This window comes from Channa argus, chromosome 9 (assembly GCF_033026475.1).
Source record: "Channa argus isolate prfri chromosome 9, Channa argus male v1.0, whole genome shotgun sequence".
Taxonomy (NCBI): domain Eukaryota; kingdom Metazoa; phylum Chordata; class Actinopteri; order Anabantiformes; family Channidae; genus Channa; species Channa argus.
In genome coordinates this window covers 2763266-2905923 of record NC_090205.1, presented here as the reverse complement: position 1 = coordinate 2905923, position 142658 = coordinate 2763266, and the positions used below count along the sequence as shown (strand labels likewise).

The 142658-nt window shown below is 41.6% G+C and overlaps 10 protein-coding genes and 1 pseudogene across 19 annotated transcripts; 1 reads left to right on the top strand and 10 right to left on the bottom strand.

The window, feature by feature from the left end:
* Nucleotides 1-7190: 7190 nt before the first annotated feature.
* On the bottom strand, nucleotides 7191-8728 carry LOC137132798 (trace amine-associated receptor 13c-like; annotated as a pseudogene).
* Nucleotides 8729-11230: 2502 nt separating this feature from the next.
* On the bottom strand, nucleotides 11231-12430 carry LOC137132797 (trace amine-associated receptor 13c-like). The gene is made up of 2 exons (XM_067515787.1): nucleotides 12258-12430; nucleotides 11231-12047 (listed from the first exon to the last, which is right to left on the bottom strand). Exons 1-2 carry the CDS (start codon nucleotides 12428-12430, stop codon nucleotides 11231-11233), a joined length of 990 nt encoding a protein of 329 aa, XP_067371888.1.
* A 4363-nt stretch (nucleotides 12431-16793) lies between these two features.
* Nucleotides 16794-18244, bottom strand: LOC137132905 (trace amine-associated receptor 5-like). Its single transcript, XM_067515923.1, has 2 exons — nucleotides 18192-18244; nucleotides 16794-17613 (listed from the first exon to the last, which is right to left on the bottom strand). The coding sequence occupies exons 1-2, from the start codon at nucleotides 18242-18244 to the stop codon at nucleotides 16794-16796; spliced, it is 873 nt and encodes a 290-aa protein (XP_067372024.1).
* Nucleotides 18245-25399: 7155 nt separating this feature from the next.
* LOC137132499 (trace amine-associated receptor 13c-like) lies at nucleotides 25400-26751 on the bottom strand. Its single transcript, XM_067515030.1, has 2 exons — nucleotides 26579-26751; nucleotides 25400-26210 (listed from the first exon to the last, which is right to left on the bottom strand). The coding sequence occupies exons 1-2, from the start codon at nucleotides 26749-26751 to the stop codon at nucleotides 25400-25402; spliced, it is 984 nt and encodes a 327-aa protein (XP_067371131.1).
* Nucleotides 26752-28986: 2235 nt separating this feature from the next.
* On the bottom strand, nucleotides 28987-30099 carry LOC137132903 (trace amine-associated receptor 13c-like). Its single transcript, XM_067515922.1, has 2 exons — nucleotides 29927-30099; nucleotides 28987-29821 (listed from the first exon to the last, which is right to left on the bottom strand). The coding sequence occupies exons 1-2, from the start codon at nucleotides 30097-30099 to the stop codon at nucleotides 28987-28989; spliced, it is 1008 nt and encodes a 335-aa protein (XP_067372023.1).
* A 3352-nt stretch (nucleotides 30100-33451) lies between these two features.
* On the bottom strand, nucleotides 33452-34566 carry LOC137132902 (trace amine-associated receptor 13c-like). Its single transcript, XM_067515921.1, has 2 exons — nucleotides 34397-34566; nucleotides 33452-34283 (listed from the first exon to the last, which is right to left on the bottom strand). Exons 1-2 carry the CDS (start codon nucleotides 34564-34566, stop codon nucleotides 33452-33454), a joined length of 1002 nt encoding a protein of 333 aa, XP_067372022.1.
* Nucleotides 34567-39572: 5006 nt separating this feature from the next.
* On the bottom strand, nucleotides 39573-40663 carry LOC137132901 (trace amine-associated receptor 13c-like). The gene is made up of 2 exons (XM_067515920.1): nucleotides 40494-40663; nucleotides 39573-40383 (listed from the first exon to the last, which is right to left on the bottom strand). The coding sequence occupies exons 1-2, from the start codon at nucleotides 40661-40663 to the stop codon at nucleotides 39573-39575; spliced, it is 981 nt and encodes a 326-aa protein (XP_067372021.1).
* Nucleotides 40664-42475: 1812 nt separating this feature from the next.
* Nucleotides 42476-43582, bottom strand: LOC137132900 (trace amine-associated receptor 13c-like). Its single transcript, XM_067515919.1, has 2 exons — nucleotides 43413-43582; nucleotides 42476-43307 (listed from the first exon to the last, which is right to left on the bottom strand). The coding sequence occupies exons 1-2, from the start codon at nucleotides 43580-43582 to the stop codon at nucleotides 42476-42478; spliced, it is 1002 nt and encodes a 333-aa protein (XP_067372020.1).
* A 4605-nt stretch (nucleotides 43583-48187) lies between these two features.
* On the bottom strand, nucleotides 48188-59513 carry rubcnl (rubicon like autophagy enhancer). 2 transcript variants are annotated; one of them, XM_067516854.1, is made up of 17 exons: nucleotides 59339-59513; nucleotides 57724-57883; nucleotides 57173-57587; nucleotides 55562-55821; nucleotides 54475-54563; nucleotides 53978-54293; nucleotides 53172-53214; nucleotides 52980-53085; nucleotides 51999-52135; nucleotides 51851-51915; nucleotides 51336-51375; nucleotides 51181-51258; nucleotides 50599-50719; nucleotides 49302-49363; nucleotides 49062-49215; nucleotides 48661-48751; nucleotides 48188-48431 (listed from the first exon to the last, which is right to left on the bottom strand). In XM_067516854.1, the coding sequence occupies exons 1-17, from the start codon at nucleotides 59339-59341 to the stop codon at nucleotides 48319-48321; spliced, it is 2253 nt and encodes a 750-aa protein (XP_067372955.1). In that variant the 5' UTR covers nucleotides 59342-59513; the 3' UTR covers nucleotides 48188-48318. The 2 variants fall into 2 exon arrangements, with proteins under 2 accessions (XP_067372955.1, XP_067372956.1); XM_067516855.1 differs by having other exon boundaries at nucleotides 57724-57835; nucleotides 59339-59512.
* Nucleotides 59514-62100: 2587 nt separating this feature from the next.
* On the top strand, nucleotides 62101-127622 carry lrch1 (leucine-rich repeats and calponin homology (CH) domain containing 1). 7 transcript variants are annotated; one of them, XR_010915135.1, is made up of 21 exons: nucleotides 62101-62522; nucleotides 87091-87235; nucleotides 93559-93685; nucleotides 94690-94795; nucleotides 101362-101498; nucleotides 102623-102753; nucleotides 104815-104902; nucleotides 105477-105579; nucleotides 106463-106578; nucleotides 107177-107247; nucleotides 107318-107404; nucleotides 108044-108121; nucleotides 108347-108383; nucleotides 109453-109569; nucleotides 110365-110437; nucleotides 111844-111966; nucleotides 114179-114288; nucleotides 115474-115611; nucleotides 115811-115888; nucleotides 119086-120576; nucleotides 123199-127622. XR_010915135.1 is itself a non-coding variant. In XM_067515160.1 (20 exons), the coding sequence occupies exons 1-20, from the start codon at nucleotides 62297-62299 to the stop codon at nucleotides 119377-119379; spliced, it is 2385 nt and encodes a 794-aa protein (XP_067371261.1). In that variant the 5' UTR covers nucleotides 62101-62296; the 3' UTR covers nucleotides 119380-123192. The 7 variants fall into 7 exon arrangements, 6 of the variants coding, with proteins under 6 accessions (XP_067371261.1, XP_067371263.1, XP_067371264.1 ...); XM_067515160.1 differs by lacking the exon at nucleotides 123199-127622 and having other exon boundaries at nucleotides 119086-123192; XM_067515163.1 differs by lacking the exon at nucleotides 119086-120576 and having other exon boundaries at nucleotides 62102-62522.
* A 2120-nt stretch (nucleotides 127623-129742) lies between these two features.
* On the bottom strand, nucleotides 129743-135306 carry esd (esterase D/formylglutathione hydrolase). 3 transcript variants are annotated; one of them, XM_067515167.1, is made up of 9 exons: nucleotides 135192-135291; nucleotides 134648-134722; nucleotides 134464-134552; nucleotides 133695-133793; nucleotides 132684-132808; nucleotides 132477-132596; nucleotides 131601-131699; nucleotides 131295-131462; nucleotides 129743-130351 (listed from the first exon to the last, which is right to left on the bottom strand). In XM_067515167.1, the coding sequence occupies exons 2-9, from the start codon at nucleotides 134713-134715 to the stop codon at nucleotides 130271-130273; spliced, it is 849 nt and encodes a 282-aa protein (XP_067371268.1). In that variant the 5' UTR covers nucleotides 134716-134722; nucleotides 135192-135291; the 3' UTR covers nucleotides 129743-130270. The 3 variants fall into 3 exon arrangements, with proteins under 3 accessions (XP_067371268.1, XP_067371269.1, XP_067371270.1); XM_067515168.1 differs by having other exon boundaries at nucleotides 135195-135270; XM_067515169.1 differs by lacking the exons at nucleotides 134464-134552; nucleotides 134648-134722 and having other exon boundaries at nucleotides 135192-135306.
* Between the last annotated feature and the right edge of the window lie 7352 nt (nucleotides 135307-142658).

The window sequence follows — 142658 nt, the reverse complement described above, 5'->3', positions numbered from 1 at the left end:
ACTCCCAGTCTGGTTCTTCTAAAGCAGTGAAATTACAACACACATTGGGATTCAAGAGCAAGAGCCACCACGAGACAGGAAGTGTGGTAAAATGTTTATAAACAAAAGAATATAAATTGAACTTACAGCAGGCAAATAAAAAATTAAACAAAAACAAAATGCTCACTACATAATGTAGAAGGAAATTAACAATTTAGAAGGAGGTAGAAGTATGTACATACTCCACCCAGGCGAGCTTTTAGGCCCAGGTGGAAGGGTTACGGCCCCACATGCGACGTAACATGGTTACAATTTCTTGATTGAGTATTTCCATCTATCCGTTGGTGTGTGGGTGAAACCCAGATGAAAAAACTCACGGAGGTGCCCAGTGCCTTGAAAACTCCGCCCAGACCGCTCCAGAGGATTGCGGTCCCCACTTCGACAATATGTCCTCTGGCAACCTATGAAGGCGAAAGACTTGTTGTACCAGTAGATCCGCGGCAGCAGGAACGTTAGAGCGAGCATTATCTGTGCTCCAGCCAACAGAGCAGGGCAAACACCCTTCTGAGGAACCAATGCAGGTGGGGAGTTCGAGGCTGCCTGCAAGCGAATGACAATGATGTCTAATCAAGGGCTTGTGCCATTATTGTGGGGAGACCGGACACTGAGCTCGTCAGCTGAAAAATGTGACAGGACCAGGAACAGGAAGTGGCTGCAAAAATAAAAGTTTTGAAGGGGGGAGTGAAGTTGGCGATCCTGGCATTCTGTACATTGCTACATTCATCTTTCCCTCCATCCTGACTAGTCTCCCAGTTGCTGCCACTGAAAAACATCCCCACAATATGATGCTGCTACCACCAGGCTTTAGTGTAGGGATGGTATTTTCCAGGTGGTGAGCAGTGCCTGGTTTCCTCCGGACATGACACTTGGCATTCAGGCCAAAGAGTTCAATCTTTGTTTCATCTGACCAGAAAATTTTGTTTTTCATGGTCTGAGAGTCTGACCAGGACTCGGTAATACAACAGTTTTTTCTCCGTGAAACAAATTCGTTGGGCTTTGATGTCCCTTCTCCATCTTAACTCTAGGCATCATCTTCATCCTACTCTTTGCACACCTGCCTACACAGATTTTCTTGCCTTGTTAGAAATATTTCTACCATCACAGTGACTTGCTTGTCAGTTGTTAAAAAAATCTAATCTTCTCAAACATCACTACTAACAGTTCTTTAACTTCAGTGGTTTCTTCTGAACATGAACACGAACTGTTCTTCTGAACATGGCTTCTCTTGTCTACTTTTTGCTGCCAGAGACCTGGCAGCGCTTCCTCTCACATAGCTGAGCCACATTTGACTTGAGAGGAAGCAGTTGAGATCCTCAGTATGGCTTGAAGATGACGGTCTGGACAAATTAGAGAAAAACCTTTTGCACAAATATGTGCTCCAAACAGGCACAGGCTCAGGGGAGCCAGGGGTCAATTCTCTCAACAATTGCCCAAGCTTGTCTGCTTTTCCACTCACCTCCTTAAACTTGTTCATGTCATCATGTCTTTCATGATGACATGAACATCATACCATTTGTAGATGTTGGAAAGTACCAGGATAGCGAGCGCAAAAAAAAAAGGCGACTGCTACCAGGCTGTTCATTATCAGCTGGGACAGTGGGACACCATTATTTATTTATTATATAAAACAATGGGATGCAGCCATGGAGGCGTTATTCACTGGCTTTTAGGCTCTATAACAACCCCATGGATTCAGTGGTACGTCCTAGCCAACACCGATACGACAGCCAACACTGATATTCCGTTGACTATATAACCGAGGCAGGTAAGTCCCCAATGAGGCTCCAGCCTGACTCTGAAGCGGGATGGCAGGCTGGAGCTGGCTGAGCGGCCCCATCTAAGGTCCACTACCCTCCACTGTGATTGGTAGGTTTGTTCAACTCCAGCTTGCACAAAAAAGGAACCTTCCACACACAACGCAGTAAAGTGCCATTCATATAAAACTTGCGGGCCGCACTAACATTAAACTTTCATATCGTCCTGCGGGCAACAAAATATTGTCTCGACGACCCCAATTGGCCCCCGGGCCGTGAGTTTGAGACCCCTAATTTAAGATGAGAAAATTCTCCATAAAAGCCTTTAGACCTGTTAACTGCCTTGGATTATCTGGAAGACAAACATTTTATTAAAGTACAACTGCAAATTACTAAAACGTTGAATTATTTAATATTGTACCTGCAACGGCATTTGAAAAACAGGCCCCGAAGTACAACTCTGAGTATAAAAGCTTAAGTTGGACCCAAAAGAATATGCAAAACATTAGAAATTGCAGCAAAAGGGATTTTAATAAATACTCTGGGAGGGGTGGAAGGTTTGGCCATTTAGGCATTGTACCTGTCTTCATGTGACACTGAACAGGCATGTCAATCAAGACAGCCCAACAATGAAGAGAGCCTTCAGCATTTAAGGGCTAATCTCATACACACCATGCGCCTTGACACAGAGGAGCTCTTTAACTACCTCAGAGACCTCCACCAGGAACAGGGATTAAGCTTCTCCCAAGTCCTTGACTCTGCCTCCTCCTCAAAGGACAGGTTAGTTGGGTTCAGGAGTTCCTCAAGGTACCATCCGATGATATCTTCTAGTGTAAGTCACCTTCTTTTTTTCAGTCTGCCCCATGCAAGTTCCTCACCCCTACGAGCAGATTCTACACCAGTCCTTCACTGTACCTGGCTCAACTGCTCACCAAGCCATCCCCTCCTTCTCTGAGTACTAATCTTTTCCCCTTTTCTGGTCATCTGATTCCTTTCCATCATTTTCCATGCAGTAAACTGATCTGTAGCAGAAAGCTTAAACTAGAAACTACCCTGCCATCCATGTCTTTACTCACACTGACCCTTAACCTCCAGAGTATTCTGACACTGAGTCTTGGTTTTCTAGCACCACAATCCTTGGCTCACTTGTACCTGAGCTTCTGAGTCTGTTGCTTGTAATTTCTTTTACACTTGACATTTACTTCAGGCAAAAGATTTTAATTAAGTGAAACAAGTGAATGATCTCTTTATTGTTTCAAACCATAATTTGAGTTGAGTAAACTACTAGTAATTAATTCAATTCATAATTTCTCAAGTCAGAAAAGCTCAATGTGTTCTAAGTTTTGAAGCTATTTGAAAATACAAAATTAGAAATCCAAAGTTGAATTAACTGACATTAACAAAACTCTTATTATATTGAATTGATATTTAAAAAAATATTTTAGGCAAAGTTCACAAAAACTTTATATATTGTGTAAATAATTTCCAAGATATCTGATTATTGTAATATAATGTATTAATAAACAACTTATTATATCTATCAACTGATAACTAGTTGCTGTGGTTTCTACTGGAGGTCTGATGTCTAAATTACAAGTCTGGCTTTGTATTCTGAAAAATCAAACCTACAGTATTTACATGATTTGGAAGTTATGTAAATTGTTCGTGAATGAATAGTCTACATTTACAATGAGCTAATTAATCAGCGATGAAAACAATTACACATCAATGTGTTATTTCCTGCGTCTTTTGAGCAAATAACAAAAGCTAAAGACAGTAACTGTTTTCAATTTAAAAGTAATATTCTGCAAAGTATGTTAAATCACATATTACCAGCAATGGGTAAATTCAGCAGCAATAACTAGTAAAAATACAGTAACTGACAACCTTGTCTTTTAAAATCTATGATCCTGTGATTATCCAACAAGATTGTGTCACACTATCAATGATTGATCTCGTTCATCAAACACATTCTGTACTTCCACAGAGCACATGTTATTTCAGTCAGTCTCTACAGTATATTGGCCTCACAGGAGCCAGACTGCAGAATGTGAAGAGTGACAATGAGTTTAACAGCTCTTCTAAACCAGGGGTAGAACAAGGAATAGATCAGAGGGTTTAGACAGGAGTTTAAACAAAACAGACATGGCACAAAGATTCCATATACAGTGTTGACAATATTTCCCCCTGCAAGAGAGACACAGTAAAAAGGACAGAAACATAATAGAAACACAGCTACAAGAACACCAAGAGTCCTGGCTGCTTTCAGCTCAGACTTTCTTGATGTCACAGTCACTGAATGCTGCAGTGTAACAGCTGTAATGTGAGAGCGCATGGCACGAGCCTGAGACACAGCCACCACAAACACACTCACATACAGAACTACGATGATGGTAACTGGAGCAATGAAGCTCAGAACAATATCGATGACTATGAAAGTGTAGTCAATGTAAAACACACACTCACCATTGCAGGAAATATACTTGTGTTTTTTAAATGGGTCGTTTTTTACGAAGAGGCTGCTGTAAAGAACAGAAAAGAACCAACAGAGGAAAATGCAAAGTTTGACTTTCCCCACGGTGACTCTGGTTGGATAATGAAGAGGGTCACAAATTGTCACGTAGCGGTCAACTGATATTAGAACCATGTTTCCAACTGAGGAACTGACAGTGACGGTGGCAATATACTTATACAGAAAACACATGAGGTCACCTAAAAACCAGCAGGACGTTCTTCGGAGAATTACACCAGGAAAGGTCACCAGGCCCACGAGGAAGTCGGAGACAGACAGAGAGAGGAGGAGCAGGTTGGTGGGTTTGTGGAGCTGCCTGGACGAAGACAAGAGCAAAGTAAAACACATTACAACCGCAGAAAAAAAGGTAAATATAGAAATATTAAATAAGCCTGCAAAATCAGCAGGTCAGTCAGTCGTCCTGTAACTGTTCTGTCTTTTTTTAGTTTTTTGCATACATATGAATCTTAGACATTCAAAGCTCTAATGAGAAGAGAAACTGCCTGAAGTGGGAGATCGAGATGATGACGAGCAGGTTTAGAACCACAGTGAGGACAGAGAGAGGAGACAGCAGAACGCGCAAAAGCACAGCATCAGACCAGGAAGACAGTGGCTTCTTGCAGGAGGTGTTGAGGAGCTGTGGAAAGCAGAGCTCTGCTCCATCATGTACCTCCATCATCAGAGATGTGAAGAGAGCTGCAGCTGTAGCAGCTTTCTGACCACAACTCTGTCATACAACAGTTTTATCTGTGTGACACACACTTCATCAGTCCTCTGCTCTCAGTCTCTGCTGGGACCTCATGTCCCTCCTTCACTCTATAGATTACATCATCATCCTCATCGTATTCTCTACATAAGTCCCTACTCACTGTTATCTCTTGCCTGTTTTCAAAAAATTATTTTCCGATGACACTTTCTCTGCTTTTTACCTTAAGCTTAATTTTAATGTCACATCAGATGAGGAATTCTTCAACAAAACCTGTAAAGCAAGTAGGTTTTTTTGGTGCAACGGCAAATCACCAAGCACCAGTTGTAACATGCCACACTTACAGTATAATAGGTTAGAGTCCAACTGCTTTTGAAACAGGGGACCCATAATACAAACATACAGTGCATCCACAACATATTCACAGCACTTAACTTTTTCCACATTTTGTTATGTTACAGCTTATTCCAAAATGGATTACATTCATTATTTTCATTAAAGATTTACACACCATACCCCATAATGACAACGTGAAAGAAGATAGGCATCCAGTCCGGCCTCTAGTTCATTCCCAACCGTTGCTACTGTCCTCCAAGCATGGACTTGTTCCTGTTTGTTTAATTCTGGGGTTTTGGTTATCTGTCCATCTCTTCTAGTTTGAATCTGTTTAGACACTTTTGTTTAGTTTTTATCTATCCCTGTCTGTCATTCTGGTTTAAACACTTACAGTAACTTGTCTGTCTTAGTTAAGCATTTGTTAGGTTATATTTTGTCTTTGAAGAGAGACCAAACTCTTTGTTTGTCTGTCTGTCGACTCTGAAACAAAATGCAAAAATATTCACACTACTATAACAATTAGCCAGCCACTTTCCACCTTCAGTGAACTTTGGGAATGGCCAAGTGCGGTGTTCACATCAAAAGTAAAAAAATAAGCAGTAGGCATAAGCACAATCTAATCTGTTCAGCAGGGGAATCATTGACTTTTTTATTGGCATAGGAAACATACAAATTATGGGGTATCCTCATGTCTTTGGGGAAGTGAAAACAGATCGCTGCTGGGCTAATAATTTTACTAGACAACCAGTCCTGTTGTCGGGGAAAGTAGTTGGGCCCTGGGGTATGTTGTTGTTTACCAAACCTGGAAGGATGGTGGAACCAGGGTCAATGAGGGATCGGCAGTGAATGGTGGAAGCTCTTGTGAGGCACTAAGACTGGGCATGCTGCGACAAAGTGGAGGTAGTTGTTCCACACTGTGGCCCAGGAGAACCTCTATTGGACCAGTGAAAAGGGTGTAGCAAGTCAGCTTCAAGGAATGTGCCCACTGGAGCAACTGGGGGCAGAGATGATTGGGAGTAGACAGACAGTTATGCAGGAAGTTGTTAGGACCCTGGTGAGTGTATCACTGTGCAGGTATCTGGGCTATGGAGCTGTGTTATTCTAACGTGCAGTTGCTGCTGCTACTGCTAGAGTCACACTGTTGTATCCTGCAATGGAAAAAAAATGCTGCCCATCAGTCCACCTCCCCAGACTGGACTAACTCTTTAGTCCATTTACGTTGTAAGGTTGCAAAAAGATTTTAAGCTAAACAAGTGAAGGCATTAAGAGATTGTTATACTCTCAAACAATGCATCTTAAAAAGACTTTTACTGTTTCAAAATATGTTTTACTGAGTTGACTGAACTTCTAGAAATTCCTTAATTCAATTTATAATTTCAGACCAAAACATTTCAAGTCTGAACAACTTAATGTTTGCAAGTTATTTGAAAATCCAAAACTGTGACTCCAAAGTTGAAATAAGTTGAATTAAACAAAACACACATTTTGATATTCAGACAAAGAAGTTGATGTGATTTCTCTAAATTCTTGTATGATGTTTTTCAGTGTAACTGACATTCAAGATCATTAATTCTGTGCTCCTGTTAATTTATTAACAATAATTATTTCATTTTTAAACTAAGTTATTGAATATTAAACTAGCTGATGTTTCTACTAAGGTCTGATGTCAATAATGTAAGAAAACTTTTACTATTGCTATTGTTGTATGAAATGTCAAGAACATGTAAACAGCAGATGAATAGGCCTTGAGAAATTACAGATTAATATGACATTTGCTGGGTATTTTCAGAAAACGAAAAAAAAAGGCTGAATCCCGTGACAGTTTCGAGACTTGGCAGTTGACTTTTCTACTGAAATTACATAACACTTGAGTTTTTTGTGTTGAATTGTGCGTTGCTATTTTGAAAGGTTTTCTCTACCTATAGATCTGCCCATCTATCAAAGGAACTATCATTTTCAACTTGAAAAAAATATTTTATGTCAAATTATGAATTGATTTAAACAGTACATAGTGACATTGAATACATACATACATACATTGAATATCTACAGTCACTGACAACTCTGTTTCCTAAAAACTATGATCCTGGGTGTTTGATCGTCACTTTATAAATTGTTTATTTCACTCATATTTTTTTTCTAATTTTACTCACTGTCTCTCTACAGTATGTTGGCCTCACGGGATCCAGGCTGCAGAATCTGAAGAGTGACAATAAGTTTAACAGCTCTTCTAAACCAGGGATAAAACAAGGCATAAATCAGAGACAGGAGTTAAAGCAAAAGAGACTTAGAACAAGAATTCCAAATGAAGTATTGAGTATGTTCCCCTCTGCAAAAGAAACACAGTAATATGGACAGAAACACATTAGAAACACAGCTACAAGAACACCAAGAGTCCTGGCTGCTTTCAGCTCAGACTTTCTTGATGTCACAGTCACTGAATGCTGCAGTGTAACAGCTGTAATGTGAGAGCGCATGGCACGAGCCTGAGACACAGCCACCACAAACACTCTCACATACAGAACTACGATGACAGTAACTGGAATAATAAAGCTCACAAAAATATCGATGACTCCAAAAGTGTAGTCAATGTAAAACACACATTTTCCATAGCAGGAATTTTCCTTGTCTTTTTGATAAGCATCAACTTTTACAAACAAACCGCTGTAAAGGCTCGAACAGAACCAACACAAAAAAATGCAGAATTTCACTCTTCTCACAGTGACTCTGGTGTGGTAAAACATCGGGTCACAAATAGTCACATAGCGGTCGGCTGATACGAGAACCATGTTTCCAACTGAGGCAGAAACAGATACGGCAGAAATGTGTGTATACAGTGAACATACGAGGTCACCGAGAAACCAGCAGGATGTTTTTTTGACGATTTCACCAGGAAAGTACACCAGGCCTACGAGTACGTCTGAGACAGACAGAGAGAGGAGGAGGAGGTTGCTGGGTTTGTGAAGCTGCCTGGAGGAAGAGGAGAGCATCCTTAAAAAGCCAACATTTTTAAAAACATAACTAGAAGTATTAATAAAAGGATACACTCGACTGCATTGAATTATTTGAGTTGATACAAAAGCATTCTGAGCAAAGTGTAAATTTCCATTTATTCTTTCCAAATAATTTTCTCTGATAAAATTTCAAGCTTCATACTTATACTCTGTACACCTATAAACATCCAGGTACAAATAAGGAGTTCATCTGCCTGAAATGGCAGATTGAGATGATGACAAGCAGGTTTAGAGCCACAGTGAACACACAGAGAAACGACAGCAGGAAGCTCAGAGTCACAGCCTCAGACCAAGAAATCAGTGGCTTCCTGCAGGAGGTGTTGAGGAGCTGTGGAAAGCAGAGCTCTGCTCCATCATGTACCTCCATCATCAGAGATGTGAAGAGAGCTGCAGCTGTAGCAGCTTTCTGTCATACAACAGTTTTATCTGTGTGACACACACTTCATCAGTCCTCTGCTCTCAGTCTCTGCTGGGACCTCATGTCCCTCCTCCATTACTCTGTATTACACCTGAATTCTCTACAGATTCTCTGTAACCCTCCACACCTTCTTCTTTTCCTTTCGTCTGTTCCCTTTCAGGTGTCACCACAGCAAATCATGTGCCTCCATCTAACTCTGTCATCTGCCTCCACTTCTCTCACACCAAATAACTTCATGTCCTCTCTCACTACATCCATAAATCTCCTCTTTGTTCTTCCTCTAGACCTCCTGCCTGGCAGCTCCAACCTCAGCATCTTTCTGCCACATGCATCTTGAACATCTTTCCTTTCATTCTCACTGATACTCTTTTATCACACAACACACCTGACACTTTTCTCCACCTGTTCCAACCTGCCTGCACTCACCTTCTTCACCTCTGCTCCCTTTAACCTCACTGTTCCACCTGGGTCCCTCTCATTCACACACATGTATTCTGTCTTACTGCGGCTAAGCTTCATTCCTCTGTTTTCCAGAGCAGACCTCCACCTCTCTAGATTTTCCTCCACCTGCTTCCTGCTCTCACTACAAATCACAATGTCATCTGCAAACATCATAGTCCATGGAGATTCCTGTCTAACCTCATCTGTCAGTCTGTCCATCACCAGAGCAAACAAGAAGGGGCTCAGAGCTGATCCTTGATGCAGACCCACCTCCACCTTGAACTCCTCTGTCACACCTGCAGCACCTCACCACTGTCTTACAGCTCTCATACATGTCCTGCACCACTCTAACATACTTCTCTGCCGCTCCAGACGTCCTCATACAATACCACAGCTCCTCTCTCTGCACCCTGTCATACGCTTTCTCTAAATCTAGGAAGACACAATGCAACTCCCTCTGACCTTCTCTGTACTTCTCCATCAGCATCCTCAAAGCAAATACTGCATCTGTTGGACTCTTTCTAGGCATGAAACCATATTGCTGCTCACAAATGTTCACCTCTGTCCTTAGCCGAGCTTCCACTACTCTTTCCCACAACTTCATTGTGTGGCTCATCAGCTTTATTCCTCTGTAGTTGCCACAGCTCTGCTCATCTCCCTTGTTCTTAAAATTAAGCACCAGTACACTTCTCCTCCAGTCCTCAGCATCCTCTCACTGTCCAAGATCTTGTAAAACAAACTAGTCAGAAACTCTACTGCCACCTCTCCTAGACATTTCCATACCTCCACAGGTTTGTCATCAGGACCAACTGCCTTTCCACTCTTCATCCTCTTCAACGTCCTTCATCTTTATCTCTTTGTCTGGCCAACCTGTACAAATCCACCTCTCCCTCCTTAGTGTCCAACTTATCATACAAGTCCTCATATGCTCTTTGTTTGGCCTTTGCCACCTCTACCTTCACCTTACGCTGTATCTCCCTGTACTCCTGTCTACTCTCTTCAGTCCTCTCAGTGTCCCACTTCTTCCTAACTAACCTCTTTTTCTGTATACACTCCTGAACTTCCTTGATCCACCACCAAGTCTCCTTGTCCACTTTCATTGTAAACGTTCACTGTCACTTCAGGTCATCTCAGTGCATACACTATTTCAACCATTCAAAGGTTATTTTTAATGCTAAAAATGTAATCTTGTCGGAAAGCACCAATCTCTATCGATTTATAAGAATTTATAGTAATATCATAGAAGAGTGGCACATTTGAGTATCCTTTCAATGGGGATTCTCAGTCATCCAGATCATTGTATTTGTACTATTTGTACTAACAGCAACTAGAAATTTAAGTAAAGTAACTGTTGTTAAACAGTATATTACTTTATGATATTCTGAATACTTCTCACATGTGATAGAAAATGTTTACATTTATAAATTAAGTCGACAAAGCATTACACAAGGTTTGAATGAACTATAACAGAAGATTTAATTTTGAGAAAAACTGCTATTTGTTGAGCCTTACTCACATACTGTATATCACATCTTTTAGTAAAGTAATTTTTGCAGCGGCTTCTGTTATTGTCAAATGTCAGTAAAGCATAACTAGAAAAGTACTGTGTTTAGTTAATTATTTTGAAGGGATGATTTTAATATTTGCCACATGCAAATGAATGAGACTGTTTGTGAAAATGCACTGAGCACAGCAGCTGTTCTGGGTCTTGGAGATGATGTATTGAGCATGTTCCCCCCAACCTTACAAGTGCACTACAGTAAACGAAAATACAATTACACCAAGAGTACTTGGTGCTTTTTCCACTTATGGAATTGCAAATCCACTCACTTAATAAGATATAAAAGTTTACAGACAGTGAAGTATTAAAGTTCTCTACAAACTTTCTTCATCAACAACAGTTCAGACAGTTACATAGGAAATATTTGACTTTTCTGAATTTGTGATTTTTACCCATTGCACATGAAGACTGTTCTGTTTCCATAGAACAGGCCCCGTTTCAGTCATTCTCTACAGTATGTTGGCCTCACGAGAGCCAGGCTGCAGAATCTTACACGTGACAATCAGTTTAACAGCTCTTCTAAACCAGGGGTAGAACAAAGCATAGATCAGAGGGTTTAGACAGGAGTTAAAAAGATAGAGACAGTTTGCAAAGGTTGCATATGAAGTATTAATTATGTACCCACCTGCAAGAGAGACACAGAAATATGGACAGAAACAGATAAGAAACACAGCTATAAGAATTCCAAGAGTCCTGGCTGCTTTCAGCTCAGACTTTCTTGATGTCACAGTCACTGAATGCTGCAGTGTAACAGCTGTAATGTGAGAGCGCATGGCACGAGCCTGAGACACAGCCACCACAAACACTCTCACATACAGAACTACGATGACAGTAACTGGAATGATAAAGCCTAAAACAAGGTCAACATATGCTAAAGTGTAGTCAACAAGTAACACACACTCTCCATAGCAGGAAAAGTACGTATGATTTTGTAATGGGTCATCTTTTACAAAGAGACCACTGTAAAATATTGAACAGAACCAACAAAGAAAAATGCAAAGCTTTGCTCTTATCACTGTGACTCTGTTGGAATAATGAAAAGGGTCACAAATAGCTGTATACCGATCAACTGATATGAGAACCATGTTTCCAACTGATGCACAACCTGAAATCATGGTTACAAATTTAAACAGTAAACACATAAGTTCACCAAGAAACCAGCAGGATGTTCTTCGGAGGATTTCACCTGGTATGAACACCAGGCCGAGAAGGAAGTCAGAGACAGACAGAGAGAGAAGGAGGAAGTTGGTTGGTTTGTGGAGCTGCCTGGAGGCAGAGAAGAGCAAAGTAAAACCTTTGAAATAGTTATTTTCAGATAATAAATCCTTTTTGGAGAAAATGGTTGAAGTTAATTTAAATAAGTATATGTTTTAGATGTAATATATGTTGTGCTTCAGCATACAAAAGCAGTCTCAAGTCACTGGAATTAACTAGGTTAATAAAACCTGTAAGTTCTAGTAAGAAATGAAACTTTGCCTGAAGTGAGCATTAGAAATGATGACGAGCAGGTTTAAAGACACAGTGAGGACAGAGACAGTGGACATCAGAAAACGCAGAAACACAACTTCAGACCAAGAAATCAGTGGCTTCCTGCAGGAGGTGTTGAGGAGCTGTGGAAAGCAGAGCTCTGCTCCATCATGTACCTCCATCATCAGAGATGTGAAGAGAGCTGCAGCTGTAGCAGCTTTCTGACCACAACTCTGTCATACAACAGTTTTATCTGTGTGACACACACTTCATCAGTCCTCTGCTCTCAGTCTCTGCTGGGACCTCATGTCCCTTCTTCACTCTATGGATTACATCATCATCATCATCATCATCATACTGTCTGCGCCCCTCCCTACCATTTTTGTCAGGCTTGTTTTCTTTAACTCTTAACTTTACTCACGTCTATTATTTGAATTCTTTTTTTCTATTTCTACCCATTCTGTATTATTAGTCTCTCATTCTGCTGACAATAAAAGAAGTTATTTATTTATATTTTTGTCATTTCAGTTTATCCCGTGAGTTCAGGGTCCTCACAGCGGATCATTGGTCCACATGTGGATTTGGCACAGTTTTTACACCTGATGGACATCTGATGCAACCCTCCCCAAATTCTACCGGGCTTGGGACCAACACTGCACGGCTGGGGATGGGGATGAGCTGTTGGGGTCTCAGTGTATTGCCCGGGGACACTTGAACATGTGGTCGGGAAGAGCAGGGCCCAAACCTCCAAGCCTTTGGTTGGTAGGCAGCCCCTCTACCAACTGAGCCACTGCTGCACTAGAAGTTATTTCTTCATTTAACATCATACATTTTGACAGTTTTTCCCACAATACACTAAACTTCAGTTTGAAACTAGTTAATTTGTACATGATGGCTGTTAACAGCAGCATGCAGGATAGACCATAGCAACAAAAACTTTGTACAATCGACGTGTGTGAGGCATTCAGGAGCCATGCATAAGAGCAAAGGTCAGTTGTGTTGGAAGAGTTTACTGGGTTTAGTATTACAGCATTGGGTGAAAAGGACTTCTGAATGTTCCAACACCAGATGGCATTGGTACAAAATAAAGATCAATGTACTATATGATCTTTTTGAACATTTCAAACTCTTAAAACATTAATATTCATGCACTTGCCAGTGAAAATGACAATGTGAAACAGGCCTTCCAAAGAGTGTAAGAAAGTCTATCTCATTTAACTATCTGCAAAGCCAGTAAGTCTTAGAATACTGCCACATTGTGTTAGCAATTTTATTAGCACATATTACTAGAAATTATGGACATACGACTTCAAGTGCAGTAGATGCGGCAAAGTCTGCAAAAACCTGATAAGAAGGCAAGTGGTGCAAGTGGTACCTGGTGAATCCCAGCAGGAGCCCACAAGCCTAGTCCCTCCTCGCTCCACATGGCCTTCCGCAAGCTTGGCATACAGAACATCAAGTGGCCTGCCGCCAACAAGAAACAGGAGTGGTGCCAGTATGATGAGGACGTGGAACACGCACATTGATAAAGCTGTACAAAACTGTGGGATCAATCCCGCCTAAGCTGGTGGAAACCTAGCTTGTCTGGAACAATGTCACAGTCAATAACAGGAACCTCATTATGGACTACTACAGCTGTTTCAGTTTGAGAGCCACCTCTGGAACAGTAACATCATCATTTCATCGGGTGGAGAAGGGAATCATCACGGCTGCACTGTCACAGTGATCTTTTTTGCTCCGGCCATGAACATGCCCATTAAATCAGTGAGGGCTGATTGCAGAGTTCTGTAGATGGGTTCTTCAAGGCCTCTGATGCTTAATTAACTGGGCCTGAATGGACAAACCTACATAGTAATAAGCCCTAGTTGTTAGGAGGGGAAAGGTATTGGACAAGTTCTGTTTTCTATAAGAGAAGTCAAAATCAGGTGGAAACATGTGCCAGAGGGATACTCGTGATATGTAAGCAAAGGGCATGAACCAAGTGGGATCAGGAAATGGAGTGAAAGATCTCGTGGCCAGAGTTGTGGAAAGCAGAGCATCTTCAGATCAGTTTCCAATCCAATCAGTTTACGATGTCCTTCTCAACCCAACCAATCTCCTTTCTTGTGTCCTAGCAGAAGCCGTGAAAGCCCACTTAGTCAGCAAAGAAGGTCCCTGGAACACATTTTAGCCAGCTGCCCAAGAGCCTTTGGTGGAGGTGCTATAAGTGGCGTCTTGTGCGGGGGGATATCTAGCAAAAGCCTCAGACTGGCATCTGAAGGTCGACCTAGGGAGCTGAAATACCCCGCCAATGTAGCTTTGACCATGCTCAGACTGTACATAATTCTTGTGTCCAATCATCCAAACAAGTGGTCATGCTGGAATTGAGTGGGCCTTGGAAGGGAAGGAATGGCCAAGTGTGAGGAGCTCTTAGAAAAATGCTGAAGCAGGAGATGGAAGGGCTGGTGTAACCGCATTGAAGTCCACCGCTGATGTAATACTCGACTCAAAAGGATGTTTAAATTAAAGCTTTCACTCTCTTTGGGAGATTTGGACCAGATGCTATGGCTCGGCTACTGGAGCAGATTGAATCGCAGGAGGAGCCCACAAGCCCACTAAGCTTTTATTTAACAAAAAGGTTTTATTTCAATTTCAATAACAATTAGTTTATCTCTCATTATAGAACATCAATTTATCCAAATAGCAACACAATACAAAGCAGAAAAGAAGAAAAAAACATACACACACACAGGAAGAAAAGGACAAAAGAAAACTCCTGGGAGGTTTTACTCAGCTTCTGCTGGTATACGCTCACACCAATGAACATAAAGTTTAATCCCAGAGTTCCTCACTCTCCTTGCAGCATGTGCCAAAGAGCTGATATATTCAGAAGTTATCCTACTGTTCAAGAAGTTTCCACAGTTCACTGTCCATCCAAGGCAAATCAAATGCTCTCAACCTCGGTGTTCATCTCTACAGATCCTGGTACAATCAGCTCACCATGCTTGGATGAAGTTTTTACAAAATCATACAATCATACATCAAAAAAATAAAAAATAAAAAACTCCACGAGAAAAAGAAATAAATCCAGCAACACTAATTAGTTGTCTCTCTTCCCAAAAGAACCAAGATACAGAACAACTCTGTAGCCTCACGATGGCAGCAACATGGAACCAGGGACCAGCTACAGCCAAAGAACTGATGTGAGTGAACTGATCTTTTCACCACCATATGCACATACACACAGAATAATGCTCAAGTCATAATCATATTCACACATATCATGAGCATTCCTGTGTGCCGTTATATCGTTTATTGTAGAACAGAGGAAAAACCAAAACCCCAACTTCAAAACAGTAGCGCTAGCTTAATGCCGTTAGCCATGAACCGTTAGCCGTTAGCCACCATGAATTAGCTTCCAGACACTTCTACTGAAGCGATTCACTCACCAGGAAGAGTCCCAGCACATCCAGCACCTTGTCTTATCACAGTATGAGACGCTTGACCACAGCTTGGCCAAGGTTTCACAGCCAAAAAAGATAAAATAAACTTTCCCACGAACCAAAACCGAACTTTTTTTCTCCTCCTCGTTCCTCGTCTCCATCCAGTCAGACACAGGGGGCGGAGCTACTCCACACTACACCTGTCCAGACTCGGAGGATTTGCCTGTCAGTCCCGCTGCAGCAGGGAACTGTATAGAGAACCATCAGAAACATCGCTGATGCAGCTGAAAACCACGAAACGCACAGTTTTGTATTTAAATGGTGCGTGTAATCGTTTCCAATAGAATTGGAATTTATCTATTTCTTCTTGTGCTTAAAAATGTGCCAGTATTTAAAACTGCTCAGGTATAGGTTTACCAACCTCTGCCCTATTTCTCATACCATACCTGCCAGATCTGTCCATAACACGGAATTCTTATATGTTTTCAGTCTGTAATGAATTATAATTACTAATGAACTGTGCCAGAGTCAGTTGATTTAATTGACGGTTGTTAATTGTTTTATAAAATGTGAAACAATTAGAAAGCCAGTAAACTAACTCACTGCAATGCTTTTCCCTTCACTACCATGTCAACTGAATCATTTCAGCCAATTATATTTTATTTTTATGAATGTTTCGATAAAACACAGGGGGATTGTTAAACAGTAACTACACTTTATAGACTTATTTTTCTGTAGTGACCACAAGTTCTTCAATGTACTTTCACATAGTTAACAACAAGCACAAGACAGTGGTGAGCTCATAAGGACTTATTCTAATGTACAATGTATCACTATTCATCATTCTATTTTAATGTTTAATCAATATATAATTTGAGTCTAACTTCTGTCAATTTTCACAGCTGTCATGCAGCAAGCTGAAAGCTACATAGCCACTATAATCACATTCAGCCAAGCATATGTGGTTGAACCTAAACATGCTTTCATTTCTTTCTGATCCTGACCCAAACGCTACACCATTATATTTAATTTCTTTAATTTAAAAATTGAATTACTGAATAACACACATAAATGAACATCTTTGTCAATACAGCAAAGTTCATTTCACACTCTCACAGTCTCTCTACAGTATGTTGGCCTCACGGGATCCAGGCTGCAGAATCTGAAGAGTGACAATGAGTTTAACAGCTCTTCTAAACCAGTGGTAAAACAAGGCATAAATCAGAGGGTTTAGACAGGAGTTAAAAGAGAAAATGCATATTACAAAGACTCCAGACAAAGTATTGAGCAAGTTTGATCCTGCAAGAGAGACACAGTAATATGGACAGTAACACATTAGAAACACAGCTACAAGAACACCAAGAGTCCTGGCTGCTTTCAGCTCAGACTTTCTTGATGTCACAGTCACTGAATGCTGCAGTGTAACAGCTGTAATGTGAGAGCGCATGGCACGAGCCTGAGACACAGCCACCACAAACACTCTCACATACAGAACTACGATGACGGTAACTGGAATAATAAAGGTCACAAAAACATCAACAGTTCCTGGAATATACTCAATGTTAAACACACAGTCTCCGTAGCAGGAATTCTGAGACAAATCTCTTCGAAACAAATCATCCTTGATAAACATAGTACTATAAAGAACAGAAGCAAACCAACACAGAACAATGCAAACTCTTACTCTTCTCACAGTGACTCTGGTGGGATAATGCAGAGGGTCACAAATAGCCACATGTCGGTCGACTGATATTAGAACCATGTTTCCAACGGAGGCAGAGACAGAAACAGTGGCAATGTATTTGTACAGGGAACACGTGAAGTCTCCAAGAATCCAGCAGGATGTTTTTCGAGAGATTTCACCAGGAAAGAACACAAGGCCTACGATGAAGTCTGACACAGACAGAGAGAGGAGGAGGAGGTTGGTGGATTTGTGGAGCTGCCTGGAGGAAGTGAAACCATGATTAGTACGACAGTGATAACCCACAGTCACAGTAAAATGATTGAGATTGAATTACTGAATAAAGTAATAGAAGGTACAAGACCAATTGGTTCTTACAAAAACAGTAGTACTATATGTTTTACATTGATATCTTTAGCTTTAGTCTGAATATTTCTATTCAACAAGGCATAATTTAAATTTCTTTCTTTTCTTGTTCAGATGTAGTTTCTTCAACATGCAGATTGAACTGTCAACCTTGTGTTAGCTCTATATTTAAAAACCTTAAAACCTGTAGATTTTATTATGAATGTAATCTCCACCTGAAATGGGAAATTGAGATAATAACGAGGAGGTTTAGAGCCACAGTGAGGACAGAGACAGAAGACAGCAGAAAATGGAGAAATACAACTTCAGACCAAGAAATCAGTGGCTTCCTGCAGGAGGTGTTGAGGAGCTGTGGAAAGCAGAGCTCTGCTCCATCATGTACCTCCATCATCAGAGATGTGAAGAGAGCTGCAGCTGTAGCAGCTTTCTGACCACAACTCAGTCATACAACAGTTTTATCTGTGTGACACACACTTCATCAGTCCTCTGCTCTCAGTCTCTGCTGGGACCTCATGTCCCTCCTTCATTACTCTGTATTACACCTGCATTCTCTACATTTTCTTAGGAACCCTCCCCAAACCTCCTTCCTCCATCGTTCACATGATTTCCTCTTTATGATTTTTTTTTTGTTCCTACTTCCTTTTGTGTTCTTTTAATGCAACACTGCCTCACAGTGACTTTTGTTGTTCCTCTTGCAACTGAATATTTCTGTTTTCACGTACCTCTTTACACTGTATGAAGCTGTCATAAAGCTGCTTACACATCCCAGTTTAGATTTTACTTCCTAATCATGTCATTAAAAGATAAGTCTAGTTACTTGCTATAGTTTTACTGTTTTCAAAAACAGAAACACAGTCTCATCCGTATCCATACAATAGATCTCTGACGTAGGCAAAAACTTTTGGAAAAAGTTTGGATGTGCTATAAGTTTGGTGTTTCTCTGTTTTGGTGCTTTAATGAGCTGGTGGCATGCAACCTACATACCTGTCTCAGTGGTCTAAATGAGTTAGCAGTCTCCGTCAATCAACGGTTCCAGGGGCCTCAGGCAGGGCGACTCTTGCAGAGGTGAGCAGTATCTGGCCGCCGATCATTCCATCATTCCCTTGTCCCATGGGCATTGGTGATGGTCCTAAAGACATCATTGACTTAATTAATTTGGCAGAAGTCTTCAGCAAGGCGCGAGCAACTTCCTTTGCTCTTTACAGACCAGAGAACTGGCAGCAAGCCTGTTACTATGCCTGCCTGAAGGTGCAACTATTGATGACTCTCCAAGAGCAGGTACAATTTGGTCCTCTTTGTCCCTGGTGGGGGAGAGCTTTTTGTTTTTGGGTAAAAAAGACATTGGCCTGGGACCTTGTACTGACTACAGGGGGTTAATTGGCATTACTGTCAACCCCCTCCTTTTGCTGATGTTTACCATCTAGTCCTCATCAGGGAGGGGGATGAGTAGAAAGCGGCGTTCAGCAGCCCCAGTGGCCACTATAAGTGACTGGTGATGCCGTTTAGCTTTACCAAAGCCCCCGCAGTTATTTTAGGCCCTCGTCAATGATGGTCTCCGGGACATGAACGAAAAGTTTGTGTTTGTCTATTTCGATGACATTATTTCAGGGAACGCAGAGGTGCACGAGGAGCATGTCAGGGCAGTGCTGCTGCATATGCTGGAGAACCAGTTTTACATTTACATGAGGAACTGAGTTCCATACCACCTGAAACTGATATCAATTGACGGCAGTAAGGTTAGTGCAGTTGCCTAGTGAGATGCTCCCCTGGACAGTAAGCTGCTGCAACACTTACTGATGTTTGCACTTCCTGCTGGTTGGCGGCCCTTCTGCAAGCTCACTTTTCCTAGGAAACCATTTTAGGAGGCGCCTCAAGAATTTGTGCTGGCTCTTTGTGTCGAGACACTGGTAGGAGGGGGCTAAGCAACCTTTTCTGGTCTAGTCTGACCACAGAAACCTGGACTAAGTTCACTCTGCCAGGCTCCTTAAGGTGCATGTTGGTCACTGTTTTTCTCCAGGTTTATGTTGTCATGAGCCGAGAACACCAGAGGCTAGATGGCTAGATGCCTTGTCGCATTATTTGGAGGAGGAGGATCCCAAACCAGCCACACCCTGTTTCCAGGAAGAAACAATCTTACCACCTGTCATTTTGGGGCCATACAATGGGACTTGGAGAAGAGGGTAAGCGATTTCAAACCCTCACTTCCTGTTGCTGTTCGTTGTCCTCCGGGGCATTTGCTTGTCTCCTGCTTGCCCAAAGGTGCTGACATGAGTTTTGCAAATCATTGGTTGCCTGTGTAAGTCCATCATGTGGGTTCCACTCCCAGATCAATGGTCAAATGGAAAGACCTAATCAAGATATTGAAAGTATGCTAAGATATATGTGCATTCATAACCCCTCCACCTGGTCCCAGCTGCAGCCCTGGGGGCCCTCTGTAGAATACTTGTAAAAACACATCGCCCATAGTAACCACAGCATTCTTATTCTTATTTACCACACTCTGATGCTCTGTTGTTCGCACCTTTTGTTTCATTAGCTAAGTCTGCTCCCAATCTGCTTTCTGTGTACCCACTCCTTGGTTATTGGTTATTCTCAGTTTTTTTGTTCGTGTTTGGTTTCTTTTTTCCTCCCTTCTGGAGTGATTCCTAGTAACCCATTTTCTATACTTTATGTTCGTTATTAATCCTTTATTTAGCACACTCCTCTCCTGTCTCTTACTTGGGTCCACCGTCATACACCAAATACTGACTTTGTAAAGGTCCTTACTCCCTTATGTTGTAATATTACTTATCTAACAGCAGTATTTGCAGAATTTAAAAAATAACACACGGACTGCAGATGGCTTGCAGCATTTAACTCTGGAGACCTATTTCAAACCAGATGTTACCAACATCTGTCATGCGTGAGTTCTTTATTTTGTCCATTTCCTGCATTAACTTTGTTTGCCAGCAGAATGACGCAGTTTCACACACTAACACAAACAAATCATATTGCATTCATTCATCTAAGCATGTACTGATTAGCTGCAGCATTAAAATTACCTGACCTGGTGGTTTTAGCTTTTTTTGTCAATCAAAAACATTCTGTGCCAAATACTTTTTTTTTTTTTCTGAGGCAGACCCATTTAGTGGACATGCCCCTGGACTGGTCACACTGGAAATAAATTCTTTGAACCAATTAGCTCTGACTGCAGCAAAAGTTCCTTTTTATCTGAAAATCAACTTGTGCTCCTACGCACACAGGCTAAATTTAACTATTTGACCTGGTGAGTTCAGTTGATTTCATTAAATTACTGTAGAATTTTTGACTGGCAAAAGGTCTTTTTGAACAACTCTAGTTGCCATCTAAAAACACTTTGGAGATGCTTTACATGGGTGACTGAGAACTTACACAGATGTTTCAACACATTTTGTTTAATTTTTGTTGGGGTTTTTTTTAACACTTAACACTCTAAATTTAAAACCTACGTCAAACTTGATTTTTTAATGTGAGAAACTTTATTTTGGTTCCAAGCACCACCTCTAAGAATCCTTAAAACGTCACAGAATAGCAATTACATTTGCAGTGGAGATTCAGTCATACCAGTCATAGTACGTGTGCTACACCTAGAAATTAAAAGTTTAACTTACTAAACTGCATATTATAGAATGACATCTAGTTTTATGTTGAAAATTTCTCATGTGCAATGGAAACAAATGATTTGCATTCATAAAAAATTATATGAGCGGCTCTAATGAAGCTGCTGTGGTTTCTAATATTGTTGAATGCCAGTAAATCTAGACTTTAACTAACCTTTTAACTTTCAGATTAAGAAGTTTCTTTGCAAAATATTTATCAGTAAAATTGTGTTGCTGCCTCTTCATTTAGCAGTATTTCAGGTTTTATTTGTCAGATTACCCAAACAGAAGCAGATATGCAAGTCAACCAGCTGGTCGAGCTGCCAATTTAGGATAATTTCATTATGTGCAAGTATAGACCTGTCCTGTTGGTTATTCTAGGCATGTTGGGATTTCATTCATTTCTGCAGCAAAATGTGTGTGAGAATTTAAAAATGTGTATTTTGACATATCCTTATCAAAATGTTCACACAATTGTGGAGATTCATAAAATATAAATTTTGAAGGTTTGTGATGTTTATTGAGTTATCATTAATCAAATGAATTGCACTGATCTGCAATCCAGAACTGCACGGGTGGCTTCAGACAGCTCTAGCTTAAAAAGTATAAAAGCCAGAGCTTAGATCAAATGTGAATGTGAAACATATGAATCAAGATTCAACATTTCAATATAATTAAGTCTGTGTAGCTTAGAAAGTTAGAAAACAGATACAAAATGAGAAGCTAGGCTGTTTAAACTGCCTCTCTAAACTGGCAGCTCAACCGAGTGATTGACCCTGTTTTCTGACCAATTCAAGTTTTCCCACAGCTTTTAGACAGTATTTCTTTGCAACACCGCCACCCAGTGGATATATTCGTTGTACATACACTACTCAATGAGGTGAATGAGGATAAACAGCCAGAAAGTTTTTTTTACTACAGAAAAATACCGGCAAAAAAAAAAAAAAGGTCGACCGTGCAGTTAACAATGCAAGTTACAGGGTAATGATGAGCTATGGTTAAATTACTTGAAAACAAATTGGTAAAGGTGAGGGAATGTAGTGGCAAAAAGCAAAGAATTAGCAATAAAACAATCACTAGTCAGTTTGTGATTTGCTGTGTATCTTCACCAAATGACATAATGCATTGAACACAAGGCTGTTTTGTGGCACTGATGTTTGACCTGTATCTTAATGAAAAAGTCTCTCTAAAGGACGTTGGCCTCACGGGATCCAGGCTGCAGAATCTGAAGAGTGACAATGAGTTTAACAGCTCTTCTAAACCAGGGATAAAACAAAGCATAGATCAGAGGGTTTAGACAGGAGTTAAAACAATAGAGGCAGAGGGTAAAAGTCAGATATGACGTTCTGAGTATGTTCGGTCCTGCAAAGGAGACACAGTAATATGGACAGAAACACATTAGAAACACAGCTACAAGAACACCAAGAGTCCTGGCTGCTTTCAGCTCAGACTTTCTTGATGTCACAGTCACTGAATGCTGCAGTGTAACAGCTGTAATGTGAGAGCGCATGGCACGAGCCTGAGACACAGCCACCACAAACACTCTCACATACAGAACTACGATGATGGTAACCGGAGCAATGAAGTTCACAACAACATCAACTATTATTAAAGTGTATTCAATGTTAAACACACATTTTCCAAAGCAATAAATATACTTGTCTTTTTGATTTTGGTCATTATCTAAAAGAAAGCTGCTGTAGAGATTTGAAGAGATCCAACACAGAACAATGCAAACTCTTGTTCTTCCCACAGTGACTCTGGTGGGATAATGCAGAGGGTCACAAATAGCAACGTGACGGTCGACTGATATGAGAACCATGTTTCCAAGTGAGGCAGAGAGACTGAGTGTGATAATGTACTTATACAGAGAACACATTATATCTCCAAGAAACCAGCAGGAGGTTTTTCGGAGGATTTCACCAGGCATGAACACAAGGCCTACGATGAAGTCTGAGACCGACAGAGAGAGGAGGAGGAGGTTGGTGGGTTGGTGGAGCTGCCTGGATGCAGAGAGAGAGCATAGTAAGACATATTCAAATAGTCATTTTCAGTTAAAAAGGCAAAGATTATTAAAACAAATGGTTGATTTAAATTGCTGTAAAATGCTGTGCACACAAAACACTGCCAACAAACATTACTTGTCAAGATTTGTCAACAAAACAGTGCAAACAAACTGGCATATACTTGTTAAATGTCATTTCCTCTGTGAAAATCCAGCTTAACTTAAAACGTAAAATTTGAGTGTTGAATAAAGAAGTGAAACTTTGCCTGAAGTGGAAGATCGAGATGATGACGAGCAGGTTAAGAGCTGCGGTGAGTGCAGGGACAGTGGACAGGAGAAAATGAAGAAACACAACTTCAGACCAAGAAATCAGTGGCTTCCTGCAGGAGGTGTTGAGGAGCTGTGGAAAGCAGAGCTCTGCTCCATCATGTACCTCCATCATCAGAGATGTGAAGAGAGCTGCAGCTGTAGCAGCTTTCTGTCATACAACAGTTTTATCTGTGTGACACACACTTCATCAGTCCTCTGCTCTCAGTCTCTGCTGGGACCTCATGTCCCTCCTTCATTACTCTGTATTACACCTGTATTCTCTACATTTTCTTAGGAACCCTCCCCAAACCTCTTTGTTATTCTTAAGCTTTTGTACTTTCCTTTTATGATTTGTTTTCCTTTTTTTTCTTCTTCCTCTTTTTTTATTGTGGGTCTTGATGTTTCCGTGGCAACTTTCATATACCTGTTGAGGAATCTCATTTATCATTAATTATGAGATAAATGACATCCAGTTACTCATCAGCTGCCCCTAAACACTAAAGAGGCCAATTCACATGCCAGTAAATCAACTGGATTCTCCTAATTCCCTCTTTCCTTTATTAACCGTAAACCCATCGTTGCCAACACAAAAACCCACTTTTCACTGGCTCTGTCAAGAACCATAGCTACAAAGTTTTGCTCTTTTTGTAAAGTGGATATTTGATGGTTGTTGGTGTTAGTTTCAGCCTGAATTACTAAAGCATTTACACCTTTGACATAACAATGGCTGTGGCCACTTTACACCCTATTTAAGGCATCTTTTGGGCTGGAGTGCCAGTGGAATCATCAGCCCTAGTGTTCAGCCCTTCTTGCTGAAGACTATCTTATGTAAAGATCAGGAAGTCTATCATGCAAGGACCATGTAGGACACTTGTTTTCTGTACTTCCTCTTTCTCTTTGCTGTGCTTGCTGTCTTCAAGAAGGATGACTCCATAGACATGGTGCTTCTGCTGAGCACCTCCCCAGCCCATATTGCCAAACCTTCAAGCTTCGTATCAACACTCACTTTCCATGGAGTTGACAAGAGGGGCCATCCCATGCAGGAGCAGGCTGGCAGGACTACATGTGACAACTTCAGTGTCTCAGGCTGCTTCAGCCAGGCTCCTATTATTTTGCTGTGCGTCTTACCTTCGGCTGTAAGAGCAGCCCCAAGTTGTTCGATTGACTTTCAGAAGCTCTGTGTTGGATTCTGTACAATAACCATAAACTGGGTCTTGATGATGATGTTTTATTGTCATTGGATTGACAACGTTGCGTGTGAATAATGTGACTATGTAAAAAACTCAGTAACTTTTGCCTTGATTTGACTCAATAAAACAACTGACTTTTCATATGAGCTTTACCCTAAACACTTTATCCACAGTTTCTTATAGCATAGTGGAATTACAGGTGAGAGGTTTTAGGGTCAGCGTGGAGAGTTTGGAATCAAATTTTAACATTTTAGGACCAAAAGGAATAATCCCAAACCGATCCTTTAATGTTTAGGGTCAACACATAAATCTCAGATATTGTTTCACTTTAAGACGCATGTGCTGAATTACTGAACAAAAAAGACATTTCTAAATATATAATATGTTTACATGTAATTCTTTACGCATCTGTGCTCCTGGGTTTTTATCATAAGGAAAATTAATCACTCAAATGCCTTCATGACACTAAACAGGATTTCAGACACAAAACTATCTGCCTACAAATCATACATCCTAAGAATGTTTTTTACTCCAACAGAAAGCATTTTCAGCATAGATCATTTACAGTACTTTAATCTCACATAAGCCAGGCTGCAGAATCTGTAGAGTAACAATGAGTTTAACAGAGTTTCTAAACCAGGGGTAAAAAAGGGCATAGATCACAGGGTTTAGACAGGAGTTAAACAGGAACAGATAGAGCACATAAGATGAATCATTGAATCCCTTGTTACCAGCGAGAAGGACACAGTAATATGGACAGAAACATATTAGAAACACAACAACAAGAACACCAAGAGTCCTGGCTGCTTTCAGCTCAGACTTTTTGGTTGTCAGAGTCACTGAATGCTGCAGTGTAACAGCTGTAATGTGAGAGCGCATGGCACGAGCCTGAGACACAGCCACCACAAACACTCTCAGATTCAGAACGATGATGACAGTAACTGGAGCAATGAAGTTTAAAACAAGGTCAGCAGCTCCTGCAATGGAGTTAACGACAACGACACACTGTCCATAGCAGAAGTTATCTCTGCCCGATCGAGTCAGGTCATCTTTTAGAAACAAACTACAGTAGAGAACAGAACAAAGCCAACACAGAAGAACACAGCCTTTGACTTTTGGCAAAGTGACCTTTGTGGGGTAACGAAGAGGGTCACAAATAGCCAGATAACGGTCGACTGATATAAGCACCATGTCACCAATCGAAGCAGAGGTAATAATGTATGACACAGTACTATAAAAAGTGCACACGAGGTCACCAAGATACCAACAGGCTGTTTTTCGGAGCAATTCTCCCGGCATTACTACGAGACCCACAAGAAAGTCTGAGACAGCCAGAGAGAGCAGGAGGATGTTGGTGGGTGTGTGGAGCTGCCTGCAGGGGAAGGAAAAAGCATCATGAACAAAGTTTTATCGTTTTTCTCCGCAAACTATAATTGAGTAATAACTTGTATGATTCTTCTAATCTGCATTTGCCTTTTCACAGAATTTGTCAATAGGTAAAACACATTTTTAATTAATCAAAAAACTGAGGCTCTGATCTGTTCAAGTGCCCAGATAAGCCGTGATAATATAATAATAGAACCAGAAACTGAAGCACCAAAATGAAATTTAAATTATTTGTTACACCTGTTTTTCCCTACTGTGACAAATGTGTCACAGATGTCAAAATTTCCTGAATCGTCACTTTAAAATGTAAAGCTTCAACCTAAAATCAATGTGTCCATGTTTCAAAATCTTTGCCTGAAGTATGAGACCGAGATGATGACGAGCAGGTTGAGGGACACTGTGAGCAAAGAGACGGAGGACAGCAGGATGTTCAGGAGCACAGCTTCAGACCAAGGCAGTGTGGGCTTCCTGCAGGATGTGTTGAGGAGCTGTGGAAAGCAGAGCTCTGCTCCAACTGGGGACTCCATCACCTGCAGCTCTGGCAGTTTGTCCACTAGACTCTGTCATACAGCTACTTTATATCTTTTAGTCATTGTTTCCTTCCCTCCCCTTTTTTATTTTTCTCCACCACCACTTTCCTGTCTCTTTCTGTGCTCATCAAATGGAAATAATACATCACTTTTTATTTATTTATTTTTTAAATATTTGCAAGAAAAGAGGTAAACAGGACTCAAACCCAGAACATGATTACATGTGCATTACCCTTCAGCTACAAGGACACTCCATAACAAATTACTTTATGGTTTTCAATTTATTTAGTCGAGATGAAAGTCAGTCTATAACCTTGCAGTTTGTTGGTTTTTCCTAAGCTCAGTGGTCACAACACGTTTCAACAGTAACACCGTTTTTGTAAAACCCTACTAACAGGACAAACAGCTGCAATCAGGCCTCTACAAATGATCCAAACTGCCATAGTCAAGCCAAGGTATGGTCAGTGGCTGCACAAGGAGTTGGGAGCATATTCAGAAAGGTAGAGTCTGATGGATCCATTGTTGATGCTGATGCTGTGCTGTTTGACTTTCACTGAGAAAAGCAGGAGTTTTGAATTGGAGGTTGAAAACAGAAATGCATGATGAGACAGTGGAGTCATATGATGAAAATGAAAGAGAGCTGTGGCCTTAGCATAGCAAAGATAGGAAAAACTGTGTGAGCAGATGATGGAAGGTGCTAAATGACCACTGGTGAACCAGGTGAATTTTGCCTTTGCTTGAATTATTTCTTTAGATTCTGACATCTCCTGTCTACTAATAAGTAGCTGCACTTTGGTCTGTCCCATGTTATCTACAACCCCAAATGCTTTGTGAAGACGTATGAAGATTTCATGTCCTATCCCACCACGTTCAGTGAGTCTGCACAGAAATACTCGAGGGTCTTTGCAGAGCATAGCAGTGTGTTGGATGTGGTAGAAGAGCGTAGCAGGGAGCAGCAGGAGGTTGAAGTTTAAGTTGCTTGTTGTAGTTTATTTTGCGACTGTTATCTTTTTATATTACTGGGAGGGCAGATCAAAAATAGTTTTATAGACCAGGTGTCGTTTCATGTGTTAGGGGATAGTGGTGTTTGCTGATACAAAGACAACAGTAAGTGCGTTTACAGCCCAGGTGGACAGAAGAGCCTCTCTGAATGCCCAGCGTGTCGAACCTTGAAGCAAATGGGCCACAGCAGCAGCAGAATACACTGGTTCCTGCTCCTGTTCAAGGGCTCAGTCGAACAATAGAAGATTGGAAATGAACAGGCCTGGTCTGATGAGTCTTGATTTCTCCAGCAACATTTCAATGGTAGGGTCAGAATTTGGCATAAACAAACTGATATAACAAAAATCTCTATAGTGATATATATTGTTCACATGACACAGCTCTGACACAGTCTATGCACCATATACACTAAAGCTACTCTTTATTGTCATCCATTCAATTATCTTATTACACATAACTATACGTAAATTTTTTCTTGTGGTTCTGCACTTGTTATCTTTGTCCAGCTCTGTTGAGGCTTCCTGTTAATCTGTATTTATTGTCCATGTGTATCCTGAAGGACACTGGAATTGTCACTGTGTAAGTACATTGACAGGTACTAGGAGTACTAGTCAAAGTTCCTGTGTGTGCAAAGATACTTACTTGGCAAATAATGTCAAATTGGGAATAATTATAATGTCAATACATGTGATTCAGTTCTCATAAAGATTGTGTGTATAATTTTAAGAATCTCACAGGGTGGGATGTGAAACCTGCAAAGCATGTAGGACTATGGTCACACTAACATCACTACAAGAGCAGTAGTGGACAGAACATTTTTACAAAATCTTAAAAAATAAAAGTATTTTAGTAATAATAGTGAAGAATAGTGAAGAAAGACTCGTCATTCACAGTCACACACATATATCACTGGAAGATATCCTGAACCATGATGTGGAAGCAGTTCGCGAAATGTAGCAAAAATGACAGCAGCAGCAAGAGCCAAGAGCTTTCTGTTAAATCAAACACTGAATAAGGGGGACGTGACCTCCACTGGGAGCGTCAGTTACATATCTGCAACAGCAATTCCACATCATATTACAACTTTAACTAGTGACACACTAAATCTGCACCTGAATAATGATGTTATACACAATTCTCTAAACAATATAAACACGCAGTAGGTTCAAAAACACAAAAAGTGAAATGCAGATTTCTGAATTAAATTCTGAATAAATGAATGATCAGGTTTCACTTCACAGCCTCAACCTGCAGAATGTTGGTGTCACGGGAACCAGGCTGCAGAATCCTACATGTAACAATGAGTTTAATCGCTCGTCTGAACCAGGGGTAGAACAAGGCGTAGATCACAGGGTTCAGACAGGAGTTAAAATAGAACAGGTAGATCACATACGAGACGGAAGAACCATTGAGGGCAGTGTCCCCTGCAAGTGAGACACAGTAATATGGACAGAAACATGTTACAAACACAGCTACAAGAACACCAAGAGTCCTGGCTGCTTTCAGCTCCGATTTCTTAACAATCACAGTCACTGAATGCTGCAGTTGGACAGTTTTGACGTGAGAGCGCATGGCACGAGCCTGAGACACAGCCACCACAAACACTCTCACATACAGACCTATGATGGAAGTAATGGGAAGAATGAAGCTCAAAACGATGTCAACAGCTCCTGTAATATAGTCAACAGTAAGAGCACATTCCCCAAAGCAGGAGTTGTGACGGTCTGCTTCAGTTATGTCGCCCTGTAAAAAGATACTGCTGTAGAGAAGAGAACAGAACCAACACAGGAAAACACAGAATCTGGCTCTTTGCACAGTGACTCTGGTGGGATAATGCAGAGGGTCACATATGGCCACATATCGCTCGGCTGATATCAGCACCATGTTTCCAATTGAAGCAGAGATTGTGAGAGAGGCTACATATTTATACAGAGAACACATCACATGGCCAAGAAACCAGCAGGATGATTTTCGGAGGATTTCTCCTGGCAGCAGGAGGAGACCCACCAGGAAGTCTGAGACAGCCAGAGAGAGGAGGAGGATGTTGGTGGGTGTGTGGAGCTGCCTGCAGGGGAAGAGGACAGAGACATTACAGCAACAACACAACAACTCTGGGGAGAACAGAATCACACGTGGTAACATTTAAAGTGCATGAGGAGCTGATCTCTGCCTGAAGTGGGAGACTGAGGTGATGACGAGCAGGTTGAGAGACACAGTGAGCAGAGAGACAGAGGACACCAGGATGTTCAGCAGCACCATTTTGGAGCGAGACGTCGGCTTCCTGCAGGACATGTTGAGCAGCTGTGGAAAGCAGAGATCTGCTCCGTCCTGTGACTCCATCATCAGGGATCTACACAGAGCTGATTAGTGACCAAGACTGATATCCACCTGATTTATGTCTTTTTTCGGACCCTCCCCTCGTTTCTGTTAGATGCTTTTGGCCACTGTTGTCCCTCCTCCCTTTCTTTCTCTCTCCTTTGTCAGTGTCCTCATCCTGTATTAAACCTATACTCACTTTATTAAACACTAAACATTTTAAACAAAAATACTTCAGTTGTCTTATTTAAGCTTACACACGGGGTCTGTGATAAACATTAAAACATTACACTGTGACTTTTCATGGTCAATTGCAACTGTGTTTCCAAAATGTTGTACTTCATACAAGTTCCCCTCAATCATGAAATGGTGCCTACATGACGGAGCCATTATTCAGCCTTCATTTGGCTGCAGCTCTTATCTGTAGTTACACTGTCATCATTATCACTATCATGTAATTATTTTACTATTACCCTTTATTCTCATCTTGTTTCCCTGTTGTTCCCCAAAGTTTGTGTATTGTTAACAAGTAGCAAAGAATATGATTCCAAAGGTGCTGTTGAAGTACATCGTTGTTACTAATAAATACACACGAAGTACCTTGTACTTCCCCTGTAAGACGCCGGCTGTTATCTAAAGAGTAAAAAGTTTCATAGGGAGGTGGATGGTGCAACAAGAGATGGGATATTGCCACTGCAGACCAGGGTCTGACTCTGATGTGAGAAGCTTCACTGATGGTCGTAACACAATGTGACAAATGTGGTTAGTACAATAAGGAACTTGGTGTGTGACGTGTTTTATGCAGTTTGTCTTCTAACTAACCTTACTCCTAACCTGAATTAAAGTTGTTTTCCCAAACCTTAACACGGGTTTGTGTGTACATAAAGTTGCTCCCGTGGCATCATGGTGGCAATTCCGGAGCTTCTAATAGTGATGTGAAAGTGTACCTCTGTCAGCTCTATGATACACCACAGGACGTCTTGGGAAGCATCGTTATCTGAGGCTGTGGAATAAGAACGTGTTGATCTCCCTGATAAGATATTGGACTTCGCTTTTTGGGGACAGGGAAGTAAAATAAAGAAGGTACATCTGTGAGGTTAGTGTTGATTGAAGGAGGCAACGCTGGCAGGAAAAAAATATTCGTAACGGGGGGGAAGTGAGGGGCTTGAGAGAGGGGGGCTGCTTGACTGTGCATGTTGTTCCTGCTATTCTGATGTCTGGCACTTGTTTGACTAAGGTAAGCGGCTTTCTGTTTAAGCCGGCTCTCATTGCTGTTTCCCAGCTACGTGTTAAACAGCAGCTCAGATCAGTGCAGATCAGTAACATGTATTTAAGACTCTCAGAATAAGCCTGATTCATACCATTAACTTTCAAATGTGCAGACATTTCCACTGATCATGCTTCCAGAGCACATTAGGAGGTCTGAAGCCAACCCACCACAATCTTGAACTTTATTCAACCACAAGGTCTTTGTGAAGGAGATAGTGTAACACCCAGCCACGACTTATTAAGATATGGGGATTAGATATCTCATGTTTTTTTTACGATGGGATGTTTGTGGTTTCATCGCTGTAAAGTTGGTTTCAAGCTGGATTTCAGTGCTTCGTATCTGAATACAACAAGACAAGGAGCAATCTGTTGCATAGCACTAAGGCGGACTGATAGTGTCTTCAGTGATGCTGCTTTCATAGAGGCTACTCTGTCGGTGAAAATGGGCTGTAGCCCACTGTACACGTCAACATCACACTTTGACAAAAATCTAAACCTTGTCTCCTTATCATGTGACGCTGTCTCACTTTGACCAAACTAATGTGGCAAATGGGGAAAAGGGGTGGACGGCAACACCTGGGATTTACAGACGGGTGCAGTAGGTGGCTCTCGGGGTCTGTAGGCAGAGGAGAAGCAAGTAAGTTTAAGGTCAAACAAGAAAGCGAGACCATGACCTGCAGTCACCCTTCACCCCAACATATTATCTGTCTCACTTCCTCGTATGAACTTAAACTTACTTGCTTCTCCTGTGCATACAGACCACAGGAACCAGCTACCGTACCCGTCTGTAAAGCCCAGGAGTTGCCCTCCACCCCTTTTCCCCATTTGCCACTTGGGTTCATTGAGTTTTGAGTGCATTACATTAACAGGTGGCTCTCATGATTTAGCCCCTCACTCATTTTAAATAAATTAAAAGCCAAAACATTAAATCCTCCAAATTGTATAAGTGTACCTAATGAAGTGGTCACTGTACAATTTGTCAGTTATATATTTGAATTGTTTGTCTTTACATGTATTTGATAAACTCTTACATCCCTAATAATAATAATGATTAATAATCATAGTAATACTAATATTTAGTTGTAGTAGTATTCAAATTATACTATATAGGTTTCAAACTTACATTGTGCAATAACATGCGTGTTTTATCCATCACATGATGAACATAGATACAAACTGATATGTATACAGCCACACACTGTATATAAAACCAGTTTGTCCTTTAGCTTGTGAACATGGACTCGTGTTTTACATGTTTGTGCATCATTGCCTGATTTTTTGCAGTTGTTAAAAATGGTTTTAATATTATTTATTTGCACCATGGTCATTTCACTGTACTTGACTGTGTATGTGACAGCGATTGTTAAATTCTTTATTAACTGCATCTATTGTATGACTAAGTTTTGCATTATCCATTTTAAAAAAAAATGTTTTCTTATGTACAATTTGCAAAACAATGAATTTAAGAGCCAACCAGTTCGTTCGCTGGGAAGTGATATCTACAGATAAAGCATGAGAGAGTATGATTATAACATGCAACAACACAGCAGTGTCATAACATAGACACATTTTACGATGGGGGCGGCTGTAGCTCAGTTGGTAAGGCAGTAAGTTCAGTGGCTTGATCCCCAATCCCGGCTACACGTCGAAGTGTCCTTGGGAAACACACTGAACCCCAAGTTGCTCCCGGTGGGTCATGTGACCACTTTGTATGGCAGCCACCACCATCTGTGTGTGAGTGGGTGAATGGGAAACAACACTGTAAAGCGCTTTGGATAAAAGCAATATATAAATGGCCATTTACCATTTACTAGCAACATGACTAGAATCATAAAAAAATATCCAACAACATCACATCACAGTTTCAAAAGTTGGTATTTGTGAATTTATTCATGATGAAATGAATGACCAGGTTGCACTTCAAAGTACAGACGGTGCAGAAGGTGAAAAGACACCAGTTTGACATATGCAGCAGCCATCGAGTGACAAAATGCTGGAAACACTGTAACTGTATGTATGTATGACAATGAGCAGTCTGACACACAATCAGAAAGAAGATTCAATTAGTAAATTAATTCATGATCACATTAGAAATCGACGTCCCTATTAGTTACTTCACAGCTTCTCCCTGCAGTATGTTGGTGTCACAGGAACCAGGCTGCAGAATCCTACATGTAACAATGAGTTTAATCGCTCGTCTGAACCAGGGGTAGAACAAGGCGTAGATCACAGGGTTCAGACAGGAGTTAAAATAGAACAGGTAGATCACATAGGAGACAGAACCACTGAGGCCACTGTCCCCTGCAAGAGAGACACAGTAATATGGACAGAAACACATTAGAAACACAGCTACAAGAACACCAAGAGTCCTGGCTGCTTTCAGCTCAGACTTTCTTGATGTCACAGTCGCTGAATGCTGCAGTGTAACAGCTGTAATGTGAGAGCGCATGGCACGAGCCTGAGACACAGCCACCACAAACACTCTCACATACAGAACTACGATGATGGTGATGGGGAAAATAAAACTCAAAATAAGATCAATAGCTCCTGCGATAAAATGAACAACAAGGACACATTGTCCATAACACAAGTTCAGTGTGTCTGGTTCAATGACACCACATTTTAAAAAGATACTGCTGTAGAGAAGAGAACAGAACCAACACAGGAAAACACAGAATCTGGCTCTTTGCACAGTGACTCTGGTGGGATAATGCAGAGGGTCACATATGGCCACATATCGCTCAGCTGATATCAGCACCATGTTTCCAATTGATGTAGTAAGAGTGACAAAGGCAAAATATGTATACAAAGAACACATCACAAGGCCAAGAAACCAGCAGAATGATTTTCGGAGGATTTCTCCTGGCAGCACAAGGAGACCCACCAGGAAGTCTGAGACAGCCAGAGAGAGGAGGAGGATGTTGGTGGGTGTGTGGAGCTGCCTGCAGGGGAAGAGGACAGAGACATTACAGCAACAACACAACAACTGTGGGAAGAAGAAAATAACATGTGGTAACAGTTAAAGTGCATGTTCTGCTGAGGAGCTGATCTCTGCCTGAAGTGGGAGATTGAGATGATGACGAGCAGGTTGAGAGACACAGTGAGCAGAGAGACAGAGGACACCAGGATGTTCAGCAGCACCATTTTGGAGCGAGACGTCGGCTTCCTGCAGGACATGTTGAGCAGCTGTGGAAAGCAGAGATCTGCTCCATCGTTAACCTCCATCTTTAGAGCTCAGCCAGGTTCTGGCACATAGAGGATTTATGTCTTTCTAGAGCCCCCACCCCCTGCAAAACACACAGAAACGCACACACACACACACACGCACACACACACACACACACACACACGCACACACACACACACACACACACACACACACACACACACACATGCACACACACACACACCCTGGCACCTACTTGCATGTACACTTGTCAATTCCAAACAACAGCAATTATAAAATTTTTCTTTTTAATACTTCAGTATTCATCCAGAGTGTTCTACCATGAGTCAGATAGGAAGAGAAATGGAGTAGGAGTTATCCTGAAAGAGGAGTTTGTGAGGAATGTTCTAGAGGTGATTAGAGTATCAGAAAGGTTGATGAGTCTGAAGCTGGAAATTGAAGGCGTGATGTTCAATGATGTGAGTGGTTATGCCCCACAGGTAGGATGTGAGTTAGAAGAGAAGGAGAAATTCTTAAGTGAGTTAGATGAAGTGATGCAGAGCATCTCCAGAGGTGAGAGAGTGGTGATTGGTGCAGATTTCAATGGACATGTAGGTGAAGGGAACAGAGGTGATGAGAATGTGATGGGCAGGTTTGGTCTTCAGGACATGAACACAGAAGGACAGATGGTGGTTGACTTTGCAAAGAGGATGGAAATGGCTGTAGTGAACACTTTCTTCCAGAAGAGGCAGGAACATAGGATGACGTATAAGAGCGGAGGGAGAAGCACTCAGGTGGACGACATCTTGTGTAGACGCTGTAATCTGAAAGAGATCAGTGACTGTAAAGTATTGGTAGGGGAGAGTGTAGCCAAAAATTATGCTGGTGGTGAGGAAGATGAAGAGGACTAAGGCAGAGCAGAGGACGAAGTGGTGGAAGTTGAAAAAGGAAGAATGTTGTGTCGTTTTCAGGGAGGAGCTGAGACAGACTCTGGGTGGTTTGGAGGTGCTTCCAGATGACTGGACCACTACAGCTAATTTGATCAGGGAGACAGGTAGGAGGGTACTCGGTGTGTCATCAGGAAAGAGGAAAGTGGACAAGGAGACTTGGTGGTGGAATGAGGAAGTTCAGGAGTGTATACAGAGAAAGAGGTTAGTTAGGAAGAAGTGGGACACTGAGAGGACTGAAGAGAGTAGACAGGAGTACAGGGAGATACAGCATAAGGTGCAGGTAGAGGTGGCAAAGGCCAAACAAAGAGCATATGAGGACTTGTATGTTAGGTTGGACACTAAAGAGGGAGAGGTGGATTTGTACAGGTTGGCCAGACAAAGAGATAGAGATGGAAAGGATGTGCAGCAGGTTAGTGTGATTAAAGATAAGAATGGAAATGTATTGACAGGTGCCAGGAGTGTGATGGGAAGATGGAAGGAGAACTTTGAAGAGTTGATGAACGAGGAAAATGAAAGTGAACGAAGAGTAGAAGAGGTGACTGGTGTGGAGCAGGAAGTAGCAAAGATTAGTAAGAGTGAAGTGAGGAGGACGTTGAAGAGGATGAAGAGTGGAAAGGCAGTTGGTCCTGATGACAAACCTGTGGAGGTATGGAAGTGTCTAGGAGAGGTGGCAGGAGAGTTTCTGACTAGTTTGTTTAACAAGATCTTGGAGAGTGAGAGGATGCTGAGGACTGGAGGAGAAGTGTACTGCTGACATGATCTGACCCTCAAATTAATTTAGAACAGGGGAGATGTGCAGAGCTGTGGCAACTACAGAGGAATAAAGCTGATGAGCCAAACAATGAAGTTATGGGAAAGAGTAGTGGAAGCTCGGCTAAGGACAGAGGTGAACATTTGTGAGCAGCAATATGGTTTCATGCCTAGAAAGAGTCCAACAGGTGCAGTATTTGCTTTGAGGATGCTGATGGAGAAGTACAGAGAAGGTCAGAGGGAGTTGCATTGTGTCTTCGTAGATTTAGAGAAAGCGTATGACAGGGTGCAGAGAGAGGAGCTGTGGTATTGTATGAGGACGTCTGGAGTGGCAGAGAAGTATGTTAGAGTGGTGCAGGACATGTATGAGAGCTGTAAGACCATGGTGAGGTGCTGTAGGTGTGACAGAGGAGTTCAAGGTGGCGGTGGGTCTGCATCAAGGATCAGCTCTGAGTCCCTTCTTGTTTGCTCTGGTGATGGACAGACTGACAGATGAGGTTAGACAGGAATCTCCCTGGACTATGATGTTTGCAGATGACATTGTGATTTGTAGTGAGAGCAGGGAGCAGGTGGAGGAAAATCTAGAGAGGTGGAGGTCTGCTCTGGAAAACAGAGGAATGAAGCTTAGCCGCAGTAAGACAGAATACATGTGTGTCAATGAGACGGTGAGGTTACAGGGAGCAGAGGTGAAGAAGGTGCAGGACTTTAAGTACTTAGGGTCAACGGTTCAGAGCAACGGTGAGTGTGGAAAAGAGGTGAAGAGGCGAGTGCAGGCAGGTTGGAACGGGTGGAGAAAAGTGTCAGGTGTGTTGTGTGATAAAAGAGTATCAGCGAGAATGAAAGGAAAGATGTTCAAGACGGTGGTGAGACCAGAGATGTTGTTCGGCTTAGAGACAGTGGCACTGAAGAAAAGACAAGAGGCAGAGCTGGAGGTAGCAGAGCTTAAGATGTTGAGGTTCTCTTTGGGAGTGACGAGGATGGACAGGATCTAGAATGAGGACATCAGAGGGACAGCTCATGTTAGATGTGTTGGAGATAAAGTCAGAGAGGACAGATTGAGATGGTTTGGACATGTTCAGAGGAGAAACTGTGAATATATCGGTAGAAGGATGCTGAGGTTGGAGCTGCCAGGCAGGAGGTCTAGAGGAAGAACAAAGAGGAGATTTATGGATGTAGTGAGGGAGGACATGAAGTTAGTTGGTGTGAGAGAAGAGGATGCAGAGGACAGTGTTAGATGGAGGCACATGATTCGCTGTGGAACAGCCGAAAGCAAAAGAAGAAGTATTCATCCAGAGACATTTTTGTTCTAATATACAATAAACACAAGAAGTTTTGACCGAACAGTGAAGAAGTAAATTAAATTACCAAGAAAAGTGTAAAGTATAAAACCTTGTACTAAAGACACTGTGTGTAAAATCTAGTGGCATCTAGTGGTGAGATTGCAGAGCGCAACCTGCTGAATGCTTCTCCAGGCCCACTGCTCCCTCAGAGTGAGTCTACAGTGTTCATGAGCTGCCATGTTTAATGGTAAATGTTCTGCACTTATATAGAGCTTTTCTACCTATTGACACTCAAAGCACTTTACACTTATTCACCCATTCACACTAATCACACACACACACCGATGGGGGAGCTGCTATGCAGCTGGCCAACACTCACCGGGAGCAACTAAGTTGGGGTTCAGTGTCTTGCTCAACGGCACTTTGACATGTGACCAGAGGAGGTGGGGATTGAAGCAACAACTGTGAAATTGATGGAAAACCGCTCTACCTTCCTGCGCCAGAGTCGCCTATGTTGCACTTCTCATGTGGCTGCTTCACAATAAGAGCCACCTGGTGTTATTAAAACCGATCCAGGACATGATAATGTTAACACTATCAGTTTACCAGCCACTGCACTGTAAACAGCGGCGACAGAAGCCTTTCACGGTGTCTCCATATGTATGTGTCAGATTTCTCAGTTCATCAGCAGCCAGATGTTTAGAGTTGCAGCATTGCAACATTGCAGAGGTAGAGCCTGATCTTTCTGATGTTGTAGAGGCAAATCTTCTGCCCTAGAGACAGAGGGGATGTGGGTGAATCTCAGTTGGCCGTCAATGATGACCCCCAGATTTCTGGCAGATTTAGTGGGGACAATCACTGTATTGAAGATCTGGCTGGTAAGACTAGAGCTTTAGTTCTGGAGAGGTTGGGCTAAAGGTGTCCTCCTCTCGTCCAAGCAGAAATGTCAGACAGACAGGCTGAAAGGCTTGATGAGACTGTGGAGTCCAGTGGAAAGGACAGGAAGAGCTGTGTGTCGTCAGCATAGAAATGATGATGAATCAGCTGTTAGAATCAGTGGTCTGTAAATATCAGGTCCTAATTGGAAGCTTCATTCATGGTTGTAATATCTGAAAACAAATTGTCTAGATGGAAACGTTTGTTGCTCAAAAACCGATATATGTTATTTAGCATTAAACTTCACAGATGTGCACATTACTCATGCTTTGTGCATTAATACACCTCGATTCCATAACAATTCTGGCTTAGGAACTGTGCACAAGTCAGCTTGTTAATGCAGTGCATTCAAGGACCTAAAGACCAGGGCCCCTCAATACTGGTGTTTGACCTTGTCCATTGTGGACAGAAATTGTTTGCGTAGACAAAATATGTTTTTAAGTTGTCTAACTCTTTGCCCCAACAGATTTTTACAAAGTGGTCCCCATCTAACCCTTTTAAATACTCAGCCTTTTTATACCCAAACGTGGAACTGACTTGAGTGAGACATTTGTATCTTTGAACGACTTAGATCTGTCCCAGGACTGAGTACGTGAAAGGTTCACAGTTTTACTTTTCTTTTTATTTGAATACAGTCCACAACTTTTCATGTGTCATTTCATGTGATCTCAGGTTTCACAGCCTCAAAAACAATAGTGGAGTTGTTATTGAATCATATCATTCCTGATACACTGCTGAGACAGAAGACTTTTAATATGTGCATTGTGATTAGTAACACACCGTTTATCCTGCAGTGCTGTGTGCAATCAGCATTTGTTGCTTATCAAAGAAAAGCAGCCACTGAATAAGAACATGGACTAAAATCAAGAAAAAAAATGTTTGGGTCTAATTACACAATGAAAGTCAGACCTACGACTTCTAGTGAGAACTAAACTGTTAAAAATTGGTATCTACAGCAAACCACTGGCATAATTCAACCGCATTGTAGAGCTGGAACTGCATATTAACTATAATCACTGTTTCTGTGAAATGAAAGCACAAGACTGACAATAAGCAGCACGACACAAAAGTTGCATTTTGTTCATTTACCCGAGAAGAAAACCCGAATTAACATTTTGGGTTTGTACAGTACCTCTGCTCATGATCAAACTAATGATCTACCTGCAGAATGTTGGTGTCACGGGAACCAGGCTGCAGAATCCTACATGTAACAATGAGTTTACTCGCTCGTCTGAACCAGGGGTAGAACAAGGCGTAGATCACAGGGTTCAGACAGGAGTTAAAATACAACAGGTAGATCACGTAGGAGACAGAACCACCTGCGAGAACGACACAGTAATATGGACAGAAACACATTAGAAACACAGCTACAAGAACACCGAGAGTCCTGGCTGCTTTCAGCTCTGATTTCTTAACGAGCACAGTCACTGAACGCTGCAGTGGGAGAGTTTTGACGTGAGAGCGAATGGTACGAGCCTGAGACACAGCCACCACAAACACTCTCACATACAGAACTACGATGACGGTAATGGGGAAAATGAAGTTAACAACAAGGTCTATAGTTTCAATAGTGTAATCAGTGATAATTGTACATTGTCCATAGCAGGAGTTATGTCTGTCTGATCCTGTCATATCTCTCTTTAGAAAGATGCCACTGTAGAGAAAAGAACAGACCCAACAGACGAAAACACAGAATCTGGCTCTTTGCACAGTGACTCTGGTGGGATAATGCAGAGGGTCACATATGGCCACATATCGCTCAGCTGATATCAGCACCATGTTTCCGACTGAAGCAGAGATGGTGAGAGACACTAAATATGTATACAGAGAACACATCACATCACCAAGAAACCAGCAGGATGTCTTTCGGAGGATTTGTCCCGGCATCACCAGGAGACCTACGAGGAAGTCTGAGACAGCCAGAGAGAGGAGGAGGATGTTGGTGGGTGTGTGGAGCTGCCTGCAGGGGAAGAGGACAGCATCTTTATACATATGTATCATCATACAGCTGGGGAACACTTTTTATTTTCAGGGTATAAAACTTGAGGGCTCTGCTGAAGGTTTCTGTGCCTGAAGTGGGAGACTGAGATCATGACGAGCAGGTTGAGAGCCACAGTGATCAGAGAGACAGACGCCATGAGGATGTTCAGCAGCACCATTTTGGAGCGAGACGTCGGCTTCCTGCAGGACACGTTGAGCAGCTGCGGAAAGCAGAGATCTGCTCCATCGTTAACCTCCATCTTTAGAGCTGCACAGAGAGCTGCAGCTCTGCCAGATTCAGCCCAGAACCACTCATTTATGTCTTTCTACCACTGTACCCCTCCCTGTTCCCCTCCCTCTCTGCTGGCCAGTGATGTCTTTCCTCTATCACTCTGTGTATTACACAATCATCTTCATCATGTAGATGATGTAGTTACATACATATGACTGTGGTGGACAGAAAACACTGCACTCTGCCAAATCAAAATGCAAATTAGCAAATGCTAACCTTGTTGCAACAGACAATCACATTGTGCATCATTCAGTTTCTGACAATCTGTGTCACACCACAGCCTAGTTTCCAAATAGTAAATTTAATATGTAAGTGCACCACTGGAAACTAGTGGGATTACGAGGGAGCATCCAGACTTTTTCATAACAAACAACTGATCCTTTAAAAAAAAACACGGAAAACTGTGAATAAAAACAGGTTGCAATGAATCAAAACCTGTGTGTGACAGAATAGTTGACAGATAACACACGAAGGTGGTGAAGTGCTCAGTGAGTTTGTCTAATGGCTGTTTGCTACGAAAACACAATGTGAGCTGTGCCAACCATTTACCCCGATTTGTCACATAACTTAATTAGGCAACTTCTGGTTGCCTTTATTAGCAGCCTCCACACTAAACCAGACCCCCTCTGTCTACCAGCTGCACCAGTAAACCACATTAGCTCGAAGAAAAAAGGATCAGTGATTTCTATAATCATTTTCAACTTCGGCCAGAAATGAGGATTTTTTTAATATTTTGATAAAAAGATCAGCAACAAATGTGACTTTGCTGCTGTAGCCATTAATTAATGAATTTGTCAGCATCATTTGTCCACCTATATGTCGATAAATGTATTACAACTAGCAAAATTTCCTTTACAGCAAATTCAAAGTTGATATAACATGTGATTAATTAGTGAACAATAATCACATTTAACTGCAGACACATGTGATAGAAAATTTTAATTGATTTACAGCCTACTAGCTACCTAACACCGTGAGCCTTCGTTACTGTGACACCGCCGTACTCAGCCTGGTCGGGCAGTGGTGGCAATTTGTTCAATTAAGGTCAGGTTTGCACCATGTCATAGCACATAAAAATAATCAAATGTTTTTTCCTATGTCCGGTTGCTAAACCCTAAAAACACCCATCAGCCCGGGTTAGTGTGGAGAAGAAGGGCTGGGCCTATTTTGTGCACTTGGGCAGAGTTATGACAAGTGTGTTCACATGTAGGTCCCAGCCTGCATGTGCATGCAGTGATGAGACCTGTATCTGAAGCTACATTTAGTAAGAAAGTAAGAAAATGATGCAATGAACGGTCAAAAACCTTTTCTTTGCCCCCGGGTGGGATGTCCCAAAAGGTCATTGCTGTCAATACATGACTGTCTGTGTGACAAAGCTGAAATCAGTGAATCCTTGACTGATTTAAAACGTGGGTGGATGGAGGGTGGGTGGGGTGCATTTGTAATACAACTACTAGTTATCAGATCAGTATATCTGCCTGCTTAATTAACTTAGATGAGTCTGGGTGACACAGTGAAAACAAACACAGGGACAGTGTTTGTCGAATGCAAGCAGCAATTGTGTAATGAATAAGTGCGACATAAAAAAACAGGCTTCTAGTGAGAGCTAGAAGGTGAAAAGACACCAGTTTGACTTATGCAGCAGCCATCGTGTGACAAAATGCTGGAAACACTGTAACTGTATGTATGTATGACAATGAGCAGTCTGACACACAATCAGAAAGAAGATTCAATTAGTAAATTAATTCATGATCACATTAGAAATCGACGTCCCTATTAGTTACTTCACAGCTTCTCCCTGCAGTATGTTGGTGTCACAGGAACCAGGCTGCAGAATCCTACATGTAACAATGAGTTTAATCGCTCGTCTGAACCAGGGGTAGAACAAGGCGTAGATCACAGGGTTCAGACAGGAGTTAAAATAGAACAGGTAGATCACATACGAGACGGAAGAACCATTGAGGGCAGTGTCCCCTGCAAGTGAGACACAGTAATATGGACAGAAACACATTAGAAACACAGCTACAAGAACACCAAGAGTCCTGGCTGCTTTCAGCTCAGACTTTCTTGATGTCACAGTCGCTGAATGCTGCAGTGTAACAGCTGTAATGTGAGAGCGCATGGCACGAGCCTGAGACACAGCCACCACAAACACTCTCACATACAGAACTACGATGATGGTGATGGGGAAAATAAAACTCAAAATAAGATCAATAGCTCCTGCGACAAAATGAATAACAAGGACACATTGTCCATAACAGAACTTCAGTGTGTCTGGTTCAATGAAACCACATTTTAAAAAGATACTGCTGTAGAGAAGAGAACAGAACCAACACAGGAAAACACAGAATCTGGCTCTTTGCACAGTGACTCTGGTGGGATAATGCAGAGGGTCACATATGGCCACATATCGCTCAGCTGATATCAGCACCATGTTTCCAATTGATGTAGTAAGAGTGACAAAGGCAAAATATGTATACAAAGAACACATCACATCACCAAGATACCAGCAGGATGTTCGGAGGATTTCTCCTGGCAGGACGAGGAGACCTACGATGAAGTCTGAGACAGCCAGAGAGAGGAGGAGGATGTTGGTGGGTGTGTGGAGCTGCCTGCAGGGGAAGAGGACAGAGACATTACAGCAACAACACAACAACTGTGGGGAGAAGAGAATCACACGTGGTAACATTTAAAGTGCATGAGGAGCTGATCTCTGCCTGAAGTGGGACACTGAGGTGATGACGAGCAAGTTGAGAGACACAGTGAGCAGAGAGACAGATGACACCAGGAAGTAAAGCAGCATCATTTTGGAGCGAGACATCGTATTCCTGCAGGACATGTTGAGCAGCTGTGGAAAGCAGAGATCTGCTCCGTCATTAACCTCCATCTTTAGATCTCAGCCAGATTCTGGCACATAGAGGATTTATGTCTTTCTACCACAGTATCCCTCTCTGGTCTCCTCCCTCTCAGTCACTGTAACCCACTGATGTCCTTCCTATTTCACTCTGCCCATCACAAAATCATCTTCATCACGTCTCAGAGTCCACCTCCCAACCAACACCCACAACTACAAGAGCTACTCAGACCATCCATTGGCATGGTAAAGGATCTTTTTTTTTTTTTGTCCTTTCGGTTTATCCCGTGAGTTCAGTGTCGCCACAGCGGATCATTGTCCGCATTTTGATTTGGCAGTTTTTACGCCGGATGCCCTTTCTGACGCAACCCTCCCCAATTTCTAATAAAGGAAAATATCCCAAGCTCACTCACTAACCTCCACTTTCATCAGGACCTTCTTCCAGCAACAACCCCACAAAAAGATGGACACAGTCTCACTGAATGCACTGGAAAAGCTATTTTTATTGTGCCATTAACTCGTGTAGTACAGTGCATCATGTCTGACCTTGACGCAAAGCTGATATAGAAAGCAGTAGATTGAACAGAGAGAGCACAGTCCAATCAGAGAATCATGCACCTCCGAACTAAGTTACCAATTCTCTAAAACACCAAATCTTCCTTACACAAGACACACCCTTAAAACAGGAGATGAAGAAACAAGTGTGGAATTTGCTGGCAGCAGACGTCATTGAACCCTCATCAGCTGTGTGGGGCTCACACATCAACATCTACACGTTTTGTGTCAACTGCATCAAATTCCACACTGTCAACTACACTGATGCCCGATTCTCTACGTACCATACAGCTAATTCTGGACTTGTTAGCTGGATCTTTTTTCTTCTCAAACATTGACCCCAACAATGTCTAAAAGCAGTGTCTGATGGATGAACATAGCAGGGATAAAACAGCCTTTAGCTGCATCTTTGGCCTTTACTCGTTTGGCCTTAAGATCACACCAGCCTCCTTTCAGGGGCTGATGGAGATAATGGGGAAAATGGGGGCAATGGGGATAATGGGCACAATGGGGATAATGGGGACAACCCTGGGGGAGATGAAAGGCAGAAACTGCTTTGTATAGCTGGATGACATCCTTATCCACTCACTATGTTGGAACAGCACTTCAAAGATGAAACCCAGAAAGGCAAAGTTGACTGTCAACATGTAAGAATCTAGCTTATTTCAATCCTCCCTCAAGTTTCTGGGACACATTGTCTCTACTGCAGGTTTACAAGTGGACCAAAAGATAACCAAAGCAGTAGAGGATTACTCAGTACCCACTAACATGAAGGCGGTTCAGAGGTTTTCAGGCTTGTCTGACTGATATTGGTTTGTCCTTAACTTCTCCCAGATAGCAGAGTCCCTGTGTATGAACCAACCAAGGGGGTTAGTTTAGTTATTTGTTTTATGTAATGTTTGCCTGTGTGTGTAATGTAATTGTTTATGTAATTTGTGTACTGATGATGTCATTAGTGACATCATATGGCTTTGATAGTTTGCACTTGTAGTTTACCTTTAAGTTTATGACCAGTGGTCAAGGAAACAATGCAACGCTAAGGGTTTGTTAAAGAGAGAAGCAGTTTAGCTCAGCTACAGTAGGGTGCAGATGTGACACAGTAAGCAGAGGAACTGATTACAAGAAAGGTGTGGACTGCAACAAGGTAGAAGAAAAGGTTCTGTGTGTAGCTGCAGAGGCACACGGTTTCTGACCGAGTCCTGTGAGTTCTGTGAGTTCAGACATACTTTGAGAAACTTGTTTGATGAAACTGCTAGTGAACGTGCTTGTGAGATCACTGTGCTTAAAGTTGTATGTACAATTGATCTGTCATCGGCTAAGTTGAGAAGCAAGTACAATAAATGTTCAATGTTTGTCAAACAACGATCTCTGGAGTGAAGTATGTGCTGAAGCGTCAGGAGCGTCAGATTCCAGTAAGATCACCTCTACATCCTGAATGAGGTGAAAGGCATGACCTTTGAAATCCTGAAGACAAGCTTGTTCTCCCTCCTGGGGCAGACTAACTTTGACCTGCCTTTGTGGTTTACACTGAGGGGCCTAGGAGCTGTGCTCACCCAGCAAACTGGTCTGGATAGGGAAGAAGTCGTAGTGTAGCAGGAGCTTAAACAAAGTGGAAATTAATTATTTAGCAACAGATAAGGAGTGTTTGGCTGTTGATAGTTTTCTCTGTGTAGTAGTAGTAGTAGTAGTAGTAATGGATCATTAGGCATTCCTGTCCTTGAGTGGCCCAGCCAGAGCCCAGACTTAACCGTGATTGAACAGAGATCTGAAAATGGCTGTGCACCAACACTCCCCATCCAACCTGATGGAGCTTGAGAGGTACTGCAAAGAAGAATGAGAAACTGCCCAAAAATCAGTGTGTCGTGCTTGTAGCATCATACTTTAAAAGACTTCAGGCTGTAATTGGTGCTAAACGTGCTTCAACAAAAGACAAGTGCATCCAGAAAGTATTCACAGTACTTTTTCACATTTTGTTCCAAAATGGATTAAATTCTTTATACTTTGTTTACAGCCTCACTTCTTTTTGAGTGATGTGGCTCGAGGACATTCACAGAGTTGTGACAGACCTGTAGCCTCTCCTTTGTTATTTTGGCTGTGTGCTTAGGGTCATTGTCCTGTTGAAAGGTCCAGAGCACTCTGGAGGTTTTCATCAAGGACGTCTCTGTACATTGCTGCATTCATCTTTCCCTCCATCCTGACTAGTCTCCCAGTTCCTGCTGCTGAAAAACATCCCCACAGCATGATGCTGCCAACACCAGGCTTTACTGAAGGGATGGTGTTGTCCAGGTGGTGAGCGGTGACTGGTTTCCTCCAGACATGACACTTGGCATCCAGGCCAAAGAGTTCAATCTTTGTTTCATCAGACCATTCATCTCATTATCTGAGAGTCCTTCAGGTGGCTGTCATGTGCCTTTTACTGAGGAGTGGTTTCCGTCTGGCCACCATACAGGCCTGATTGCTGGAGTGGTACAGAGATGTTCCTCTGGAAGGTTCTCCCCTCTCCACAGAGTGATCATCTAGTTCTTGGTCACCTCTCTGACTAAGGCCCTTCTCTCTTGATTGCTCAGTTTGGTCGACCCACTCTAGGAAGAGTCCTGGTGGTTCCAAACTTCTTCCATTTACAGATGATGGAGGCAACTGTGCTCACTGGGACCTTCAATGCTGAAGAAAGTTTTCTATTACCTTCCCCAGATCTGTGCCTCGATAAAATCCTGTCCCTGAGGGTCTAAAGACAATTCCTTGGCCTTCATGTCTTGGTTTGTGCTCGGACATGCTGTTTACTGTGGGACCTTTAAATAGACAGGTGTGCTTTTCCAAATCATGTCCAATCGACTGAATGTCCCACAGGTGGACTTCAGTCAAGTTGTAGAAACATGTCAAGGATGATCAGTGGAAACCAGATGCACCAGAGCTCAATGATTTGTTTTCGTTTTTTATTTTTAATGAATTTGCAAAGATTTCAAACAAACTTTTTTCAGATTGTCATTTCAGGTTACTGTGTGTAGAACTATGAGGAAATTAATGAATTTGATCCATTTTGGAATAAGAATGTAGCATAATGAAATGTGGAAAAAAGTTAAGTGAATACTTTTAGGATGCACCGTAGTTCTCATCCTGTCTGTTTTCCTCATGTTTAATAGTCAGACAGTGTGTAATCTTGATTACTTATACAGTAATTTTACTACCTTGCTTTATTCGGTTTGCTTGCAACTTAAAGGGTTTTGAGGATTTTATTTCCAAACCAAGGCTCTAAGGTCATGATTCGGGATAATGGGCCATACAGAAGCGATGGTTTGCCTCATATGAGCAGCAGCAACAACATATGCATGTTTATCATTTGAAGGCCTCGGTAAGAAGTTGCCTATTTGTGCACCCTGCAGGCACAAACGTTGAATTTGAAGTCAGAGAAGCTGTGAACATTAAAACCAAATGAGTTACTATGAGCAAACCCTCTAACATTACACACAGTGAGGTCAACTATTACAATTCTAAACAAACCTAATTTAACGGATTAAAATAGGGAGTCAGACCAAACAAATAGTAAAAGAGTTTCTAGCAAACTTGTTCAGCAATTATTGCATCACATGTTGACGTGCGGACGCTGCAGCTTGTTTTTGTTAACACCTTTTTTTGCAGCAACACCTGAGAGGAGGCGATGGCATCATCCGACACCGCTCCATGCAGGTGTGAACAGCTAATGGACTCACAAGGTTGTTCAGAGGCAAATTATGCCTCAGAGGAGTAAACTGTGTGCGTGTGTGTGTGTGTGTGTGTGTGTGTGTTAAGGATCTGCTAATGGCCACAATACACCGGCGAGTTTCAGAGGTAATGTACAACAAAAGGTCATTTTCCCCAAACGCTGATCTCTGGAGAGTTGAGTTCATCTGCATTAGTTAAGTTCCTCACAGCACTAACATTAACTTTATCTCTTACACTCTCACGTTCAGTTGAAAGTTTTCTTTTTCCTGTCAGAAAGTGCTTGTTTGCATTTTAATCTTCAGAGGGAGCAGCTGCCTCTGCCCTGTATCAGTATGTTAAAAAAGCAAACAAGTGAAATGGTGATGCACAGAATTACACTGCGGCTTAAGGTGGAGAATCAACCTCACATAATATTTATTTCCACAGGAAATGTAACTTTAGAAGGAATCAAATGTTTGACATTCATGGCTGTTTCATAAACAAAGATGCAGCGTGATGTTCTGTGCTGCAGCCGTTCACTCGTCACACTTCACGGATGCATCGGGAGGTTTTCTCCGGGACTGGATCCGCGCACATTTTGGACACTTCTTTCCCGCAAAGCAGTTTTTGTGAAAACAGGTCCTACACGCTGTGAAAAGAGAAGTAACGTTTACACGGGCAATGGTTTCTGTGGTCACATGCACAACAAGCAAAAACAGGAAGTGAATTAGGTCAGTCTGCTGCAGCCTCATGGTGATATTTACTCTGGTGAATGTGAAAAGAATAAAAGTCAGAAACCAGCTTCCGTTAAGCATGATGTGATGTCTGTTCGCTTCCTACACGTCTGGCTGGTTTGAAGGGGATTTGTTGGTGCTCACCTGGACAGCGCTTGCATACGTCAGTTTGAAAAGGGAAGATGATGTCTCGCTCTCGGCAGAACTCGCAGATAAAACCTCGAGCCTGACACAGCTGCGATGAACAGGTCAGAGAAGGTGGGAAAATTAGTGATGCAGAGACGTGTGCTGCAGCATTGCTGAGGAGTTTTCATGCAAAAATTAACAACCCTCAAAGTTAAGTCTAATGCAATGACGTCATAATCTCTGAGCTGCTTTTGTTTTACACTTTTTCTCTCTTGCTCCATTCAAATGTTGCTTTAGCTTTGTTGTTTGATTTTTTTTGGGCCGTGACAATAATCACACAGTCACAATCTGCGGACTTTCAGTGTTTTGTATCATGTGGACGCTGCCGTCCTGAATTGGAAATGTCTTGTCGTCCTCACCTTGCAGTTTTCAACGTGATCGATGGCCACGTTCACCACCGCCCTGGCTTGCACCACAAGCTGACCCTTCTTCACCCTAAAGAGGTCATCCATAGAAAAGACATGCGGCTGCTCCGTGAGGTGAGCGGGCAGCTGCTCAAACTCCGTCATCACGCTGCGACACAACCACAGGTTTAGCAGATTGAAAGAAACAGTGTTAGTCCATGTTCACAGACTGTAGAGGCTCATTGTTGTGTTTACCTTCCAGATAACCTGCAGGCTTTCAGCAGCTTCCTGATGCCCTGCAGCTGTTCCTGCAGCTCCTGAAGGAAGGAAGCTCATAAAGTTAACATTCAAGAGTCAAACAACTTTTCTAATTCAGGAGGGAAAATTCCAATGCAAGTAGTGACGAATTTCAGTGTTTTAGTCCAACTTGTAAGAGAAATCAACGAAAATCTATGTGTCCAAACAGACAAAGCAAACAAAGAAAGAAATACTGACAAAGTTGACAATGCAGTAGTACTACTGGCCACTGTCAATCCGGACTCGGGACAATGTGGGTTTAAATAAAAGGTGATAAATATAACAAAACCCAGTAGTTTTACACAATGTGTGTGTATGTGTCAGTGTGCACGTGTTTAGGCTTCCTGCAATTAAACAGTTCGAAAACCATCCTGGTCCACACCCCAGATCAGGTCCAGTCATCTCTCATAAACACCTTCACCTCTGGACAGCAAAACTCTCATCTACAGTTGCCAACGTTGGTGTGAGTCAGGACCCTCACCTAACGTTTCATAACCACATTAAATCATTTTTTCCATCTCAAAAGCATCTCTAAACTCTGTGCCAGTCTCACTCTATCGGATGCAGAAAGCCCGTCCATGCCTTTGACTCCTCCACGCTTCACCATTGCATCGGGATCCCTGGCAAAAACTTACCAAAAGCTCCAGCACGTACAAAACGGTGCTGCCAGGATCCTGATGACGTGCGTAAACATCAGCATATCAGTCCTATCCACACATCCCTTCACTGCCTCCCGCTCTCCTCCAGAATTCAATTTGAAATTGCATAATAACAAATCAGTGCAAGCACCAACCTCCTTCATACCCGCAGAACTAAGTTATGAACTATGGGAGATCTACTTTCTGCTCAGCACGTCCCCACGCTGAACATTTGAAGGACCCACAGACTGAGGCTGCTTTTAAAGTCAATCTTTTAAAAGTCAACTGCTCCTTGATTGTTTCGAATTAATATATGTTTTTATGCTTCTTTTTCCGGTAGCACTTTGAGATTTGTTCTTATATGAAAAGTCCATTATAAATTAAATATATTATTAATAATATAGGCATGTGCACAGAGTTTATTCATGGATGCGTGTAAATTAACAATGAATTCAGTACATGAATACATATCTACACATATCATCACTTGTATTTATTTTTTGGACTGTGTAACATGTACACGGGGGAATATTCTCTTCTTATGGTTTCTGTATTGAAAAGAGTCTGAATAATTCCTAAGCTTTCATATCACCAATAGAACGATAATAGAAACTCACCCTGAGCTTGTCCAGCTCTTTCACTCGGCTGTAGAGGGTCTTACCAACACACGTCAGGTCAAACAGAGGCTGATACCAAACTGAATCCAGCAGCTGTTTGGAGAAGTCACTGACAGGCTGCCTGCAGAACAGCAGTGATATTATTATTATTATAAAGTCCAACATCTCTGTGTGTGGTCACAATTGATTCAACCAGTCGCCTGTGAATTCTGTGCAACCTTTAAAACATCACAACATGCACCAGAATTTTTTTTTACATTGTTTTAGAAAAGCTGTTTCAAAATCAGGGATTTGCGTCCATGACAATCTCACAACTGATATTTCTACTGTATTTGAATAATTCAATTTTCTGGTACTTAATTTCTTACCGGCAGTATTTATAATTATAAAATAAAAGTCATGCACAAAACTATGAACCGATTTTATTTGCTGGCTGTTATTGCTTCAAATCCACTAGTTTCACAAGTAGCAGCTGTGTTAATATTTTCATGACACGATAACCATGTGTTAGACGTATTTTGGATAATAGGAATATGCCTTAAAATTAGATGGAATCATGCAGTTTGTAGTGTTTTTTATTACCTGCTAAAGTCCCAGCAGGACAGAACCCGACCAGGAATCACAGCGTCAGAGCCACTGTGGCAGCAGTCACAGAAATACCTGTCAAATGAAGTAGAATTCCGAATTGATAATCCAGTAGATTAATGTAATATTTAGCTTATATAAACAAAGTATACCTGCCGAGGTATTCACAGTACCGCAGTTTCTTGATGTACCCTTAAGTCAGAAGGAGAGAGAGATATTTTTAATTTGACTGACAGTATGTGACATCATTTCACCCAGTTTCTCTTACAGAGTGTGATACTGACACAGGTAACAGCGTTTGTGTTTGAGAGGACCTGCTTGTATGTGACGTCAGCGCCCCCCAGTGGCGCGAATAAGAAGCGCTGCACGTTCTCTGCACCACATTTCACCACAACTGCCTCATTTTGTCACAAACAAAACACAGAAGTCACTACAATCACTCGTCAGATGTAGCTTATGATTTTATGCCGCACTGCACTCTTCTGAAAGTAGTTCAGTAACTGATGCCCTGTTTGTTTGCTGGTTTCTCCTGAGATGTCTTTTCTATTTCTTTTTCTCTGTGGGTGAACTTTTCCTCAGCAGCTCAAAATTAAAAGGAGGGTGCTGACACTCTTATCGTGAGTCACAGTGTTAATGATGCACGATGCTCAGGATCATCTCTACTCACTGGGCTCCACCTTTGTCCCGCATCCTGCACACAGGAAGTGTTGCCGAGCAACCACCTCGCTGCGTCTGGTGGAGGAAACAAACAGTCCACTGTGAACTTTTTGCATCAGTGCTCAGTGTGTTGGAGCCTTGTTCGACGTGATCGTCACCTGTGTGTCGGCTGCACAGTGAAGATGATCTGAAACCGTGGAGGGGCCCAGCTCAGGGATCCTCTCATCCTGGTCCTCAGTCTGATCTCTTCTGTCAGGCTGCCGCCGCTCACCGCCACAGTTCCGGTACCTGGCAACTTAAGACCACAGAGAAAAGAGGGTAAAGTTTATGATCCCTCCAGTGAAACTTACTGAAAGGTTAATTGGCCGTCTGGCGCGGAGCAGCTCAAGCTTTTCTTTTCTGCTTTTCTTGCTGCACATTCAGCCAAATAAATTCACATTGCCTGTTCAAATGGAAACTCGCATCTCTGACCTGCAAGAAATCGCTGCCCCCCATTAGCCTATACCACAGTTACCATGGTTACCAGATGGTAGTGTGTTGAGGTGTGTTCTTCCATGCACAATGGACGTATCCTTAGTTTGTAACAAACATCGTGTCAATCCACAACATTTATGTGGTGTTCAGACCACTGACAGTAACATCCCAAAGCTTCAGCTTCAACACATCTTAACAACCCGCTGAGCAGCAGAGGAAACTAAAATAAAGCAGCAGTTTTTCCTGTAGACCACCAGACTATAAAGCATCAAATTAAATCCTGGACAAGCATGACTTGCCCATGACATATATTAAATGTGACCTCAACAAATTTACTTAAAAATAACCATCAATCATCAAAAACAACAACACAGGTTGTGGTTTTAATAGATCAAGGTATCACAGCTTATGACCACAGTGTGGAAACCAAATCTGGGTGTGTAAGTGTGATTTGTCTGTTGTATTGCTGCTAATTTTATTCATTTGATGGTATATTTGCTGACTGTTTGAGCCCACGGAACCAGCTGGACTCCTCCATTAATGCTGTTTTTCTTACACCAGGACAACGTTTGTGTTATCTCTTGCTTCCTGCAGACACAGTATTTGGGACACGCTGTCATTTCCATCATCATGTCAAACACACTTGGTTGCTGCGTGGTTCTCACCTCCTGAAGCGAACTACGGAGGCTCTGCCGTCCACGGCGAGGTCCACGCGACGGGAGCCAGCTCCTCCTGAACTCCATCACCAGCTGCTGGGCCAGAAACTCCGCACTTTATTAGGGGGAAACCCACAGGTTTACTCAGACATTCCAACAGGACTCGTGTAGATTTAAAGACAAAGACTGTTTCAAACTTACTTTATGAGAGAATCTTGTGTCAGCATAGTGTCTCCTCCATAGTCTACAATTAAAGCATGTTGTTATAATAAGTTTTACAACTAGAAGGAAATTGTTTCTACACAATCATTGATAAATTTTAATGTGATGATTGACTTTATACCACTTGTTTTACGTAGTCTTGAGACTACGTAAAACAATAAGGACAATGTGCAATCGTAGCAACTGGGTTAGTGTTGATGTGAAAATGCATCTGTCGATGTCATCATCGACAGATGTCCTCATACTGGGATTACAAAAGAAAATTTGAAAATGACCAAACGAGAACAAAATACTGCAAAAAATACCAAAAAATGATTTTTAAAAGGCATCATACCAATCACTGTGGTGTCAAAAGAGATGGACTATTACCAGCCAAAATTACTAAACCGAGACAAAACCAAAAAAGAGACAATAAATGATAAATAAAGTGTGATGATAAATGATAAATGTTCTGCACTTTTCTACCTGTTGGTCTCAAAGCACTTTACGCTGCTTCTCATTCACACACTCACACACTGATGGGGGAGCTGCTGTAAAGCTGGGCAACACTCACCGGGAGCAACTAAGTTGGGGTTCAGTGTCTTGCTCAGGGACACTTGACATGTGACCAGAGGAGACGGGGATCGAACCAACAACTGTGGGATTGGAGGATGACTCTACCTTCCTGCTCCACAGTCGCATTGTTGTATCATTAGTACTAGCTAAAGGTCATGGAAATCCTATCTCAGAAGAAAGAGGACACAGGACACAAAGGAATACGTTGACAGTCCACTGAGGAGTTTTACCTTCAAATCCACTGTCATTGGAGAGGACAGAGAAGGACTTGGGTTGATGTTTAATCTCATTCTTTCCTGGCTCCTCCTCCTCTCCTGTGTCCTGTGTGCATTGGTGTGTGTTGTTGCGTGAAGACTCCACGTCTTCACCTGAACACCCAGCCTTGTTATCTTCCTGTGTGCTCTGCAGAGGACAGTCTGCAGAGGTCGTGTCTCTGCGTGTGCACGTCCTGTCATCGGTGGAAGTCTGTTGCTGAGAGGTCAGGGTCCACTTTACACCTTCCAGCACCTCCAGCACCATGTCCACCACAATGAAATGAGCGTTTTCCTGTCAAAGGGATTATTTCAATTGTAATATTTACACAAAGAATGTAGCAATGTAGGAATATTTATTGCTCGTACAAAAATAATCCAGGAGCCTTGTAAACATGTTAAAAAGACTGAAGTCCAAACGAGATCAACCAGGTGCATTTTCTGTGTTAAAGCCACCGAAGAAACTGTGAATGTACCTTTTCCAGCTCACAACTGGTCTTAAAGATGCCTGCAGAGAATTCTGGGACACCACTGCACCTTCTCTCTTCGCTTGTGTTGGAGGAACCTGACAAAACACACACACACACTTCTTTAATTTAAAATTTTTTCTTTTGCGTTTCGGCTTATCCCATAAGTTCAGGGTCACCACAGCAAATCGTAGGTCCGAATGTTGATTTGGCACATTTTTACACCATTATTTATTTCCTGACACAACCCTCCCCAATTTTAAGTGCCCTGCCCAGGGACACTTCGACATGTGATTGGGGAAAGCGGGCACAAACCTCAGACCCTAGTCAGCCACTCTACCAACTGAGCCACTGCTGCCCACTCTGCTGATAAGACAGTACTTCTCCCTAAACAAGTCTGTATGCCACAGGTTACAAAAAAGACTAGCATGCAAGTTAGTTAGCTCAGCTTGAGCCTTTACTGCTGTTTAGAATAAAGCTTTAGCAGATTCTTTCATCTCATTAACCCAGAATATCTGTTCCTGGACCCTGAGCCACCATACATGAACCCATGGGAGGATCTCAGACTGTCCTCCTGTCAAATATGGCTGTGTTGGTTGTTTGGTCAAACAGGCGAAAGTGACCAACATGAACGTGGAGACCTGGGTGGATGCAGGGACTTTTTGACCAGTGACTGGAGTTTGGGTTCAGTGTGAAACCATTTCCTAAGTGACCAAACCCCGACCCCGAACCATTGGGTACCAGTTCGGGGATCTACCCTCTTATCCATCCCATTGCCTTTGATAGAGGAAGGCCACATTCTATCCTGCATCCTGCCAACGTCATTTAGCCATGATGGCCTCTGTTCCTAAACATGGTTGTTCCTTAGCCAAAACCAGCGGGGCTCACTGTTGGGAATGTGCTTTATGTTTGGTTTTGGAGGAAAAGTACTGAGGTGCCTGAGTGAAGTTTGGTCCATTGGTACGAACAAGTAACTCAGCTCAGTCACATGAGGTTAGTTTATCAGTTTCAGAGATCAGCTACTGCGCTGATAAATATTAGCTGTACTGTTGATACAGTACTGTAGCCTTGCTAGTACTAACTTTTACTACTCTACCTTGTGAATGAGGACCACTACAGCTTCTGGGGCTTCGTCCCTGGTGCTCCTCCGCCTGTCCCTGCTGCCCACTGAAGGGGATGTGGAACAGAGACATGAGGAAACTGTTCAGATTAGCTGAGCCAGAGACGCTGCGCTGCTTCTTGTCCTGCAGCAGGGGAGAGCTCTGTTTGGATCCCAGGTCCTCCATACTGCCGACTGCCGGACAACTGTGCTGATGCTGAGACAGAGAACCAGAAGCAGGAGATGGGGAGTCCGAGCTACGAAGAGAAATGATTCACTTTAGTCCCTGTGTCTGACACTGTGAACCTGTAAACCTTCAACCTGCAGCTCCACTTAACTTGATGGAGGTTTGCAGTTTTGAGGTTTCAGCTCATTGTGTCTCTTTGAAAGATCCCAGGTTTGACGAAATGTCAAATATTCATAGTAGGAAAGAAAAACAAGTTCAAAACGTTTACGCCCAAACAGAGGAGGGTGTCAGAAAATGTCGGCACATTGTTTGAATGTTAAAGTTTCAGTCAGAAGTGTAAAAACAAACAGTAATGTGTGAGGATGAAGTGACAGCTGGACAGTTGAGTCAGTATTTGAGAGATGAGACAATGTGCCCATTACACTAAAGGGAAAGGAGATAACACATGTGTGGTTGTGTTACTGGCAAGACATTAAATTTCCCCCGTCCACAGACGGCCACAACTTTCAGGACACAAACCACAGAGAATCACAAGCATCACAAATTCTGGAAAGTCCAACGGCACCACTCTGTGTTACATACACTGAGTTCAAGGTTTTACTGTGGCAGCACCAAGGATGTGAAGTGACTAAGTACACTTACCTAAAAACTGTACTTAAGGACAACAGTATCATTTGGAGGCTACTAATAGCAATAGCAGTTGTAGTATTACATTCCATTACATTGAGTTCAATAGACACAATAAAATGTGATTAGTGACGTATATGATTCGTGCATCATGAGCTACATGAGAGCAGAGTGGGAGAAATTATTTCAATAATTATTAAGTGGAGTAGCTCCTCGCTTTTGTGTTCCACACTCTATTGCATTACAGAATATCAATATTCTAACTTTAGTCAGCAATGTTTTATATATTATTTTGTGAAATTCTTTCTTACATTTTTTACATAATATAGTGTTTTATAGTTTCCCAGCGTGTCTATAGTGAATATTTCTATATGAACATGCAGTAGATTTTTACACTATATACTGTACTATCAATATATAATATAATATAATAATATTCTTCTCTTTTATAAAAACTTTAAATACTTCATCTCCTCATTTACATATTTTCTCATTTCTCCTGTTGTTCTCCTTTCTTATTTTGTGCTAAATGTTGACATGGTGGTTACTGTACTTTTTAACATTATAGCGATAGATCATATTTCATCATCTGTTTCTCACAAATGATGATTTCTGTGAGCACATGTAAGCTACCTCCTGAAGCATAAGTGTGGGTGGACAAATACTTGATGAAATTTCAGTGTGTTTGTGTGATAACAATCTAATCAGCACATTCATGATAATAGTGTCAAACATATTTTCACAGCAAATCACATGAAAACAGAAGGAAGTTAATCTCTCGTGCATGTACTTGCCTCGATGTACTCGTCGTGTCTGTTCCCCCACCGTGCCAGGAAAGCGGTCTCTGGCGTCTGGAGATGACCGGACTGCTCCTGGGAAGGTGGAACCTTTCATTGTCGGGGTGCAGAAGAGACGGGTCCTCCTGGCTCCCGTCGTTCAGTTTTCTCTCTCCCTTGATCTTATCACCCGCTCCCCCATCGCTGTGGCTGTCAGCGCTGTGTAAAGCAGAGCTGGATCGTGGCTTCAGCTGGGACTGACGGGAACATACGAAGGCCCTTGGACAAGTCCTCGTTACTGACTTTGGTCGTTGGCATTGACGGGAAAATGCAGCTTCTTCTCTAGCGGTTTCTGGTGCTGACAGGAGGAGAAGTGGGATGGATCCTGACCCAGCTGCTTGGTGGTTGTTCTGAGGAAAGTCACTTGGAGGAGCTTATAGAGACAAGGACAAGGAAGGACAAGGTCAACGGTGTCAAGCTGTTTTTTAACTTCACAGCAGCAGGTGTTTTTACAGGTGTTGCAGACCTAAATATTCCTCAGAGCTCTGCGAACATGTGCTGAATCTTACCTGATGCTGGCTGAGCTGTATTTACAGGTGTCAGTGACTCTGCAGAGTCCACACACCACTTGACAACTCTGGTTGTGCCCACAGAGGAGGACATGCCCCTGCAGCTCCCCCTCTGCACAGACAAGGACAGACAAAGTTTCCTGTGTTGCAACTGTGCTTCCTGGGGAGTGAATGAACAGCTTTTGGCAATGAGCAAAGACTTTAACACCTCAGTGGATACGAGATCATCCGAAAGTGTCTGTACGAAATTAAATTAGTGCTGATTTGTTGTCAGTAGCATTAGCAATATGTTGATATCTGTGACCTTTAGAACTTGCTTGTTGTTCTTGCAGGAGGCTGATCAGGATCATAAAAATACTTTCAGGCCCTTGAAAGTGTCACGTCTGACGATTACATTAAGACTGAATGTGACAGAAGAGACCAGAGTCCATTTGCACTGGAATGACTCATATGAAGCTGCTTTAGAGAAATTAAATGGAGGTTATTTAGCTTTCGGAGTTTGACGGTTACACCTTTCCAAATCTGGAACTCACAGTGTTTAGCAACACACAATCACAGGCATTTGTCAAGAAATGTGGCGTCACACACACACTTGTGCAAGCCAGTATTATAAAGGTATTAGTGCTGCTTTCAAATCAATCACAAACGTTATCAAAGCTGCTAACATCACAGGAAATACACTAAATACAGAAATACCTTTCAGAGGCCAAAAGGTTCCTCCATCTGAAGTCTTTATAAGCTCAATATGTAACTATTAGACAGTTGTATAGACTGTGTTAAATGTAAAATAAGAAAAGTGCAGCAGGATTAGAAATACATGTAAAATACTTCAGATGAAATCTTAAACATGGCCTTTTTTTTTTTTTTAAGAAGGAAACAGTGCTAAAATGGCTGACATGTTCTGGCAGGTTGGCCCACAGTCGAGGGGCCCAATCTTAAACTTCTGCTTTTGTTAACCTCAACCTGGGACACTTGCCTACTAGGGGAATTCAGTTGGCACCTTTAATTCTTAGAAAATCTCTAAAAATCATGTCTGAGTGCAGCAGGTGGAAGCTGCTGAAAAAGGAGCATGGAATAAAACATCCAATTAGAGCAAACGGCACAATTTTTACCTCCTAATGTATTTTTATTATTGCAGGCATTTTACTGAATCTCCTCTGTTATCCAGACGATTAGAGTCATTTACTAAGGACTAACAGCTACGATTATTTGATGTATTATTTATTAGTGATTAAGTCCTGTGGGCAAAAATGAGGTATTATAAACAAACAATGCGCATTCATACATGTGATGGGCATTGATACTGAATACAACTACGACAAAAAAGAGTTTTACATTAAAGACTTGCTTTGCCCCAGAATGTGCAGAGTTATAATCAGCCACCTACATTAAAGTAGATATAAATGTAAATATGAACTTCTGGTTTTAAGTGGCTGTTCCACTTCAAACGCACAGCGGAGCTTCCTGTGTGAGTGCAGAAGCCGTCTATTATTATGACTGATAGTGACTTGAAATATAAATGTCCCATTTTTGTCGGAGCCCCAGAAAGCAGAGAAGAACTGAACAGAATAAAAATTGTACGATACATGTTCATTAAACAAATCAAGCTACTCACCATTTTGTAGAAGCACAAACTGAGCCTGTCAGAGGCCAAAGAAAACCGAACGGCGCCTTCGTCCACCAAAAAACTGTCAGTGAGAAAGGAGGAGTTGTTTATCAGCACTTCCTGTATTTAACAGTGGTTTCTACTTTCTGTGGCAGCAGCGTTTCTCCTGAGAACTGAGAAAACTACCAGTTTATGATGACTGTTGTACTCAGTCATTAGAAATGGAAGGAATGTGATGTCACTCTGAAAATCCTCGGCCTTCTTCCTCTTTACCTTTTTGATTTATTCTGCACCAATCTGTGCTTTTAATTTGGGGCCACTTTTCAAACTTCTTACATTCAAATTATGAATTTCCTCCTCTAGACAAAAGTACAGTTTTGTTTTCTAAATACTAAGAAAAATTGCATTACATTAAATAAGAGTGAATGAAGAGTGAAGCTAGCGATTAGAACAGTGATAAGAAGGACTGGGTTTTCCCTTACACCTACAGTATTACAGAGAAAGCAACAGCACGACTCACATGTTTAAAGGTTATGTTGGTGCAGCCTAAACAGTTACCATAGATACAACAGCATAAGCCTTTAACATATTCAGACACATTCGCCACAAAGCACCGCGGTGGACCGAAGCCTGACCGAAGCCTGTGACAACAGCTGGCAGCTGCTGGAGGAGAAAGAGGAAGTTTTGCACAGAGCTAAAGCATCACTGGGTTTGATTTACAGGAGAAAAAGTACAAGCAGCTCAGACTCACTAGTTCTGAAGAATAAAATGATGATGCACGAAAAACTGCCTCACAAAAAAAAAACAGGCCTCTGGGACAGTGTGAAAGACCTGCACACTCCATGTTTGTTGGGAGTCTCTGAGTCTAACTGTGGTGGTTTCTGGTCTCTTTTAGTCTCTTTGTGGTTGATTTATGTCTTTGTAGGTCTCTGTGTCTGTGAGTTACCTCCCTTTGATGTTGCTTTGAGTCTCTAAACTTTGAATCTTATATTGGTGGTTGTGGGGGTGTTTGGTGTATCTTTGAGTCTCGTCTCAGTAGTTCTGTGTCTCTTTGTAGTTGTTTTGATCTCTCTTTGAGATTCTCTGTCTTTCTTAAGTCTATTAGTGATTGCTTGGAATCACTTTGAGGATCTTTGCTGTTATTTTGAGCCTCTGAGCCTCTTTGTGGTCACTTTATCTCTGTAGGTGTTTTGATGCTCTTTGATTTGTGGTCTAGTTGTGGTTGTTTTATTTTGCATCCCTGTATGATTTTTTTCAAATCGCTAGTCTTGTAATAATTTTAAATGTCTTTACTTTGCAGGCATTTTATGGAAAATTACAATTTTATAAATGTTAATAATAAATCAATCAATAAATGTTGTGACAAGTACGTAAGCACAAGTGTTTGTTGGCACGCAAGCCCTAATCAGTGATCAGCACAGTGGTAAATCTGCTGATGCAAGCTTGTTATGTAATCAGTTGAGTCAGCGCTCCTGCTGCCCAGTGGAACTCACACACTGACACGCGCGCCCACACACACACACACACACACACACGCCAGCGTGATACATGGACATCAAAAGGCAGTAAATAAGGCCTTTTACCTGCAGCACAAAGCAGTGTCTGTGTCTGCTCACAGAGCTGAATCCAGGCCTGCTCCCTGCTTATTCTCCAGGGTTTTATTTATTTTCATTATATAGCTTCATTTTATTTTATTTTTTACAGTTTTCTGTCGGAGAAGAATTGTCACACTGCAACCAACAATTATCATTACAAATCGAAGTAAATTGACAGGAAATAGTGAATATTTACCAGCATGAAGCTCATGTTTCTGATGTCAGTGTATAAAGAAATACTGCAAGCAACTGTTGATTGAATGATGCCTCATGGTGATGGTTGATTTGAACACTAGTTGATTGATTTACTAGAAACGGATGTTTACACTGAAAGTCCACAGGAATCCAACTTCAATGTCTACTGAAGTGATTCCATGAGAATACAGATATTATGCAGTATTACAGTATATTTCTCATGCAACGCACCGGAAGCTTCACTAAAGCTCAAACATTTTACTCCTGTTCGGTTCACACTGTTTCCATCCAGCAGATGTCGCTCTCCACTCACTTTTCCCCGCTGCTTTAGTTTCGCTGCAAAGCCCCCTGCGCAGCCGCAGTGAGGACATGTGTGAAGTCAGAGATGACGCAGCGCACACCGGAAACGTAGCGGGCTTGTTTCCAAAATTAAAGGTAATGCGGTTTAACAGTTTTACAATTAAGCAGGTTTTCTAATTGAGCTTATTAATGGTACCAATGAGTGCTGCTAGAATAATTTCGAATTCTTAATCACTATTTTGTGACTCTTGCTGATGCTCCACGCATTGTTTACACGGTTTATTAAGTGAGCGTTGCTGCCATTTAAATGAGACACTTTCTGCAGTTCTTTCATTAAAAAAACCTTTCTGAGAATTAGCAAACAATTAGCATTAAGAATCAAAAACCGAATTAGAGTTTGCATGCTGAGAAATAAGTAAATGCGTTCACATTTCTACTTCACTACATTATTTTTACTTTGATTTTTTTACTCAGTTTCGAAGTAACAGCCTCATACAAAATATAACCAACAAAAATCACATTTTATTCCCATAGATTAAGATGAGGCTTTATTAGTACCTGAGGGGAATTTCTAAATTCAAAATGTCACATTTTGAAAAACATCTACATTGATTTATTTATCAACGTAGTACACTGAGAGCGTCTTATTGTGAAGGTTGGCACCCGGATGTCGCACCACTCTCTTATTTCTGCCGCCTGTCGCGCCGTGCAGACAGAAAGCCAGACGCAGGGGCTAGAGCGGAGAAGGAAGCCGGACGCACGGCACGGCACGCCTGACAGCTCGGTGTTCCGCTGACTGGACGTTAGCTTACCCCGTGCTCTGTCTCTGTTCCACGGATATAACCGACACACCCGTAGCGGAGAAGGGGGGAACACTATGGCGACGTTGGGACCCGAGTCGGCTCGTCCCCCGCTTTCCCAGCTCGGTTCTCCTGCGTCGAACCACACGCACATCGGCAGCGCCAACCTGCCTCCCAACCGGGGCTTGGAGCGGGCGCTGGAGGAGGCGGTGGCCAGCGGAGTCCTCAACCTCAGTTCCCGAAAACTGAAGGAGTTCCCGCGGACAGCCGAGAACCACGACCTGACGGACACAGTGGAGGCAGGTAGGGGTCCCTCTGGCATCTCCCCCCCGGTTCACCTCCAAGCTGGGCGGTAACGCTCAGTGACCGTTGTACTTTATTTATAGCGCTGGCATTTCCGTTACCACTTCAAAAGTGAGTTCATGAAGCCGCCCAGGGAATCGAACCCACGACCCTGTTGGTGGTGCTGCAGTGGATTCCTGGCCCAGTGGGTCATTTGTGTGGCAGCGGGTGCTCAATTATTGTAGTGTATGACGGTACTGTAAAGATGGGCAACAGCCTCAGCTGGCAGGACACATGGGTTTGTCTTCAGGAGTTTGTGCAGAGCTGCAGTGAAAGTGTGTATTGAGATGTTTACGGTGGGTCGACTGCTCTGTGGGCCTGCACTGGAATTCCCCACCGCTTCCTCTGAATCCATTTAGACGTATAAACAGGCACGGACAGCAGGCCGAGCGCAGAGCGACTGGATTTGGGCTGTTTACATCACGTCCGCAGTGGAGCGTGAGGGGTAAAAACTACAGATTGTTGTTGGAGGAGGCTGGATTAGAGTGAACCCACCGCAGAACCACTGGCAGACCTCTGTAAGGCTGTGTACAGGCCGATTAAAGCTATTCTCATTTGTCATGGACTGTTGGGTTCATGAACACACATCTTGTGTGGTTCGAGGGAAGGTCCTGAGTTTGAACCTGTTTGCAGTTTGCATGTAGGAATCTCCCGATAGCACTTTTTGACTGGGTACAGGTATTTATACATCTGAGCACCGATACGACAACTACACAGTTTTGCTTCTACAATGAGCTGCTGAACATTAAAATCCTGGTCAGTCCATTGATTCTCGCTCGTTCTTCGCCCAAAGCAAATATGGCGACTTTTGGACAAACAAAGCATAGATTTATGGTGAGATCATGGACTGTAGAGTCTACACAGGAGTATGAAGGGAAAATATCTTCAGGTGCTGTTCTAGTTACTATATATAACCCTTGTTGTTCCTGATGTCACTCGCAAGTATTAAACGTTGAGTTTAATATTTGAGAAACTTGAGTAACTACATCTAAAGACTTTAGCACAGCAGAGTTTGTATTTAGCTTTACTTTTGTCCACATCAATTATCTCAAAACTGCTCCAAACCGGACGTTTTTCCTCCTCCACTTACCTGTTGAGGTGATTGTGGTATTGAATGCAGTATCAAAGTCATATGAGTGTAAGTACTAGTACGCAAAGGCACGATCAGGCTTTATGCCCGATAACATTGCAGCAGGTAGACGTGAATTTCGTGCTAAAAATGAGCAGAAAATCGAGACCTTATCTTGTAATTACGAGATAAAGATCTCGTAATTACCGAGCTCATATTTATGATTTTCGTTTCTCGTAATTACGAGATATGGGACTCTCAGAACCTGCCTTAGATAAATCAGGTTTTTAGGATGTCCTCAGTATCTCAGTAGTTTTGTTGAAGTATTCAATACTTCCAAAACTCTATAGTTATACAGAACTTTAGAGTATAAAGCGAGATTCAATTTGCAGCCGACAGTGTGACTCTTCGTAGTCATGGCAACAGGACACTTCCTGTTTCCTGGAGAAGTTGGTAGAAAACAAAACACGGGAATTGATATTTAAGATCACATTCAGCAAGTCTTTGAATCACCTATATAAAATTGAGAATAAAGAATTAAATGATATTACCATAAACCATGATGCCATTGTCGTCTCAAATCGATAACCACTAAGATTTCTACACATCTTGATCTGTGGATCTTTAAGACTTATTAAACATCCAATGTCAAAAGTGCTGTGAGAAGAGAATCAGGAATTGTTATGTTGCCAAACATCATAACTACCATTAATGTGACATAAACATTTTTAATATGTTTTTGTCCAGAGAGAAGATCACTTACATTAAAATCATCTGTATGAACAGGAAGACTGACAATAGCAAGTGGGAGCTGCCTCAGGGATCACATGGACATTGGACAGTTGTTTTACTTAATAGAAAGGAGTCAAACTTAAAGTCACACTGACTGACAGAAACTCGTTGATTGGTCTCTGAGCTCCACACTGGGCGACAGCAGGTCCAGCAGCACGAACAGATAATTATGAGTGTTATTAATAAAGCCTGCAGCTGGAGCATGTTATAACAACATTGAGTCTGTCATGCTGTAGCATGTGGGCAGGACACAAACTCAACCAATCAACTAATGTCACTAAAACCAGTCTGCGTTGCTTATCGGAGGTCAGCGGGTCTGTTTTGTGCGCCCGTGTGTGTGAATGCTAACTTGTCTTACAAACCATTAAGCAGCGTTTGGATTTATTGATGATTCTTCGAAGCATATTTAGCATCTGCTGCAACGTCTTGTGTGGTTTATCTCTTTTTCTATGGGTGAAAGGAAACTGAACCAAAAGGAAATCAAGGTCACCGACTGGTCCACTGATTCAGACAAGAGCAAATGATCTACAGGTTTAAAAAAAGGTCAAATGAAACCGAGCTCATCTAATCTGCAGCAAACAGATTTGGTGTGAGAGGCTCCTCATTTTCCTGGGGGCACTGGTAAACCCCTCCTACAATTCATAAACAGATGTGAATTTTAATTGTCGATGACTTTATTGGAAGCAGCGCCATCCGTCATTACTTTGGTGACGAGGTCGAGCAGCCACTGTTTCCCGTCCTCGTATAAATGGTAAATGTTCTGCACTTTTCTACCTATCGGCACTCAAAGCACTTTACACTGATCTTATTCACCCATTCACACTCACAATCACACACACTCACACACAGAAATCTGTGACAGTTGGTGGAAACGGTGCTTAAGTGTGAACCGTCCAGTCTTCAAAAGTGTTAGCTAGTCTTCAAGTGTGTCTTCATTATTGTTTGGACCAGCAGTGTCCGCTAGTGTCTCTCATCAGCTTAACTGATGAGGATTTTACTGTACAGCAACTCATCCTATAATCACAACAGTTTAGTACTTGTACTGGTGTTCAGTATTTGCAAGTACTAATTTTAATTAAATGTACTTAGTCTGGGAAAAAGTGTTATTAGGACCCATCCAGAAACCAGATTTTCACATATGTATAGTTGTATAAAACACTGTGCTGAGAACATGTTCATGAAAGAACGACCTTCACTCATAAGGTGATGAACGTGTTGGTGTGATGGTAGTAAACAGCGGCCTGTTGCTTCTCCACTGGTGAAGACAGATTCGTCTCTGATCATACAAGAACTGTGGTCAACCCCCCCATGAAATGAAATTAGAAGAGTGGAGAGTGAGTCAGTGTGATGTGGCGAACACACACAGACACACACACAGCCTCATGTCAGCAACCACATGAACCTCGGCAGCTACAAACTTCCTCCCAACAACACCTTCTCTCACTAAGAGCTCTGTTAGAGCTGGAAATCTACCAAGTAGTCTGCAGGAGGATTTGTCCACACGACAACGTCACACATCAACGCAACAGCATGTTCATTTGTTTAGATACCAGTTAGCATGGATGGCTGATGTGACCACAGAAAAATGTGGCATAAATGTGGCTTCAGATATGAACAGAAAATGACAAGGCTTAGCTCAATGCATGTGGGAAGCTGACTAGCTGCGAGTCTGCTGCACATTAAATCTGACCAAACATTTAAAGCAGTGCAGCATCGAACTCTTAACCTCGTTCAGGACTGTTTCCTTACTGCCTAGGACCCGGTCCTAGTCAATCTCAAGAAACGAACAGTAATCACCTCTGTGCTTCACAGAACCAATGTTTGCAAAACCAACCTCTAAGTCAACACTGGTAAAGTCTTTTTCTCCTGTGAAAGTAGAACAAGATGTTCAAAAACACATCCAGTGAAGCAAAAATCTTACCTTTGTTTAGCCGCAGCTTCTTCTCCTAATCCGTGCAGCTTTGCTCACTACTGACCTGTGTGGCCTGGCGGGGAGGGTACCCCATATGTGGAGGCAATAAACAAACCTGCACCACAATGAGGAACAGGAACAAGTGTAAAAGAAAAGACACTTTTTGGAATCGGAATTAATACATTTCAAACAAAACCCAACTAGCTTTAGCCACTGAGACGGCTGAGACTGTACAATGTCCATACTTTTTTGAAAATGCTGTTTTGAAAATTTCCTTTTAACTGGACATAAAAGGAATCTGCAATCATTTCAATACCTCAGTTATCACTCACTTTTCAAGAGAAACTCCTCAGAATTTCAGATTTCATGCTTTGTCACGTTTAAAACTAATAAGTAGTTTAGTTAATTACAAAATTGTTAATAAATCGCTGATGTGCAGAGACTAAACTTCAGTGTTGGCTTTATAAGTGCAGAACATTTAGTCTTCACAGAACATCTTATGGTTTGGACTCTTCACACTGAACATGATATTTGGACACTTTTGCCCTGACACCCTGTAGGAAACCTGATGATGACTTATTGCCTGTTGTGGGGATTTTTTTTTAAAGGTGAATGGTCCAGTAGCAAAAATGTGAAGGTAGGTGATTTCCAAACCAAACCAACCGGTCAGTCTGCTCTCAGTGCAATCTACGGCAACTGCCAAACGGTGTGTGTGTGTGTGTGTGTGTGTGCACGAGCATAAACATGATATTTAGTTGCGAGGAATAAGTGTGTTTAGTTTGAACTGCTGTAGTGTTTTACTGACTGGAGCTGCAACAATGGGTTTAGTGATTCAAAGAACCACTCTTCTGGTGAACAGAGACAATTAAGGACATTAGTGTTTAAATCCCAGCGCAGAAACCAGCAATGACTGTCGAAATATATGTGTATATAAACTGTGTACTTACCCACCAGTGCATCCATGGAAACCCCCACAATATCTTAAAGAACTCCTCACACCACAGTCCACAACAAGACACCTTCGCTCTGTCCCTGCAGGACCAAACTGCACACAATGGGGGATTGAGCTTTCTCGGCAGACGCTCCGCAGCTTTGGGACCCCTTGCCCGAGAACTTGAGGGCACCACAGTGTGATTGTGTCAAACCTTCTTAATAGGATTTGAAGAAGTTCAGCTGGTGCCATAAAAGTATCAAACATTCCAAATGTTTTCCAGTTCCTCTGAGGGGCAGTGGCTCAGTTAGTAGAGTGGCCACCTGCTGACCATAGGGTTGGAGGTTCACACCCCGCTCCTCCTGACTTCATGTCGAAATGTCCCTGTGCAAGACACAGAACTCCCAACAGCCCATCCCCATCCCCTCCCCAGCCATGCAGTGCCAGTCCCAAGCTTGGTAGAATTTGGGGAGGGTTGCATCAGGAAGGGCACCCGGTGAAAAAACGGTAAAAATCAAGATTATCCACTGCGGTGACCCTGAACTCACAGGACAAACCGAAAGGCCGAAAAGATAATAATAATTCAGATTCCTGTGACTGAACATTGTTGATGTGACCTTTGTGTTTGTGTTTAATCAGTTTCACTCTTAGTGGCGGAACTGTTTTGCTTTCTGTCACTGCTACAGACACTGATACTTGGACATGGAAGAATAACAGTAAACCACTCTGTTGTTTTCAGTTCTGTTCTGCAGTACAGAAAATAACATACTGCCTATTAACACTTTATATCGGTGGGTTTAGTGTGTGTGCGTGTGTGCACGTGTTCATTAGCACAATAGCAGCCTGCTTCCCACCACTTCCCAGCTCTAGACTGCACACACACATACAGAGATTACATAAGATTACATGTTTGTGCTTCATATTAAAACCATCTGTGACGTGTTTTTAGTTTTTCCTGACCTCCATCTCTGCTCGCATCAGACCCACAAATCCAGATAAAAATAGACCTGCAGTAAAATTCAAACCAGTCTGCTTTTTTTTCCTGTCCTCCCACTCGTTTACATTCTTTCTGTCCTTCCCTCTTAACCCCATTTTTTTTGTTTCCTAGTTTAGTTTATGAAATGTTCATTATCTCTAATGAGCATGTGACATGTTCCCATTTCTGTGTTTTTTTCTTTTACAGTGCAGCAAATAATCAACTGTTAATTGAAATATAGGCACTGATCAACAACGACATGCTCAGATTCATTTCTCTATCACTGTTAGAGCTGTTGACTCATTGAATAGATGATCGAGAGAACTGTCAGACTCTCAAACCAGAGACTTTATTGCTTCTTCCTGTTTCATTTCATATCGTTGGACTCAACATGATAAATACAAAGACACAACTCTGGGAAGTTAATCTTTGCTTCTTTTTTCTAACACTAAACGATTCATCAGAAACAGTTCTGACACTTAGGAGGCTAATTATAGTTTATTGCCTTTGATTATTGGACACTTCATAGATTAAACAGTTGTTCATTAAGAACATATTCTGATTCTCAAGTTGACCTAAGTGACCTGTAGAGTTCTATTTGTTTTATTTTCTCATAAGACATATAAGAAGTTCTGTTAAAGATCTCTACTGATTGTTTTTTTTAATGGAGCTCGATGGCACAGAGGAATCAGAAATATCAGCCTGATACACACACAATCACACATTACGTGTTAGGAGGATGCATCCATTGTTGGTTTGAGTCTCCACATGGGAGTTGTTGATTTTAAGTAAAGATGGTGTGAAAGCCTGAGGCGAGGTACTCCTCCCAGTTTACAACCTGCATCCTCTGCCTCACTGCGCATCCTTCCCTTTGTGCCACACACACACACTCACACACAGAGGAAGCTGTGGATCTCCAGGAATGTGATGTGGTGTTGTGTTAGGGGAAGGTCTATCCGCTCAGTGTTCCTGCCACACCTGAACTTAATGATAGCTGGAAGAAACACCCACATAAATCTGTATATTTATACGTGTGAGGACACACAGTCAGTGATCCAGACGATAAACTGAAAAGTGGATGTAGGGATGCTTTAGCTAGTGCTAATTGTGCTATTACTGCCTCCATTGTAGAGATTTAAGAAATTGAGTGAGAAACTGTGTTAAACGGCAGATAGCACGTTGTTTTTCATACTAATCTCTTAGTCACAGTTAGTTTCCAATAGCATGTAAGGCTAATGTCCTCTGAAAAAGACATCCAGGGTGACTGGTCACTCAGTAATTGTTATGTCATTTGTAACATTTCAGAAAACCATGTTTTTAAAAATAAACATTCAGTACTTTGAATTTTGATAATCAATTTGGACAGATTGGTTAAAAAAAACAACCTTACTCTATTTACATCAACCTCATGAACATCTTCTTTAACATTGACCTTCATCTCCACTTTAAACCTGTTTCCATCAATGTACATCACAGTGGGAGCTGTGGTGTGAAGGGCCTCATGCATAGTGAATGAAGCAGCTAGAGAAGCAGTTAATGGAGTGGATAATGGTTTCTCTCAGGAGAACGAGCAGATACAGAGGGAGCAGGAGGAACTCGAGGTTCAGGGGACTGAGGTAGAGGATGAGAGGAAACAATCAAACAGCAGCGAGTGAAGGTTGACTCCTGTCAGCCTGCTTTAATGTAATATAAAGGTACAACTGAACAGAATGGAGGCACCCGGAACACTGTCCCAGGTTGGACATCATATATTGTCTGTTAGGCTCAGTCATTCACCAAATGCTCTTGAATATCAATTAGGATGAGCCTTGTTCTTGTAGATGTGCTTTCGCTTGAGTCTTGGGATATGTTTTCCATCAAGTTACTTTTCTGTCATGCTGGTCTCCTATTCGCATGATTGATTGGATGAGATGCAGCAATGGAGGGGCCCGTGCATCTCTGCTAAGATGGCCGACCTGTGCTTGTAGAAAAATCTCATCAAAATATCTTCTTTGTCAGTTTTTTCTTTGCTGTCTGGATAGACACGCTCTGAGTCAACAGCCAGACCAGAGTCTGACATTTGGTGACCACTGATGTATACTGAGCTACATCTTGAAGGCATTGGGTTGTAGGAACTTATGCATTTTCCAAACATTTAAAATGAATGTGATATTGTGTCCAGAAAACCATAAGCACAAAATCCCCTTTTCACTGTTGTTTCTCACTCGTAGCTTTGGCTATAGTTTGTATTTTCTGACCAGCGCAGCAGAAGGTAACCTGAAGATTGACGTTGTTGTGTTTCTCTGTAGTGACACACCAGCACAACACCACCTTTTCTCATTTGCGCAGAAACAGGAAGTGGCCGCTCCCCACCTCATTGTTTCCAGGAGGGAACACTTGGGATCTTTTCCTGTCAGGGAAGCCAAGGATCCCCCTCCCCTATCCCAACCTTATTGTAAAGTACAGCTGCAGTTGAGCAGCAGTTGACATTGTTTCTACTTCATTGCTACCACACATTAGTAATTTTGCTTTGGTAAATTACTGCATCTGTTTTTTTTTGCCTTTACATAGCATCGAAGTGCATCACAATTTGCTGCTCAGGTTGAACCATCGATTCTGTCATAACCCAAAGCGTTGGTAAAATTTCAGCTTTGACTTCATGAGGGCACTAGACCAGCGTTTACGCCGTTATTTAAAGGAGAACTTATAAGTCTGAGCCTTTTACACAAATGCAGCACAGACCAAGCAATGTTACTACCTCTAGTGTTTGTACCCTAATACAGAAAGGGATGGTGGCACAATAATCCCACCGTGCTAGTGCCAAACTGCTGATGAAGTCTTTTTAAACTTTGGCAGTTCTGATCTGTAGCTGTGTTTAAAAGATGGGGCTGCAAACTCTGCAGAACACAGTCTCCGCTGTTTTCGTAGGAATGTTGCCTCCATAGTCTATGAAGGACGTCTATGGACGATTTCCTATTGACGCCACTGTTTGAATGTTGAATGCTAGCTGGCCGACAACGTCACATAAATGAACGCACGTAAAGGTTTGTGGGATATGTTAGGCTGTGAAGGGTCCAACCACTGGAGCCTTGCTTGCCAGGGGACAGTAGACCATGTATGTTGGCCTTTCAAACAGGACAGCCATGATGCTATGGTGTGATGCAATTAGTCATCCAATTGCAGTCAGTCATCTTTAAATCACTGCAGGATTATGTTGTCAGACTAGAGTTCACAAAGTCAAGATTATGGGTGATAGCAGGGCCTTATTTTGTCCATCTTTTTGTGTTGAGATTGATGCTTCATCTGGTCAGAAAATATCTCTTTACACTAGAGGAGGTCATGACTTTGGAGACTTGATCCCTGAGCTCAGCAAGAACTGGTCTTTTGAAATTTGACACCAGTGATACAATGGTGACCGCGGGCTGTGACACTGTTTCACAGTCTGAAACTATGACATTATATCATGTGTTCTTTTTAATTTTTTCCTCAGTTGATCTCCATGTCCTACACGTCATCATCCAAACTGAGTGGATATCTGCAGCTGTGTTTGCTTCCTCACAGCAGTGCACTGACATGATGAGGTCATGTCTCATGTCTGTGGGAGTTTGTGCCCAAATTAGGTCTTTTGAGGCATTTTTTCTATCAGCGTTCCTCATCTGCCGCTGCACTTGGCACAGATCAGACCAGCTCTGTGAAGCTGCTAAGTGGAGCAGAAAATACAAACACACAGACCACAGACCAGACTTCTCTCTGGTGATGTAAACCTGCATCTCCTGCTTCCGCACGTGCACTCGTCAGACCCCAGCTTTTGGTGGGCTTAGCTGTTAGCAATGGAGTCTAGTACAGAGCTGTTCATTGTCTTTAGCACCGAGCTGAGATGGTGAATATAATCATATCTGCTAAATATCAGCATTTCTGTGTTAGCATTTAGCTTTCAACAGAACTGGGAATCCAACCTCGCAGACTCAAGAAACTTCCAAAAATAATCCTTTTGGAAAATGGTGAAATTCTATGAAAAATAGATAATGTGTCAGGTAGACTTTACGAAATAGATCTTTGAAGGTCAGTGTTTTTAGTATTACACGTATGTGTCTTTTCAAACAGCTGGCACTATTCCCCTTTTTGACATTTCTTTTCTAAAAGTTGAGCGTTAGCAGATATAAGTGCATCTCACCTGTGTTGTTGTCCCCATCTACATTAATTTGATGAGAGCAGCGATTTGTGTGAAAGTGTAACAGAAACCCACGTGCAAACGTCTCACAACCTAAATGCTTGCGATTCCACCTAAAGGTAAAAGTTTAATGGTGATCTGTGATGCACAGTCTGATCCTGAATGTTTCAGATGAGGTAGGATCGTGCCTGCATTTCCTAACAGTCATTTTTGCCAAATGTAGCAGTGAGTGTAGCTTTAGCACAGGTTGAATTCCATCAGATGAGTAGCGTTGGAAAAAGTGTCTACTTCATCGGAAGCTAATGTTTAAAGCTTGCTCCTCATCCAGCTGGAAACTCTGACTGGAGTTGTATGCTCACATAGCAGCTGGACCCCCCCACCCCCTCTTATTCTTATTACGAAACTACATTTGGGGTTGATTTAAATGGAATTAGACCCAATCCTGATGCTTCCTGGACTTAATCACATAAAACAGGAGTAAAACAAAGCAGTCCATTGTATCTATACATTCGGATACCTCTTATAAAATCTACTTTGGGGCTTTTGCAACAAGTTGTCTGTCTCTTTGATTCAAACAGTGGAGTTGGTTTTGAATAGTCATTTAATCATCAGTCCTCAGCTGAAATCTGATGAGTTGTTTGTAGATCTCCACATAACTCTGACAAATAATAAGTGTGTGAGAAAACAACAATAAAAGAGGAACAAAACAAGGATCTAGAAATGTCTCTGCAGGGAAAACAACCACAGGAAAAGCAGCAGAAGGGTGAATTTGCTAAATCTGGCCATTTAACTTTGAGCCAAACACAAGAGCTCAACATCCTGAACACTCCTGGATCCTGAACGCTCACAACGTGGAAATAACCTTTATTTTTCAGAATAAATGACCGTAGAAGTGTTTAATATCACATGTCTAAAATGTCTAAAATTTTGCACAAATTTCCCCTCCTTCATGGATGAACTGATCAGATTTGGGTGGCCAGATAGTGTGATCTCATGTCGGCTCCATTCTAGTATCAACAGATTATCTCAGAAACACCTGTTTATTACCAACAAACACTTGGGCTTCATTTCTCTCTTTAATACATCGATCTTTGCTCAAATCGGAAGGAAAATGTGGACCATTTTAATATTTCTGTAAGTGATTGCACAACACACTCACACACTTTTCCGTGATTCAAACTGGAACAGACAAGCTGATTTTAATTTTTTTTATTTTTGTTCTCTTACATTTGGTTTATGTTCATACTGAAATTACAGCCTAACCAGTGACTCACAGTACTTGTTTATTGAGCCGAGATGTGTAACCTGACAATGACAAACTAGTCCACCCTCACTGCTATAATTTACGACCTCTGGACTATATTTCATCTTCTCCATCTGCTTCTACACTGAATTACACTTTAATTATGGTTTGTTTGTAGCATCACACTGTATCTCTCTTCTCAGATAAGTCAGACTCTTGGTCTTCTAATGCATGTTTGTGCTGTTATGTGGTCCACATTTTAAATATAAATATAAAATCTAATAACACAGCAAGAGTGTGCATTAATAGTCAGATATACAAAACATAATTCCCTGACTTTTTTTTAACACATGCAGTAACCTGCATGTATAAAACTGGTGTGAAACAGTAAAATCAGCCCTTAAATAAATAAACAGCAACAGTCTTGCATCCGTCCAAATGTAGCACAGATTCACCCTCCCCCCACAGCACAAACACACACACACACACACACACACACACCTCTGTCTCCCACTTAAATCCTCCTGGCATCAAACTGGAATTGTCACACACATACAGACATCCACTGGTTCAGAATTTCCATCCATACCCCCTCTCCTTCAGGCATGTCCTAATTCACCATGAAGCACATGGCAGCATTCATAAATAAGTGTTCACATATGCTGGTGCGCACACACACACACACACACACACACACACACACACACACACTCTGAAATAAATCCACTTGCATTCAGATGAAAAGCACCAAGTCTCATCAAGTGAAATCTGCCCAAATATGAACTGAACGGTGCAGTATGTGACAGCTTCACCTGGTCAGGTGTGACTCTGAATTGTTGTGGAGGTGGTGATAGAAAGAGGTGACTATCCAAAGAATTACTTAGAACATTTAGATGTTTCTCACATTATGGTGTTTTTACATTGCACCTTGTTTGACATGGCCGTCGTGGTTATGTGGTAATTAAATATATTCATTTAAACACTGTAGTTTAAGGTCATTTTACACAAGTATTTCTAATATGTCACTTTTTACGGTGACAAGGAAAATTTAGTTTTAGTTCATGTAAAGGTAGAGATTGGTAAAAATGTATATTTAATTCAAACCTTGGATATTTTTAATGCAGTTTAATAATGCATTTATTATATCGAGGAATATTGCAAAGGTGGATTTTGTTAACTTTAAAATGATATAATTTTGTGTAAACAATCTTAAGTTTTACTGTGCAGGAGTTTCTCGTGTTTTTGTTGTTTTGGCTGACTCACATTCTGGCACAGAGATTTCATCTGACGTAACTATTTACAATCACAGCAGATCATTTATATTGTGCACGCAGACTTGGCCACAGATGTGTTAGGAAAACTCTCCCTGAACATTCACTGAGGGTACGGAGCTGGAAGTCGCACATGGAACAAGGAGGTTGTAGCACAGATCTTCGTAATTAGTTATTTTTCAATACAAGAAATTGTCTTTTGTAATAATTTGCACAAATGTATAAATGAGTTGACAGTAAGTATTATAGCTAGTGAATAAGAGGAATAAAACAAATGATTATCAACAGGAATTAAACAAACAAGATCTGAACATTTTAGATTCCTGCAGAGACTTTATTTATGAGGCACATGTGGAACAACTCTAGACTCGACTTGTACATTCATGTTATCAACAGCATCAGGTTTAATAGTGTTTAAATACTCGCAGTATTTAAACTCAGCAGTACCTGTCCCTGGACTCTGTGACACTGGGTCCAGAGTTTTAAAGCTATGTGTGTGTGTGTGTGTGTGTGTGTTTGGGAGGGAGGTGGGTGGTGCTATGGGAGCATGCCACCCCCTTAAGCCCTGCCAGAGGCCACCCACACACCCACACACAGTGGTGATATGCTGACAGACAGAAAGATGTGGGTCAGTGATGGTGGGGGTCTTGTTGTGTTAGATTGTAATGGGCTGTGTGGGTGTGTGTGTGTGTGTGTGTGTGTGTGTGTGTGTGTGTGTTGACAGCATGCCTGGTGGGTTGCCAGTTTGAGGACCCCCCACCCAATCCTGTTAATGTCTCTGCCTGCCAGCTCTTTTCTTTTCAAAGCATTTTTCCTCCATGTCACGCTGTAAACTGCAGCCTTTCATGAAATCTGAGCCCACGTGTCGGATTTATTTTTGCACTCTTTAAATAGTTTTTTGTATTTTTAATGCTTTGTGCCTCCATACTCTTACCTGTACATGTGGAATACAATGTAATAGATTACTTCTCTGCACAGTGGATTGGATTGTTGTGATTGCAATAATTCCGTCATAACAATCGCTCCTCTACCTTCAATCCACTGTACCACTAATCCATGAATGTCTGCAGGTCACTGGGTCACACACACACTTTGTTTTTGTGTGAGTGGAAAACAGCTCATAAACTGAGAGGCCACACACTTGTGTGTGTTATCGTAAACAGACAGTTTCAGGCATTCACTCAGTTCATGGATCAGGAACAGGGACCTGATCCATGGCCCCCGGTCGGGCAGTGTGGCTAAAAAATTAAATCAAATTATTTTTTGTGTTCTCTATGAGCCACGGTTTTTATTTTTTTTTATTGATGTGAAGTCATGAAAAACATGATTTTAAGCATGAGAATACCGTAATCGAATACCGTAATCGACTCCCAGTCTTCCTGGCTTCAAGTTAAAGTCTTCCCGGGTAAGACACTTAACACCCCAAGTTGTCCCTAGTGTCTGCCACCTACTTGTAAGCCACTTTGGATATAAGTGTCTGCTAATGACAAATGTAATTATAACTGTAATCAGTGTAGTGAGATGGACTCCAGCATGTAGGATTTCTGCAGTAATATGCATACAGATTGGTACAGTTTATATCAGGGGGGCTGTGGCTCAGGAAGTAGAGAGTTTGTCTTCACCCAAAGACAAAACCTGAACCCCAAGTCAGGGCACAGCAGCTGCCATTGTTTGTGTGAGAGAATGAGAGGGAGCTGTATAACCCTTCATAGTAAAGTATTAGGGACACACAGCAATCGGCGCAGATTAAATCACAACACGTGCCCACTTTTATCCTGATCGACAGCTGTGGCCTTTATGTCCACACACAACCTGTGAACACCGTTATTGTTGGATTCACGTGTGATGAAGTTACAGTTTTCACAAGAGATGTTGTCCCTGAGTAATCTGTGCTGAGCGTCGTCGTTTACAAGTGTCCTGTGTCTCTGAAGGACACACTGACCCTTCAGTACTCAGTTCAGCATTTCCTTTTTTAATGAATGTTAATCTGGGATACACACAGTGGTAAAGTATCATTTCAGGTACATGGTCACCAAAAGGTCAGTGGTTGAATGAGTGATGCTTTCCGACCGGAGAAATCCAGCTGTCATTGCTGTGTCATTAATAACTCTCTGTGTGGTTATAAGATATGAAAATGATAACAAGGGAGGCAAACAAACAACAACAAGGAAACAAACATACACTGGTGAAATCAGCAGTTCACTGTTCAGGTGTTACATTTAAAGTTGCCTTCAGTTTACTGCTCTGTTCCTTGGTGTGTTATCACCACGTGGCTCAACTGTATTCACATCACATCCATCATTATGTTTGAGAGGAACTTAGAAATTAGTGACACACTTCACAAAGGCTGTATGCTATTCTTTGCAGCTTTGGTTACCCTAAATACCCTGTGTGTGTGTGTGTGTGTGTGTGTGTGTGTGTGTGTTTCAGGCTCCTGCTTTGTATGTGTAGCTATGTTGTGAACCTGTTTTTCCGACATTTAAAAAAAACTATATCTGCAGCATCATGCTATTACTGAATAATTAGCTAATGTTGGGGAGCCAGACGACTGTCTGTGTGTGTGTGTGTGTGTGTGTGTGTGTGACTGATCTTCCTGGGTGTTCTCCTCCCGTCCTACTTTTTCTTCCAACGAGGCAGGAAAGTGGGACGAGGATGAGTCAGGAGTAAATGCTGGGACAATAAAACAAACACACACAATGTTTTTCTTTGTTTCTTTTGTCCAAAAATGGAATTAAAGCTGTGTCGTTCGTGCTTGTGTTACAAACATGAAGCTGCGCCTTTGTCGGACTGAGGCAAAGTGAGCTGATGTGGGTGGATGTTCGCTTGAACTACTCGCTCTCACTTATGTAACAGTCAGGAGAGATTCAGAGACAAATGGAGCGAGGGAAACCGGAGAGGTCTGACAGGGAATAGGACAGAGGAGCGTTTTGTTGGAAAACCACAACACAAATGTAAACTTAGTAGGAATCTGTTTCCACTTTGACGTAAAGCCTATTGTTCTGTTTGTCAGTGACTAAAAGACGGCATTTAAGCCGCTCCAACCAACATTTTATGGTCACGCTCTGAGCCTCAGTTGAAGAAATATTGGATTATCTGCAAACAGGAAAAACGTTTGCATTGATTGATTTTGTCATCCTGTTGTTATTCTTTGCTTTACTTGTATTTGGCAGCTCCATCATGCTTCAACATCGGTGTATGTAAACAGGAAGTCTTACTGTTGATTCAGTCACTTATTCTCTTGGCTGCAACTGTTTTGGCCTGTAATTGTTCACATTGTGGCCTTTGTGCCACTATTCAAAGAAGCTGGATTAGCTCTTAGCCCCATGAATGCACAGACAATACTAAGGTGGTTCTGAAGAAAACCTATAATATAATATACCGGATGTGTTTCTTGTCTTTGCTTTCTAACTGGATCTCAGGACATCGGTTCACAATCCGATGTAATAATATGTGTATAATGTTGTGTGTGTTCAGAGGAATGAGTTATAAGTAAGAGAGAGTAAGAGATTGTTCTGCAAAATTTTGGACTGTGAACTCTTATCGAGTCTTGATTGTCTCTATGAGACGTGTGTCTTTGCACGGCAAACGGCAGTATTGCACTTGCTGTTGAAAAATGTTCCAGCCCCTGTGGACAGGTGGGGTGGAAGTCTAAGAAACTATAAACGTTTAAAAGTACAGTACCTCAGTGACTTTCTACATAATGTATCACTGCAGGATTACTGAGTGTTTAAATCAATCCTGAGATTGTTTGTGATTGTTGTGGCCTAAAATGGCTGATTTTTATGACAGCTTCTTTGAAAAATTGCAATGCATGTTGCTACTTTTTTTGTTTTGTGTTTTATTTCTTTATTTTTATGATGATTTACATTGCAACATGGCAACATCATGAATTTAACGAGGGAAATGCAAAGTGGATCTGAAGTCACATTAACTTCTGCTGCATGAGGAATGTTCCAGTAGGACAGGAAAACAATTTACTCTGTGTGTTTGTGTGTGTGTGTGTGTGTGTGTGTGTGTGTGTGTGTGTGTGTGTGAGGTTGCGCCAGATGGACGTGGGTCGAGAAATAGGTCATGTAGAGTTCTTGTGGGACGACCAGCCCTACACACACACACACACACACACACACACACACACACACACACACACACACACACACACACACACACTGTGCTTCTAAGTTTAGACATGGAAACGCTTGGACACACTGCAAATGTGCATTTTTTCTGTCCCAAGACACACACTTACACACTCATGCCCACACACATTCGTGCAGCAGCTCATGCATAAAGCATCACACACATGCATGTTTGCACAGGGGTGCGACTCTGCATCCATGCAGAAAGTTTCAAATGGTCATCATGGTGACCTCAGCCCATGCCCTTCCTCCTTCTTCTTACAGTGTAGCTGACTCTGCAGTTTTCTCCGAAACATTACAGTACAGTACAGTACTTCTTATACATACAGTATTTGTTCATTTTTCCTGGATGACTTAATATATAATATAGAAAACATCACATTCTCTATTGTAGTAAAAACGTATTTGAAGAATAAAGATCTAAATAAAGAACAGGAAGCATTTGAAGATGAGTAGTGCATGTATTTGTTTTTCACATCTGATTCTTGTCATAGTGACATGTTACTGTACTACTAAGTTGTTACTGTCTGTTGCGTCTTGGCACTGTGGGTACTTCTTATACTTCTGTGTCTTTCCAGAGTTACTGACACAAATGTGCATTTCATCATTATCAGCACAATGTCTGAGGCATCAGGTTTTTCTCCCAACAGCACCTTCAGCATCCTGGACCGACTCCAGACTCCAGAGCCAGCCGTTTCCTTTGTAGTCAGCAAGTGGTGGGGACACCACCAAAACCCCTTCCTGCACCCCCACCCACACACACATACACACACACTTTTTAACACATACCCTGTCCAACATCCTGGTGTAGCTGACTCTGACACAAAGTCTAAACCAGATGTCTTTCTGCAGTGCCGTCACTAAAAACCAAAGTGTGTGCGATGGCATCATTATAGCTGCTACCAGATTCATTGTCCTGTGTAAGTGGACGGGTTCAGTTTCTCCATCAAGTGACTGCTTCTTAAACCTCTTGGATGTGGCAGGAATGTATTTAGGTCTGTGTCTGCCACTGATATGAGGCTTCAGCAATCTGAGTTTGTTGCTTAAACAAGCTTTGATTAACTCTGTTCGTTGTCCGCTGTCTGTTACCTTCTCAGGACCAGCAGGTTCAACATGTCGGAGCATTTAGCAGCTGAATTGCAGAAATGTCCCCCAGGTTGATGATACTGAAAAAGCAAGCAATAATGTTCCACAGTTCTGTTTTCCAGTTTCTGTTCTGTGCTGGGGGTGAGGCTTTAAGTGTCCGTCTTGGTTGTGTATTATTTGTGTGTGTGTGTGTGTGCGTGTGCGTGTGTGCGTGTGTGGTGTAAAGCATGTCATTACTGAACTGCAGGGAGGAGTCTCGCCTTTTTCCTGCACAACCAGAGGATGCAGCTGCAACACACATACACTCACAGCGTGTAGCTGCTTCAAACAGAAGCGACCTGAGTTTGCAGAATTTAGCTTTGAACCAAAAATACTCTGCTAATGTGAGAAACACACTCTGCACATTCAGCAATGCAACACAGTGCTGACATTAATAGCTGCTCCAGCCTTTTCACTGCAAAGCTTTATTGTGCAGTTTGTGTCCAGTGAACCACAATATAAATGTGTTTATATTTATTACTTTTTGCTGAGCAGCATGGGAAATGTTACGTTTGATCCTGGTTTCACTGCAGGAAATAGTTGAATGAGGAGTGGACCTGCTGGGTTTTGTCTCAATCACTTTAGGACATTAAATACAGAAGGTTTAGTCTGTGCATTTGTTGTTAGTCGGGTATTATTAGACACAAACTACCTGGTGGCACATGATCAGACACTTTTTAAAAATATATATGAAGTTTTCAGATTGTCAGAGGAGGCGGTTTGAGGAATGTCTGAATTTAAACTTAAATTGAAACAGGAGACAGAGCATCAAAACTGATACCGTCCCATGACACATATTAAAGACATTTAACATGTTATAACTTGAGCAGGACTTAGTTGTTCTTGACTTCCTCTTCTTCCCTCTCTCCGTCCTTCCTCGGCCTCCCTCCCTGTCACACCGGCCTGTGGCGTTGTTAGACGACGGAGCTTTGTATTAATCAGTGGGCAGGAAACATTCCTGTGTCTCAGCTGCTCAGCCTCCACATTCCTGCTCTGTGTCTGGGCCTTTGTTGAACGTTTGCGGTCACACAGTTCACATGCCGTTCGTATGACACTTTACTTAGTGCCACAGCAAACTATTTTATAAACTACTTAATCTAATTATGTGTGAATATCTGACCCGACGCCACATCCACGCCATAATTCTACATGTGGGCACAAAATAGCACATGAAAGCAGGTTATCAGCTATGATGAACCCTGCACAAACCCCCGTCACACAGAATATGATGGTGAGAGCATGTAAAGATACAGATGGTCTGGGGCAGAGCTGCATGTACAGCACTGTACGTCCAGTATCAGCCACCTGTCCTGTCATTTGCATTTTCCGCTGCCTCTCACCTACAGGATAAAAATCTGGGGATTTGTTGAGTCTGTTATTTACTGCAGACTTTCTGCTGGTTTGCATCTATAATGATGCTGGTTAAAGGTGTGGGTGTGTTAAAGGTCTCAGCTTTTAGGTCATCTTTCTCCATTCTGGAGGTCAAAGGTTGCACCTCGACAGAAATGCCTCTGACCTAACTTGTGACCCTGAGATCACTTCCTGTTACCACAAGCGAGGCTGACCTGCTGTTATTAACACAGGAAGCCCCACGCCTGCTTCACAGGGTGTGGTGCTGTTGGTATTTACAGCAGCGGGTCCTGTAGCTTTCTGCTTTCTCCAGCCTGCATCTGTCTTGAACTTGTCCTGAAATGTTTCTTCTGCTCTGCTCAAACATTGGCCGTTTTCTAAGGGAGTCTGAGAAAATAATTTCACATGCGTAGACTTGGAAACAAGGCACTTCCATGTTTTGTGCCCACTTCTCTAAAACATCAAAATCTGGGAAAGTTTCAGCAGCGGCAGCCTGAGCCCTGAAAGAAGTTTGTATCTGTTAAAATGAAAGATATGTATTTCCTTGGCTTTATTTGTCACTGCTTCGCCCTCTATGCTCTGCATAGTGACTGCAATCATGACACCCGCCACCTCTGTATGCAGCTGTTGTTCACCATAACTGCTCATTCATGGTCGTCGCTATCAGTGGCTCACAATCAGAAACAGCAGAGGCTGAAACCTTGAAGCCCTTCTCTGCCAGGTTTTCGGTTTTGTGGTTTGTCTCTGTTGCTGCAAGTTGAAACAAGTTAACTGAGCTGAAGTCGGGCTTAAAATCTCACATGAACTCAGCTCGTGGCCTCAGACACATGAGGAGATTTAGTGGAGCTAGTTGGTTGCAGGTTTAAAGTGGCATTTTGTTGTCAGACGAGGTATAGTTGGCAGATTAATGGTGAGTTATGCTAAAGGTGTTACGCCCGCAGCAGAACTAATATTTTAGTATGCTGATGATTGGAAATGGAACATGTTCGTTCTTGCATGAACAATTACTAGTTTTGTTCTGTTGCAACGGGTCAGTCAAAGCAGTGAGTACCTACAATAATAATCAACCCAAAAAGAGACACAACAAATAGCTGGTTATTGTGGCCTTTGTTTGTATTGATATAATCAAGTCTTTACCGTTTTATAAGATCATCACAAATTTTATTTAAATAAACTGTAAAAGATGTGTATGTGTGACTTTTATTTCTCTCACTTACACACTGGCAGAACTTCTTGCCTCTAAAGTAGAAAGTGGGAACTGACTTAAATGACGGGTTGGAGCATTTAAATGCACTTACGTTACTGCGTTGCTGTAAATCTGTCAGATCAGATTTCTCCTTTTATGTGACATTAAATAAATCCATCCCTTGGCAAAAGCCGACAGCGAGCTGATGACTGAAGAGCAGGTGAACTTGATGGCTGATGGAATTTCCTCCCCCTGAGCTACATACAGTAAAAAGCAGAAGCTGGCTCAAATGACGGTAACAGTATAAGTAGAGGAAGTGGCACCTGCTCTGACTTGTAGATCCGTCCAGTAATGTAGTCAATCACATCTGAATACAGATTAGTTGATGTTTGGTGTCTTGGTCCTGACATTAACACTCCCTGCAGGGACAACTGAAACCTGCACAGAAGTGTCCAAATGATATTAGAGAAAGTTGCCATTGCAATGTGCACATTTGTAATTTTTATAGCACAGGAAGTGCAATGTCAGAGTAATTAAGACTGATGCAGTTCTTGATTTGTAACCTCTTATCCTGTTCAGGATTGTGCAGGATTCCAGCTGTTATAGAGTGAGCGGCAGGGTCCACCTTGGTCATGTCTCCAGTCTTTCTCAGGGTTAACATAGACAGACAATCATTCACACTCACATTCACACCAATCAACGTAACATGCATGTCTTTGGAATGTGAAGAACATGCAAACTCCACACGTCTGTACTGATATTTATTTGGTCCTGAATTGTTTCACAGCTAGAAGGTCCTGGGTTGGAACCCGTTTGGATTTACTGTGTGGAGCTCACCTTGCTTTGGTAATATTAACCACAAATATGCACAGCAGCAGTTTGCTGCATTACAGTTAATTAATTTATTTAATGTAAAACACACACAGTATCAGGACTGATACCAGGTTCAGGCTTGTGTTTAAATGGGTTCACTTTATGTGTTAACATCTGATCACATTTTATGTCATGTTGCTGCAGACGTAGAGAAAATGTAGAATAACAGTGTCTGTGCTGATGGATCAGACAGGCTAGAAACTATATGTATGTCATGTTAAAAAAAAGACCCCTGGCCTGTATCATCACTCACATGGTCTCATGTGTAGACGCTGTTAAATGGAACCTGACAGATGTGTGTCACTATGTCCTTAATGCATTAGTGTGTGTGTGTGTGTGTGTGTGTGTGTGTGTGTGTGTGTGTGTGTGTGTGTGTGTGTGTGTGTGTTTTAGTTTAACACTATAAACTACCACATTGTAATTTCAATTATTTGATTTTAGAGGTTAAAGACACGTGATGGTGTTGGACGTGGTTTTACAGACACACACACACACACACACACACACACTCAGCTACAGCAGCGTGTTGAGTCAAACCGCTGCTGTTTGCTCACTGGATAAAAGCATGTGTGACTGGCTTTCTGTTTCTCAAACACATAGGTTTAAAAAGTGCTTCCTGTGACGCATGATGCAATGCTGCCTGAGCTGTTGATTCAATATTCAAGATTCAACAACTTTATTGATCCAATAGGGAAAATGTGTTGCCTTGTTACAGCTGCTCTCCACATGAAAGTAGCCAGAAAGGAAGAGAGCAGCCACCAAACTAAGGCAAGAAACAAATACAAACTACTGATAAATAAGTAAGAAAAAACCCAGTTAGGGTAAAAATAAATGAAATAAAAATAATAAATGAAATAAAAACAATATGAGTTGAACAGTTTAATGGCCACTGGTAGAGAGGATCTGTGTCGTTCTGTCTTCAGTCTCTGGCTGAAAGTGTGGGTGGGTGGGAGAGATCGTTCGGGATTCAGCCACAACATGCAGGGGGTCCAGCTCCTCCCCCAGAACAGAACCTGCCCTCCTAAGGGGCTGTCTTTGCAAGTAGGAGGTGGATCAGTTGTGGTCAGACCTGCCCGGGGGGGGGCAGAAGAGCTGTAGGACTCTTTAACATTGAGTACATCAGGTCCAGTGTCTTCTCCCCCCTGTTATGACAGTCCTCATACTGTGTGAAGGTGGGAAGGGTCTTGGAGAGAGTTGCATGATTAAAGTCATCTGAGGTCTGAAGTCTGGCTGCGACCGAGTGTTTGACGTCACATGTAACGTCTGAGGAGGCAGAGGGAGGAATATAGACAGCGATCAACATGATGTGTGAGAACTCTCTGGAACTATAGTAAGGACGGAGGCCCACCGCCAACAGTTCAGTGTCCGGGCAACAGACTCTTTCTTTCACAGTAACATGACCAGTATGACACCACCTGTCGTCCTCTGATCCACCCGCACTGTACTGAAGCATGTGTCGGACAAACTGTCCTGCAGACATGTCTCTGTGAAACACATTAGTTTACACGAGAGAGAGAGATTTTCCTTCCTCACCACTGCAGTCAACTCGTCCACCTTGTTCTCCAGAGACCTCACGTTGACCATAACCAGTGATGGGAGATGCGGCTGTAATCTTCTCACCCTCACTCGCCTGTTTACTTTTCCACCCTTCAGCTTTTTACCAGCTCTGATGCTCAGATGCAGCCGTGACTGAACGTCCATGTTTCACTGCTGCTTGTGAAACAGTCAGGTTTGCACAAAGTTACAGTAGAAACAGTAGTAATTATCACTTCTTAAACAGCTGTGCTTATTAATTAGTTATTTTTGAGTTTTCTATGGTGGCAGCTGTGGGTCCTTCAGTGGAACAGTCACCTGACTGTAGGCTTTTTGTAGGTTTGCAGTTAGGAATCAATACAAGTTTGTGTTTGCTACAGATGCTTCAGTATTATCCGTGTCTTTGGCTCTTTACAGTCTATTCTAAGCGTGAGATTGGGGATGTCCTGATGCTGATACCTGTATGGGGCATCTGACCCAAGCCTTCCTTTGTGTACTTGTACTTGTAAAATGTCTCCAATACTGCACTCGATAACCTCCACAGGCAGACGTTGGTGGAGAAATGTCTGTGGTTTAGAGATAATTGATGAGGACAAAAGTAAAGCTGAATACAAACTCTGCTGTCTTAAGTCTTAAGATCTAGTTACTAACAGTCAGACTCATGTTTCCCAAGAATATTTTAGAAACATTTCATATTTATAACTGACTCTGGCAACAAAGAGGGTTATATACAGTAACTAGAACGTTCTTCTACCTTCGTATTCCTGTGTAGACTCTACCGCCTATGTCGTCCACACTTCTCTATCCTGGATCTCACCATAAATCTGTGCTTTGTTTCTCCTTTTTCTCTTTTCTTTTTGCTCTTTTTAGCGAAAGTTGCTCTGTTTATGAAAATCTGCCATATTTGTTTTGGCATTAGAATGCACATGAATTTCCGTTCTTGCAGGATTTCCTTACCTGCAGAGGATTGATGAGGATTTCACTGTCCAGCAACTCATAGTGAAGCAAAACAGTTTAGTACTTGCATCGGTACTCTGTATCACCGAGTACTCAAATGTAAGTACTCAGTCTGCAAAACAGTAGTTTTGGGGTGTTCTTATATTAGATGGTGTCTCACAGTTTTAGCTCTCCTCCAGCTTGGATTAGTGTGAAACTCGTTCTTTGACTTTGTAACCCTGTTCTGACCCATAACATTTGACACTGATACATTGAGCACTTTGCCCCTGCTCTCAGTCTGGACACATCCTGGATCTTTCGTCGCCTTTAGTGAGCGGTCAGCATGTTTCTTGTTGAGGGAGGAGATGCCTGCAAATACGAGTTTTTTTTTTTTTTTCTGAAAAATTCAGTGTTGATCGTGACTCTGCAGCTGATGCAGCTCCTCCTGTTTCCTCCTGAGGGTGGAAAAACAACCAGGATGAGAGATAATCAACGATAATAAAGATAAATGTAAGACTTATTGGGTTGTAATTATACAGCACTGACAACTTTTCCATGATTGTTGCCACCAGAGGAAATGAACTCGTTCTGTTCTCTCTTTGTTAACAAAACAAAGTGTGTTTTGAAGAGTTCAGCGTCAGCAGAACAATGTGGGATAATGGTCCCTGACATTTCTTAGCCTCGTTTGGCTGCTGCTGCTGCTGTTGTTGCTGAGCTGCAGCAGGATGTGATGTAACGAGTCCTGAACTCTGAGCCCTGCGTCCAACTCTGACGTGCTGCGTAATTTAGTTTACTGTCGTTTTTTAACCGCCACAATAAAATGCACACAGCTGTCGGTTTATTAGATACACCAAGCCACAACTAAATCCTCCTTTTATGAGGGGTTTTTATGTTCTGTTTCACAGAAGAGTTGAAATAATAATAATAATAATAATAATATAATTAAACACTTTTTGATCTTTTATAATGTCTTTTTGTTCCTACTCGAGTAGACATTATTTCTGCTTCTAGTAGAATTTTTGAATCCTTTTGTCTTGTCTCCACAGATCTGTCAAAGAACCGACTGGCCGACGTCCCCTCAGAGATCTGCCACCTGGTTGCCTTGGAAACACTAAACCTGTATCACAACTGCATCAGGACCATCCCAGACAGCATTATCAGTCTGCAGTCGCTCACTTCGTTAAACCTCAGGTACACACATTCACACAATTGGTGTAGTTGCTGTCATAGTTTTGTCCAGTCTGTGTGTTCTGTACATGTGCACATTTTGCACCACTTTTGCACAATGTGCACATTGAGATATTGGGGTCACAGTCACCTTGTCTCTTGACCTCTAACCAACTAAATCTCATCAGTTCATCCTAAGGTTCAAGCGGATATTTGTGTCAACTTTAAAGTAATTCCCACAAGACAAACCTGTGATATTGTGTTCACAAGTCGGATGGAGGCCAAGATGATTGAATAAAAGTTGTTGGGAAAAAAGTAAAAAAAAAAACATCTGTGATGTTTTAATACAGTGTTAAGAAAAAGCCAATATACGGTACGACTTAGTACGTATGTGTGCTTAGAGACACTAGCATTGAAGAAAAGACAGGAGGCAGAGCTGGAGGTAGCAGAGCTTAAGATGTTGAGGTTCTCTTTGGGAGTGACGAGGATGGACAGGATCAGGAATGAGGACATCAGAGGGACAGATCATGTTAGATGTGTTGGAGATAAAGTCAGAGAGGCCAGATTGAGGTGGTTTGGACATGTTCAGAGGAGAAACTGTGAATATATCAGTAGAAGGATGCTGAGGTTGGAGCTGCCAGGCAGGAGGTCTAGAGGAAGAACAAAGAGGAGATTTATGGATGTAGTGAGAGAGGACATGAAGTTAGTTGGTGTGAGAGAAGAGGATACAGAGGTCAGGGTTAGATGGAGGCACATGATTCACTGTGGCGACTCCTGAAAGGGAACAGCCCAAAGGAGAAGAAGAAGAAGAAAAATCAAATATATGCTGTGGCAAATCTTGACAATTGCTAGAACTTGCTGCTGTTCTGTGCCAGACAAAGTTATTTGTTTTAATTTTCTTATTAATGTCATTCAGCAACTTTTAAAGACGTGGTCTGCAGATGCCAATCACATTGATAATGTGTGAATGTTGCAAAACATCTGTGCTGTTCTTCATGGAGTAGCTTCACATTTTCCGGATGAATGCTAGTTTCAGGTTAAAACAGATCTGAAACACACAGATTCTGCTTCAGCTGAAGGAAGCTGCCTGAACTTTGTCAATAAGTATTTTATATTAAACTGCCAAAGCAGTAACTTTGTAACTATTAATGTTAATGAGTAGTAAACAGGTTTTCTAACCCTCAATAAAACCCACTCTAGAACTTTAAAATCATATTAAATTTTAGCAGTAAACTAACAAGTTAATTGAAACAGACTTATGAATTTGTCTCGATGTGAGAACTGATGAGCAAAACAATGCAGCTCTCCAAAACCTGATCTGTGTCGACTCCACCAAAACTTAAAAACATTTGCAAACGTCGTCCGTTAAATCTGGGATTTTACAATTTTGTGACTGTTTAACTGACTTTAGAGTCAAGTTTTTTTTTACTATGAATAACCATAATAATCAAAGTATTTCTGCACCTGCTGATGCATCAAGTAAAAAGAGAGTCAGATTTTTACTGGTCTCTGTAAGAAAAGTTAGCAAATATATCAGGAAATAGTTTTAAGCAAGATGTATTTTCTTTTTATAATTGTCTCTTTTAATTCACAAAGTCCCACCGTGGGCTCCATTTACTTTAGATGTAATAAATACGTAGATTTCCACTCCTGCCTGTATGTATGTTATTATGCATTATTCGAAGTCCCCTTAGCCTCATTTATTTTTTTTTAAATTGCAAAACTTAATGTTTGTGAATCAGGTCCTTCAGTATTTGGATGAATTAGCTTGTTAAACATAAGGTGTAAACTCATTCTCTGCTTTTATCCTGACCTGTGATCAGTTTTTATGCTTCTTTATAACACTGTAGTATTTCTGCCGTCTCAATCAGCAACAAATACTGATGCAACATTAAATCCATTTTAAAAGGTCATATCTGAAGAAAAAATCAGGACATCCTCTAGTCATAGGAAGAACACTTAGTGGAAGACCCTTTCTACCATCTGGGCCACATTTGCCCCAACTTTAAGAATTATTTAGAATTTTTTTTTTTTAAAGTGAACATTATTTCTTATTAAAATATCTGAATTTTGTGTTTTGTATCTGAATAAAATATAACTGCCTAAATCCCTCTTTATTTATTTCTTTATCTTTAATAGATCTACATTTCCTTTTAAAGCTGGTCTTTTCCTGTTGAGTCATCATCTCAACTACAAATAAACACATCTCGTCTGAAGCCTCCTCCAAAAGTTGAGACCTACATTTAATGGTCTAAGAAGCTTAATGTCAAACCCTGAGATGTTTTTCCCTGCTACACACCTGCACCCACCTGATAATGACTTCATTTATAGATCGACACGAACCGCAGCACTTATTAATATGGATACTACATTGTCCCTCTGCAAGTGCACACTTCATGTTAACACACACACACACACACACACACACACACACACTGTTTCTAGTTATGGTCCCATCATTGAGTAAATGAGCAATTTTATAAATGATCAATTTAATTAGAGGCTGTGATGCTGATCTGACAGGAGAACAATTGAGAGAGAGAGTGTGTGTGTGTGTGTGTGTGTGTGTGTCTTTTCATCATTTTATAGACCAATTTTACTCTTAATAAAGTTGTGAGTACTTTGTGTCTGTGACTTTAGAAGAGCTGTTTGAGGATGAGGACTTGGTTATGTTGGCATCAAGGTTTAGGGTATGGGGCCAGATACTTTTTATATTTTTATATTAATTTAGACTTTAATATACACACACACACACAGACACACACACACAGACAGTCTATCGTGTCTGAAAACAGGAAGGATGCTCTGCCTCCAGGAATAACACAGCTTTATTTTTAGTGTCTTTTAAGTCAAACAGCTCACTGTCACATTTGAAACTGAGAAGTTTTATCTGTTCATCTTGATTCAGTTCTGTTGCGTTAATATTTTACACATGTATAAATATTCATCTCTGCTCTTTAACAGCACAAGTAGGCTGTTATCAGTTGGTTTTGTTAGATTTGTTAGAACTCTTAGAAATACTGACACAGTCTCCTGGAAGAAGTTAGAGTGAAAAATTAACACAAGCAGAAGTTTGATCACAAGGTAATGTAACATCCGTGGTTAAAAATTTATTTAAACTGCTCCACATCATAGAATATCTCCTTGATTACAGCTTCATCCAGCGACAACATAAGGTCGTTATTTTAACATGTGATACTTTGATTTATGAGCAAAGAATTTTTATGCTATTTTGTGCTAGGCTGAGGAGATACAAGTACATGCTCTTTAGTCTGGAGGGTCAATGTGGTGTTAACCTGGATTCAATTCAATTCAACTTTATGTATTTAGTGCCAATTCACAACAAAGTAATCTCAAGCATATTTATACAATAAAGTCAAGACTCTACAGATGTATAAACCCAATAGTTCCAACCTTGAGCAAGCCCTAGGCAACAGTGGAGAGGAAAAACTCTCCACCGGCCAGGTTGGTAGGACTAGTAGCTGCACACTGGAAAACTGGGAGCTGGTTCCACAGGAGAGGAGCTTGATAGCTTGATAGATTTGTTTTATATGTGACGGACAAATCCTGGTCAAAAATAACTCCAAGGTTCCTTGCAGTAGTACTGGAGGCCAGACTTAGGCCATAACAATATGGTTGGACATCATATAGATTTTTAGGCCCAAATACTATGACTTCAGTTTTGTCTGAGTATAGAAGTAAAAAATTATTGGACATCCAGGCCTTTATGTCTTGTAGGCTTGAAGTTAGAAATTCATTTATTTTTTCCGTCTGGTTCCATAGATACATAGAGCTGGGTATTATGTGTTTTCAAATATTGTTGCCTAAAGGAGAAATATACACGTTAAAAAGTATTGTTCCTAACACAGAGCCTTGTGGAACTCCATAGCTAACTTCTGTGTGCATGATTCATCATTAACTGTATGTAGACTGTAGTCCACTGTCTCCCTGATGCTAAATCCAAGACAAATAGTAATTTCAGCTTCAAACACAGTGTATCTCTATCTCTGTGTTGGCAGGCTTCACCAGAGACACTGTGGCTACTCTCAGCTTGCAGTTTGCAGAGAGAGTTGCAGACTCTCAGACTGCCAACATAAAGAACCCAACATCCGTGGTTGAGAAACTATAGTGCAACGGCACAGTTTTCATTGTCTGCATGTGTGTGTCTGTGTGTGAACAGCTGGATAAAGTCACTTGCGTTTCCTGGGTTTTATTTTCAGAGCTGAGTCAGAGGGGATTTCACAAATTTGCGGTGATGTACTGTATCTCTCTATGCATGTGTGTGTTTTCGCAGACACAGATACTGTGATAAAGATACTTTTTGCTTTTGTTAGTCACGTGCATTTATTCAAACATCTGAAGAGATTTACATAAGTATGCATAAGTAGGAACAAAATATGAAATAAAAGAGATGTTAAAGTGATGTTTTTCACCCTAGAGGACGAGCTCTGGACATGTACATCAGTCAACTGATTTGTCATTAAGCATTAAATGAAGAGTCAGGACCTCAGAATCTCATAAAACATTATCCTGCTACTGTAAGACACAGTAAGTGAGCTAAGAATCTTTAAGATGACACATGACAAAGCACTTTGTTATTATTACCATTACTAGAAGTACTGCATTTGCTGACTTTAAATTGCACTTTACTGTATGGCAGATTTGAGTCCAAGCAGAAGTGCACAGCTTTTGGAGGAAGCTTCACACAAGATGTGTTTATTTGTAGTTGAGATGATGACTCAACAGGAAAAAACCAGAGACCATAAGAAGGAGCTGTGTGACTAACTTAAATAAATTAGGGTGGTAGTAGCTTTGTGTACATATCGAGCTTTACTACTGCTCTCAGTACTAAAGTGCCCTCAGGTAAATGTTTGCAGGTTTCGTGGAGATTTTTGTTGTTGTACTTATATGATACATGTACATGTCCAGTAGAGACAGTGTTTAATGGCTCCTCTGAAAGCATATGCCACATATGGTTACCCATAATACCCTGCTCTGCTTAGGTCTTATGTTCATGTACCATCCTCAGGCCTTAAGTAGCCTCAGTGACTGAGTTGTGTGCTTCCAAAAACAGAGGTTAGCTACAGCCAAGTACGGTCATTGAATACTTCGACACACATGACTTTCCTTTTCCTTTGGGCTGTTCCCTTTCAGGAGTCGCCACAGTGGATCACCAGCCCACATCTAACTCTGTCCTCTGCATCCTCTTCACTCACACCAACTAACTTCATGTCCTCTCTCACTACATCCATAACTCTCCTCTTTGTTCTTCCTCTAGACCTCCTGCCTGGCAGCTCCAACCTCAGCATCCTTCTACCGATATATTCACAGTTTCTCCTCTGAACATGTCCAATCCACTTCAATCTGGTCTCTCTGACTTTATCTTTGAAACATCTAACATGAGCTGTCCCTCTGATGTCCTCATTCCTGATCCTGTCCATCCTCGTCACTCCCAAAGAGAACCTCAACATCTTAAGCTCTGCTACCTCCAGCTCTGCCTCCTGTCTTTTCTTCAGTGCCACTGTCTTTATGACCTTCTCTGTTCTTCTCCATCAGCATCCTCAAAGCAAATACTGCATCTGTTGTTCTCTTTCTAGGCATGAAACCATATTGCTGCTCACAAATGTTCACCTCTGCCCTTAGCCGAGCTTCCACTACTCTTTCCCACAACTTCATTGTTTGGCTCATAAGCTTTATTCCTCTGTAGTTGCCACAGCTCTGCTCATCTCCCTTGTTGTTAAAAATGAAACATCGTTTACACAGGAAGTGTTTCTGCTGCCTTTTTTTACTTGTCTGTCTCACACGTCTGACAGAACATTCACATTCATGTCACATGAGACACTATTTTGATCATCAAGCTGTTTACACAGCTTTCATTTTACAGACACCATACGTTTAATTTTGTGCCCAAAACATTTCATGTCACATCTAAAACTAATTTTAGGTTTGCTAACAATGCAATATTTATTCATCAAGAGACAAATCTGCAGATTAGTCAACAACGATTAAAATAACTACATCCTGTGTTGCTGTTTGCTCCAAAGTTGCCTGAATCTGAGTGTGTTGATATCTATATTTATCAGGCATCGTTGTGTTTGCATGTGATACATGATGTTTTCTTTGTGGTTTTCTGTTGTCTGCATGGTACAAAACTAACAAAAAACATTTGAGTGCAAATGTTAAAAACATGTATTGTACGATGCACTCGAAGTCCTGGTGGAGTAGGTCTTAAAATATTCACATGATCTTTACAGAAGCTCATTATCATCATGTGTTTAAAACTTGAATTGTTTTGTCTGGTCAAATTATTTGTTAATTTAAATGAATAAGTGATGTTTGTGTTGCAGTCGTAACCAGCTGGGTTCTCTGCCGACCTGCCTGTGTAGTTTACCTCTGAGAGTCCTCAACGCCAGCAACAACAAGCTGGTCAGCCTGCCAGAGACCATTGGACAGCTGCACGGCCTCATGGAGCTGGTGAGACTTTACATGTCTGTCACAGTCACTGAACTGTGGACTGAGATTTGCATTTGTGGGAGATTTGTTTAATGATTACAGGGTCAGTGGTTCAATCCCTGTTTCCTCTTGTCTAAATGTTGAAGTGTGTCTGAAAGTTCAGTGTGTGTTTCCTACTTGATAAGTAAGTGGATAAAAGGAGTTTTCTTCATCTTCACCGTCTTTTGGATCTTTCTCTATAAATGTGTAGTGTCCTGACTTTTGATGTAATGTGTCTTGAGATGATTTTGTTGTAAATTGTGTTTAAAAAGAAAAGAAACTTAATTGAATTGAATTAAATAAAAGTGTCATATAACTTTTTATAGAATTTGTTGTCTGCAGTATAGAAATGGACTCGTCTAATGCTTTAAGTTTATAAACCTGAGTATTGAAGACTTGAGTCTTGAATCAGGACCTTCAGTGTGAGCTGTAATCAGCTGCTACTCCAGTGTGTCGCCTATTTATTTGATCAACACTGGGGGAAAAAAAGTATGAGATCAGACTCTGTTTGGAGATTATAAAGCATTGTCATCAGGGCTAAACAAATTGATTTATACCTCCCTAATTTTGTGTGCCTGTGTTTTACTGATGAGGCAGAGGACTTGATGGCATCTTGTTGCAGAATCACCAGAGTAACTGTGTAAAGACATAAGGTTTTGTGTTGAGCTATAAGATGAAGAGGCAGCATTTCTCCTTTAATAAAACAAGTCTGGCTGGCTGCCATGTTAAGGAGATCGATTTGATACATTTAATTATGTAGATTTTGCTTTTAAATTATATGTTTGTATTCATTTTTCTTATTTCTTCTACCTTCTTCAGTTGTGAAGCACTAGGTTTTACTCGACCTTTGCATAGAAATTACAAAACAAAACTCTTGCCTTGCAGTAGAAACAAAATAAAACTTCTATCATCCTCTTGATATATATTTTTTAGTGGCTTTAACATCTGTGAACTCTGAGCTGTTTTGTTGTTGTTACCCTCTGCAGGACATCAGCTGTAACGAGATTACGGCTCTTCCTCGTTACATCGGCAGACTCAAAGCTCTGCGAGAACTCAACGTACGCCGAAACCTCCTCTGCGTCCTGCCAGAAGGTGAGTTTGTGACATCGAAGAGCATCTTTCCAGAGGTGCAATTTAACCCAGACGAGACCCTTTGAGCGAGTTTACACCGTCTAAGTGTGTCCTAAAAGTGGACAAATGTGTTTCCCTTCAGAGAAAAGCCATCATGCATTTCTGTTGTCTTGAAGCAGAACTTGGATCAAACAAACCTTTAATTCTTTACGTTGATCCAACCATATCTCTGCCTCCAGAAGAAGGTTGTTCTCATCGAGACGTCTATTTTGGACTTTGGTATTACTGCTGAATTCTTATTTGCGATTAAGCACAGAAAATCTCCACTCTGTAGAATTTGGGGAGCTGCATTTGAAACCACAGAGTCCTCAGTGCGCGCTGCCACACCCGTCCCCAAATATAGACTTTGTGTGACCGCAGAGCAACCTCCAGTCCCCAGAGCTTTGAAATAATTCAGCAACACAGAGATCAGCGAGAACCACAAGCCTCTAGAGCTCATCTGGAGAGACACCGCCCAGTCTGACAGACTGCACACTGATAGGCTGAGGGGGGCAGCTCTGACTGATTGGTTAGTTCAAATAACAGCGGCTTTAAAATGTGGATATTGAGAGTTAATGAATCTTTGTGCTTTGATTATGTGGAAGCTAGAGGGAAGAGACGTTTGTCATTTAATACTCAGAATTGACATTCTATAATTCAATTATCTGTCTAGATAACTGATGTTTTTTTCTTATTTTTTTGCCCAAACATTTATGGTGAAAATTAGCTGGATATAAAGTATAAATCAACAGGTTTCAGCTTGTCCCTTCAGGGGTCGCTACAGCGTATCGTGAGTTTATACGCCGGATTCCCTTCCTGCTGCAACCTTCCCCACGCTTTCTGCATCCCAACCCAATGCTTTACCACTGAGTCAGCAGGCCCCCTAGCTGGATATAAAGTAAAATGGGCTATTTTATGGAAAAGTTCAGCGTAGAGGAGGAAACATATGAAAATGTCAAACAGACCAGTCAGCAGACAGAAAGACAGAAGAGATAGAGAATATAGTCCATCAAACAACAGCATGCCTTGTTTTCCTTTTGGCTGTTCCACAGCGAATCATGTGCCTCCATCTAACTCTGTCCTCTGCATCCTCTTCTCTCACACCAACTAACTTCATGTCCTCTCTCACTACATCCATAAATCTCCTCTTTGTTCTTCCTCTAGACCTCCTGCCTGGCAGCTCCAACCTCAGCATCCTTCTACTGATATATTCACGGTTTCTCCTCTGAACACATCCAAACCACCTCAATCTGTCCTCTCTGACTTTATCTCCAACACATCTAACATGAGCTGTCCCTCTGATGTCCTCATTCCTGATCCTGTCCATCCTCGACACTCCCAAAGAGAACCTCAACATCTTAAGCTCTGCTACCTCCAGCTCTGCCTCCTGTCTTTTCTTCAGTGCCACTGTCTTTATGACCTTCTCTGTACTTGACTCTTTCTAGGCATGAAACCATATTGCTGCTCACAAATGTTCACCTCTGCCCTTAGCCGAGCTTCCACTACTCTTTCCCACAACTTCATTGTTGGCTCATCAGCTTTATTCCTCTGTAGTTGCCACAGCTCTGCTCATCTCCCTTGTTCTTAAAAATCAGCACCCTCCTTAGTGTCCAACCTAACATACAAGTCCTAATATGCTGTTTGTTTGGCCTTTGCCACCTACCTGCACCTTACGCTGCATCTCCCTGTACTCATGTCTAGTCTCTTCAATCGTCTCTGTGTCCTACTAACCTCTTTCTCTGGATACACTCCTGAACTTCCACCACTTCGTCCTCTGCTCTGCCTTTGTCCTCTTCATCTTCCTCACCACCAGCATCATTTTACACACCACCATCCTGTGTTGTCTGGCTACACTCTCCCCTACCAACACTTTACAGTCACTGATCTCTTTCACATTACAACGTCTACACAAGATGTCGTCCACCTGAGTGTTTCTATCTCTGCTCTTGTACGTCACCCTGTGTTCCTGCATCTTCTGGAAGAAAGTGTTCACTACAGCCGTTTCCATCCTCTTTGCAAAGTCAACCACCATCTGTCCTTCTGTGTTCCTGTCCTGAAGACCAAACCTGCCCATCACATTCTCATCACCTCTGTTCCCTTCACCTACATGTCCATTGAAAACTGCACCAATCACCACTCTCTCACCTCTGTGGATGCTCTGAATCACTTCATCTAACTCACTCCAGAATTTCTCCTTCTCTTCTAACTCACATCCTACCTGTGGGGAATAACTGCTCACAACATTGAACATCACGCCTTCAACTTCCAGCTTCAGACTCATCAACCTGTCTGATACTCTTGTCAACTCCAGAACATTCCTCACAAGCTCCTCTTTCAGGATAACTTCTACTCCATTTCTCTTCCTATCTGACCCATGGTAGAACAACTTGAACCCTGCTCCTAAGCTTCTAGCCTTGCTACGTTTCCACCTGGTCTCCTGGACACACAGTATGTCCACCTTCTTCTCTGCATCATGTCAACAAACTCTCTAACCTTCCCTGTCATAGTCCCAACATTCAAAGTCTCTAGTGTCAGTCCTACATTCTTAGCTTTCCTCTTCTCTCTCTGCCTATGAACACACCTTCTTTGACCAGCAGTAGTCCAATTTCCACCGGTACCCTGTAGGTCAACAGCACAGATGGCAGTTGTTGTTAACCTGGGCCCCGACCGATCCGGTATTGGAGTCATTTCTGGTGTGAAAGTCATGATTCGCAAGTTTAATTTGGCCTGTGTTTTATGTCGGATGCCCTTCCTGATGCTCTTCATTTATTCAGACTTTGAACTGGCACAAGAAGACAGTGGCTTGTGTCGCCTTGTGGTTGCATTATCAAACAACAGCATGTGTCAAAGAATACGTGCACTTAGTAAGCCAGACACAGTGGATGGATTAAGTGGTTTTCTGGAAGAGCCTGTTTGGAAAATAGAAATAATTTAGTGTTGGAACTCAGGCAGAAGACAAATGAAGACATTTTGTGTCTAGAGAATGTACACAGCGTGATGTAATTAAAAAGTCGACCATGTAACTAACAAAAAGAAAGACAAGATGTGTCTCAGGGATGAGCTAATGTAAGGTGAGACGTTAGGGAAATCTGCAAATTAAATATTCTGAAACAAACATGTGTCATTATGTTGAGTGAGGAAGCGGATTAAAGTTCTGCATCCTGAACCTCGTGAACCCGTCCTGATACGGGGCTGGCTTGGATAATTTTACCAACATATTTCTTCTTTTCTGACTTTGCTCCCTTTACAAAAAACAGATGGAAAACCCCAAGTGCTGTGCAGAGATTTTGTTCTTTGTAATGCCTGAAAGAAAAGGCAGGAACATTAAAGCTGTTGTCAGTCTTCCAACAGGGTGATGAGTCTTTAATAAACCGTCTGGAGCACACTAAGCCAGACCTGCTGATAGTAGATCACGATGATGAACGGCTGTTTTCTGGATGATTCGTCCATTTCTACCCCAGTGCATCAACTCGTCCAGTCTGTTTGCATTTACTGCTGTGTTTCTCTAACTTGACATACGCTTGTCTCTCACTTGTGCGTCTCTGCGGCTGATTGCCGAGCTTTGATCTCGCTCGGCAGCTTGATGCTACAGCGACAGAGGGAGGCTTGGACCAGGCAGACTGCACGGCAGCCCCAGGAGAGGCAGGGGTGTTGGTTTTGATTTAATATTTGTTGAACTCGCACAAACTTCATTCCTGCATCGATGAGACCACCATGGCTGTTACGTTTTTTTTTTTAAAGGCCAGCCAAGCTCAGGGTAGCAGGAGTCTTAAAGTTAGAGAGTCAGACATGAGGATTGTATATTATGGGAAAAATGTCCTTAAAGCCAGAAGCATCACTGGGGCAGCAGGGACAGGACTAAACACTCCCGAGTGCAGTTGATGTATTTTGCAGGAAAGTTGGACACACTTAAAACTGGAGAGCCTGGTTGGACCTAGTTGGTCCTGGGTTGCTCCATCCTGGCTCAGTTAATGCTGATCATTAAGTGTGTGCTGGATGCTGCCAGTTATTTGTAACGTGTTTGATATTTACGACCTCACAGGGAGCTTAACCTGACGTTTGATCAGTTTTCCTCTGGAGGTCTTACATCATGCTCGCCTCTGCGTACTGGATTTCCTCACTTGTTTTTGCCTTTCAAGTGCAAATTGTTCTGTTTATAAAAAGTTAGAGCTGCCGGCTGGTTAAAAAAAAACTTGCAAGATGTTGAGTGTCTGTTATCATCTCAGAAATATATGTAACTGGTAACCAGAGGAATGTTTTCTGGTGTCCGCCCTTCCTTCTTTGCGGCAGCTTAGACAACATTATTAGCACCTACAAGTGTTTTTAATTATGAGTAAAGAAGAATCTGGGATGTTTACTGTGTCAGAACTGACGGGGTTTCCAGGATATGATTCCCCGAATGTTTTCTGTCCACAAACCCACAGTCTTTTGGAGTGAGAAGCTTCACACACACACCACATCCAATTTATTTATAGACGGCTTGAAAAGGAAGGAATGAAAGTCACAGTTTGTTTTAAAGGCATAATACACTGAAAATCAGTCACCACCAGGAGTTTTCAGACCATTTACTGTTTCATTAAGTCTATGACAGTGACGGTGCCCGTTGCTTACGTCTTTACCTCACTGCTAGAACCAGAGATGCTGCACTAATAATTTGATCAAATGAAGATGATTCATTTCTCTCACCAAACTAATAATTAATTATTCACCCCCTGTAGTTTTGAAAGGTGATTCCGCCTTTATCGAAGCCTCTTATAAATCAGAGTGGTATCAACTTGATTTAACACTATGCAAAAACAATGTCCACATGTTGAACTTTGCCTTTATAGGTCTCATTGCTTCCACCAATGGAGACTGAAGCTATTCAATGTTCCTGAGAACGTAGCAGGATTAAAAAAAACAAAATATCTCTGCGAAAACTTGTGGTTAACGCCATTAGAACATTAATGTTTTTCACATTTTGGTTACAATATTCACATCAATCATTGTGTTCCTTTAACCCCTTTTTTCACCTCCTCATACTTATTAATTGTTTCATATAATAACCTTCAAAACTCAGTCATTGTTGTGCTTAAGGCCTCAATCTTCAGCATGAACACATTGTTGTGTTGAATTACAACTTCAACTCCAGGTTTTAAGGTTTGTTGTGATGAGGAATAAAGTTCACATGAAACAGTCACTCAGCTGTTCACAATTACAAAAAAACAACAGCTGCATTGTTCTGTGTGATGAGAAACATATCAGTGGTTTCAGCAATGTGATCTGTGTGTGTATGTGTGTTTAAAATTCAGCAGTTTTTAAGTACCACTTTCTGATGAACTTCAGAAAATGGTTCATGTAATGTTTAATACATGATTTATTAATTTTCTATATATTATAGGCAAAGGGGAGCAAATTTGGGTTGCCAGTTTGGAAAGAACCCTTCTGCAGCATCTCTATTCATCCTGGAAAACAATTTCCTGTTTGAACATTTTTCTTGTGGAAAAAAGCTGCAGGACATCACATGAAGAATTTATGTATAAAGAACTGATTTACAGCTGCAGAGTCATTGAGGTTTTATTATTGAATAAATTATAAACACGTTAACTCGTTATCTGCATGGGGAAACTAAAAATAGCCCAAGTATTAAAAGAAAACCACTCTGTAAATGTGAAATGTTAATGATCGGAACTGTTTCTATGTAATTTAGAAGTGAAACCTTTTCCATTCTGCTGTCTAATTAAATCTGATGTTTTGTTAATAACACAGATGTTGTTCAGTAATAATGAAGTTATGCATATCAATAAACCATTAGTGCTACTACTTAGGGTTTTAGACTAACAGTCTAACAGTCAGTCCCAAGTTTTACATGTTAGTATGATATTAATAAGGCTTCCAAAACTCCCAGCAAATCTTCAATTATAAATATTATTGAAACGATTAATAAAATGTTGTGTAAAAAGCCATCAAGCCTTGAGTTTAAAGCAGATGTCCAGCAGCTCTTTTCCAGAAGAGGTGCAAACTCCTGTTGAAGAGGTCATGGTGGAGAAGACTCTCAACTCAAATGCTTCGTCAGTTATGACTCGCAACTGCTCTATTAGGCACTAAAGCCATTATTACAACGTATGAACCCTTAACACTGTGACAAATGGTGGCATATGGATAAAACCTTGATGTTGAAGTCAGTTGGGAAGTGAAACGTTGAATTCGAACTCATCATCATGTTCCGAGACCGTGGTTAATTTTGGCCGATGAGCAGGTGATTCAGCCCCCTCTTTGTGTCTGCAGTCAAGATATCACAACAATGCGTTGACATATTTTTGTTTGTCAGGACTTTATAATTATAGAATAATAACTTAAACATACACAGGTTAAATTAGGCCCGAGATTTGAGAAACTTGCCAGTATATTAGCATGAGAGGCGTCTCTCCACTCAAAAACAACAAAGTCTGTTGTCGTGGATTCATAGTGTGTCCAATCTAATATTCAGCTAGTGCACGTCACAAAGACTCAGGTTCACAATAATGAGCTAATCACTTTCACTGATCTTTGTGGGTGTTCTTTTGCAGACTTGGCCGACCTTCCTCTGGTGAAGTTCGACTTCTCCTGTAACAAGGTATCGACCATTCCAGTTTGTTACCGGAAGATGAGACAGCTGCAGTCTCTTCAGTTAGAAAACAACCCACTGCAGAGTCCACCTGCACAGGTACACACACTATCAAAACCACCACCCATCTGTTATTTCGTATTGTTACCGACACAAACAACACCCTGACCACTCACACTCAGTGTTATAACAGTAAGATGAGCAGTTTGTTCGACTGCTGTAGAGCGTCTCTCTGTTTTGTCCAGCGCTGTCAGTCCATGGGACTTGTGTCTTTGTGTCTGCGGCTACCTGCACTGGACTGCAATCTCAGGACATCCCTCATATACAGCATCAGGGTTTGTAGAAAGCCGATGTGAATCTGCATGCAGCTATCTGCATCATCTAAAGGAAGGAACGAAGATGCTCAGCCTCAGCTGCAGTATCTAAGTTAAGAGGCTTAGTGGTCAGTGTGACGACTGTGTGAATCAAATGTCAGTGTCTTAACTGATGGTCATTTTGAAAGTTACTGCTTCAGACTTTCAGGGCTCTTCTTCCTATTACAGGTGTCTTGAATTAGCGTGACAGATTGGAACGACTGAAAACAACGGTTAGAGTACTAGGCTGTGACCAAAGGAAACAAAACCTAAAGTGTCTCAACCTCAAACAGAAAGATACGCTGGGAACAGTAATGACCTGCTAAACCACAGTGCTACTTGTCAATCTAATCAAACAGCTGATTGGTAGTTGGGATGGATTTTTCCTCTATTCTAATTGGAAGTGGACCTGTTATTATTGTCCTTTGTGCACAGGCTTCACTTTAACAGTCACAATCTGATCTTGCATGAGATGCATTCAGGGACGGTACAGAGTATAGGTCACACATGATGCCTGCTATGGGCATGCTGCTCCAATGCTAATGGTGTTTTTCTGTTATTTAAATTGGGGAAAAATTGTCACTTTACTGTTTTTGTTTGGCCTTTGTTGTATTCTTTAAAGTTCTGTTAAAATATAATTTTTTTAATTCTTTTGTCAGTGTCAAGTTATTTCCGAGACAGTTGGAGGCTCTTCTTTTTCCATGGAAGGATACTAACAATTTCAACCACATCTGTACATGAGATGTTTACATTATCATTATCAAACACAGCTCTGTGTGTGACGGCACATTTTACGGCTCAAGGTTGCAACTCTGGACATAAAAGTTGATGTTTCATCCTAAGTGAATTTTTTTTCCGTTTGCTTTTCAGATCTGCATAAAGGGCAAAGTTCACATATTCAAGTATCTGAGCATCGAAGCGTGTCGCAGTGAGAAGATGCCTGACTCGCTCTACCTGCCTGTCATTGAGCGAATCAGCCTCCCCCGGCCAGCCACCGGCAGGTCAGCCACTGTGACAACTTACTGTTTCCTCCATTAAGTGCTGCAGTTGGTACCGGGATAGAAAATGAGCCCAGTGGAATCAAATTGATTCATTATTCTCGGAGCCTTCTGGCAAATGCACAAAGAAACCCTTAAAAAACAGTCGTCCTCTTGCAGCTGCAGAGCGAAGACACAATAAAACGCTGCAGGTGCAAGAGACCATCTCACACACTGCTGTTTAATACAAACATTTATTTCAGGTCCAGTTCACTTTCTGTACAAAAAAGGAACCTATATACATATACCATGGACAGCAGTGTCTCTGCTGGACCACAGTGGCTGACTAACCTCAGCATTCGCAGTTTCTCAGACCGGAGTCAAACTCTCCATTAGTCAGCTGAAACTCATTGTCCTCCAGCTTCTGTACTGAGGAAGTGGATCTTTGTATTTAGATTATTTAATGAACAAGCAAAAGCTCATTAAATCCCAGAGGATGATGAACTTTGTAATGTCCGCCCACATTAAAATCACTCCCAACACGCGGACATAAACAAATGGTTCCCATTCTTCTACAGGACTGACCTACACACCGCACACCTCTTTCATTCTGATGCTTTTATTTGAATCAGCTTTCACCTGTTTTTATTCTTATTTTTTTTATCCACAGTTCTTATGTTATTGAGTCTTTGATTTTTCCTACAACTCAGTTTTCCTCTCCCTCTTCTCCTTCTTTCCTCATGGATTTTCTTTTTCTCTAAAACAATCTTGCCTTCTCAGTTTCTCTCCCACTTCATTAGACTTTATTTGGTTGACATTTGACATGTTATGCACAGTTTTCCTGGAACAAATGTCCAAAAAAGGTAAAACATGAATTGACATGAATATTTGTATAATATTGTGTTTAATGAATTGGTTAGATGAATAAAATATCAAATAATGTCTGTCTTCCTCTCCTCTCACTCCAGAGGAAGCTGGGAACAGATTGATGCTATTTTTAAAACTTCATTAAATCAGACCTTGAAAGTAAACCAGATGAGAGTATAACGCAGTGATTCATGATAAAACAACACATGGATCAGGTCTTTTCATCGCATTTGTCACAGGACAGCACTGATGCTTGAGATGTACAGGCTCCTTCATTTGTCATTGAGGACACATTCAAATGACCAGTGTAGTTTGTGGCTAAACAGCTCACTGACTATGGATCACAGAACGAATTTGTTCCAGGAGAGGAGGTAGGCTATTGTTCACAGGAGGTTAATTTAGTCGTAGCCTAGAAAATCCTGTTTCTGTTGCTTAGAGACTGCTGCATGGCTGCATTCACACTGCAGCACTTTAAAGTTGCACGAGTGATTTGGGAAATCACTGTAATCAGGGTCGTTTTTGTCCCATGAGGGTCCGTGTATGTGTACAGGTGTGTGTACACCCACATACAGTCACAACCTTAGTGGAGTATTTTTACCTTTGTACTGTAAGTAAAATGTAGATAATCTGCTTAATGCTTTTACGCGAGGAAAAGATTTGCATTGAAGTTTTTAGGCTAATACTTTTACTTGCTGTTTTCTGACGCTGGATTTAGCTGAAAACATCTGGTGTTAGCTGTACAGGAGAGACGAGCATCGCTCGTCCACGTTGAAAGTGATACGTAAACTGTCACGACAGCCTTAAGAATATGGGGCTTTTTAAAATTTTATTCTGTGGCTGGATGATGATATTTTCAAGAAAATAATTAAAAAGACATATGGGCTGCTACAGGAAGTAAGGCGTGGGGATGCAGATGTGCTTACCTGAAGTAATATGTTACTGATGATGTGCTAAAAAGGATTAAAAAGCAGGAGTCAGGTGTAGCAGATGGTGGTTGGTTAAAAACAAAAACCAAACTGAGATAATGTGAACAATAAAAACTCTGACATGATGTGAACAGGGAGGGGGGGTGGATAGACTGTGTGTCTGTCTCTCTCTCTCTCTCTTTTTGTCTCTCTCCCTCCTTTTACTTTCACTTTGGCTCACCCACACACACACACACACACACTACCTCCTTCTGTGTGTGTTAGGTGTGTGAACTGTATTGTGTGTCTGCAGCGTGGAGGACATGGAGCAGCAGAAGAAGCAGGACAGCGACTCAGGAGTCGGCAGCGACAGCGGAGACAAGAGACTGTCTGCTACTGAGGTAGGAGGAGGGGTGTGTGTGTTAGTGTGTCTGATTAAGTGACAGTGTCTGCATCATGTTTGTGTGTATTTGTGCACAACATTTACCTCCGATTTGTATCAACTGATATTTGAAATGAGATGATTTACTGTCTCTGTTTCTCGAATGCTTCTGTTGAAGTCCTTTCCTCAGCAGCTGCGTGATACATTACTAATGATAGAAACTGATTTAATGTGCAGCGACCTTCATCTGTCAATCATCTGCAGAGGAAATGTAATAAACAGATCAAAGCTGATGTTGTGATGCTCAGCAGAGGTCAAAGGCCAAAATGAAAGTGCAGAGTGTTGGAGCTTTCTAATGCTGCATTTTGTTACGAAAGCCAATTTTGTGTGTTCATTCTATCAAATCGTGTATCAAATAATTATTATTTTTATTGTCGGTTAATTCGTGAATAAAAAGATGAACAGTTATTTTCTATAGTGATTCAAAACAGGAAAAAGTAACAAATCTTTCCATCAGCAAAGCTGTAACAACGCAATTGTCTTAGAGGTTTTCAGAGTAAATAATAATTTTTCATTGTTGCTGTTTGTTGCAGCCATCAGATGAGGACAGTCTGAGTCTCAATGTACCGATGAGCCACATCACAGAAGAGGGAATCAGTAAAGACGACTCCAGTGAACACATCAGCTCCCTGACAGGTAACACTTTGTACAGTATGTACAGAACACGCCAGGGTAGTTGGTCCTATTGTTGTAGGTGCACTGAACAGAAAACCATTGATTTTATAGACTAGGCTGGTGTTGAAAGGCTCTTTAACAGTGTAATGGTTTGAACTGGGAACCTATATTTTCAACCTTTATTTTAGACTTGAGTTGTCTTGAAATTGTTTTAGAAAATGTTATTTTCAACTTTCATTCATTTCAACTTCATTGTTGCTTTGCTTCTCTGACAACCTGCCAGCTGTGTGTCTGCAGTGTGTCTGCCTGTGAGTATCTGGGCTGTTGAACTCCATTAGAGAAGAGCAGCATCTCCCCAGAGACACAGTTTAAATAGACTTTAATCAGCCTTAATCAGGTCAGAGCTGATGGAGGGTCACATTTACTGAGCCAAGATCTGTTTAGAGCATCTCTTCTTTTTCACTTTAACTCTCAGGACGTGTCACCAACATGTACACATGATCATGTTTAAACTGGATGTCTGTCCTCTCCATGTGACAGCAAAGTCCTTTTTATGATAACAACTGAGAAACGAGGAGAAAAATGGAAAAAAAGCATAAATAAGAGACTGGTGGTGAACCAGAGCCTCTTAACGTTACATAACAAACTTATAGCTTCTGTTTGTCTAGTTTTTTTGTCTCTAGTTGTCAGCATGGTTCTTTCAGGCAATTCAGCTTGTTGAAATGGGTTTGGTCCCATCAGTGAGAGAGACCACTCTGATTGGTTGTTCCTTTATATCACACAGAAGTATTTTAACCATTTATTAAATGACTTTATTCTCTAACATAAGAATCCTGAGTGTGCTTTCTCCAGCTGTGGATATTGGTTTTATCTCCATTTATATTCCATGTTGTCTCCATTTCAGCGGACCCCAACTCCGACTCAGTCCGTTTGATTGAGGAGAGTCCTACGGAAGCGCTGAAGGACCAGTTCACCTACAGAGACTCTGGTCTCAGCACTCGCTTCGTCAACTACATCAAGGCAAAACTTTCTCCTCCTGTTTCTCTGTGTTATATTAAAAATGGTGTAGAAGGTTCCGTTTATGAAGAACACGACAAGCAGAATGACGTCAACACTTTACTCCAGCTTTAGTTGGACTGCTCGTCATGTCAGGCTCCAGCAGTCTGTGGTCTGTTCTAAAGAGCTTTCATCCTAAACTGTCACTTTATGTTAAATTGAGTTGAATTGACTTGGAAGCGCGGAGTTGTCATGACGAACAGCCATTAGAGAAACACTCCTGTTATAGACGGTTGCGTCACCGTGAGCCTGTGTCTCTCTGTGGAAACTTGGCTGTGACCAAATAAGGACTAGAGACTCACAGAGCTGAGGAGGAGCCTGGCATCATAGCATAATTGGCCAAACTAGAGATTAAAATGATGCATGTTTGGGCTCCAAAATACAACAAACTGTTTCTGTCAAACGTACAAATCCTCTTGCAGCTGTAGAGACATTGGTACAGTGTTCTCACTGTTGGGTTTGTGGTGATGTCTCTGAGTTTCAGCCAATGCCTGAGTGAGTCTGTTGATCATGTGACAGCTGCAGCTGGTGCTGATGTGTGTATGTTTGTGTGTCTGCTCAGGGTCGGACAGCAGCAGATTTTGATGAGCCCCTCAGAATAGAAGAAGAGTCACACTGGCCGTCACAACGAACGTAAGTTCATTTCTCTTTTTCAGTGCGTCTACTCGGTTTAGAACATTAATCATCTTTTATTTTGCTTCAGGTCAAAGGTCGTGGGGGGCACAGAGCTGCACATTGACATGATCAACCAGCTAAAGGAGGCAGTGGAGATGCTGCAGGATCCCAGCAGGTGAGAACAAACCTGCAGTGTGATTATTTGACTGACTTTAATTAGTTTCAGATGAATTGTGGACTGTACTTTTGCATAAAAGAAAGGAAAGTGAATTTTACATACAGCACCCATATTTAAACCTTGAATCCACTTTGTATTATCTATTATAACCCCAATTCCCAAAAACTTGTGACGATCTGTAAAACCTAAATAAAAACAATACAAAGATTTGCAAATCTCATCAACCCATATTTTATTCACAATAGAACATAAACATATCAGATGTTAAGAGTGAGATATTTTACCATTTCATGGAAAATATTTTGAATTTGATGATGGCTGCTGAACAGTTATGGGCCTTTTTTTTGCCAGAATTCTTGTTTTATGATGCACTAAATGTTTTCTATTGGTGAAAGGTCTGGACAGCAGACAGGCCAGTTCAGGACCCCTTTTTCAGTTTGAACATCTGTTATGTTTTTTATGTGAACTGTGAATAAAATATGGGTTATGAGATTTGCAAATAATTGTTTTCTTTATATTTTAAGTTTTCACATCTTCCAAACTTTTCTGGAATTGGGGTTGTAAAATGAGATCCTGTTATTTTGTATTTCTAAACCAAAACAGTTCATTTGAAAGTGCATTTCTTCTGTGTGTCAGAATGAACGCGGAGCAGGACGATCTGTCTGGAGTCCAGCTTTACCCAGTGGAGATGGTCACGGTGGATGAGTCACTAAAGTAAGACTGTGTGTGTTTGTGCATCTTTTAAATTTACACCATGGCCATGGAATACTCCATTCTGTTTGATCAAGATGGTGAATCCGGTCACGTCAGCTCTACTTCTGATAATAGTTTGGTCACTGCTCATGATGTATTATGTAAAACTTAAGGAACTCATAGCAACAGTACTGTGTGTTCACAAAATAATACTATTTCCTTATGATTTACTCTCTCTCTACTCAGTGGGCAAGACAGCGATGATGGCTCCACCACACCAAAGGTACAGTGAGCAGAACTTTAGAGGTTATCTTTTTTAAAACATTGGAATAGCACAAAATAGCAGGTTGTCATCAGCATAAGTGATAATAGTTGACACAAGTTACAGATGATGGTTTTATGTGGAGAGACAGAAAATTTTGTACATGTATATGTATATGACGCCTAAATTCTTTTCAAAGAGCTTATTGGTAGTATGCACGTGTGGTCTATGGTTTGTGTCTGATGACATAACAAATCTGGTCAAAATGTGGTCACGTTTGTGGTATTTGCATACTTATTCTAGCCTGGACTTTCCCTTAAATGTTAGTGGATCTAATAATGGTTTCAATATAAAATAGAATTCCTTTAGTTAGGCAGTTGATAAATTGGTTGATAAATAATACAAAAAGACAAACTTATTCTTAAACTAACATATGCCAGGTCAACAGACACCAAGTGCCCATTCATTCAAAGGACAACAAAGCACTGGCAGTTGATGCCGTTTGTTACGTCTGCACATCGTGGCTTTAAAACTAGCATTTGTTTTTGTAGGTATAAACTATAAATCCTTAATGGGATAACTGTGATTTTTTTTTTAGTCTATGTTAAAACAGTAGTCAGGTCCCAATATGATCTGATGCTTGTTATCATCTTTCCACTTCTTCATACTGGCCCCCTTCATAATATCCGTTGTAGCATCCATTTCAATAATGATTTTACTGAAGGTTATATGGGCTTCAACAGTCTAAGCTAATCACACCAAGCAGGTATCTAATTATTTTTAGTTTCTCTGTGGGCTGCAGTAGAAAGTGGTGCGTAAAGATTGAGGATTTTAAGTATCTGAACCTAATTAGTCTAAGACTAAAACTTCAGTTCAACGTTTTATACAAAACGAGGACTGTAAACATTTTGTCCAGTCACCAGATAATGGATACAGCAGGAAAACAACTGGTCAAGTTTTCATGTTGGCACCTGGTTATAGTTTTAAGACAGACTTAAAAAAACTCTGATCCCATCCTGTTAGTATATACAGTATATATCTATATAAAAAAATTCAAATTTAAGACCTAAACGTTTGCTGCGTTCTGTAGCAGCGCGTGGAGGAAGGTGGCTATGAGTTCCAGAAGAAGAGACAGATGATTCTAGAGAAGGCCAGGTTTGAGGCCCAGCTTGCATGCCGGGAGTATGAGTGGCATATGTCAATCCAGGTAAACGTAGCCAGAGACCACTGGATGTGTGGCCTCTGAGCTGTCTCTGACGGCCTTTTACCTGTGTGTCAGTTTGCTGTGAGCTGCAGAGTTTTCCTATGTGTCACATTGTATCTGGCTGCAGGTTACACATGTGAACATAGTGGGAACACGTCATTTGTTTTTTGTCCAGATGTTTCACCAGTCGTTCAGACACATCCTCTTCTTTAGAAATGGGTTTTATATGGAGTTGTTGATTTCAATCAACTGGAGGCTGGTGAAGTGAAAGTTTCCTGTCCTGCATGTCAGTGTGCAAAGGGCCAATCTGCAGAAGTGGCTGATGTGATGTGTCAGTTTGAGTCACGGTGACAAATGGTAAACTGACAAGATTTCATTTAGTGTGTCTTCTGTTTAAGCCCAGAACAATCATCTTCTCAAACTGGCTTTGATCGCAGAGGCTTTTTCAAAACATATACTGTTTCTGTTGAATTTCAGATGTGTGGAGTGCCGAGTCTGTCTCTCTGTCTTTGTTGATTACATAAGTTGATTTATGGCTAAGGACAGGAAAGTAGAGTGCCTTTTGTCTTTGAGCCAGTTTGGACATTAACAGTAGGTCTCTGAGCTCCTGTTAGGACTTCATCATTGCAGCGTCTGTGTTTCTGTGTAGTCTAATTCTCTGTGGAGTCGTTTGTCATCTGTATGTCTGAAACAAACTGCTCCCACATGAAGCATCCGTGCACATAATATCCAGAATCTGTGAGCGAACATCCGTTGCCTGTAAATGAAACTGACTGGGGATTGTTTCTTTTGCCACAGCGAGACGACAGAGGTCCAGCCAGTGGACCTCCAACCTTCTCCAACCCACCGTTTGGACTGAAGCCACGTTCAGGTGAGTGGGCTCTGGACTAAGAGGGGAGGGTCATCAAACCTGGACCTACCTGTTCCACACATGTGGTGTATTTGTTTTGTTGGTAACTCAGAAATGACTTAATCTGCTTAAGGTTTACTAAAGTTTGTGCAGCATGAATAGTGATGTGGAAACAGCAGATGTGGTGAGACTGATGTCACCCATCATGCTCTACTGTCAAAATGACCTGACTAAGTTGAGAATTTGAAAACTTTAGGCCTGATTTTGATCGACAGAAAGTACAAACAGTAAGGCAGCTATTCTATGTTCTATTGCTTGAAAACTATAAAAAGAGCCCACAAGTCTCTGCTGCTGATTCTGCTTTGTAATCAAACCAGTACTCTGAAAGGTGTTTGGTCGTTTAAAAACTGGGATGAAGCTAGTAAAGTTTTTAAAAGCATACTCACTGTCGCTGTGGATGCATTAGATTTATTTGCCCTGCAAAACCTACATGTGCTGTCTGGTGGACAAACACAGAACTGTACAACGGCTTTAGGTGCTTAAAATATATGTTTTTACGTAATCACGTAAATGGCTGCTACTATATTTCTTACTGAACTGTCATAGTTTTGCAGGTACTTGTCCGCTTGCTGCAGGATTCCTTGATCTTCTTGTCCCTGAACAAAGCTCTTTATAGTAATTCTGGCTGATGTTTGGGGACATGGTCCTGCTGTAGAGAGGATTTGGGAGCGATCAGAACATCCCAAGGGACTAAAACCTTTCCCCAGTACAAGCACTAGTTTGTGCTGACTTAAATGGAAATGACCATTTACAACTGCCTGATAGTTTCATTGTTCGCATTAAGCGGGTGGGAAGGTCGTCTAGCAGCTCCTCCGATCATATTCTTCCCTTTATGGCGGCTCCAGTCTCCAGTGTGTAGTGTGAATCCAAATCAGCACAACAATGAACCAGCAATGTTTAAATGCAGCTTCATGCTCGCTGCTTGTCCGCTGTGTTTGTAGCAGCCCCCGTGCAACCATCCAGCTTTCGTTCGCTAATTGTTACCACTGTGTGACTCGTTGCTAACTGCTGATGAAGGTAACCTAATGCTAACAGCATCTGTTTTGTGAAATGCCACTAATCTTTGTTTTGTTTTGTGCTGTTTTGTGTTGAACCCCCCCCACCTCTGGTTTTTCTCCTTCACTGCTCCTCTCACTCACCTGCCGCATGTTGAAATCATGAACACACCTGCACGTGTGTCATGTCGTATTCATTCCTGCTTCCTGTCGATCACCCTGTTCTTGATTCCCTGCCGACCAATGATCTGGACCTTTCTCCTGGTGATATTGGTGTTCTTGCCGTGTGTTTTCCGTGAATTGATATCTGCCTTGCTGTATACTTGGTTCACCCTGGTGCCCCCACTTTCCACACACTTCTGACCACTGTAGCCCCACCCTCGCTGCCCTGCTCGCCCCCTCCTTCCTGTCTCGACCCCTTCCTCCTCCCACAGGCCTCGCCCTTCCTTAGAGAACCACTTCGTAGCCATGACGACGGAGGCGCGCACACCCGCGGTAGGTCCCACCTTTTTCTAGGCTTGGAAGCTGCAGACTCAGACCACACACCCCCCCTCAGGTGTGTTCAGACTGCCTCTCTCTATCACCAGGCCCTTTTTTCTCCTCAGCAACAGAAACCTGTCGTGTTGTCAAGCAGCTGCTAGAACATTTGTCATCTGAGTTTGCTCTGAGCGCTGTTTTTCTTTGATCACCACATTTAGTAGCCAGTTTGAGCCGTTTTGGGAGTGTGTCACATCTGACTGTGACTCACTAGCTCCTCCTGCTGCTGTTAGTGATCATGTTTGAATGATGTTCATATTGACCCACAATTAATTTGAATGAAATACCCCCCTTCACACACACACACACACACACACACACACACACCAGCAGTAAGTTTAAATTAACAAAGCAATTGTACAATGTAGGACCCAAAATACCTTCACAGCAAACATGTTACTAGCTGAGTTTGCTCAGTGGGTGTGTGTGATATCAGCAGAGCGTCACCACGTTCTGCTTTCATCTCCAGCTGTTCACGTGTTTGTGTGAGGTGGCTGCACACAAACAGATGCATGTGGTTAAAGTTAGATTTCACTGAAACACATTTCACTGTTTTTTGTTGGGACTTTATGTGATAGACTCACACAAAGTGGTACATAATTATGAAGTGGAAGAAAAATTATAAATGGTTTTCAAAATATTTTACAAATAAATATCTGATAAATATCTAAAACCTTTTACCTCAAGTATCTCTTAGCTTAGGAGAGTGCAGGTTAAAGGGACATGAAGTCCATGCAGATGGTGTGTAGCTCCCTCCTGTGGACATTCACTGGAAGGACAGTGTAGCACCAACACACCAGGTGGTGAACCTGGGAAAACTACCCATCGACCTCAAGCTAACACTGGGTCACAGCCTCCTGTTGGTACCAGCTACATGTGACCCAGTTTAACGCTGTGGTTTTTAATGTGTGCTCCATGTTTTACAGCTGGAAATGACAAAGAGGTGATCGAGTGATTCAGCCTTCAGCAGTGTGAGGCTTGATGTGTGGGAGAGTGTTTTGGTTGAGTGTGACTGAAGAGGCCACACTCCTACACACTGAAAGGCTGCTTCTCTCTGAGCCTGTTATCGTTTACGGATTCTGCTCACTGATCCACATTTCATATCACATACAGTATTAGTATTATACTATTATTGTATTATTATTATTATTATTATATTAATCATTCCTGCTGTATTCTGTGCTGGAAAAGGACAAATCAGCATTTTGGGTATTTTATACCCTGGAGTTTAAAGACAAACATGTTCAGGGTGTGAACATGTTTGTGAATTCCTGTACTTGTAGCAGTGCAGAGTTTGGAAGCATCAGACTCACTCACTTATTTAAGTCTGCAGGAAACTTCTTCACACGACTGATCCTGTGACATAGTCAAAGCCAACAGTCCACCGGCTGCACGAGTGCACATCAGTGTTGGCCTTATGGAAGCCATCTTTTATGACAGAGAGAGAATTTTTTTTTCTGTGTCAGTGAATTTCTGAGCCCAGATGTGACTGCACTGGAAGGAAGCAGAGTCACAGTTTGTGTTGTTCTGGTTTTTATGAGCTTTTTCTGAATCTGACGGAGCAGAGGGTGTTTCCTGTCTCCAAGGACCATATCAATAAGGTTAAGAAAACCCTGTTCGCTGTGTAATATCTTCTTTACTGGATGCAGTAAAGACTTAGTTCCAGCCTTCATCATCTGATTTTTAATGACATGGTTCAGTTCACATTCACAAACAAAGTTCAAAAATGGGTTGGTTCAGTAACTATCGGGTTCCCAGCAAGAACCAGGTGCCAAATGATGGATTCGAATGGAAACCATGACAACATCAGCATCATGTATGAAGCACAAGATGTTTAAACTCTTGCTGCAGATCTAATGTGAAGCACCACCTTGCTTTATTTGCTGGTCTGTTGTTTTTCTGCATCCTGTCCAGTGCTTCACAGCATTGAATCATCATGGTTTTATGTTTCCCAGCAGAACTGGTTCATAAACAAAAACTACCATATCACTTTCATAATGAGGTAGCATTTTCGTTTCGGGAAAACTCTCCTGACCTCAGCCTTCAGCTCTGCCTGAGACACTTGTTGAAGTGTCCTGTGTTTCAGAGGCATCACTGTGTTTTTCCAGTGTGTACGAGAGCGTGTCAGTCTAAAGTTGTCTCTCTGGTGTTGTCATCATGTTTGCTGCAGTTTTCCTGCGGAGCCACAAAAGTCTGGAGTCTGTGGATCCTCAGTTCACCATGAGGAGAAAGATGGAGCAGCTGCGTGAGGAACTGGAGCTGATGGAGCAGCTGAGAGACGTGAGACACACTGTTTACTAATCATTAATGAGTTTACATCAGGGCTTTGAATTTAACTGTTAACACCTCCAATTCAATGCAGACGATGGAAATTGTTTTTATTTTCCATGATCAGACAAAATGTGACTGCAATTAGAAGATGAACATTTATTCATCTAAACTTTTTCCACAGGTTGGATCAAAGGTCTCTGGCTTTAGAATATTTGCATGTAATAATAATTTAAAAATTTCAAACACAGCTCTGCAAGAAACGTTTTGCTGAAAATACGTTTTTCTAAGAGCTTTTATTCAAAGGAAGCATCTTGTGTCTCGTAGTGTAGCATCTTTAAATGCCCTGTAATTAAAGTAATGTTTATTTTATTCTAAATCTAGTCTTGGAAACAATCCTCTGCAGGATTTTATACACTAAAAACACGTATAATATCTGGTTTATTGAAGTAGGCAGTACAGGCCTTTGAACTATTTAGGGGTAGGATGCAGGGGTCTTTTAGGGGTTTGCAGACTTATAATTGCGTAAAAATACTTCTCCATTGACACATGTAAACGTCAGAGGCCCTGCTGTGCACAGCTTCCAGATCCCAACAACACGTTGTGTAGAGATTATGTCTGGAGTCAGGATGGAAAAGGGGGCGAAAAAAGAAATGGGAAGAAGTTGAACGAAAAAGTATAAGAAGAGACGTAACTGTGCATAATGGTCCTGATGTTTCACACTGATTTTATATAATATTTATGTATGTTGTTTAACATATTCTATTGTTGTACTGCAGTTTTATCCAGTCTAGTGTATTCATTTAGTTTTCACTGTGTTCTGATAAAAAGCTGTACTTTTATTACAATGCAACAGGGTCCCACTGTTTTGAGATGAGGATATCAAAACGCTGGCTTTGATACTTCAGCATACTAAACTACTATCTGGTTAATGAAGCCTGACATAGTTTCATAATTTACTGTTTGGTCTTTGAAATGACCACTTCAGTTATCTCTCAAAATAGCCATAGGTCTTTTCAGTAACAACAAAGGACAGGACATCGTAGGTTTGTTAAACTTGATACTGCCCCCTTGTGGACACGTACAGCTACAGTGCAATGTGCGAACGTATCCGAGTGTAGGTGCGCACATACGTTTATCCACAGAGAAGTCTAATTCCACCTTTATTCATTTTGTACGTTGTTGTGTCCTCCTCAGAGCATCGAGAGCAGACTGAAGATCGACCTTCCCGAAGACCTCGGCTCGTCTCTGATGGACGGCGTCGTTCTCTGTCATCTGGCCAATCACATTCGCCCACGCTCCGTGGGCAGCATCCACGTCCCCTCACCTGCAGTGGTACGTCCCAGACTCTGAGTCATGCCGCTAATGAACCAGAATGAACGAAAAAAAATGTTTGTTCTCTGTCCTCTGATAAAGTTTGTGTACAGTGTGTGGTTAATACGAATCTGTGTGCAGCAGAGGAAATTGTTTTAGTTCAAAAATCTGGTGAAATATCTACTTTCAAAAGTGCATTTTTGTGACTTTGTGTTTCCAGCCCAAACTCAGCATGGCCAAGTGTCGGAGAAATGTGGAGAACTTCCTGGATGCCTGCAGAAAGATCGGTGTACCACAGGTAAGACGGCACCCACGGCCCTGTTCGTGCCCCGAGAACAGTTCTCTCTCTGAACTGGGGGTTGTTTTCAACCTTCGATCTGTCAACTTAAGTTATTTCTGTCAAAGTTGTGCCAACAAACAGTAAACATTTAATCCGAAATAGACATTTAAATCAATCTAAATGCTAGATTTAAGAAATTAAAGGAGGTTTAGACTCGCAGCATTCCTGGCGAGGAAGTTCCAAATATTTGGCTGTAAACATATACATGGAAAAATATGGGCAGGTTGCTGCTCGTGCATCAGTATTTCTGACAGATTTTTAGATTCTGTCTGACTTTTGCTTTAAAAGTAGATGGTTATCCTGATGTCCACTGTGAGCAAACAGCAGCTGCTGATAATGAGATAAGAAGTTAATTTGGTTACAGTTCATTTCTCGGAAGCTGCACGTTTGTCCAGTTTTACCAGTATGACAGACTGGGCAGCCCTGCAGCAACCCCCAGTTCACCAGAGTTCAACAGTTATACTTTATCTCCTGATTCTGTTAACTGATGTTTGATCAGACTCACATGTAACAAGAACTGTGTCCTGCAAAAACACAAGAAGAATTCTCTTCAGTTTTGCTTTATAATCAGTGTTGACAAGTGAGGTGGAGTTTTTGCAGGACGCTGACATTAAACTCTGAAGCAGATCTGGGGATTAGGCAGCACTTCTCTATCTGAGTGGGTTATGTAGATGTGAAACAAATTTTCTTTACTGTTTTTAGTGTTAAGAGTTTTAAAATCACAGAAAATCTAAACGTGAAAACCTGGAAGTTAAAATCCGCTGAAAGCAACAATTTACGGTTTATCTGCAACTGAGAACTTGAAATGTGCTCAGCCTTTTCCCAGCACTGCTTTTATTTCCTCGTCCGCCTCCTTTTTGTTCTTCATCGCTTTTAAACGGGTTCATTTGTGTCGACATTTGACGCCAATTCATCTGCTCCTTCATCGCTGCCTGCAGCTTCCAGCTTCCTCCATCATGACAGGAGTTGATCAGACTAGCAGCTTCAGTCTGAAACAGAGCTGCTCTGGGTTCTTTCATGTGTGTGTGTGCGTGTCTGTGTGTAAAAATGTATTGGAAAAAGCTGCATTGTTTTTAAGTCTGTTTCAGCAGCATTAGCGGTTTCTGACTGTAAGTGTTCAGGAGTCGCAGCTGAACAACTGTCTCCACTGTCCAGTCACTGTTCACGCTCGGATTCTTCATGATACAGTGACAGGAACAAAAACCAAACGAGGTTTAAGATTTAGGCAAACTTGCTGATCTGCTTCCATGCAGCCAGTTAGCTTAGCTTAGCATAAACCTGCAGGCCACCACACAGAGGGATTAAAGTTGAACTGACCTAACTCTTGCCAGAACATCTGGCCAGCTGCATGTGTTCAAGTACACATTGTAACGTGGAGGCCAGATTTCTACTGTTTTCCTTGTTGTTGAGACAAAAACTAAAACCATTGTGTCTCAAAGTATTATAAGACTCTCTGCAGCCTTTTAAACACACATCAGGTCTCTCTGGACAGACCTGATGGACACGCGTCCACTAGCTGTCTGAACACTTTAAATAACCCAGCTACAGCGTGTTTCACCTAGTGAGCTTTAGAGGTGCTGGTGAATTTAGCTGTTTGGACAGAGCCAGACTCAGTGGAGTGGGATCAGTCACAGCTTCACGAGAAGCAAATGAGTGTATCTCCCGAAAGTGCAATGAAACGAAGAGTTTGTGTTTATGTAAGTCACAAACGGAAATCAAAGAGCTTTTTACTGTGTTAGAGGTCACAAGAATAAGGATAATGCAGCACAGCTGTATTTGTTTCATCCAGTGTTATAAGGAAGGTGATGAATGATTTTCATCACATTTATAGACATTTTTGACATTATTGGGGCTTAAAGGTCAAATAAATGTCATGTAAAATGTGATAGAAAGTGTGTTTTTTTTGTCTTCACATCATGTTAATGCATCACTCTTAGAACCTTTCTCTCTGTGGTAACACGAAGGTGTTTCTTCACTCTGACCTTTGACTTCCATTCCTGCTGCTTGCTGACAGGCCTCGGCCTGCGATTGGCCGGCCGCCTGCAGCCTCAGCGCTTTACTGACGCGGCTTCTCCGAGCTAATGTGCTAACAGCTTCTGTGCTAACGCTGCTACGCTGGCTCTCCCATCAGCCACCTCACCTTCTCATGATGGATGCTCACTGGGAGGGTGTAGCTTTTCTCCACCCCCCTTTAAGCATCCCTGCGCATTTCCATGGTAACCCTTGCCTGGCACACCATCTTTCTTTCTTATGTGACCTTTGACCTCTGTGACCATTGGTTAACCTCTTTTCTTTCTCTTTTCACTTTCCTGCTGGATCGCACCATATCTCCCTCCTCTTCCTCTTTTTTTTGTACATCTTCTCCATCTTTGTGCCTGTTCTTTCTCATTTTTCTCATCTCCTTTTTACTTGAACTATACCTTATATCTTTCTTCCCTCTCTCTTTTACTCACCCTCTTGTTGCCTCTTCACATCGTTTTCCTTTTTTCGTACTTGTCCTCAAACTTACTCTGTTCTCACTTCTGTTTTTCTTTGCTTGATATTTTTCATTCTTGGAGAGTATTTTATCCATCCTTTCTTCCATCTTCCTCCCTCAATCACATCTTCTTCCTTGCTTTTTTGAAAACTTTCTGTTCTCCAATTTTTCTCCACCATTTTTCCTTTTCATTTTAAAAACACTTGTGCTTTTCTTTAACTCCAACTTTTTTTACTCTTTTTTCCTCATACCCTTGTTTCCATTCACCTTTCTACATCCTCATATGTTCCATCCGTATTTTCTTCTTTCTCCTTGTCATCTTTTTCTTTATCCTTTCCTTGTATTATTCTGTTTTTATTCTCACCACCATCATTTTCATTGTTTTCACACCTCTCCCACCTGCTCAAACTTATTTACAACCTTCTTTCCTACTTTTTTGACTTACTTCCTTGTTTAATTTTTGTCATGTTTAACATCTTTGTTCCATCTTTTTTCCAACATCAACCTCTCATCTCCATCATCCCTTATTCCCTGCTTCCTTTTCTAACACTTTTGTTTCTTTTTCTATTCACTTCACCTTCTCCCCTGCTTTTTCTTTTACTCCCTTGTTGTTTCATTCCCACCACTTCTTTTACCTTTCTTAATTCACTCCCCCCTCCCTTTCTAACGGGGGTGTCAGTCTTCCCTATGTTCGCCCTACGACATCACCCAGTGCCGCCTGCAGCCGGTTCATGCTACAGTTCGGGCACTGGTTGCCTTGGATACCTTGGATCGAGACAAGATGCGGGAAGAGGCTCTCTCGACTCCACCCCATGTCTCCTCCGGGGCGTCAGAGACTCCCTCCTTTGTGTCTGTCACCACTCAAACCCCACCTCCTGCCTGGCAGATCTGGGACTTCGTTGGCGCGAGCCTGGTTCACATCCTCTGCCTAGTTCTGCTGTTCGTGGCCTATACTTGGTGTGAACTGACATAACCATGACAACAGCATCTTATCAATCATCACCCAGCCCCCCCCCCCCACCCCCTCTTTTTGACCACTCTCATTATTTTTGCTGCATTTCTGTCCCATGGGAATTGTCATGCAGAATGAATCGCTGTAACCATTCCTCCTTTCCACACTGTGCACAAAGAGATTCCTTCATAAACGGTTTTCAGAGGAAGAAGACACCGAGACAAAAACAACAGTCCTCTTCGTAAATCAACGAGAGTTTCCGTCTCGTTGCGTCATCTGCAAAACTGGACAGACATTTTCTGCGGCTAATTTTTTAAATATTGTGTTAAAAGCACCTAAATGTCCAGTTTTGCTGAGCTGTGGTGTTGAGATACTTTAGCTTTATGTGCTACTCACTGAGTTTGTCTAAACTTCACAGTATTTTGTAAAGAAAATTGTAGATTTTATGTTGTATTTTTGATGATGGAATCTCTTTGTGGCCAGAATTTAAAGCAGTGACAGCAACAAATAATTCTTTCACTGCTCACCAGGGCATGTGAATATATGAGCGCGTACTACTTCCATGACAATGTGATGTCCTCTTCTGGGATCAGGTAAAACCCTCTGATGGTCCCATGTGATATGGATGCAGCATCACCATGAGTCGTCACATCTCTCCTTCCTCACCCTCAGCCCCTTTGATTTTCTCTTCTTGTTGCCCCTGTGGGAAAAATGATAACATCTCACAGACATGTTGTGTCTTTGCAATAAATCGGCACGGAAATTTATAATGGAAGCAGGAAGTGTGAAGCAGTGGATACTTGAAATCACTGACGTCACGTTGACATTTTGAAGAGCAGAGACATCGGTCCAACAGAGAAGTAGGCCACACCGAGGATATGAAGGGTTGTAGGAATCGTGACCAGTACATCCTTGACCACCTTTCTGCCCCTAATGAGCTTCAGCAGCTCAGATGAGAAGCTGAACCACAGCCGCTGGAGGACAAATTTAGAGACCCTCAACCAACTTTTCTCAGACTAAAGGAGCTTGCAGACCTGACTGTTGTCTCAGCCCAGGACTTAAAGACATCAGCTTCTTGTTGTCGTCACCCTCTGGATGCATTAAAACTCTTTTTATCTTCCAGTTACATTTTAACAAAGTCACTGTATTTTGTTGATCAGCTGTGTTTCCCTCTCTCCCTCACTACATTTTGACAGTAGGAGATGAACATTTTACACAGTAAGTGTTTTAACATTGCCCAACCCTGTTTTACTAAAGGACAATTCATGCTGTCCACATCTGCATGTAGTATGCATGACATAAGTCTGCAAGGGCTTGTGCAAAGGTTCAGTGCAGCCCAAGTCCACGTTCACTGTCCAACCCCGTCAGTGCACTGACAGTCATACCCTAACAGATGTGCACAGCAGGAACTGTTTTACCCTTTTCACTTTGTATCAGATGTAAAGGAAGAAATCATGATCTGGCCTTTAAATGATAATTATTGACCATTTGACTTTGTTGGCTCCAGAGGTGGCAGAAGTACACAAGCGTAAAACTCAACTAAAAATACAAGTACTTGCCTGAGATGTTCTCCACTACAAGAAGTAGCATCATGTTCAGTTTAGTTCATGAATGCACAGTTTTAATGAAGAGAACCACTGTGAAAAATCAACAAATTCTTTCTGTTCACAAATTTACTATTTAGATAGTAGCAACAAAAAGCAAATGTTGGGGGCGAAACACCAGAGAAATTAAACCTTTTTTAAAAAGAAAAAAACATTTATCATCAATTTGTTTCTCATCTGTCCGCTAAACTGCAACAGTTCTAGGCATAAATGAAAAGTTAGGATCTACAGCTGCTTCATTTGTAATAGCACATCAGCATTTCTTTGTTCATGAGATGTTTTACAAAATCTGCATCTGCAAGTACACAACTACTAAGAGTACAATATTTCCCTCTGCATTGTAGCACATAAAAATATATTAGACATACTCAAGTACAAGTATCTCAAATTTGGACTTAAATGCAGTACTTGAGTAGATGTACTGCCACCTCTGTTTTTTTTTTTTTTTTAAACCTTCAGTACGGCTGCCAGATGGTCGTGATGAAAACCCTGTGTGGTCACTGATGATCCACTGCAGACAAGTTTTATTTTGTTCCGTTTTTTAAAGCTAATGAGAACAGGTATCGGTTTGAGTCACAGACAATTTCCTGCACAGTTGCACAACTGTGGTGTGAAGATTTGAAGCTGTATTTTCATGGACATTCCCGGAGGCACATGATCCCTGAATAGAGATGTTCACCTCTATTTAACTGCACAAATGGTATTTTTCCCAGCTGTGATTATAATGTGATGTGGAGCCAATGGAAGCCATATTTCATTAGTTGTTGAGGATATATATTAGCTGGGTGTTGTTTTCTCCCTTGTTTGGTTCTTTTAAGCTGTTAACAGAATATGATGTTTAGAAGGAAAATGTGAATTTATTTATTGAAATGAAACCTTTTAACTTCTGCTGTATCCTGATATGCAACGTCAACGATTTTGGAGAATATTTGAAGGGCTACAGATGCTGGAGTTAATGAAGTCAGATATTTATTCTTAGTCTTTTTAAGCTGTTTATTGTTAAGGGTTTGACACCTGGAGGTTTGCTGTGCTGTAACATAAAGACGATGAATGTGAATATGAATTCACAGAAACCGAATGAATGCAAATGCCTTCATACTTTGATGTAACCGATATAGAGCATAATATATCTGAATGTTTGAGATAAGTGAGCGGATGCTGAAAAACTTTCTCTCTTTCTGTTGTTTACACATTCTCTCCAGATTTTGTAACTTTGTGACGGATGGATGAATGGGAATGTTTCACGTGGGAGCTTGTGTATGATATTTGACTGTGAGTCTGAGGTAATAAATGCAGTGTAGGGACGTCTGTTCCACAGTGTCGTTGTTTGAGGTTGAGGGTATAAAACCGGGTGCTGCCTTTCCACATAGCAACATCTCATTTCCTCCTTTGATTTGGAACTAATTTAATGCTACTACTACTAATGCTTTGAATCAACGCACTGAAGAAAACCTACTCAGCTTGTCTATAACTACTACTATAACTACGTCGTCATTTTCTCTGCCCTGATCTCGGCATTAACGTCCTGCAGGATTAACGTGGCTTTGTTTATGTTGTGGAAAAGCAGAAGCTACAAGGAAGAAAATCCAAGTCTGCCCCCCTATGGCCAACCTTTCCAGTCTTACAAACATGCAGAGTATGCATGTATGTAGTGTAAACTAACCCCCCCATGAGACAGGTGATGTCCATTTCATTATCTGTAAACTCACAAGTTTGTGTTTTACAGGTCATTTTCTGTGCAATGAACAAATTAGTTAGAAAGTCTTAAATGTACAATATGGAACTTAAGCCCATGCTGTCCACTCTGCTTCACTCTGCTCCACTCTGCTCTGCTCCACTCTGCACAGCCCTATGGGTGTTTGTCATTATCTAATGACAATAAATAAGAACATGCAAAACTTTCTCATCAAGCATCACTGAAATCTGCTAATTGGAGGCTGAGCTTCGCTCTAAACGGAGAATCTGTATTTGGTTAAACAAACTCTGATTTATTATCTAATTACTGGACGTTACGCTGTGCTTCTAACAGGATGTGCAAACACTGACTGGAGGTAAATCAGTTTATACCATCTTCCCAAAACAAAGAGGGACTATGGATGAAAATTGGCTTAAGGGGATTCTGGGACAGTCTATAGACCTCCACTGTCCCCGTTAAAAATATTATAATAACTGTCTAAATCTACGTCTTCATCTGCTCCTACACTCCTCTCTGTGTCCTCTGTCTGTGGTCTCCCAGGACAAGCTGTGTCTTCCTCACCACATCCTGGAGGAGAAAGGCCTGGTGAAGGTGTCCGTCACGGTGCAGGCTCTGGTGGACGAGGCCTCGTCCAAACAAACATGAGAAGCAGAGACGGACGGAGCGTCGCCGACCGACAACACACACACACCTGGATCGACACGACTTTGCCCGATGGTGTAACACATCTCTGGGGTTGCTGTGCATCCGGGTTTATTACATTTAAAGACGCAAAGTGATGCCAAGGGAGGTTATCTGGTCACACGTTGATTTTTCTTTTTTTTACTGATTCATTCAATGGACTTTGACCTTAAACTATGTGTTTTTTGTACCAGTTTCTGGGGGGTAGGGGGGAAATACAGCCCCCTTTAACACGCACCTCTTAGAGCTGAAGGGCATAAACACACCTCCACTGTTATGTTTGATGTGTTGTAGAGGCCAGTGAAGACGGGAAAATTTCAAGAATAAAGTCATAAATAAGATTTAAAGATAATAAAATAGAATGTTGTAGATATTCTGAATTTTAGAAAAAGTCATTCAAGTCATTCGTAATTTTTTAAGTCGTAAAGAACAATAATTGTAAAATACGACTTTATTTGTAAGATTAAAACTTCACTGACGTAACATAAAATTACATCTCTTGTAGAAAAGAAAAATGCGACTTTATTCTCGAAATCTCTGATTTTCATTGGCTTGTTTTAAATTTGAGGCAGGAGCATTTTAAAAGACTGGGATTTCAGTATCAACTAGATTTCGAGGTTGGTAGCGCAGAGGGAGACCACATTTAACCGCAACTTGTATTTAAACGCAAAGATATAATATAAAGAGAAGCTGAGTTAAGTTGTTGTAAACATTCAGAAAGAAATATCCCAAAAATATTTTTCTCTAATATATATTTTAGGTATAATTATGTATGTTTTCTAAAAGTTGGACTTTTGATTATCTGTGGAGCTGTTTGCATGTCCCTGAAGCAGGGTGAGTCTGAGTTTACCTGCCACTGTGGGGACACTAATCTGTTTTTCAGGCCTCTGACACGAGTCCAGGAGTCTAGTTTGATGTAGTTTGGGGTCTTTTTAGTCTTTGTGTTCACAGATGGAGGGAAAATGGACCCGGAGGCCTTTTTTTATTTGGCTTTGTCGGTGAAACTTCTGCAGCGGTTCTGTTGACTTTGGTGTTTTTATGACATGCAGTTTGCTCGAGTGCCAAAACTTTAATAACTGGTGTTAAACATAAGCACTTTTTATTCCTGTGTGACGTCCATTTTATCAGCTTCTCTTGTCTGTGAGCACTTCAGTGCTGGAACCAAGTACAAGATGCTGATCTAGAAGTACTTCATAAACAAAAGTTGAAGTACAGAATAAAACATTTACTTTATTAAAAGTCAACAGCACTGCAAACAGATGGTTAATGCACCGATAATCATCGCAGCTGCTCAAGTTTGAGCTTTAATTATTTTCTTTTTCTCTGTTTGTACATAATGTTTAGTCCTGGAAGATCGAAACACAACCTAAATGTTTAGGTCAGTGTTTGGTGAAAGTGCAACAGCTGATAAGTTAAAGTTTGTTTTTTTATCAGATTCTCACACATGAAAAGTTGCTAAAGCTTCAAGCTTAGTGTAGTAAAGTAAGAAAAAATACATTTATATTTAGTCATTTGCCAGATGGGTTTTATCCAAAGGAACAAAGCAGCAAAAGTCTAAATCAGGGAGGAACTTGATAAATACCAGATTTGTGTATGTGAGGATGAGGAGGGATCTCATGCAACCGGATTCCAAAAAACCTCACAACCCGAGTTTGCAAAACTCAAAAACGATAAATTCAAAGTAAAAATCGTGTGTTGAAGTGATTTATCCGCCGCTTTAGTTTGTGTGTGTGTGCGTGACGATGTGGCAGTGCAGACCTGACAGGAACCAGACTTTAGAGGGGCAGTAAGGAATCGTTGACTTTCAGCAACACCAATAATCTTCATCTGTACAACGACAGCAGCTTCTCTCAGTCTTATTTACTCCTTAGATTTTATTCTTTAAGCTGCAGAGTCAGTGATTTAACGGCTTCAGAACACAAAGTGCTTCCATATGATTCCACATTGTGTAATATAGGATTTAAACTGTTGATGTGGTTTACTGTCCTCCAACATATTTGCTTCTGTCCTCCAGTACAAGATTTGTAATTTTATGTTTTTTGAATTATGTGGTTAAAGTTTCAGGTATTTATTTCAGATTTCATCAGTGCTTGTATATAGTTCAGGGTGCTGGACAATACTGTCCCAAATATAAGACGTCCTGAATGTAAGGCCACTTACACGGCAGTTATCATTTAAACTCAGAAAATACAGCACGTCAAAGATAAAGAAATCTGACCTGTGTGCTTTTACTGCGAAATGCAGCATGGAAGTAGCTAATATACCCAACAGTTGTTATTTTACTATATCAGATGAAACCGGAGGCTGGTCCCTTCAGGGGGACGTGTTGTTACGCTGGTTGTCCTTCCTGTCGCAGCCCTCTAATTTGTTTTAATCAGTGCTTGGGGCCGGCAGCAAGGTGGTCCTTGGTGGCTGGGCGGGGCCTGTTGGGGTGGAATTCGAGCCTGTGGCCTTCTGCATCCCAACCCAATGCTCTACCACTGAGCCCACCGGGCCCCCCAAGATGATAAAATGGCTAAAAGAAATGCACATAAAAAGCAGAAATGATTTGTATGTGCAAAGTTCAGTGTTTCCACCTAAGTATATGTATGATGAGATCGATTAAGTAGAGCAGTAGTTTATGTGAAGCAGGTAGCTGTTGGACTGTAATGTGTTCAAAGGCCTGTTAATATAGAAATACAAAGACATACAGTCAATATTTGTGCAATTTACAGATTCACTGCCTGCTCGGCCGCCACTGCGGGTACGATCATATTCTATAGGAAACGCTGAAGATGCTTCATTTACCAACAGAGGAAAGTCCACAGTGTCCTCTCCATACCTGCTAACAGGAGCTGAACATCGAATCCATCTGTGACCTTTCACCCTAATTTTCAAAGTGATGGCATAGATACGTGACGTAATGCAAACTCATTTTTAGCGTGATTTGTCCTCCCATAGAAGTCGGCCTCCGTATTAGAGAAGAATTCATTTTTAGAAAAACAAATGCTACGTGATCTGGAAGCTGAATCATCAAGTCCAGTTGATATGAGTTAACTTCCACATAACCACAGCTGGAGGACAGAGAACCTTTACAGATAACACCATCTTATATCCCAGAGCAAATGTAACTGTGGAAAGCAGCTGAGAACACATGGATATGGCTTTAGGACAGACCTGAAAAAAACATGATCTGCCCCTTTTAACGGATTTGTTCAATGTAAATAAGTTCTACAGTCTGACCCACATGAGCAGAGTCAGCGATTTAGCTTTTGTCACGTTTACTTTCTGCCCCTTTAAAACCCAAATCCTCACAGGTCCATGTTCATGTTGTGCTTTTACTAATGTGTAGCACCCTTGGACCAGCAGAGCATTTTTATTTTGTCTGATGTCCAAAGACTGAGCCACTTTTATTTTGCAGTTAAATTAAAATGAAATAATGCTTCCACTGGACAGATTTGACACACAAAAACAACCCACACAGCCCCATTGTCTCTTGCGATAAAGGATTTTATTTAAATGTACTATAGCTCGTGTACATATTATTTATCGCACAAATTTCCTGTTGGTGTGTTAAGATAAAGCAGTGATGTGTGTCAAGTTATGTACTGTATGTTCCACCTTAAAACACTCCCATCAGCAGCCTGAAGCCTTTATAACCAGTTTATAATCATCTGTTTGGACACTACGGGCAACAGCAGAGAACACAAACCTTATTAATATCTGTGATTATTTTGCTCCTGTTCGTGATCATACAGCGAAACTAACAGGATAAATATGACACCTACTGTGTGGAGTTAGACAAAGTTCATATTCTGCATCAGCAACATGCTTCATAGATCTGACTCATATCCACAGTTGTTTGCACGTCACATGGTCAGTGTTTCTGAGAAAAGCAATAAAACCACAGTTGCTGCTTCCCGGACAGAATCTGCACTTTAATCCCATCTCTGTTCTATCAACTGAGAAACTCTTCATTCATCTTTGTTCTCAAAGAAGAGTTTGACAAATGTGACGCTGGTGTAAATTGTGTAAATGTGCATTTCCAAGCCTGCTGATTGTTAAGCAGTGTTGTAATTCTTTTTGTACATACACAGTATATATTGTTAAGAAACAGCCTGTACTCACTTTTTGTACTTTTCTGACTGGGAGGAAATGTATTTTTGTTGTTGGGATTTTGATGTAACATACCCTTTTGTAACTCTTTGTGTAATTTGTTTTAATGTCGCCTTAACTGCTGTGTATACTGTACATACTGGGGTGTATTTCTCATTGCTACATCAGTAAAGACCTCATCTGTCAAACACCTTTGGTTTCCATCACTGCACCGACAGAGTGAAAAATGCACAAATCTGAGGATGTTCAACCAAAATAACTGACCTGATACAATATTGAAATAAAAATTGGGACACAATAATTTAAAAAAAAAAAAATCCGACTGCACTTTGATTCTTCTCATTTGCTCTTTAACTGTGGATTCTTTACCTGTTTACTCTGTGTCGGGTCGTCCCCCATTTTACATGGGAGGTGATGGAAAACACAAAACGGGATGTGGAAGAAGCAGATCAGTGCAAAAAAAGGTGTTGTTTAGCAACCAAATACTAAACAGAGGCAAAACCCAATTCCAACAAGAGCAAAAAAAAAAAAAACACCCACACAGCAAACTGAAAAGCCCCCCCACTCAACTACTGAGCATTTCATGCTCCCACCTAAGTAGAACCTACCACCTGCACAGGTAAGCATGAGGTAAGCTCAATCACATGAAAGTACGTTACTTTAAATAAATATCTCATTTACTGCAACGACAAAATGACAATGGCTACATCTTTATATAATAACTTTATTCAATAGTGTATTTAATCTCCCTAAATATCATATTACATTTCCTCCCTCAACCTACCACTGCTGACAGGACCTAGTGATGCAAATATATCAGTGTTTTTCTGAAACGTTAATTACATATATTACACATTATATTAGTGAAGTCAGTGTTACAGCGCTAAGCTGCTTTGTGGCCCTTAGAAAATAAGCAGAGCTGTAAAACAGGCAGAAACTTGTATTTTGTACTTTACATTGTATTGTATTAGTTAACCTAATAAAGTGGACACTGAGCGTAGTTGGAGCATTAAGCCAAAGACACAAACTGGAAGAGATCTCAGTGGTTTCATCTTCTTTTCCGTTTTACTTACACCTGGACCTTTGCTTGCGTAAAGGTTGTGGGGGGTGGGACAAAGGTTAAGGGGAAACCCACCTACTGATCTACTGAGGAGACACTTTACAGATTCATGGGAGGTTTTAGCTCACTTGCTCCGAAGAAGTAATAACTGCCAACACAAACTGTGTATTAATAAACAATGTACTTGTAGTTGCTTACAACTACAGTGCATCCAGAAAGTATTCACACTTTTTCCACATTTTGTCATGTTACAGCCTTATTCCAAAATGGATTCAATATTTTCCTCAAACTTCTACAAACAATCTGCCATAATGACAATGTGAAAGAAGTTTCAGTCGAAGAACATTCAGTCGACTGGACATGATTTGAAAAACTACACACCTGTCTATATAAAGGTCCCACAATTAGCAGTGCATGTCAAAGCATAAACCAAGACATAAAGTCCAAGGAATTGTCTGTAGACCTCAGGGACAGGATTGTATCAAGGCACATAACTTGACGAGGGTACAGAAAACTTTCTACAGCACTGAAGGTCCCAATAATCACAGTGGCCTCCATCATCTGTAAATGGAAGAAGTTGGGAACCACCAGGACTCTTCCTAGAACCGACTGGCCAAACTGAGCAATCGAGAGAGTGGGGGAGGTGACCAAAAACCTGATGGTCACTCTGAAAGAGCTCCAGCATTTCTCTGTGGAGAGAGAACCTTCCAGAAGAACAACCACCTCTGCAGCACTCCAGCAATCAGGCCTGTATGGTAGAGTGGCCAGATGGAAACCACTCCTCAGTAAAAGGAACATGACAGCCTGCATGAAGGACTCTCAGACCATGAGAAACAACCTGGTTAATACCATCCCTACAGTGAAGCCTGGTGGTGGCAGCATCAGGCTGTGGGGATGTTTTTAGGCAGCAGGAACTGGGAGACTAGTCACGATGGAGGGAAAGATGAATGCAGCAATGTACAGAGACGTCCTTGATAAAAACCTCCAGAGCACTCTGGACCTTTCAACAGGACAACGACCCTAAGCATGCACCCTAAACAGGTGTGGCTACAGAACAACTCTGTGAGTGTCCTTGAGTGGCCCAGCCAGAGCCCAGACTTGAACCTGACTGAACATCTCTGGAGAGATTTGAAAATGGTCAGATGGTTAATGTTGGCTTTAAATATAATTTTGAACTAAACCTTTTTTCAGAACCTGCTTTTGAAGTTTGTCTTCCTCAGTAAAAACAAAAAGAACAAAACACCAAAATCAAACTGGAGCTTTTATTCTGAAAGTACTGCTGTTTTTAAACTGCTTCCCACACCAACAGAATAATCTAGCAAATCCATAAAATGGTTCTCGAGTCAAAGCAACAAATCCTGTAGCTTTGCTGTGGGTCTGGACATTTTGACTCTTTTGAATTTTCTAAATTAATCCTGTTTTTATCTATGACCATAAAGATCAAGTGCATTTCCAGGAGCCTGGACTGGTCATTTCATCTGCACCACAAACAAAAGAGCTCTTGTGTGAAGATGTGACACACACACACTGAAGAAACAGCCAATCCAGGCTCCTGACTGACAAATGTTTACAGTGAATACAGAAAATGCAGTGTGTGTTTCAGTGTCTGTCAGGTCATAGTTAAAAACAGGCTGAACTTTAAAATGACCCAAATTATCCTGGAAGTGCTGTTTGGACTGAAGACACAAAGGCCTCAAACTGGGTTGAAATGTCACTTTATAACAACTGACTCCTGCAGCAGGTCAGAAAAGCTTGATTGCAGCCGGATGGACGGGTTCAGGCGTTCAAGTACTTGGCGTGGTGCTTGATGTGGTCGTTGATGAAGGAGTAGATGAAGAAGTAGCTGTGGTCGTAGCCCTGCAAGAGCAAACCCAAAGATGAATGGTTTGGTCTGTAAAAATGCGACAAACAGCAGCACAGCTCTTATAAAAAGTGAAACCTGAATCTCAAATAAAAGCATCCCGACACTTTAGAAGCTTGAACCTTAGTACAAAGGCTCTGTGTGAACACATGTTGAGATTTTTACTTTTGATCAGAATATTTTGCAGGTTCTGTGCTCATTTATATAATGTTACATTGAGCTCAGCTGGAATTTGTCAAACCTTGGTTTCGTTTCAATTTTACTGAATACTAATATATCAGTAAGTACTACTATTCAGTACTATTCAGTACTATTCCCCAACTTAAAACCAAAGAGGGAATTTATACTGAAAACCTTAGTAACTGTTGGAGCCTCGTGTTCTGATCAATGAACAGCAGATCAAGACTGTAGTTAAAAATTTTAGGGTTTTTTAAGGTTTTAGAAGATGCAACTTGCTTTGATTAACTCAGGTTCAAATATTAACAGGTTTGGGCTTTGGACCCTTCAGCAGGCGCCACAGCAGAACGTGTTCCGCACGTTAATTTGGCCTTAGATTTGATTTGGCCTTAGATGCCTGGGACGGGGACAAGCACCAGAGCTGTCCTTGGTGGCTGAGCGAGCCCGAACCTGGTGGGGTTGGATTCAAACCCACTGCATTCTGCGTCCCAACCCAATGCTCTACTGCTGAGCCACCAGGGCGCCTTGGTTACAACTTATTTCTAACTTATTTATTTTAGATACAAACATGAACAGGCAGAACAAGCACTGTGGGTACTGACTCCCATCATAACTTCTAACATCAGAACAGTTTAGGACACTTAAAACTGTCCAGTTTGACCAGACGTTTTTAGCTAAAAATATGATGATAGGTGCCCAGACTCCCCCCATCTTACTGTGAAGAAACCGGGCTTTTACTTTGGAAAGTCCAAAGGAACTAACCGGCTGCAGCCTGAAAACAACAGGGATTTTCTTCTCGGAGCAGACGGCGATCAGGTTGTCTGGCAGCAGCTGGCTGGCCGACAGAAACTGGTCATCGCGTCCCTGATCAATGAGGATGTCCAGCTGAGGGCCAGAGTACGAGGCAGCCAGGACGGTGGCGTCATACGCCTGAAAGAGGAGAGGAAAAGCCGCATGACCTTCGATAAGAAGAATCTCAATTAATGTCCAACATTAGTGACTAGTATATGGAGGAGGAGGACACGGTTATTCCAGTCATCACCACCATCAGGACCACATAGTTCTTACCTCCCATGTGGACCTGTCAGAGCCCAGGTATCCAGAAAAGGCCTTCTGTCCCCAGGGGCACTGCATGGGGTTACAGATGGGCGCAAATGCAGACACGGCCTGCAGGAGACGCACAAGCAGATTTCAACATGAAGCTGTTGTGTTTGTGATGTCAGCAGCTGGTTTGACACTTTACAGGTGGACCATGCGTCTGGGCTGACTCCAGTCAGCTACAATCTGACAAAATGCCCCATTTTCTATGGATAAAAGTAAGTTTTGACCTTTTGTTCTCAGCAATATTTAAATTAAAATGCAAGCTACAAAATAAAATAATCCAACTGAAGCTCTAATGTCCTCCTCATGCAGGTCTCCATCACCACAAGTGACTGTGCAAATTCCCACAACTCTGTCTCAAGAGTCCCTATCTCAGGTTGTCCTGAAGCAGCATCTAGTGGCTTTGAGAAGTAAGAACATGCTGTTACTGATAAACCATGTGAAAGAAAACTTGGCATCAGTTTAGTTTTTATCCTCAATTATGTCTTTTAATGTCATGTCAAATGAACCGTCTCCTCTGACGTTCTCTCTCTTTGCTGCCTTGCAGTTCTTTCACTGACGACGGTGGTGAACTAAACGCAACATGGTGACGCAGAAAACCCCACCACCCCCGTCACACAAGTAGAAATGATCCCAAACATGAAGGCCACTTGCTTTTTCTTCTTTATACATGAATATTGTTAAGTCTATCATCTAAGAAGCAGATGTGTCCTGTAAACTCGCAGATCAAACGTCTTTAAGCTGATTATCAGTGGAGGGATGTTAGAATTCAACGGAGTGATGAAGGAAGTCATAAACACGATGCTGTGCTCTCTGATCTTCTGAGGTATTACACACATGTACCTTGTATTTGCCAGGGTTCTTCAGGGCACAGATCAGTGCCCCGTGGCCGCCCATGGAGTGACCGCTGATGGACATCCTGTCTGGGTCGGTGGGGAAGTTCGTGTTGATCAGTTTGGGGAGCTGAGAGACACAGAGGTCATTAAGAACACAGGTTTGCTCAAAGGTTTGGATTGTTTAGGGTAAACAGGTGGCAGGAATTCCACGCACCTCCTCAGTGACATACGAGTACATGCGGTAGTTTGTCTTCCAGGGGTCCTGGGTGGCGTCCACGTAGAAACCAGCTCCTGTGCCAAAATCCCAGCTCTCATCCTCGCCCTCGATGTCACAGCCACCTGGTGCAGGAAAGGGGAGATGGTCCCAGGTCAACACAGTCTAGCCTGACACCTTGGTACTTTCCTATAGTTAATGTTCATTCAATTTGTATCCAACGCATTGCAGCTGTGTCTTACTGCATCAAACTCCAATGCAATGCCAATGATCTAAAACCTGAAGGTCCTGGTTCAAAAATATTCAGTTTATCAGTTTTAATTATTGATACAGTATGAATGAAAGAGTAACTGGGAAAAAATGAGACTTCTGAAACTCAAATGGGAGGATCAACTAGACTGAGGAGTCCTCTTGGTGCTGTCCAGCACCAGTGCTAATTGTGGCACCTGATTTGGATTCAGTTTTAGGTTTAGTCTGGTGACTATTTTTGTTAGTCAAATTAACTAAACACGTTATAGTCTAGTTTTTGTCTATGATAGTTTGGTTGTTTAAAGTTACAGAGGATGTGGGTGTTGTGCTCATCTACTGCAAGATAAAGGTCTTTAAAGGTTCATCTCTCAGCTCTGTAGCACTGATGAGGAGCAACACCAGCAGGTTAAGACAAAACACATTATGTTTTGAGTTCAGAAGGGTCAGAATTTGATCCTCAGGGACTAATGAATAATTGCTGGTCTTCTTCTATGTGTCATGTGTTTTATCAAGTACTTTAAAGAGTCACTACAGTGTCTGAGTTTGAGCTTTTCAGGGTTACAAGCAGGATCGACACAACTACAAATGCTCAGACTTTCACTTTGTCTATTGTTTGGTTATAGACATGATGACACAGTAAATCTGGAGGGTGAAACAGAATCCAGCCTGCAAAATCCATTGTGTTCATCTACATAAGAAGGTGAAGCTGTCATGGAGGAGTTTTGTGAGTGTGTGTGTGTGTGTGTGCGTGTGTGTTCATACGGGGGCTGGTGTCTGGAGCCACGATGATGATGCCCTGCTCTGCAGCAGCGAGTTGACTGCCGGCTTTGGTGATAAAGTTCTGCTCGGTACACGTCAGACCTGCAGAGACAAGGAGCGACAACTGATAACTACAACATGCAACAGAGGAGCTGCTGATCGTGAGTCGCTGGTGGAGTCAAAACTCGTGAAAAACGTAACATCTTACGATCCCATAAACCTTTGTAAAGCACAAGACTTTTGCGATTTTTGTGTGAACTGTGAGTAAATCTCACGAAAGCTCCCGAACCAACAACATTGTGTGCACCAAACGCAGATGTTTCATATTCCTCTCAGAGCTCCAGATGTATTGAGAAACGTTTAAAAGCATTTTGCACCGGGCATCACGTTCCTTCATCATCATCACACACATTTGTGTATTTGAACTCAGTCCCACATTCATGCTGCAATGTGGATTATTCAGCTGCAACAGATGCACCAATCGAAACCACAGTGATCAGCTGTTTCACTGAGCCTTTTTTAAAAACGGTCTTATTTATTCCCTTGCAAAGAGTTTAAACTGTTAGCAGTTCTTTTAACAACTACATTATAATGGAATATAAACTTGTCAGTAGTCAACAGGAACCAGTGGGTTTGGAGCTGAGCTGTACAGAAAACCGAACTTGTGGTTTAAAAGTCCGAGCAGCAGGACACTTAACTTTTGTCTTTTTCTTTCTGAAACTCCTTCACTCTTTGGTCCGCAGCTTGTGGAGCTCTGAGGGTGGAAACTCACCTGAAAGCCAGTACAGGACGGGACATTTGTCCGTCTCAGCTTTGGGAGGCAGGTACACGGCAAACTTCATCTTACATTTCAGCTCGGTGCTGCGGAGAACACAGACAGACAGAAATGACTATGTCCTGGAGACGTGCGGAGACATCGGAAAGCTTTGGACTTTCAGCACACTCATGCGTCCCACCTGTCATGTTCGAAAACCTTCTGGAAGCCACCGGAACACTTGTTGGAGGACACTTGTGTGAGAGCCATGTGTGATCTGTAGAAAGTGAACCAACAGCAGCATTTAGTACCGTGCTCCACACTGCACCACTGTCCCCGGTGTCCCTGTAAACAGATGGGACACTTCCTGCCGGAAGACACTGTCAAAAGTCCATTCGGGTAACTGAACCGTAAAGCTCGCAGAAAAAGCGCTTAAGCCTCGAAGTAACGTCCTACAACGTGCATCACTCATGTGCCGAATTAACACGAAGCGGCTTTAAAAACAGAAGCGTTCGGTTTTACATCTTCATTCAGCGTCTTCTTCCTTCATACGGACAAGAGAGTCAAACGGTCGGATTTCGAATAGAGTTCGGCGTGCACGCCATCAGGGGGCGTGCATGGATTAGCAAGTCGAGTTAGCTCGTGCATGTGTCGTTGGCTGCTGTCTACGAGCGTGCGCTCAACGTTAATGCACAAACAAGTTAAACAGAAGCATCATCTCCCGCGGAAGGTTTAGTTAAACTCACCACCTTGTGGGGAACTGGTATTCAGTCTATGGGTTGCTGACCTCGCCGACACGGGATCCGCAGCTTTCAACGACGTCAGGGGCAGACGGGCTGACGTCATGCGAGCTTCCCGCAACGTAACGTACGTCCGTGGCGTAACGTGCGCGTTCTTACGCTAGATGGCGCCAGTGTTTATTTTTACATTTCCTTTTTTTCCATTTGGGGTCAAAATCATGTTTCAAATGTTTACATTACATTAAATATCGAGTTATACCAAATATTTACAGACTGTTGATTAAAACTAGTAGGAATCATCCTAAAGAAAAATATTAATATTAAACTGTTTATAAATATTATAATCAAATGGAAAGTCTATTTAGTGGAACTACAAAAGCTCTAGACATCCAACAATATGAGCGTCTGCAAGAAAAGGCTCAATGGAAGGTTGTGTACTGTCTTTTATAATGTTATTAAATGTTTATTATTGCAAAATCTAGCTGTCAGATAAATGCAGTGCAGGAAAAACATATAGCTCACTTCAAAATAGAGCGTATTAAAATTAAAGTACTGTGAGACTGTCATTAAATACAGTTTTTGATATATATTAATATGTACATTTTAATATCGGAAAGGCTGAGACATGAGCTGATTATATTTTGAAAGGGGAGAGCTGCTGTTTTAACAAGGTGCAGCTACTGTTACTAGAACATAGACGGAAGCTGGTATTTCCAGCTATTTCCAGCTCTGATTGTACCAGATTTACCGTGAGCAGGCTCCTTCAAAGATGTGTCCCTCATCTTCATTCTGATTTTATTTTTTAGAAGGACGGAGGGGGAAGGCACATTGTTAACACGACTGCATCTGTGACGAATTTTCACCTGTTGTCCCTCTATCAGAAACATAAAGCAGCTAAATGAAAACGAAGGACACAGAAAAAACAATTCAGGCATTTCTTGAAAATGCAACGAATCCGTGCTCACACATACAACCTGTGGAACGATCAGAAAAACACTAAGCCCATGATTTCAGATCTACTGTTGGAGGTTTACATACACTCATCATGGCAATTTGGGGCTTTATTGAGTCCAATTTATTCTGCTACAAATATTCAAGTTTATTCTCCATGTTTTTGTTATGTAAATATTCAGATTTCAGTACCTAAATACCGACACATTTTTCAGAAGTTGACATGTTGTGGAGCTGTTTCAAACTTACGAGCTGCTGTGCTGTAGGTTTAGTCTGGAGAAGGTTGAGTGAGGCCAGAGTTTGTTTATCACACAGGGACAAGTGCTTTTGTCCACACATTAAAGTCTTTCACTGAGCTGACGAAAACCTCGTTGACAGCTTTGTGAGTGTGATGTCCACCCAGTCATTTAGCCACCGTCTTCAAACATGCATCTGTAACCAGTGGTAACCACTTTAAAGAAAATGGGCCACTCTGTGAAAGTAAAACACTGCAGAATGTAATTACTGTCCTCCTGTGGTTGTTTACATTCAGCACAAAGCCTCATTTTTCCCCAGTGATGCTGGTCTTTGTGTATCTGCTCGTATCTGTCTGCGTGTTCTTCTGTTTCCCTGCGCTCCACTATTTATGTCTGTCTCCATCTCCTCTGATTTGCTCCTCATATCATCAGCAGAGTCTGGGCTGTAAATTATTTATTAAGACACACACAGTCCACCACGACTTCAATGTCCTGTCAGTCTCTGTGGCTGCTTCCTAAATTAGGCCGTTTCAAATCATCCGCCGCCCCCACAGCAGCCCCCTCTGAAAGAAGCCGATTTGCTGCTTTCAACACGATTAGAGTTGTGCCTGCAGCCGTGTGCTCTGGAAGGATTCACTTCGAAACTGGTTGTGTGGTGCCCACGAGCTCCAGGACTGTGTCCGCGACCTCTGACCTGTGGGACAGAAGGTTTGACACCAGAACGGGGTGTTTGTTTAGCAGCATTTTCATTGCAGTTAATTTTTAATGAAATCAGTTTTTTGTTTAAAACAAAAAAGCCATATTACAAAAAAGGTGGTTGTATTTTGAGAATCAACTCAGATTATTACAAGAACAAAGTCAAACTAGTTTGACAATAAATTCAAAATACATTTGAAATATGTAAGAAATGAAATGGGACTGTTTTGAAAATCAAAGGATATTTAGAGTATATTTCTGAAATGCATTATTATACTTTCAGATATTTTTAGAATGAACTCAAAATGTTTTGGGAATAAAGTTGGACTATTTTAAAAATAATAAACATATTTGAATACATTTGAATAATTAGAAAATGCCATTGGAATTTATACAAAATGAATTTGTAATATTTAGGGAAGCAAGTCAGAATATTTAGACAATGCAGTCTGAATATTTCAGCAATACATAATAAGGCATTTTCAGAATAAACTAAATATTTTGACAGTAAATTACTTTTTAAATGATCTTAGAATACAGGTATTTTATATAAAATTGAATATTTATAGGGTAAAGGTGAAATGTTTTGGAGAAAGAAGCATATAAGAATAAATTCTAAAAAATAATTAAATGGATATAGGGACTGTATTCTGACTATGCAGAGCTCACATGTATCATAATCAAAGGAATAAAGTTAAAAGATATTAGATTTGGAATATTTTGAAATTAAAGTTAAAATATATTTAAATTTGAGTAGCCAGACAAACATAGATTTGTCTTTTTAAACATAGCATATACAGCATAAGTATGGGGACATTTAAGGACGTCTTTAGATGTATGTATAATCATTAATGAGGAAAAGGACCAGAAGAAGTATTTTACCGTGTGCTGTGTTTCCATGTCACGTTATTGTTAAAGACAGTAATGTCATTTAAGCAGGAGTGCAGAGATTTTGAAAACCCAAAGATCACAGGGTTGAGTTCTTGTCTTTGGACCCCTGAGCAGCGTGTTTGTGGACACAAGTGTGTGATGGGCGTATGAATAATAAATGGACTTTTCTTGATAGGTCATGTTGAGGCTGCAGCGGCCGTTTGTTGATCCCTTTCTGAGGTGAGATGAAAGTTCCCTCTTTAGCTGAGCTGTGTGAGGACACATTTCATTATATACTGTCAAACATTAAAAGAATGTCAGAATTCTGTCTAAAGCCACTGTGGTGACATCGGCCTGTTTCAACCAAAATCTTTGCTGAGGAATCAAAATCACTAAGAATAAGTGCAGTGTTTTATCTGTGAATCAACATTTAAATCCAACTTATGAACCTGAAAATGTATAAAAGCTGAATGTTTTCTTATTCTGCCATTATATAATCAAGTTTTTCATTTGAAGTGTTAGAAAACATGAATAAAAAGTCTCCACTCCACAGTATGTAGGTAAGAGGGTCTATAATAGGAAAACTGTTGTCTACAGATGTGGGACATCTGAGCCTGGATGTGTCTTCGGCACCTGGACCTGCAGTCGGGGGACGATGGAATGTGTGTATGTATGAGTGAACGCTCAAAGAAAGACGTAACCGGAGTGAGTTAAGGTCTGTCAGAGGACATGGGGCCTGACTGGATCAGGACGCCACACTATCAGAGTCCTGGAGCCTTTGATGCAGCACGCAGAGCGAATCAGAGCAGAACGAAAAGGTAAATGGATCGACGCTCCTGTCTGAGCTGCTAATTACACGTTCTAGCATGTTAATCGACTGACGCACCATCGCTTTAGCAGCAGGAGACACAGGCAAACAAGGGGCTCAGGGTTTGACTGCTGCAGGGTAAATTGGGTAATTGATAATAGATGTTCACCTGTCTCATCTATTAAACATCCTGGGGGTCTTTCCATGCTTTTATCAGACAGCTCATTGCCTTAACTCCCCTCAGGTGTTTCACTGTTACTGAGCTCGGAATAATTTTCAGTGAACAGGAGGATGATGCGACACCAGAGGAGATAATTGAATAAGCAGAAGAAAGTTTGTGCTGCGTTTGATTGACTGTCTATTCTGTATGAAAAGCTGACATGAACAGCAGGAACTTCAAACTCAACATGCAAATTATTGACTAAAAAGTTCACTACTACAGGTGGAGGTACCTGATTGATTTGTTCAGGGTAGATTCACTGAGATCACATCCACACACTCAAAGCTGCTCAGATCAACCAATTCAGTTCAATTCAACTTTGTTTATAAAGCGCCAATTCACATCAGACTCAATGAAAAAGACGATACTCATATGTGGAGAAAATCCAACAAATCTCCCTTGAGCAAGCCCTAGGTGATGGTGTCTGATCCAGGATCACTGACAACCAAAGCAAAACAAACACAAAACTTTGAAGGCAGACTAAAGAAAGGGGACATCAACACCCACCGACCCTGTCCAACCTCATCCCATCAAAACGACCAAACAGTATCAAACTCAATCATTATTAAATGATAGGAACTTTCCTTTTATTAATGTAAAGGGAGCTGTGAGGAGGTGGTTGGGGAAGGTGATGGGTGTACAAAGCACAGGACTGTCCAACCACAGTCCCAGTATTGGCGCCTGAGTCCGGTGTCTGGTTAGGTTCAGTCAAGAAAACCACTTACATTAGCTGCTGTATCTGCCTAAACACAAGCACAAAGCGCTTTAATAACACTACAGTTGTACTGCAGTATCGTGTTTTGGCAGAAACTGAGAGAGGACATTTTAATGCTAAATTGAATGTTTTGGTAAACAAGTCTGGTAATGATATGTTCAGTATTGAGGTATTTGCAACTCACTGTTTACGTTACACATCAACATATTGTCATGTTTATAGGAAATATAATTTGGTAATTATGTTTCTCTGAAAAACATAATCGTGTTTGCAGTTTCGTTTTTGAAATAGTGGCACCACGTCGGGAAGCAGGGGCCTGTTGAGGTATGAAGATACTGTTCCTTACAATGGCTTTCGGGTTGATTGATTGATTTGGTTCGTGTTTTTACGCCGGGTGCTCTTCCTGCCACAACCCCCCATTTTTATACGGGTTCAGGACCTGTACCAGGGTTGCTCTCGGTGGGTGGGTTAAGCCACACCTGCTGGGGTGGGATTCGATCCAGCAGCCTTTAGTACTTCCTTACATTACATTAAATAAGAATTGATTTGATGCGACTTTCTACTTCACGGTTTCACAAAGTGCAGCTCTTACATGTCACCAAGCAGTAAGATGCAGTTTTCAATTGTAGAAAAAAATCTTGTGTCTGAACCAAGATGGGGTGGGGGGGATTCAGCAGGTCATTACAGACCACATGTGGTGTAGGAGCAGTTCACTGGGTATATGGTGGTTTCCAACCAAACCACATGGTGGAATGGAAGCCTGTTTACAGTCCAGTGACAATCAAAGAAGCATTTAGGTAAAATCTGGGTTTGACACAATATCCTCTTTGTGTTTAGTGCTGCTGGGTGGAAGACAGAGTCACAAAAACACTCAATTCCCGGCATGGTAGTCAGATTAAGTTTCCCATAGAGCTGCTTTGGTGAGGGTGGGGGTTAGGTTATGGGTAAGCATGGTTGGAATCAGTTCACACTGGATAATGGGGAAACACAAAGGCTGAGCTGAGTCCACATTATTTTAAGAAAACTGTTTGTTTCTTTAATCATTCTGTTGTCTGCAAAATGTTTTATTGAGTGCGAGGTCTAGAACAGGACATGAACTCGTCTTGCAATGGTTCAATTATCTGTAACCTTATCTTATCCTGTTTAGGGTCACAGGGGGACTGGAGACTAATACAGCTGCCATAGAGCGAGAGGCGGGGGGTACATCCTGGACAGGTCACCAAAGATCTCAGGGCCAAACATGAACCAACATGTCCTTAAAATAAAATGAAGATATGTTTGCAAATGTCTCCAAGAATGAGACGAGTGTTTCAAGGATGACATTGTTTGTGATGGCGTTAGAGGACACTGAAAAACTACGAAAGAATCTTTTGATCTCTGCTGAGGCTTGGTGGGAGGACAGTTTCGTTGGGACACAGTCCTTGCCGTAAAAGAGTTGTTGGAAATGATGAGAATCCCTCTGCCACAGGCCGACAAAAGACTGATCTAGCTCCACTGAAAACTGTATGTACATGTGCATTTCAGTCGAGTTGCCTCTCAGCAGGAGACCAGTCCCCGTAGGACCCAACGTTGTCCACAGTGTCTGGGCTAATCACAGCTGAGGCATTGATAATTTATCAACGGCGACATGTTTGGCTTCCGCAGCTGACGAGGACCCTCTCAAACTGACTGGAGTTGATTACAGTTCTGCCAACAGCCTGACAAACAGGATTAATGTGACTGACGCTGGATTTTGAGCTGTCAGGTGATGAGCGGTAACTCTTACGCTGGGATTCTCATCCACACTGCTGGTGGGAGTGTATCAGAGACAGGGGTTGAGGGATTTCCTGTGATTGTTAATGACTTTTACACTTGTGTGTTCAGATTTGACCTGTTTGGTGTTAAAAACACTGAATCTTAGTAAGCATTTTAAAGATACTGTTCCTGCTGCTGGTGTTTCTGCAGAGCCCCTGACTACATTCAGTGACATGTGAAGACATCGTTGGTAAGTCTATTAAGTCTAACTACCTATGCTCTGCTTTGACATCTTCAAAAGGTTTTTGGATAGGAAATGTGTCTGTCGGTGTAGTCACAGCAAGCAAGAAGGACAAAATACAGGACAAAGGCTGTTTGTCCCTACCTTCCCACATGACCTACTACAGCTAAAAGCTGAAAGGCATCATCCTACATCAGCAGGCATCTAAAGTAATTACAAGCATCAAAATGTGTCAGTCATCTCTTACAATGGCAGCAATGGGGCAGCAAGCGTAACACAATTTTTGTTCTAAACAGGCAAGACACTGGATTTCAAGTGTGCAAAGACGGCATTTGGGCTGAGTTTATTCGTTAGTTAGTTTTTAGTTTTACTAAAGCACATGAGGATCACCTAAGACAGTAAAATCCATCCTCTGGGAACCACAAATGCAGACCCATCGTGTAGATACTGAAATTTGACTGGATAGGACAAATGTCAAACCCAAGGAAAGTCTCAAATCATTGAGATTTAACATTTTTATCCACCATTTCTAGTGTGGTTGTATCAGCATTGTAAGCTAAAGCATAAAAAGGGAAGTCACCTCGCTGATTCGGAGCTACTGAATTAACATCACCTCATTTTTAGATTCACATTGTTCGGTAAATAAATTGTGGATCTGGAATTTCCAGCTGCGAGCAAATTCCCTTCAGCAACAACAAACAAACAGTCTTTTGTGTCCGAATTGATTTGTATTCTAACTCCCAGCTTCACATCTCGCTGCAGGCTACGTTTCCAACGTTTATTGCTTAGAATAATGGCTCCTGCATACAGTATCTCAGCATGTGGAAAAAGAAAAGACGAAGATATTCTATGTTTGGAGCTTTGTCTCAGCAGAGCTCAGAGATGGAGCTGAACCAAGTAGACCACATGCTCACACAGGCTGCTCAGACAATAAAAATATGTGTGCTGGACCCCTGCTGAGTTCTGCACTGAAGAGAACTCTTTTAAATCTTTAATTTTGGA

Coding starts and splice junctions, on each gene's coding strand:
- LOC137132797 (XM_067515787.1), bottom strand. CDS start 12,430: ATGGAGGTACATGATGGAGCAGAGCTCTGCTTTCCACAGCTCCTCAAC. Junction 12,048..12,257: donor ATTTCTAATGCTCACTTCAG/GCAAAGTTTCAT, acceptor CTCTGCCTCCAG/GCAGCTCCACAAACCAACCA.
- LOC137132905 (XM_067515923.1), bottom strand. CDS start 18,244: ATGAAGGAGGGACATGAGGTCCCAGCAGAGACTGAGAGCAGAGGACTG. Junction 17,614..18,191: donor GAGAGCAGAGGACTGATGAA/GTGTGTGTCACA, acceptor CACTTCCTCCAG/GCAGCTCCACAAATCCACCA.
- LOC137132499 (XM_067515030.1), bottom strand. CDS start 26,751: ATGGAGTCCCCAGTTGGAGCAGAGCTCTGCTTTCCACAGCTCCTCAAC. Junction 26,211..26,578: donor ATCTCGGTCTCATACTTCAG/GCAAAGATTTTG, acceptor CTTCCCCTGCAG/GCAGCTCCACACACCCACCA.
- LOC137132903 (XM_067515922.1), bottom strand. CDS start 30,099: ATGATGGAGTCACAGGACGGAGCAGATCTCTGCTTTCCACAGCTGCTC. Junction 29,822..29,926: donor ACCTCAGTCTCCCACTTCAG/GCAGAGATCAGC, acceptor CTTCCCCTGCAG/GCAGCTCCACACACCCACCA.
- LOC137132902 (XM_067515921.1), bottom strand. CDS start 34,566: ATGGAGGTTAACGATGGAGCAGATCTCTGCTTTCCACAGCTGCTCAAC. Junction 34,284..34,396: donor ATCTCAATCTCCCACTTCAG/GCAGAGATCAGC, acceptor CTTCCCCTGCAG/GCAGCTCCACACACCCACCA.
- LOC137132901 (XM_067515920.1), bottom strand. CDS start 40,663: ATGGAGGTTAACGATGGAGCAGATCTCTGCTTTCCGCAGCTGCTCAAC. Junction 40,384..40,493: donor ATCTCAGTCTCCCACTTCAG/GCACAGAAACCT, acceptor CTTCCCCTGCAG/GCAGCTCCACACACCCACCA.
- LOC137132900 (XM_067515919.1), bottom strand. CDS start 43,582: ATGGAGGTTAATGACGGAGCAGATCTCTGCTTTCCACAGCTGCTCAAC. Junction 43,308..43,412: donor ACCTCAGTGTCCCACTTCAG/GCAGAGATCAGC, acceptor CTTCCCCTGCAG/GCAGCTCCACACACCCACCA.
- rubcnl (XM_067516854.1), bottom strand. Junction 51,376..51,850: donor CGGGACAAAGGTGGAGCCCA/GTGAGTAGAGAT, acceptor TTCTGACTTAAG/GGTACATCAAGAAACTGCGG. Junction 50,720..51,180: donor TCCTGCTGGGACTTTAGCAG/GTAATAAAAAAC, acceptor GCTGTTCTGCAG/GCAGCCTGTCAGTGACTTCT.
- lrch1 (XM_067515160.1), top strand. CDS start 62,297: ATGGCGACGTTGGGACCCGAGTCGGCTCGTCCCCCGCTTTCCCAGCTC. Junction 62,523..87,090: donor GACGGACACAGTGGAGGCAG/GTAGGGGTCCCT, acceptor TTGTCTCCACAG/ATCTGTCAAAGAACCGACTG. Junction 107,248..107,317: donor CACTGGCCGTCACAACGAAC/GTAAGTTCATTT, acceptor ATTTTGCTTCAG/GTCAAAGGTCGTGGGGGGCA.
- esd (XM_067515167.1), bottom strand. CDS start 134,715: ATGGCTCTCACACAAGTGTCCTCCAACAAGTGTTCCGGTGGCTTCCAG. Junction 133,794..134,463: donor CGTCCTGTACTGGCTTTCAG/GTGAGTTTCCAC, acceptor TTGTCTCTGCAG/GTCTGACGTGTACCGAGCAG. Junction 130,352..131,294: donor TTGTTTTCAGGCTGCAGCCG/GTTAGTTCCTTT, acceptor TTGCTCTTGCAG/GGCTACGACCACAGCTACTT.